The 142,670-nt window shown below is 47.9% G+C and overlaps 3 protein-coding genes and 1 pseudogene across 4 annotated transcripts; all 4 read right to left on the bottom strand.

The window, feature by feature from the left end:
* Positions 1-34,217: 34,217 nt before the first annotated feature.
* Positions 34,218-44,741, bottom strand: TVP23C (trans-golgi network vesicle protein 23 homolog C). Of its 2 annotated transcripts, none has more exons than XM_050919452.1 (7): positions 44,625-44,741; positions 40,880-40,962; positions 39,160-39,304; positions 37,398-37,487; positions 35,462-35,593; positions 35,207-35,335; positions 34,218-34,376 (listed from the first exon to the last, which is right to left on the bottom strand). In XM_050919452.1, the coding sequence occupies exons 1-7, from the start codon at positions 44,724-44,726 to the stop codon at positions 34,344-34,346; spliced, it is 714 nt and encodes a 237-aa protein (XP_050775409.1). In that variant the 5' UTR covers positions 44,727-44,741; the 3' UTR covers positions 34,218-34,343. The 2 variants fall into 2 exon arrangements, with proteins under 2 accessions (XP_050775409.1, XP_050775410.1); XM_050919453.1 differs by having other exon boundaries at positions 40,880-40,963; positions 44,635-44,676.
* Positions 44,742-48,213: 3,472 nt separating this feature from the next.
* On the bottom strand, positions 48,214-77,058 carry FBXW10B (F-box and WD repeat domain containing 10B). The gene is made up of 14 exons (XM_050919221.1): positions 76,365-77,058; positions 73,857-74,033; positions 73,382-73,600; positions 73,153-73,280; positions 70,259-70,381; positions 67,949-68,058; positions 64,724-64,927; positions 63,429-63,550; positions 62,683-62,831; positions 59,748-59,890; positions 54,316-54,474; positions 53,194-53,480; positions 51,828-52,025; positions 48,214-49,551 (listed from the first exon to the last, which is right to left on the bottom strand). The coding sequence occupies exons 1-14, from the start codon at positions 76,903-76,905 to the stop codon at positions 48,677-48,679; spliced, it is 3,435 nt and encodes a 1,144-aa protein (XP_050775178.1). The 5' UTR covers positions 76,906-77,058; the 3' UTR covers positions 48,214-48,676.
* Positions 77,059-91,868: 14,810 nt separating this feature from the next.
* Positions 91,869-101,689, bottom strand: LOC127032286 (cytochrome P450 2C5-like). Its single transcript, XM_050919478.1, has 9 exons — positions 101,477-101,689; positions 101,051-101,213; positions 99,968-100,117; positions 98,437-98,597; positions 97,489-97,665; positions 96,569-96,710; positions 95,610-95,797; positions 94,631-94,772; positions 91,869-92,263 (listed from the first exon to the last, which is right to left on the bottom strand). Exons 1-9 carry the CDS (start codon positions 101,651-101,653, stop codon positions 92,082-92,084), a joined length of 1,482 nt encoding a protein of 493 aa, XP_050775435.1. The 5' UTR covers positions 101,654-101,689; the 3' UTR covers positions 91,869-92,081.
* Positions 101,690-103,751: 2,062 nt separating this feature from the next.
* Positions 103,752-112,298, bottom strand: LOC127032177 (aquaporin-8-like; annotated as a pseudogene).
* Positions 112,299-142,670: the final 30,372 nt, after the last annotated feature.

Here is a 142,670-nt window from a genome sequence, read left to right as displayed (position 1 = left end):
TGTTGTGGTCAGTTCAGCACAGACAGTTCCAGAGGAGGCACACTAGGGTTGCCACCTGTCTGGTTTTTACCCAGACAGTCCAGTTTTTTGCTTCTGTGTCCAGATGCCATTTAGGGTTGCCAGGTGCCCCTTTTTCAGGGTCCTGGCACCCCTAAATGGCACCCAAACCAAAAGCCCAGTTCCCATGGGGCAGGAGGAGGCACCAGGGCATTAACTCATGCCAGCCCCTGCTCAGCCGGGGCCACCTCCTAGCTACAGGCAGGTTCCTTGAGACAAACCTAGGGGAGGGGGGAGCGAGCAACAGGGGCAGTGCCTAGGGGGAAGAGGCGTGGCCTCAGGGGTCCAGTTACCAGGAATTAAAAAGGTGGCAACCCTAAGGTACATGCACTGGGTTTGCTCACTTTTATTTCTGTTCCTTCACTTGGATGCTCTCTCGATTTGAAACAGAGGTCACTCAGACTGAACACATCTGCTTGTTCTTCGTGTCCGGAGAAACAAAACATAGAGGCTAGATGAGCAGTAAGAAGAGAGGTTTAGGAGGGAACAAGATCAGAGACATAGGAGCAGACAAAGTTTTCAGAGCTTTGCATGTGAGGATGAGAAATTTCAATGAGTTGCAATAAAGGGCAGACATTGATTAGCTTTGTGATATGGACAGTTGTCTGCTAGAGACTACAGTAAGATCTCCAACTCATTTCACATAAGGAGCTACCCAAAAATAACAGCTTTTGATTGCTGCCAAATCAGGCTGCGGATTTGAATCAGCCGTCAAGAAGTAAAAGCATGCAATGGACTGTTACCCACTTCGTAAACCATCCAGTTTTCCTTTGGGGCTCATTAAACAGTAAGAACTGGCTGGAAGAATTCTCACTGCTAATAAGACAGCTAGGGGAAAATCATATTTCTACAGAAAATACAAGCAAAAAAAGTGATATTTTCCCCCCTCACTGGCTTTCTCTTGTTTTGCAAAGAAGTGACTATTTCCTCTACCCCTACACACACATGATACCAGCCAAGTGGAAACTGGCCATTTTGCATAGTTCTTGGATGTGACGTAATGTAGGTCAGGATGGTTTGGGCTTGGAAATGGGATATTTACTGTTTAGACAGTAAAACACAAATGCGTTAAAAATGGCTTTAGGAGTGGGGAAGAGTCATTACAGATCCAAAGAGCATTTCTGAAGGGAAGATTGTCAGCCCTTTGAGACAGGGATTGTCTTTTCATTCTGTTTTCGTACAGTGCCCAGCACAATGGGGACCTGGCCCATGAGTGGAGCTACAACAGTGCAAACTGATAATAATTAAACTGCATAGATCCTACCAGAACACTGAAGGGGAGTGAAACTGATGCACGCTACCTGGCTCACTCCCTCCACAACTATTTCTTTCAGCCCAAGTTCAGCCAACATTTAACTCTAGAAAAGATGGTTGGTTTCACCTTTCATCTCTACCATCCCTATGTCCTTCTATGGATGAAAGCGGAAGAGATGCCAAACAATGAGGCTCAGTGAGTTACACCAGGACAGTATCTTGAAGTGTACAGAGGCAAAGCTCTCAAAGTCAGGCACGAGATAGTGTAGCAGCCCTTAGAGCGTACCTGGAACCCATGTTAACGTAGACCTGTCTGCTCCACAGCCAACCTGAGCTTGGGGATGTCAATCTGATCTGAACCTCCACATCTTTTGAGGTTTGTCCATTGCTGATTATAAGTACATTCTTCCTGGGTTCCAGGGCAGGCACTTGCTATGTTGCCTGCCCAAGTGAGACACAGAATATTCATGCACTCCTCTAACTGCACCTTCCACTCCTCTGGCCCATTCAGCAGAATTCATCCCTATCTGGGATCACCTGATTACACCCTGCAACCTGGCCAGCGTCGCCTGCCAGCCACATGCCACCTTCCCAGTTTCTTCCTTATGTAAGCAGAGTCAGGATGAGCTCTACCCTGACATCTGGTGGTGAATTTCAGGGAGCGTGGAAAGGAATTTCAGGTATTTGCATTGGCACACCGACCCCACTTACCATAGCCCATGGCAGCGTGGGATGGCTATTTTGACAGCTCTGGGATCCCCAATTTCTTTGTTATTGGGGCAGGAGGAAGAAAAAGTGCTGTCACCCTAATTATGTGAATGAGGAACTACGAGACTGCTTTATGACAGAAATGACTTAACCTCAATTAAGTAGTACTTGCTAGACAAGGGACACGGGTTCCAAAATCCAGTGAATTGAGAGAGGTTGGGGACTGGTGTGAGTACCTGATGGTATGGGCCCCTTTTGAGGGCCTGGAACACTGATTGCACATTCTCCTCTCTCCACTGTTAAAGAGTAGAGCTAATTTTGATCCCCTTAGGAGTCCATCTAGAGACTGCTGAGCTGAGTTCATGTTGGGCCAATGGTGCGCCAGCACCAGGGCTCCCCTACTAAGAGCTGAAATCACTGAGTGCTGTGTTAACTAGTGGGGGAGCCTGAAGACCTATCGCTAAGTGGCTGGCAGAGCGGATCAGTTTGCAGCATGTTGGAGCAGCCCATGGAACAGTGAGCGGAGTGGAGCAGTTTGCAGGGACGACTGGAGTGGCTCACGGGTCGGCTGGAGGAGTGGCACAGCTGGTGTAGTGGAGCTGGTCGTGGTGAAGGCTGCAGCAGAATTCCATGGAGAGGCAGAGCAGTTGGCCCTGGCCCACGTAAGATGCCCCTTAACACCCTGTGTGGGCTTCCCCCCCCCCACATTTCCACCCAGGCTGGTGGGGTGGTAAAACTGCAGATAAACTTTTGAACTCTGGGGTGGCACTGACCAGAGATTTTCAGGTTGTTAGACTTTGGGGTGATTGGACTAAAGACCCTAAGGGGGAAAGGACATTGCCAAACGTACTTGGAGTGGGTTTTTGCTTATGGTTTGTGTTATAATCCTGTTTGTGGTGTTTCTCCAATGGGATGCCACATTGTTTCCCTCCTTTATTAAAAGGATTTTGCTACACTCAAACTCCATGCTTGCGAGAGGGGAAGTATTGCCTCCTAGAGGGCCGGGGGGGTGGTATGTAAGTGTCCCAGGTCACTGGGTGGGGGCTCGAGCCGGTTATGTATTGTGTTATTGAAACGGAACTCCTGGATATTGAACCTGGCCCTTGTTGTCGCCAACCCAGAGGGACAGAAGGGTTACACTTAAAGCTAGTCTCACAGTTGAGGCTAAGGCAGCTGAGAATGAGGCACTGATTCCTGGACTGCACTGTGGTGCTGCTAAATGTGGAGGTGCAGAACCAGGAAACACATCGGGAAACAAACAAGAATACTAGAAGAGCCAGTTTGCACTCGGTCACCCTGCGAAAGAGCAAAGGCCACACTTTCCAGGGTCTATTACTTTATCTCTTCTGATGGGCAGGACGAGATAAGCTCATCCCCAGGAAGCATGAATCACCTCTGGCCATGAGGTAGAGTGGGAGCACTCGACAAGCATTCATCTCAATGAACAATAACCCTCCTTAAACATATGAAAACAAGTCTATGGTTTGCCAAGGGACAGGGTGAGTTAAGAGCTTTCTTTCCTGCCTGGATCCAAGGTCAGGTGGCCATCCCAGGGTGATTTCCTCTACTTCTTCCCAGACTGTCTCAGGAAACCGGACAGCGTGTCATCAGCCCATTACTGCAGGTTATTGTTCAGTTAGGTGGTTTCCAGGCTGGAGGGAAAAGTGAGCATGAGCCCCCCAGAACAAACAGCCCAACTCATCAGGTGAGGGAGGAGCCCGGAGCTCTGGGGTCAGCTAAGTACTGCAGATGACACAACAGGAACAAGCAGGAGTGGCGCCAGGGTTTTTGGTGCCCTAGGCAGGGGTCCTTCTGCGCTCCTGGTCAGCGGTGGCAATTCTGTGGCAGGGGGGTCCTTCTGCGCTCCCAGTCTTCGGGGCACTTCAGTGGCAGGTCCCGGAGCGAGTGAAGGACCCGCCGCAGAATTGCCGCTGAAGACCCGGAGAGCAGAAGCACCCCCTGCCGCCGAATTGCCGCCGAGAGCCGCAAAATGCCGCCCCCCCAAATCCTGGCACCCTAGGCAACCGCCTAGGTCGCCTAAATGGAAGCGCTGGCCCTGGGAACAAGGGTGAAGGTCATAGGGGCAAAATAAGAGACCTGAAAAGGGACACTGAGCAGAGAACCTCAGACAACACCTGCTGCCTTCAGAAATGAAGGTGTCAGCTTGACAGTCATGAAGTGAATTCCTCTGTTCGCAGGATGGGCATATCATGGGTAGAGGCAGCGCAAGCATTCCTGACCCCACACAAGTCACAGCACCTTGCAGGCTGTTCTTGAGGTATTCTCTCTCAAGTGAAAGAGGCATCATTCATCCTCCATGGCCTGTGAGACTAAAGCCAGGTCTGAAAACAGCATCATGGAGTGTCTCTTAGAGTGAGCCAGCAAAACTATGCTAAGCCAGTCTCCAACTGGAACTGCTGATCACTGGAGAGCAGTCATCTGGAGGCACAGACGTGTCAAATTAATTGCCACATTGCTTCATAAACTTAAACTAGTCCCATAAACTTGATGAGAAGGTGCTTGGTGTGCTGAGACCACTGCCTATCAGACTGGTCAATATTGTCTTAGTGTTTCCTTGTGCATCCCGTCCATCCATCATCTCTTTCTTATATTAGATGGGAAGATTTTTGTTATGTGTTTGTGTAACACCAACAGACCCCAGTCATCGGCAGGCAGGATCGAAATGGAGACCTTTGGAGCTTAGTGCATCAGCCTCTACAGCATGAGCTAAAAGCCAGCTGCCTCTTACCTAAGGCTGTAGAACAGATTCATTTTCTCTCTCTCTCTAAGTGGCCTTGGTGCCACTAGATGGGACACAACACCACACCCAGAAAGTGTCTGGGTTAAATTTGTACAGCACCTAGCACAATGGGGTCGGTCCATTACGGGGCCTCCTCAGTCCTACCACAACTACAATAAAATAATAATAATAATTAACCTTCCACATGGTGGAGTTACACCCCCACCCCCGAGCTTGTTACAAAAATGGGACTCTGTCTGGCCATATATGATTCAGGAATGTAGTATAGTGAGGGGGCATGGGCTTCCTGAGAGACGGGGAGAGACCCACGAGTGCCTCCAGTGGGCAGAGCTGGGACACCCATGGCCGCCCTGCCAGAAGCAGAGGGGCAGCACAGGAACTGTAAAAGACCAGCCCTCTAGCTCAGTTGGGGGACAGCTGCCAGAGGACCAGGACATCTCTCCTCTACCTGTGTAGCTTGGAGCTTACAGAGGCTGCCACCATGCCCAAGACCCAGAAGGGCTGCCAGAGCTACCAGACACTGGGGACACCAACAAGCTGGTGGGGCTGCCGCTTGCTATTTACCCGAGTGAGACGGAGGACAACCCTGGCACTCGCGTACCCCATGACCAGGAGGGTAAGAAGAAACCCAGGGAAGTCAATTAGGATTGAGCTATGGGACTGATTGTAAGCCAGCCAGTGGGTTGCAGGTGGACCACTCCTCCACTGAGAGGGCCCTGGGCTGGGACGCAGTGGAGTGGGAGGGCCTGTGTCCCCCTACCCCAGCCACTCCATCACTGGAGGGTGCCAGTCTGCCCCGTTAGGCCAGGAGGCCAGTATTGGTCTGGAGCTGCAGGCATTAGGGTGCCAGACAGGTTTGGCTGTAGCTTCCGCTGCAAGCGGATTCCCCCCGAATTGCTGCGTTTCTTTGCATGGACCCTACCCAGATTGAGGGACCCAGGCAGATAGACTAATTGCTGCCCTGACAGATTACCAGCCAGGACTACTGACTGTTGGATAACCGCCCTGCTTGAGGGCCCTGGGCTTATAGACTCCCTGCTGCCCATGATGAAGGGGTCCCTATTGACCAGGACAAAGGACAGTCACCCTTGTGCCAGCTAACTGTGACCCTACCCTGGTCTCAGCATGGTGCAAATAGCTGTTAGCCCTGGCCTACACGGAGGAGTCAGTTGTATATCCAGCATAATGGCAGCTAACTCCATTGTTCAATTATGTTGCATTTTGTCCCATGGACAAACCCAACGTGTGATCACCATCAGAGCCAGCATGAGAAGGAACAATCCCCTGGCTTCAAAGAAACTGACTGGGTTGGAAATGGGACATGTGGCCTGGCAATGCCAAGTGACTGGTTTTAACTGAATGCGGATCAGGTTTGCAGTGACTGAAGGTCGTTACTCTCCACAGTTTAGTCCAGTTCCTGGTGGACAGATGCCCACACTGCATGGTAGGTAACTTAAAACTTCCTATCTTTGTTTTCAGTGTTCTGTACTTTAAATTTCCGGGCACTCCCTCAGTGTATAGAGACAGCAGCTATTCTTGCTGTAACCTATAGAGAGGAGAGACGCACACTGAGCTTTTGCATGGCAGACTTCGCTTTTGTTTCTTCTTGTTCTGGCTTTTGTTGAGGGAAACATGACACACATCCTTGGCTCATGTGTTGGCAGGGCCCAAGGACAGTCGAATGGACACCATTGGGGACCACTAAAGTTTGTTACAGAATCTCTCCCTCTCTCCCTTCCACACACAGGCCTCGGAGCAGGGACCAGACAATTATTTTTTTTTATTTGGGAGGACACTGGAAAATGGAATGTCTCCCCTCTGACCCTGGAGAGATCATACAGATGGCTTCCAGCCCCAGCCAGAGGACAGGAGCAGGGATAATTCCCATCTGTGTTAGGTGTGCTGCTTGCTCTTGTGTAACTACTAGAGCTGCACAGCTGTAAGTCAGAGGGCCGGTGTCCTCATAAACCACAAGAGTGGAACTGGAGAGCTTTGCCAGAGAAGGAATTTACTTAGAATGTGTATTTAGAGAAAGATAGACCTGAGCCACCCATTTCCCACCGGATCCCAGCTCACTCAAAGCCTTGAGTATCCACAAACTAGGCTGTAGAAAACAGGCTAGAGCGGGAGTGCTGTTGTAGCGCATGACCTGCCACCTGTGAGTGAGTGAAGCACAAAAGAGTTCCAGCCCTGCTGCATAGACCATCCACAGGCCCCCAGAAGGAGCCTTGCCAGCCCCACGTGTGCACCACTCACGAGTCAGACAAACACCAAACATGGCTGGTTTAAAATAGCAGTTGCAATCATTGGGCTGTTCTTTTGACTTGCTTTCTGGTCCAAGCTTGAGTCTTGCTAGTGCAGATAACAATAGCAGTGAAGATGAGGAGGCACAGACCTGAGTGTGGACTACGCTATGTACCCACAGGCCCCACTGGGCATGTACTCGGGTAGCTAGTCCATGCTGATGCCCATACTACGACATCTTCACTACTCTTGTTACCAGCACTAGCTGCAGGCACCAGTGTGGTAGAGGTACCTTTGAGGAGAGGCAGTCTGCAGCGGGGCATGGCAGAAGCCCATGCATTGTTACCCAGAGATGGGTGGAATGTGTCACTGAAAAGGGATCTCTTTTGAGTACCTTGGGCCTAGAGTGAGTCCTGAACACCATGGTGACTTGTGCCACTTTAGCACGGACGCCTTGCATGCCCTCAATTGAATCACTTAGCCCCCTTGCTGCCTCAACTTATTCTGGCAGTAAAACAGAGGCTCCGCATCCCTCCCATTGAGATCTACAGCTGAAGCACCTAGAAGTGCCAAGTATTGTTACGCACACCTGTGCCCACTAAAGATCCTGCACCGCTCTTTGTGAGAGCTGGGAGGTTAGTGCTGGCATCCTGGCCAAATTCTAACTCCTGAAGTTGCAATTTGCCTCCTACAATCCCCCTGTAGTGTGTTCTTCCTTTCCCCTCCCCAACAAACTGTTGAAAGGGACAGCTGTGCTGCCACTCTCCATGAGTGACACTGATCTGTTCAGCCTGAAGGCACCTTCCTCCAGGCACCAGGAGTGTTGATTGCTTGGTCAGCATGCCTCTGAGAGGGGCTACTATTCAGGTAGGACAAGAACGTAGGGGCCTTCATGTGGGTTTGCCTATGCAGTGATCCTGCATTCCTGGCCTTCGTTGGCAGGGAATCCTAGAGCAGAGAACCTGCAAAAGCCCCCAAAAGCCTTGTAATGCCTCTGAGCGATCCAGAGAAAGAGCAGCATGTCCAAGGGGACTGCACAGTAGGAATGACCTGAGCAGTAAATGCCGCTTGGTGTTAATGGGAAATCAAACAGGTACCATGGCTGGGAGTTGCTGAGTGGTTTTGATGTGCCTGTGAAACCTGGCTCTTGAGCAGACGCTGACTCTGTTTCCAGGAAGATTCACACAGCTGCCGTACAAACCAGCCACAACCCTGGCTGCTTACAGAAAACACAATCCCGTGCTCATCAGAACAGGCATGCTGCAGAAAAACACATTGATCCTTTGCACCTACTGATGTTTCATCACAGAAAGCCCAGAAAGAGCTAGCCCAACAAAGAAAGCTACACAGAACATGGCTATACAACCCTTCTAACCTGGCAAAATCCAAAGACTGGACAGGCAGGGATCTAGATCAAGGCCGTTGGCTTTTAGGATTAAAAGTGACTGAGCTAGGGAAAAGGAAGCATGAAATCCTCGGTGCAGGTTTGCAGGGCTTGTAGGAGACGGAGGCTCTCAGGATCTGACTTGTGTCAAGCTCACTCGCCGCAGCTGCAGGCTATCAAGTCTCCCAGAGGACCTACTGACAGACCACAGTTAAGACATTGCCTTTGGTTCAAAAATTCAGTGCAGTGATTCCAGAGTCAGCTCATAGGCAAGCCTAAAACAACAGCCCTGCTATGGAGAACAGCTGTTCGCATGTATGCATGTGCATGCACGCCTGTGCTGTGTGACTGTAGTGTCTTGTTTGTGCCTGTTGTGTAGTGAGTGTTTTACGTCTCTGGGTGTGTCTGTAACATGGTTTGTGTGTATTTCTCTGTGCATGTGTCTATAGCGCTAGGCATTGGCCTGTTTCACTGTGTGTATCCAGTGCATCTATATGGATGTTTATAGCTCTGGTTTTTGCAGGGTGTACATGCTTTCCCATTTGGTGTTGATGTCTCAGTTGTTGTGGGTCTTGCTCTGGGTTTATGTATGCGTGTCTGTGCGTGCCCCCATAGATGGCTGGGTGATGTGCTTTGGTCAGGAATCACTGTTGGACGTAGTGGGGGTGGTACCTGAGCTGTAGGGATTATTGCAGGTATCCAGGCAACACTGGCTAAACTCCAGAAGTCCTGCCCCAGCATGTACTGGGCTAAGTGTGAAACCTGGGATGGATTTTCTGGAAGTGGTTTCAGCTTTGGTTGGCCAGAACTCTGCAGATCTTCCCCGGACGTGCACATATACTGGCTTACACTTTGCTGCCACCATTTTGGCTACTAAGAGATAGAGCTGGGCTTGTGACTGTCTGGGGATTGTCTGGGGATTGGTCCTGCTTTGAGCAGGGGGTTGGACTAAATGACCTTCTGAGGTCCCTTCCAATCCTAATCTTCTATGACTCTATGATTTTTTTTACAAGTTTATTTAAAAATAAGCTTCACTGAAAAAGCGATGGCGAGCCACAGCCTTACAGAGACAGGAGAGTAAGGCAGTGCTGAGTCATGGGCTCCCTACCAGAGAATGGGCACATAAAGTTGCAGATGTCCAGCCCAGCCTGGCAATCCTGGCTCTTCTCTTCAAGCTACCTGATGCTTTGCTATACGTGTGCCACTGCCAGCACTCACTCAGCAATTATTTCTCATAGGTGTGTTTGCCAGCCAGTGGCACCGCAGTCTCTCTCAACCATTAGCAGAAGCCCCAACTGGCAGCTGACCTCACAGTATGTGCGCCCAACCCATAAATACATCCCAGAGCTTGGGGCCATGGGAGACAGCAGCTCTGCTGGCAGAATCAACAGGAGCGGTGTTATGCCCGGATGGAAGCCCCTCTTTGCTTTCCTTGCCAAAGGAGCATTGGCAAGGATCAGAGGCCTAGAAATCAGATCTACATCCTTTGGTTTGATTTGCAGGCACACATGTGCCATGTAGGGTGACCAGGTGTCTGGAATACCGGGTCAAAAAGGAATCCTGGCAGCTCCGGTCAGCACTGCTGACAGGGCCATTGACTGTCCGGTTCACACTGCCACGCAGTAAGGTTAAGGCAGGCTCCCTACAAGCCTCCGCAGCTCCCGGGAGCGGCTGGCATGTCCCACATCCGGCTCCTACATGTAGGGACAGCCAGGGGGCTCCACACGCTGTCTCCACCCCAAGCGCCACCCCTGCAGCTCCCATTGGCTGGGAACCATGGCCAACAATGGGAGTGCGGAGGTGGCACCTGTGGATGGGGCAGCGTGCAGAGCCGCCTGGCCATGCCTCTGCATGGGAGCCACAGGGGGACATGCCACTGCTTCTGGGAGCAACTTGAGGTAAGCACCGCCAGGAGCCTGAACCCCAACCCCCTCCTCAGCCCTGACCCCCTTCCCCAGCCCCAATCCCCCTCCCACCCTCCGAACCCCATAATACCAGCCCAGAACACCCTCCTACACCCCAAACTCCTTATCCCCAGCCCCACCCCAGAGTCTGCATCCCCAGCCAGAACCCTCACCCCAACCATCTGCCCCAGCACAGATCCCCCTCCCACACTCTGAACCCTAAGCCCCAGACCAGAGCCCCCTCCTGCACCCCAAATCACTCATCCCTGACCCCACATCAGAGCCTGTACCTCCAGCCAGAGGTCCCCCCCCCCGCCACATCCCAACCCACTGCCTCAGCCTGGAGCCCCCTTCTGAACTCTGAACTCCTTGTTTCTGGCCCCACCCTGGAGGCTGCACCGCCAGCCGGAGCCCTCACCCCCTCCAGCATCCCAGCCCCATGAGCCAGCCTAGTGAAAATGAGCGAGTGAGTGATGGTGAGGAGAGTGAGCGACAGAGGGAGTGGAGGACGGAGTGAGCAGGGGGCGGGACCTTGTAGAAGGGGTGGGGCATGAGCAGGGTCTCGGAAGGGCAGGGCATGGGCTGGGCAAGGGTGTTCGGTTTTGTGCAAGTAGAAAGTTGGCAACCCTAGTGCCATGTGCTGCTGTAACTCACTGGGGAGTGTGGTTATCAGTCACCCTTTGAGCCAATGCACAGCAGATGAGTCTGTCACAGCCCCAGCTAGAGGCCAGTGGCTCAATCTCAACCTGTAGCAGTTTGTACTTTTAGCTCTGGAGGTCCCTGCTTCAGTTTCTGGGCATCAGCCAACGGGGCAGCCGTCCCCTTGCCACTCTATTCAGCCTGCTCTCTAGTGCCTCAGAAACTGGCCTGGTACTGGGATAGACAAGATTCCCACTCCTCCAATGCTGCAGAGAGCAACTTCTCTGCATCCCAGTATCCTGCCAGAGAGTACAGAGCCATGATTTTCACCCTGGACCATGCTGGGAGTTACATCCCCGCCATGTAGCCTTCACTTTTACAAGGACTTTCCAATTAGGAAAATTATATACATATATTATATTAGTATTTTTAACATAGGTAAAATTCCGGGAATAGACCCCTCCCCCTGCCCCTCTTGACAGCATCCCCTCTATTTCCAAACCAAAAGGTAAATAATTACAGTCCAGTGAGCGGAGTGGCACTTGTTTAGATGTGTCTCAGCACAGCGTTATGCAGCTGGGTGTGTCTCTAAGTGCTGCTCAAATTCCAGAGGAAATGACAAAAATGCTGCTCTTAGCCAGGAAGATGAAGAGCAGCCTAAGGAGCATTTCCTGTGCGCTGGACGCAGGATTCTGGAGCGCCTGCCACGCACAGCACTAAGTGGTGACTCACAAGTTACTTGTTGTGGAAACAGAGCATGTCACTGTCACTGTGTTACTTGCAGATTTAGCCACTTAAGCCTGAAGTTCCAATGGCGAGGAGCCAGTGGAAGGTACTACAAGCTGCCTCTCTCAAGTTAACCCACTTTAAACCACTGTGTGCCAGGCCACAGGTCAAGGGTGGAGACAGACGGATACTGTAACACAGTGATTGCAAACATTCATTTTAAGTACTGAACTGAGCAGCTGTTCAGTCACGTTCATGCCCTTTTAAAAATTATTATTAGCCATTCACGGACTGCTTTTTCGCTGCCCTAGGATTTAGGGAATGGCTTTTCTAACATAGCACTTGGCTTTTTGTCATTTTGACTTTTATATTAATGTTAGGGTATTAAACGTTAATATATTAACCAGAAATGTTTTGTTTCGTTCCATTTTAACCCTGTCAAAATGAAGCACTGTGATGGCCCCGAATCAAAGTGTCAGGATTTTAGTTTTGCAGGAAAACGTAACTTTTCATTCCCATTCTTAAAGCTATTTTTTCTCCTAAAGTGTAAGAATTTCCCAGGGAGCAGAAACTCCAGTTTCTCACCAGCTGTTCTAAAAATTCATCTATATGCAACATATAGTATCATTTCTTAAAGCGGAACACAATCAAACTCCAAAGTGTACCACATAAAACACTGTATAGAACTGCACTGGGGTGAAGTTATAATTTATGTAAATCAATCCTGCCAGAGGATTTCCCTACAGGGGGAGCAGTAAAGCCTCTTTTCCCTGTAAACCTCCTCACACTGGGGCTTAATAAATGCTGAATGTGCTTGTTGCACAAGGATCTGCTTTGTTTTTTCCATTAACACACACATCCCATGCAAAGTGAACAGTTCACAAGCTGCCTGCCCCAAAGACTGTAATATGCTCACAAAACTTTCCAGCGACCAATTCCAAACAGATACATTTGTAAAAATAAATTTTAAAAAATGAAGGTTTGTCTGAACAGAACAAAGGCTAAAATCGTGAATCGAGCTATTTACTAGAACTGGCTCCACCAGCTCTAGGGATGAGGTCCTACTGCTGCAGTGAGCTGACACTCAAGAGTTGGACACTGTTTCCTAGATTCACAAATTCCAAGGCCAGAAGGAACCATTATGATCATCTAGTCTGACCTCCTGAATAACACAGGTCAAAAAAACTGCATTCAATTTTTGCAGCAGGCCTATAACTTCTATTGGAGCCAGAGCACCTCCTTTGTGAAGATATTCAGTCTTGACTTAAACTACAAGTGATGGAGAATCCGCCATGTCCCTAGATAAGTGGTTCCAACAGTTAGTCATCCTCATTGTTACAGATGTGCACCTTATTTCTAGTCTGAATTCGTTTAACTTCAGTTTCCAAATACTGGATTTTATGTCTTTGTTGTCTCTATTACAAAAATTTAAGCCATAAATTTATGGCTTATTACAACAATCGATAACCGACATAAACACCTCCCTCCCAGGGCTTTTTCCCTCCTTTCTCCCCTATGACTATAGAGGTGTTAATGGTTCACTTCACCTTGAAAGGTCCCTTGACATATGTATTAATTACTTATGCTAAACAATCTGTTCCACCTTGTATTTAGCTGTGACACTGAGTACCGTCCCCAGATCTGAATGATAAAAGACAAAAAAAGACACAATGTTATCACCTGTGGGTGAACACTTTTCACAGAGTGATCACTCTATATCTGACCTCTCAGTCCTCAGCCTCAAAGGAAATCTGCACATCTTCAAAAAGCAAACCTTGGAGCTTAAATTCGTAACTTTGCTAGACACTAAAAATCATGGTTTTCCAACACCCAGGCAACAGTTCCAGCTATCTTTGAGCAGGAACAGCACAGAGGAAAGGAGAATGCTAATTCAAGACATCTCCATGAGTTGTCCTGCATGAAGTATAAACATAAATCTCATATCACAGGGGTAATTCTTGAGGTACCAGGAAGAGCATAATGGTTCTCTCTCCATGCCTGATGTAGCAGAGGTAACTGGCAGCAATGCTTGAGCTCAGCCTGAAGATGATGCAAGGAGCTTAATTTCCTGTGGTATGGGTTGTGCATCCTGAAGGCACACTCATAAGATAGATCTCAGCTGGCTGAGCAGAAGGGCATTATTGGCTTTGAGTGCTTAGATGAGTTTGCCCTTGGGTACTGCCCTCCACGATACCTCTGAAACCAGGTCAAATACTATCTAGGAATTATCAGCAATGCTCATGTGAACACAAGACCCTCTGAATATTAATCCCACCTTGCAGAATGGTCCTGAACATTTACTAGCCGATCCACAACATTGACTTGGTTTTTTAATCCATCATTCACAATGAATGGTGATACTTTACCTCACTGAGGTAATATTTTTTACTGGACCAATTTCTGCTGGTGAGAGACTGTAGAGTTGCCATCTGTGACTGAAGCTATTCCAGGAGATTCCCTCCCCCTCCTACCCCCCCCCCCCCGCTACATAATGTAATGTCATTTTCTTAAAATATCCTATTAAAATCTCCCGGATTGGTTTAAGAACATAAGAACAAAAGAATAGCCATACTGGGTCAGACCAAAAGTCCATCCAGCCCAGTATCCTGTCTGCTGACAGTGAGCAATGCCAGGTGCCCCAGAGGGGGTTAACCTAACTGGTAATGATCAAGTGATCTTTATCCTGCCATCCATCTCCACCCTCTGACAAACAGAGGCTAGGGACACCATTCCTTACCCATCCTGGCTAATATCCATTAATGGACTTAACCTCCATGAATTTATCTAGTTCTCTTTAAATCCTATTATAGTCCTAGCCTTCACAACCTCCTCAGGCAAGGAGTTCCACAGGTTGACTGTGCGCTGCGTGAAGAAGAACTTCCTTTTATTTGTTTTAAACCTGCTGCCCATTAATTTCATTTGGTGGCCCCTAATTCTTATATTATGGGAATAAGTAAATAACTTTTCCTTATTCACTTTCTCCACACCACTTGTGATTTTATATACTTCTATCATAACCCCCCTTAGTCTCCTCTTTTCCAAGCTGAAAAGTCCTAGCCTCTTTAATAGTCTTTCAATAGTCACCTAGTCTCTTTAATACTCTTTCAATAGTCACTGGGAGATCGATGCCAATCCCAGGAGACTCCAGGTCAATCCTGGAGGATTGGCAATCTTATGAGAGAGACAAGCTTTCCAGCTACACAGAGCTGTTTTTCAGGTCAGTCCCAACATTATTACTTACTGTGAATGTGGCAGTGAGTAGAATTTAGCAATGCTGTACTCATCCTAATTCCTTATACTGTGACAGGTCTGCCTCTGCTCTCCCTCAGCAAACTGACCTTAGAGTTTTCCTGACCACATCTACTTTTAGGTGAGCATCCAATTGGCCTTGAACATCAACATTGGAAAGGCGCATGGGAGACAAAACGATTAACTGCATCTCCAAGAGTTTAGGTGGCAGAGCTTTTTGCTCTAGACGTAGCTGCCCCTGTTGAAGCGGACAGTGAAGTTCCCACTGGCTTCAAGGACAGCAGAATTCGGCCGAGCACTTTTTGAAAATCCTGCCTTTTGTGTGGCATGTGAGACAGATTCACCATCTCGCTGTTGGACTGACCAAAAACACACTGCACTGGAATAGGGCTCAGAGATGCAGGGTCAAGTTGCCTTTGCTTGATGTGAGGGGATGGTGGTAGATGTAATTGCTTTTCCTGCTATAGCTGGAGGCCTAGGCAGATCATACAAGCAGGCCAAGTACAGACATTAAGTGGAGAGTCCTTGGTAGCTCAAGTGACAGAGCAGCTGCAGTCAGCTTCACAGGAGCCCAATTCAAATCCCAACCAACACAGAGGCCTCGCCCCACAAGGTGCTGAGTGTTTTGTTTGTAAAGTAGTTGGAGGCTTCACTGCAAGGCCTTCAGCCCCTTGCAGGAGAGGGCCCCAGGGGCCTGATATTGTAAAGACGGGTGCACATGCTTAACTGCGTCAGCCTCTGCAGGATCAGGGCCAGCATCTGCAAACGTGAGGGCTGCCGTCTCGGTTGATACACCAGAGCCGAAGGCACAAGCTGTTGTTAGATGTTGCTGTAACCAATTCACATCTTCTGTGGACGGGGTTAGATGGGGAGGTTCTAATAAACTAGCCAGTGGAATACACATACAGCAAATGGAAACGATAAAAGTCTGCAATTTGGGAAAGTAGTGCTGGAAAGGGCAACTGAATAAGGTGAGTATTTAGCCCATCTCCGTGATGTGAAGGAACTCTAGCTGTTTATTTCATAAAACAGCCCATTTCCATTTGCTTCTGCTGGCCCAGCCCCTTTTCATGGTGCTGCTCATGGAAAATAACCAGCCAGTCCTCCAAAGTGAGAGATTACCGAGGAATTTAGGTGGATGGGGCTTCCAGACTTGCAGCCTGATTAGAGTGACCAAATGTCCCAATTTTATAGGGACAGCCCCGATAATTGGGGCTATGTTTTATATGGGCGCCTATTACCCCCCACCCTCTGTCCTGATTTTTCACACTTGCTACCTGATCACCCTAAACTTGATCTATGACAAACAGGAGCAGTGAAGCTCCTTTGGTTCCACGAAGCAGCAGCAATGCAGGGCACAGAATGAAATCTCGCAATAAGCAGCATTTATACAAACCCGGGCTTCGTCCTGAAACCTACACCAGAAACCCAGTTCAAAAAGTTTTCTCAACGAGCCAAATGCTGCGAGTCTCTCTCTCTCACACACACACCTGGCATCTGCTTCTGCCCATTAACTAGTCACTCATACCACTCAGTAACATCACTGCGGTGAAATCACGTTCCTGTTATATCTCCCTTCTCTCATAGCAGGCACCGAGAGGGAACTTTAAAGGAAGGAGAGATGGTTCCGGTTGTTGTTTCTCCATGTGTCATCCCCTCTGCAATGTGCAGACAGGCAGAAGGGGAATGAGATGGCATGGCCAAAGATGACACATAGCAAGGGTATGCCCTTCCCCCCCCCACCCCCACACACTACATTCTTCCCCACTTATAGGTCCAGTTGTATTCTCTTCCCCAAGATAAACAAGACGCAGACTGGCAGGTTGTTTTTAATGCTTTCCACATTTCATAACTGCTTCTTGGAACCATTCCCAGGAAAAGCAGAATCCTTCCAGAAAACTTTGTTCCACAAGTCGCCATTTTCACCACCTCCCTCCTTCTCGCTAACTAAGCTTAACAGCTCCCTCTGCTGTTGGGAACCTTTCAGGCAACCAGAAATCTAGTCTTACACTGCAGCCAAAATGGAAGTGTCCTATGTGCAAAACCGCACCTTGCCACTGAACTGCTCAGTGGATATGTCACTGCAAAGAGTGGGTTAAACGACATCACATCTCCTCAAGTGCTGCCCCTGATTTGCTCCAGGTTTGTCCGAGCGGCAGTGGACACTGTGCTCCTGCTCCATTGCTTCTCCCACGGGCAGAAGTTTAGAAGCTATGGCTTTGCTGTTCTCCTGGGGTCTTTGCTCTTGTGGCTTTAAGGAGCCTGCTGCGGCTGCTGGAAAGTAGCAGAGGTACCTGCAGGCCTACGGCATATCATTCCATTTGTGACAGCCCCACCCGGCTGTCAGAGGGGGCAGTTTGTGAAGCTTTTCCAGCCATGTGTTTAAGATGTGAACTGAAAAGGTTTGATTAAAAGAGATAACCAAACCAAAAAACTAGTCACCTGTGCATCATCCCAACCAGAGTTAAATTAGGGCATGAGCAGACTGCTGTGCCCACCTGCAACCCTGCAAGAATCCCCATGCAGATTAGATTTCAGGGCCTAGAGACTGGCCCAATGCAAAGCCCCAGATCATTGCACTTTTGGTTCTGGCTCCAAACTTCATGCCTGAATTAAACCAAACTTCTAGGTTTGACCCTGTTGACCCATAGAACCTGCACCCCAATATTAGACTATTCTAACAGCTCCGTGTGGCAGTCACGTCTCTTCTGTCTCTCTCAAAGTGTATTCGGCACACTGATCTTTATAAGGGACAGCCTGTGGGGCCTTCACGTGTGTGTACAGTACCCAGCACAGTGGGGTACCTGGTCCTGACTGGAGCCTCTGGGCATTGCTGCAGCATACACAGAACAGAAAATGGAGCCCAGATGTGAACAACTGTGAAGACAGCCTGGAATGCTTTACAAGAATGCCAGTAAGCATTATGAGAACAGTGCATGAGCCAGGCTCCAGATGTGCTGCATAGCCTCCCCTCCCTTCACAGGGCAGAGAGAGGAGAAAGTACCACACATCTAGCTTGCTGACTAAAGGTGCCAAGTAAAGTGGATAAAGCTCCAGTATCAGAGGTTTCAGCATTCAGTGATGTGTGGCATGAAGACCTGCTGCATTCTCATAGCATGTACTTTTGAAGCTTGCCTGGTACAACTGAGTCTGGGCGTCTACTTCCAATATTTTAATTACACTTAAGCCTAGCTGGTCTACACTTAAAAATGACATTGCCCTAGCTACATTGCTTGGGGTTGTGAAAAACCTTGCACCCTGAGTTGGGTAGTTAGGTCAACCTAACCCCCAATGTAGACACGGCTAAGTCGACAGAAGGACTCTTCCACCAACCTAGCTACCACCTCTTAGAAAGATGCATTAACTACAATTAAGGCTGTGAGTGAGTCTGTCATGGAGGTCACAGATTCTGTGTCTTTCCGTGACTTCTGCAGCGGCTGGTTCTGGCTCAGGGACCTGAGCCAGGCACCCCCTGGGCCAGCAGCAGTAGTTTGGGTGTGTGGGAGGGGGCTACAGGCAGGGGATTGGCGGCTGCGAGTTGGGGACTCCCTAACTCCCACTGGCATGGCCCCTCTGCAGCTCCTAGATGATGGGGGGGGGCCTCTGCACCGCAGGCCACCCGTGTCCACAGGCCCGGTCCCCGCTGCTCCCTTTGGCTGTGGTTTCTGGCTAATGGGAGCTGCGGCAGCCAGCGCTTGTGGTGAGAGCAGCGGAGCCCCTGCCTCCACAGACTAGGAGCTGCAGGGACACAGAGCTGGATAGGAAGCCTCTGCCAGCCTCTCCAACCCTCCCCCAACACCTGCAGGGGTCCCAGGCCGCGCATCGCAGCCCAGACCCCCCAACGCCCATCAGGGAACCCAGGCCATGTGCTGTGGTCACCCAGCCCCCAGCACCAGCGGAGGGTCCCGGACCACCTCCCCCACCACCTGCAGCACCACTGGACCGCCCCTCCCCAGAGCACCCACGTCCCTCTGACCAAGTTTTAGTTACAGCGGGTATTTTTAGTAAAAGTCATGGACAGATCATGGGCCCATGAATTTTTGTTTACGGCCCGTGACCTGTTCATGACTTTTACTAAAAATACCCATGACTAAAATGTAGCCTTAACTACAATCAACACAAAAACCCCTTCTGTTGATGTAGAAAGTGTCTACTCTGCAGTGACACAGCTGCAGCCCCTTAGCTGTGCCACTGTAGTGTAAACATACCCAGAAGTTTGAAGGTAATTTCCGTATCTAGAAAAATAGTCTCTCTCTGATGCCACACACTCTAGTTTATAGTATATCCGTTGGAAGGTTGAATCTGAAATCTGATCCCTTACCAGCATTTGATTTCCTCCCAGGCCATGCACACATCACTTTTACTATAAAGGTTAGAAATAACTGGGTTCTTGTTATCGAGTGAGAACTGAGCTGCGCCTATTGGTTTGCTATTCCAGGGTTGCTCACAAGTTCTGAGCTGCTAACTTTGAAAGGTTTTAAATTCCTTTAAAGAATAAGTAGGTCACATTTGGGAGATTTTTTTTTTCTTTTTGAAGTTCAGAAGATCCCACTTAACAGTCAGCACTCGTGTGGCTTTTTAGCTTAAAGGGAATTTGACAGTAAGGGAAATCTCAATTGGTCATAGAAATATAGGAGTGGAAGGGACTTACTAGGTCATTGAGTCCAGTCCCCGACTACTGCGGGCAACTCTGTAATAGCATCCCATTCACAAATTCATAAGCTAGTCCTTCTACACATCACTCTTGAATTTGGCATACCATCTTCAGTGATGCCAACTGAATTTTTGAAGTCAGTGGCGTGGCACCAGGCATGAATTGGGCCCACTGAATGGCAGAATCACATTTGATAGACAGCTGCCTACAGTACCCATGTTCATGCTCTGTCTAAGCTGAGGTGTCCAGCTAATGATGAAATATCTATTCTTGAGGTTCTTGTCTCTTTTCTCTGCAGGGTCTTATTCCGATGGAAGGTTTCCGACCTAATTCCTTCACCGAGCTCCTAGGCCAGAACCAGTACAGCAGCCTGATATTCTAATCTGCTGGGAGAGACAGTTTTGTCTTTTCATTAGCAGATCACTTTTTTGGGGGGTGGAGGAGGGGAGCCCTTAACCCAACCCTGGTGACTTGTGATAAGTGGCCCTAGATATGTGTCTTTTTGTGTCCGAAAAGCAGCCAACATCACCATCTGTCTAGCAGAAAGGAAACAGGTCTGAAGTATACAGGATTTTCTACTGACCCCAGTCTCATGAATTATCTTTAAACAAAATTACAATGAATTTGCTCTTGAGCGAGGGTTGTAAATCCATTAAGCTCGCAGAGCTTTATAAAGACGGGAAAGGATCGTTATCCCTATTTTACAGATGGGGAAACTGAGGCATGGCAACGTTAAATGTCCAAGGTCACTGTCTGTGGCAGAGCCAGGAGAGAACCCATGTCTCCAGGTACCTTTCCCTGCCCTTTTGCCCCTTGATAGCATTTCCTCTTAATAACCATTTTCACAGGAGGGAGCAGCAGAATCTTCACTGCAGGACTCGCTGCATGAAATTCTCTGGCCTACATCATGCCACAGGGCAGCCTAGATAATTGCAGTGGTCCCTTGTGGCAGGATCTGACCAGACTCAGCTGGGCAGGGCCGTTGCAGGATGGGGGGTTGGTGTTAAACCAATTCCATTGCACACACGCCACAGACTGGAGTCAGAGCATCCTGTAACACGGCCCTGGTTTATACCAGCAAACCCACAGACTTGCCCCAAACGGCTGGGATCTTACTTAATGATGTTGAGAAACCCAGCTGTTGCTACACGGCTCAATGAACACCAGCTCCTTCGTTCACATCTGTTGCCCCCATGCTACTCTGAAATGACTGTCCACTTGGATCTTTTCTTTATTATTTTCAAGGGTTGTAAAACTCATTTCAGTTTGGGACATAAAAATATCGCAGTCCATCAGTCCCATCAGTCCAGCCAAAGGCAGAAATCTGGGCAGCTCCCCTCTTTTGCTGGGAGTTGCAGCATATGAATTCCACATGCTGCGCTCTTCTTCCTGACTGTGGTATAAAGCTCATTCTTCACATGGCTGTGGCTTCTTGTCTGCTGGCTCAAAGCTCCACAAATTCTTCTGTCGCTAAACAGCAGGTTGGGGGTGGGGAGCACGTAGAGTTCCTTGGATTTGCTGGGAGAAACTGCAGTAGACTTACCAGCTCCATTTGCACAGCCAGGAGCAGGGTCTTTCTACAAAGGTCTTATTAGGTGCCGATGGGCAATTTCGCAAAAACAGAATGTCTGTGCTTGAGCACAGCACTGCTCTGGGTTTTCTTTTTAGAACAGCCGTCCTCCAACTTGGACCCACTGTGGGAATGCTGGAAAATGCAAAATTACAATAAAAATTGCCTCTTTCTCTGACCAAGGAAGCAAAAAGGGGCCATTTCAGGGATGACCAAATGCTAGTCCCCAGAGATCAGGGATGTGTAGGGCTAGTGAGGCATCTAGGACTTCTACAGAGAGACAAATGTGATGCTCAGCAAGGATTCCAACAAACAGCAGGTTGAGCGAGTGTAGATATTTCCAAACCAAACACTAGTGCGTTCACCAAAGCCCTTCTTGAAATGGCAGATGTCACCTGTGCCTCCTCTGGTCCCACTCGGAGCTGGGGAGAAGGCTCTCCTTGTGACAGCATCTAAGGGCTACACAAGAGAAACATGAGTGAAATTCACCTAGTGGACTGCTGCATTCTGCCTTCCAGCAGATCACATGCTGAGATGGCTGCAGAGACTAGACACCACAGCTCCAACGATTGGGCAAGCCAGGAGCTCAGTAGGTCAGCAGGATGCTGGGGTTTAAAGGAGCATGAAGGAAGCTGTGATGGCATCCCATGCGATGAGATTGCAGAGGGGTGGATACTGATAGGCCTTTGTTCTTCTCACCCCTGTTATGAGCATGCTGGCATTTAATGACACACTGCTTCCTTTCTCCCACACTCTGCCTGTCTTGTCTGCACAGATGGTGAGCTATTGAGGGCAAGGACTGTCGCTTCTTATGTGTATGTACAGCCCCTAGCACCATGGGCCCCAATCTCACTAGGCATGATTGTTCTGCCCTGACCAGCACTGGTTTCTATTGGGGAACTCATTCCCTGCCAGCAGGTCAGAGATCAGAACACCCCCGAGTGCTCAGAGACGAGGTCTGGCTCAAACCCCACCTCACTGGTCTTTTTAAAGGCTCCAACCATAGATCTGTGACTCAGCGGTCATTAATGCTGGGTTTGCAGCGGGGGTGTGACCAGGAAGGATCACAGTCAAGTTGCTATTGCCAGAAGGGCTGTCCTAGCATCAAGTGCTTTGCGTGAGAAGAGGACAGAGGGGCTGGAAATCCACTCCTGCTTGGAGTCCCGGAACCCAGCCCTGTGACTCAGCCTGCATTCCCACTTATCTCCCATTTCCCTGCACACACTGCTCTCACACAAGGTCACTCCCCCAATTACTCATGCTGGCGTTTTGTTTAGGGAATACCACCTAAGATGTCCTGTCCCTGTAAGAGGGGGTGACAGGGGCCTCTGCCAAGACAGCATAATCCAGCCTTCCTTGCAGTGCTCTGAGATGGGAAAGTCTGCGACACCACAGATGCCGAGGGAGAGGAACATGTGCTGCAAATTAGCAGTGCTCAAAAAAATGGGAAGCCAGTCAGGGTGAGAGAGTCCAATGGGGCTGCCAGGCCCAAAGCTGGAGAGTCAGCATCACAAGGGTGCGCCAGGGGAACTACTAGATGAATTGGGTGCGTCTCCAGTCTGCTGACTTCTTGCTTGTGCAGTCTGAGCAAGTGTCCTGAAAGCAGGGCCCCCACCCCTTCCGGACAGGCACAGATTGTGTGCACTCAGGGCATTTCCCACCGTACTGCGTCCATCCTTCACCATTTACTGTGCTTCTCCTTTGCATCTCCTTTGACTCTGAGGACAAAGGGACACATACGTACACACACAGAACAACCAGCATTGCTTCCCAACCATCTGCAGTCTCAGGCTCCCCAGAGCTCACCATTAGTGACTTAACACTGAACTTTCAGCCCAGATGACCCCAGAGGAATCATTTCTCCTACCACTGAAATGCAGCCATCTCTGTGGTGGAGCACAGCAGCCACCTAATAGCACAGAGCAACACCACATTTTAGAACAAAGAGGAAGGATGGGCTTGTGGTTGAGGCACTGAGTCAGGCAACTGAGGTTCAATTCCTAGCTCTACCACCCACTACTAGTGTGACCCTGATGTTTAATATGTTTATGCCTCAGTTAGCTATCTATTTAGGAACCTACAAGGTATAGGGGCAGCTAAGCAGGAGTTTTGAGAGTCTCAGTGAGGCGTGATTCTGGGATTTAGGCACCCAGAGTGGCAGATGCCTAAGTCCCTTGGAAAATTCAGCTCAGTGTCTTTAGTGGTTAGGATGTAGGAATGAACACCAGAAGAGGTGGGTTCTGTTCCCAGCTCACTGTGGCACCTTGGCCAGACTGCCCAGTGCCTCCGTTTCCTTTGGGATACTCAGGTGAAGTGTGCTATTAATATTATCACTGCTGCTGGAATAGTCGCCTGGTTATTCCTCTTCACCTTTGGAACGTAATGACTGCCTACCCCTTCAGTTCTTTGCTTTCGATACCCTTAAAGCGTTACTGCCCTTAAGTAACTGGCTTAGCGAGAATCCTCCCAATGTCTCTGGAAAGCACAGAACCCATTCAGGGAAATTCTCTGTGCTGCTGCAGCAACTCCCATTTCCCAGGAAACAGTCGCAGGCTCAAAAAATAAAATCAAACAGCCATCGTACTGAGGTGGAAGAGAGATAAGAGACTTGGTTCTGATCTATGCTGCAGTGCAGAGCACTAACATGCCAGCTTCCGAAAAGATACCAGCTTGGATGTGTGTCAAGAGGCTAAATATAATCCAAAGAGGGCTACATTTAGAGGTATTATTAATAAACTTTCCTGGCCTTGATGATGCAGTTAAGTGCACTTTCCATAAGAAACTGGGTGTGTCTCATCTTTTCCAGGTTAGCATTATGATTACGCTATGACCGATGCCGGAATTAAAACAAAAAATATTGCTATCATTCAAGTCCAGCAGGAGCTAGAGGGCCAGATCCACAGCTGGTATTCAGCCTCATAGGACTATTGAGCTCAGTGGGATGCCACCAATTTACACCAGTTCAGGATCTCACACTCTGGGTTTAATGTATGCTGTATGGGCCAGCTCAATGGTAATTTATACCCTATGTGGCTGCACTGGGAGCCCTGATTTCAGTAATTCGCGAGTCTGGCAGTTCACCTTTATTATTGCTATTTGTGTTTCAGTAGCACCTAGATTTCCCAACCAAGATCAGGGCCAAATTGCACTGTACATGCATAAAGCTAGAGATTGTAAACTCTCTGGGGCAGAGACTAACCAGACAAGACAGTGCACGTCTTATTCTCCTTGTTTTACAGAATGGGAATTGAGGCACAAAGAGATTAAGTGGGAAGATTTTAAGGCTAACTTGGGAGTGGAGTGCCTAACTGCCTTGGTTAGTCTCCCCTTAAAGTGATTTAGCCACAGTCACACAGGAGAATCTGTGACCTAATCAGGAGTTGAACTCTGGTGGCCTATGTCCCTGTCTCATGCCTTAAACACAAGATCCTCTTTCCTCCACTCACAACTTGAAAACTAACATTGAAATCCATATTAAATCCTTAGCAAGGTTTCCTCCCCCCTACCCCATCTCCAGTTTGGGGGGGGGGCATCAAGCCATGAATCCCTTACCCAATTCACTTCACATTTGGTATAAAAATTCATTTTCAGCTCCATAGCTAGCCTACCAATTTTGAGGTTAACATGACCTGCACTCCCCTCCCCCAGAGGCATGGGCCCCAAACACAGACATGTAATAGAAACACAGCTGACAGCTTAGCTATGGAGCATTCACCCATCTGCCACTCAGCAACTGAAGTACAACCCAAAGTTGGTGGATTTAAAGGGGCTCAAAATTCAGGACATGAAAGAGTCCAGGTTCTCCCATTAACTAAGCCCAAATGTATATTTCATAATCCACATTTACCTACATCAACATTAAACACACCACCAATTAGCTCACATTCAAAAAGACGACACAGAAAGGAAATACAAATTATGTCCAGCACGGAAAAGTTAACATCACTACGAAAATCAGGAGTTTCTCTCCTTAAATTCACCAGATTTGTTACTGACATACCAAGCTGTCTGGTATCACAGGGGGGTGTCACATCTGGCCAGCTGGCATGCCAGGCTGCCTCCAAAAATTGAGTTCAGTAATGGCAGTTTTGGGGGCACACAAAAGTGTTTATTTCACCTAAATCCAAAAAAGTTGACTTTCAAAGAGAGAACGCCACCATGCATTCAAGGAAGGAACATAACCAACAGGAGGACAACACTACCTCACCCACCTTGTCTCTCCAATGTCCTGGGACTACCATAGCTACAACAACAGTGCAAACAACAGAAGACAACAATACTCATTTTGAACAGTTTATAGCTCCATTAAAGCATATAGCTGCTTCTAACAGTTAAATGTGAATGGAATGTGTTCAGGTAGAGAAAATGCACTTCACCAGCTGGAGGAATTTTCTCCTGCTGAATTTCAAAGGCCTGCTGCAAACATAGAAGGTGTTGAGGCATCTCAAAAAAAGCCTTCGAGAATCTTTTATAATGGAAAGTGTTTGGCAGACTAAATTATAGGAGGTGCTACTCACTCCTCCCATAACATGTACAAAGAAATTATTCACAAATTGGAGATTGAAGAGGAAGAGAGAGAAGCCTGCAGCAGCAGGTTTTCAGCAACCCCATGGTCTTCAGAGTCACTGGCACTAAAAAATCCCCTCTTTGGGCTCTTACTTGGTATAGAAAGAAAGCTATTTATATAGTAGAGATTCCACCCCTAATCCCATCCTGCATTGTAGGTTAGGCACACAAAGATGGTTAAAATGGTGGACCACATTTCCCATGATGCCTTGTAATGGGCAGGCCTACAAACATGGCTACCCTAGGCCCAGCTTTTTAACCCTTATGTCACTCAAAGAACTGGAGAGCTCCAGCTTCTGGTCCTCAAACCAGGACCAACAGGAGGGGCTCCTGGCCCATTCTATATTCCCTAGGCTACTTCCTCTTCATCAAGCATCCATTTGCAACAGAAAAACATGGAATGTGTGTTTTTAAAGAGAATCTTTAGTTTTTACATTTTATGAAAAAATAAAAACATATACTGTGGACGTGGGTGGCAAGTTTGTAGAAATTTTGGTGGTGCCAGAACCCGCCCTCAAACTCCGCCCCCACCCTGCCTAAGGCTTTGGGAGGGGGCTTGGGGTGGGAGGTCTGGGGTGCAGATCCTGGGCTGGGGATTAGGGTGCAGGAGGGGTGCAGGATGCAGGCTTTGGGATGGAGTTTGGGTGCTGGGTACAGGGGGTGGGTGTGTGGGGTGTAGGCTTTGGGATGGAGTTTGGGTGCAAGCTCTGGGCTGGGGGTGGGGGCATAGGAAGGGGTGAGAGGTGCAGGCTCTGGGAGGGAGTTTGGGGGGTGGGAAGGGATGTGTGGGAAGGGGGAGGGGTGCACCCCCTGGGAGGGAGTTTGGGGATAGGAGGGAGTGCAGGGATGAGGGCTGTGGGGCTGGTGCTGAGGGGTTCATGATGCAGGAGGTGGCTCAGGGCAGAGGGTTGGGGTGTGGGGTGAGGGCTGTGGGGCTGAGGATGAGGGGTTCATGCTACAGGGGGGTCTCAGGGCTGGGGCAGAGGATTAGGGCTCTGGCTGGGGCTGAGGATTAGGGTGCAGGGGATGAGGGCTCTGGCTGGAGCTGAGGATTCGAGTGTGGAGGGATGAGGGGTCTGGCTGGGGATGAAGATTAGAGTGCGGGGGAATGAGGGCTGTGTCTGGGGATGAAGATTAGGGTGCGGGGGAATGAGGGCTCTGGCTGGAGCTGAGGATTCGAGTGTGGGGGGATGAGGGGTCTGGCTGGGGATGAAGATTAGGGTGCGGGGGGATGAGGGCTCTGGCTGGGGATGAAGATTAGGGTGCGGGGGAATGAGGGCTCTGGCTGGGGATGAAGATTAGGGTGCGGGTGGATGAGGGCTCTGTCTGGGGATGAAGATTAGGGTGCGGGGGAATGAGGGCTTTGTCTGGGGATGAAGATTAGGGTGCGGGCGGATGAGGGCTCTGTCTGGGGATGAAGATTAGGATGCGGGGGAATGAGGGCTCTGGCTGGGGATGAGGATTTGGGGCATTGGAGAGGCTCAGGGCTAGGGCAGGGTAAGGGCAGCCGGCCTTGCCATTAGCGGAGTGCAGGCACTAGGACCCTGGGGCAGCAGACAGCAGTTTTGACAGGAGCTGCTCTGCTCCCCCAGCACTAGTAGGCAGGGGAGAGGTGCGCGCTGCTTTTTGTCAGGGACACGGCGCGGCCGGGAGGGGGGGGACACGCAGGGGGAGGAGTGACAGGCGGGGGCTGAGACCTGCTCCAGGCAGGGACGCGGCAGGGGGTGGGACCTGCAGGGGCTGGGGCCCAATCCAGGCAGGGCCGGGGGAAGAGACCCAGCTCCAAATATTGCTGGAGCAGGGCACCCAGCCCTGAATATTGCTGGAGCCCGAGCACCGCAAATGTATATAACCCGCCGCCTATGACTGTGGAACCCCCATTATCCTATCTAATTGGGACTGGGGCGAAATCAAGTCATCAAAAAATTGGATAAGCAGGAGAATGGGTAGTGCTCAGGCTGTCAGCCCTGGGTGGCAGGGCCCCAGCTGTCAGCTTAAAAATTGTAAATATATCAATATAACATTGTGTTCAACTGATACCTATATATATTGTGACTAGGGAAACTAAAGTTCCATGTTTCGTTTTAATTGTGGAAAAACACAGATTTTATGTTCTTTTTTAATCAGAGAATTTTGTTTATTTTATCATGGAAAAGTAGGATTCCTGCTTGCTCATCATAAGATTATGTATTTTAATTTCCCTGTTTCTTCAAGAAAAACAAAAGAAAGAAAAATCTAGAGCAACGAGGCTGGAATATAATTTACAAGGTCCACAGTTTGTCTCCATGCTCACAAAAACTATAAAAATCAGCAGTATACAGGCTCCCTCTTGTGGAAGTGATAAACTGTGTAGAAGCATGAAGTTTTCAGCAGTCACTGCACTGAGCTCTGCGTATGGACAAAGTTTTCTTTGTTCTAAACTTTCTTCATAGATATTATCTACAGTATTTGGTGGCACTGTTAGTATCCCAGCTCCCAGCATTAGCAAGGATTATACAGCTGGGCTCAACGATGCTCAGTTTTTAAATGTTTATAATGAAGCATAGGTGCTGGAACTAGGGGTGCTCCCACACCCCTGGGCTTGAAGTAGTTTCCATTATATACAATTTTGTTAAATGGCTCTCAGCACCCCCACTATACAAACTGTTCAAGTACCACTGTAGCTAAGCTTGTTTGCATTGTAGCCATGTCGGCCCCAAGATATTAGAAAGACACGGTGGGGGAGATAATATCTTTTAGTGGGGTTCAAATAATTCCAGTATAACCCAGCCCATTAAGGACTCAGTAGTGTTTGGGGTTTTTTGGGGTTTTTTTTGGGGGGGGCGCTAGTTTTGTTTCGACTTCTTGTTCTCTTCTTCCCATGCAGTGCCCTAGACTCCTCCTTTTAGTGCCCTGAATGGGGTGATCATGCCCCCTTTAATGCTCTGCAGCTGTTGATGATATCATAGCAAAACAGGCTGATCTTTCTGGGGATGGCTGTGTAGTGAGATTCACTAGAGTTGGGGGACTCTCTGGGGGGGGTGGTGCAGTGAGTAGGAGGAGGATACGGAGTCTCTCTGGTGCTGGGGGTGCAATGACAGTGAGAATGAAGGACTCAGTCTCCAGGGCAGATGTCGGAGCTGCTGCTAACAGGAGCTAAAAACCACACCTATTCTCCTTGCAGAGACAAGGCTGTAGAAAACCCCATTGCTGCCTAGAGCCGTGATCCTGCAAACACTCAGACATGAATTTAAATTTTAGTATTGTGTTTGCAGAGTTAGGGTCCAGAAATACGTAAATCTAGATGCTCAAGTCTCAAAACAGAAGGTCTCGCTCACAGGCAGGGATCCTGGAGCATTTCAGTTTTAGCAATCAGCTGTTCAAAAAAAAAAAAAATCTTCCCCTAAATCATGTACTAATATTGCCTGCTACACAGCTATGTTTGACTATGTTTGCAGGCGCACATTGCCACTTAGGGGCAATGGAGCAAGGGACACTGGGAGGGATAAGAAGCCAAAAATTGGCTTTCCTTGGTTAGAAAACAGGTATTTGGAAAGGGAAAAGGCAGTGCAGGAACAGCATCAAAGCAGGGGCTACTAATGGAACAAGGGCAGAAAGGGGTCACTATAACTTGCAAGTCACCTATTTTTAGTGTAAGGTATTTGCTTGGGGCCTTGGCAACCTTGTGTTTGGGTTGCTAAAATTCCCACACACTGTTATTTTTAAAACCTTAATCCTCGTTCTACTTAAGTTTTCTGCCTCTTTTACCTCCCACTGCACGCCCCTGGTCTGTCACATAGATAGTGTACTCCTTGGACCTGTGTTTGGGGACCAGGTATCCTCTTCCGAAGTGCTCAAAACTCATGAGTCAGCCCCCAAAATAGCATCAGATTCTAAAAGCAATAGGTTTGGGATCTTTTTATTTGCCTGCTGCTGGTGGAACTTTTAGAGGTCACATTTGCAAACTTTTCTCTACAGCTACAAGGGCAAAAAAAGGGGGGCATATTTTTTTTCAAAATGGAAGCTGAGATTCTCACATATCACATGATTCCAGGAGCTGGGGCTTCAAGAAATCAGCATGAGATAGCAACATTCTTTCCGAGTTGTTCCTGTCTCATACCTGTGTAAGTCACTGATGTTACACTCTATGTAAAACTGGCAACAGCAAAGGCAGCCTCTTTTACTTAATCATCTGAGAAGTGATATGCATAGTAAGGATCAAATTCAGCCCTGGTGAACTCCATCAACTCTGAGGCCTGGTTTTCCATCTCCTTACTCCACTGATTAAGCTGCACCAGTATAAGACCAGAGTGATGCAGCAGGGAATCAAGTTCTAGCAGCCTTAGCAGGTGCAAGGAGCATTCAACAGACCCCACGACCTGGCACCTTTGAACAGGCATCTCCATGGGAATTGAGGATACAAATGTCATTGCTCTCCCACCCCCAAACCATGGGCAGGGCACAGAGCTCCAGTGCCACCTGTCTGTCCAGTCCAGCCAATACGCTTGTTTAACAGCTCCTACTGCCCTGCTACACTCCAAAGCAGTGACACTCAGACCCCAGAGCTGCAAGTGACTTTTCATGGTGTCCTGCATCTCATGATATTAAAACACTGACTTAATTATTAACCCATTTATGTTATTAACCAATCAGAAGGCCTTTACTATGTTATTAACCAATTGTAGAGTACTTGTTCAGTCATTTTTACTGTGATAAATATATTTTAGGGGGAGGGATAGCTCAGTGGTTTGAGCATTAGCCTACTAAACCCAAGGTTGTGAGTTCAATCCTTGAGGGGGCCATTTAGGGAACTGAGGTAAAAATCTGTCTTGTGGATGGGTCCCCTTTGAGCAAGGGGTTGGACTAGATGACCTCCTGAGGTACCTTCCAACCTTGACATTCTACGATTTATAAAAATAGTAACTAAAACAATGAATTCACACTCTTGTGGCTCTTTTCAGTAATGCTGATTGGTAACTGGGCTCCTGAACCACAGGATCAAACTGCAGAGCTAGTACTACCCCACCCCACAATTAGACAACATCTGTGGATGCCTGTGATCATCCTGGTATGACCCCTGGTGGCCAAGGTATGGACCACCCCATACTTCACCAGCACCACACCCCAGCATCCCTTAATAATTACTGCATAGGCACTTTTGTATGAGTCAAGTAGCTCTTTTGCTGGGTAGTGATTTAGTTTTCTCAGTCAAACCTACTACACCAGGTTCTTCAGCCTTTGTCCTTTCTTGGAATAAACAGGCTTTTTCCTGCCCCCCTCTCAGGGTTCATGGTTAGCTTCCATACATGTCTCTGCCCTCCCCAGGCCTACTTCCATGCAGAGGTTTTATGCTGCTTGTTGCAGTTGGTCACAGTTCTTCCCTTCCTAGGCCTACCTTCTTCCTGACAGGTTTGCTACTTCTCACAGCTAGGCAGTTTGTTCCTGTTCACCCTGGGCCTGCCCTCTTCCTGAAGGACTAGAAAGCAGATTTTTTTCTTCTCATCCCCTCCGAACTGACTTAGGCCTGCTGTCTCCTCTCTAATTATACTCCCAAGCAGGTGGCACTCCACCCCCTCATCAGGCCCCCAACTAGGTGCACCTGGTTAGTCACCAGGGTGGCTGAACTCACTTCATTTAAGGCTGTGATAGCATCCTCTTCAGGGCCAGTGTAGAGTTCTCTTCCACAGCCCACAAGGTGTGGGTGCTCTCCCCAGCAGTTATCTCACCCAGCCATAGCTGCTGACCGGATAATTTAATTGTATAGCCTGCATTATCGTGTGGTAGATACTGGGCCTCAGAGAGTGATTTTTGTATTCGTTTTCATTATTCCACAGCCTGTAACACCATTCGGATCAACTACAGAGTACTGGCTCATATGGGTGAAAAAGCTGTGCTGGTACATTCAGTTTCATATCTTGTCTATGTTCCTGTTTGACTATATTATGTGCAATAAAACAATTTATTTCATATTACTATTTTTGTTTTTTTTAAAAAAAAACCCACCCCAAACAAAAACAGGCCAGCATTGTCTCTTTAGTGCAATGATGTGCCTTGTGAAAGTACAATCCAGCCAACCTACATGTCTTACTGCATCTCTCTCTCTCTCTCTATGCACTCACGGTAGTCCTAACCCCACTAAAGAGAGAGGCTATATTTTGTATTTATTTACCATTAGACAATACTTATTCCTTCCACTCAGCATAGCTCATGGTAGAATGGCTGCAGCTAAGGGGAGGGGACTTACAAGTGATTCAATGGACAAACTGGTTTCTCTCTTCAACTTCGCCCCCCCGCACACACACACACACACACACACTATCCACTCTATAGTGGGATTTTTCTCTTATTGTTACCCACTGCTTTGCAAAGATCAGTTTCATCACTGTTATTCTCTCCTGTGTCCATCCAGTTTCTTTGCACTCAAATGTATTTTAGAGTGGTGTGGTGGACGAAGCATAGAGCTAGAAATACTCAAATGCTAACCTCTGTTCTGCCATGATTTGCTGAGTTGCCAAGGGGCATATCAGTTTCCTCATCTGTACCATGGGAACAGCAATACCTACCTCGGGGCGCTGTGGTGTGCACTAATGTAAGCAAAGCAATTGGAGTTCCTCAGATGGAAGGAACTATAGCTGTCCTTTTTAATAACGTGTGACTCAACAAGCAATCCTTGTTAAGCTGTGTTATTATTCCACTGCCTGTCGATCCAGTGTCATCAGTTTCTAGTAAGGGCACCCGATCTGGTAGACAAAGAATTATTTAATTTCAAGACTTTATAAATATGTATTTACAAAAAGATTAGTCCAAAGAGTTTAACAAATGTACAGCGCCGGAGTTTGAAGAGATTTTACAATTTCAATATATTGCTTTAGTATAGAAAGAAAAACATTGTTAATGCAATCCCACGATTTAGATCCAAAAAAAGACTATGCTTTTAAATTAAAAATACCCATCCGGGGTTATATTCTCCCCTCTGATGTAAAAGACCAATCCCCCTTCAACTGAGTTACAGAACAAGGAAGAATTGGTCCCCTCTCGACGCCGCTTTTCAAGCAAAACATGTCACCTTCCTCCATCTAACTGAACAACATAACCCAAAAGTCCATGAGCACACAGCAGATGCAGATTTCTTACCAACCGCAGTGAATTTGTTGGCGGGCACAACTTGAGGAGCAGTTACAGCATGGATTAATGTAACGTAAACCTTTCTGCCAAATTGGCATTCAAGCGTTAGGTTTCTTAGACAGCTCCGGAATATGAATTATTCAGATTGCATGAATCCACGCTGCCAGCAACACAGTGAGAGAGAGGAAAGTGGCCAGTTAAAAGTTTGGAATCATACCCTGAATTTTTTGTGAGGGCTGTTTTCAACTACTAATAACATTCAGCTGCACTTTACTAGCAAGTGAGCCTGAGCATTTCTCTATGTGTGTGGAACACAGGGGTCACATATGCACACACATATACAGAGAGAGAGAGAGAGAGAGAGAGTGTACCAGTGGGGGAGAATCAGCTGTCAGTTATCTCCACTAACAGCAGTGCCATCCTTTGCAGACAGACTGGCAGTCAATGCAGGTCTGCAATACACCATTTCCTGCACTGGCAAACTTACTGATGCATTTATCAGGCACCACCACCCTCATCTATCCCAGGGAGCCTCAGATACATCTACACTGTGCCCAAGGTGGTATCGTGGTCTGTTAAGGCAGCATGAAGCACTTTGTTTTATTAGTGATGGCCAGGCAACAACCACTCACAGCTTCACTTTGCTGCTAGTATTTTGCACGGCTTCCCCTGAAACCCACTGCCCGCTCTCATGCTCTCTGTTCAGACACACACCACAGGATAAGGGGGAATTCTACCCCACACTAAGGGTTTAGTTCCATGCCATCCTAGCTCCTGTCTTATTTGGGAAGCAAAACTTATATAAATTGAGCAAGGTGGAATCAAAGCTGCAGCATAACCTCTCAGTCAGGTGGTAATCGGGCTGTCCAGAATATCAAAGTATCGTTCATAAGTAAAGTAACTGAGCTGCTTAGATGTCACTTTAAGATCCCACCCAAGCCAATGACAGAAGTCCCATTGAATTCAATGGGAACAGGTTCAGGACCAACGTCTGCTAACAGGTCATCATCTAGCTACATTCAATGTACAGAATAAGAGTGGGATTTAGACAGCAATTATCTCCAACAGCAGAATTACTTCTGCAGGCAGTAATTCTGCAGGGTGAATTGCTATTTGATGCAATTGCTGGAGGGACGGGGGAGTTCTTGAATGATATAAAACCTGCCTCATTTACATTTTTCACACTGACAAATTGTGAGGAAAGATGCTCAGTAGTTTTATCTCTTACTTCACCCCAGACTGTTTAGTTCCCATTTAGGCTCCAGATCTATGATCTTCTTTTAATTAAAAGATTAGGTGAATTACCTCAAGTGCCTTAACCAAACAAATTATTAGAAGAGCTCTGAAATGCAAACTGTTGCAGAAAAACTCAGAGTAATTTGCTATGAGAATTCACCTGAAGTCTTGCAAGATTTAATTTAAAAAAAAATTCCACACACAGTGTATGTAGCTCCTAAACTCATGGTCAGAAAACATTTACTGTTGTTCACCAGTATAAATCCAATCCAATTTTGGATCAGTCTTCAGGATTCGGCTTGGTCATCTTTAATCACAGTCTGTGGAAGAAAGAAAAGGGGTATTACTTCAGAACTAAGCTAGTCACAGCTGGACTCCTAGGGCAAATGCTTCAGAAAGATGGCCTGTGCTTTCTTGGAAAGGAAACCCTTGACAAATCAAACCCTTGACTAAATTTGAGCCAAAAACCTGAGTTAGGCTATGTCTTTACTGCAAAATGAGATGTGTTTTTATACTGAGTCAGCTATTTAAGTGTAAAATCCTAGTGAAGATAAGGCACGGGTAGTTTTTACCTTGATGCAGCTAGTCAACCCAAGGTGAGAGAGTAGATTGTTGACAATGGTGTGCTACAGATGGAACTTAGACCCAAGTATACCACAGAGAATCACGCTAATTCATCAGGATGTCAGGCTGCCACGAGGGCAAAGTACTAATACCCATGCTTGGAACTCCTAATTAGGAGTTCTTCCACCCCTCACCCCATACTCTCTTTAGGCCCAGGCAGGGGAGGAAGTTTGTGTACAGAAACACAGATATGGTATGTGAGAAACAGCCTTCCTCTACTCCTGCAGCAATAGATTTGCAATGAAACCACCATTTTTTACACTGTTCACAAGCCCAGCAAATTGTAAACCAATATAAAATTATTGAACAGTACAAGCTTTCCTACGTGCAGCAATAAAGACAATAAAACTCAGCCCAGTTAGCTTGGTCTTACTATGGCACTGCCAGCTGAAAGCTACTGGGCTAAAGAAGACTGCTCCAAAGTAACTTGGTTAATGAGCCAAGTCTCAGTGTCCCATGTGACCTATTTAAACACATGCTGAGAAGGGACATTTAGGCTTCACTCAGTAAACTTTGGAATCCTCACCTGCCGCAAGAACTGTCTTCCAAGATAGGAGGTAGCCATGCTGGTTAAATTTGTTCTTCTGCCCACTTTACACTTGATATAACCATACAGGTTGGCCCCCTGTAGAACCACTCCCATTGTAACCACTGCCTGTGACAGAGGAGAAAAGACACAAGGAACAGGGGTTTATTGTCCAGTTCTCTAAAGTCAGAGGTGACAAATCTGGACAGGTATTTAATGCACCCAGTCACTATAGGATTGAGGTGCTAAACTCACCAGCCATTTCACTTTGAATGAGAACAGGGCACTGAAGGCAAATATCACCCAGATGACAGGACAGGTAACTAGTCCTAACCAGAAGATTCGGGACTCGGCTTCAGATGAAACTTTTTTCCCTTGAGTCGATGCCTGGAAATGGAAAGAAACAGAAATTTAGCTGTCTGTTTCCTTGTATAGCTCACAGTATCATTAAAAACAACCCAGAACCAACATACCACAAGTGTTTGCATCCATATTGCAGCGCACAAGTGACTGCTAAGATGCACTCCTAAGGCATGTGGGGAGCTTTCTAGCCCTCTTGGTGCTGTGGAAACATGGCTTAAAAAAAAAAAAAAAAAAAAAAAACCAAAGAAAGGACTTTTCCTGTCAGTTTTCTGGCTGAAATGAAAAGTGTGGAATATGCCCCTTGATATTTTTAGGGACCGGATAAGGGACATTTTTGAACTATTAACATAACATGCCAAGTTCTGGATAACATCCACCACCAGAAGAGCGTACCAGCGGCCCATCATCACATGCCCTAGTGTACACTGTCTCTATCACAAACCAAGAAGGTAGGAGGGAACAAGTGATACATCTTATTACTGTTAGGAAGTTGGTGTTGCCATAGCCAGCAAACCTTCCCCTCAAAACAATCATCAGCTAACTGGACTGGCGCATCTTTATTAACACTTATCACGTGCTTATTAAAAAGTCCCTTGTAGTGTATTGCACTGTATAATTATACAGCACGAGACAGGCCAAGACATACTGCAGAGCCCTTGGTATATTTCAAAATACTGTATAAGCAACTATGTCTAGCTGCTCCCAATAGATGCAAAATTAAATCCTTACACCCTTGGTAAGTAGGCCAATGTAGAGTAGTACAAACAAAGGGAACAGTGCTGATTCATACAGACTTACTATGTTTATATGTTTTCATACTAGTTCCTAGTATTACTGAGCCTGAGGTCATGTCCACCAGATGTGGAAAGAATCGAGCCTGTGAGCACAAGCTCTCAAGCATGCATCCATTCCCTATTTATATATTTTCCCCCAAGACAATATTAACCCAATATAGCTTTAGGAGGTTCAGAGAACTCAACTGAACTGCAAGTATTCTGTTTATTTTCCTCTGCTCTAGTTTCTCTAAACTAGTTTGATCTGGAGAAAGAGTGGTCCAGTGGTTAAGGTGTTAGTCTAGGATTTGAAAGACCTAGGTTCAAATTCCTGCTCAACCACAGAATTCCTATGTGCCGTTCAAGTCACTTAGTCTCTCTGGGCCTCAGTTCCCCATCTGTACAATGGGGATAACAGCCTTCCCTGCCCCACCAGGGAGTTGTGACAATAAATACATTGAAGATAGTGAGGTGCTCAGACACTGTGGTGATCGGGGCCATATAAGCATTTAAGATTAACAGACGGATCATTTAAGAACATAAGAATGGCCACACTGGATCAGATGAAAAAGGTCCATCTAGCCCAGTATCCTGTCTTCTGACAGTGACCAATGCCAGGTGCCCCAGAGGGAATGAACAGAACAGGTAATCAAGTGATCCATCCGCTGTCGCCCATTCTCAGAAGTCTTACATTGACTTCACACAATGAAATGGTCTCTGCTCTTGGGATCCCACAAATGAAAGCTGGGGGCATGGCTGGACTCTAGCTCTCCATGATGACCTGTTTCACATTTACACCAAAGGAAATACAGAGCCTTTAGGTCACTGGCTCCATATCAGATTAGGATAGTGACTTAGAACCATTCAGAGAGTGGCTGAGGGTTAATAACATTTGATGGCCATGCACTATCCTGTATGAAACAAGCTGGTGCCTTCAGCCCGTGAGTAGTTCCAAATGTCCACCTCACAAAATCCACCTCTCACAAATGTCACTCCTCGGTACATGGAAATTTTACCAAACTGCAGCAATTAAAACACAAACATTAAACATTTACCTTCCTGGCTTCAAACACCCAGTGACTCCTGCCATCATCATCCACCTGGTTCCACCAGCGAAGGCCGACCATCAGCCGGCCCGTAACATTCTGGAGAGCATTAAATACAGGAGGAAATGGAGTTCAGAGAGATTTTAGCCCTATACCACCAACCAAACAAATGCTTCCTGTACCTTGCCCATTAAATACCAGAATGAACATTCAAAACCAATTCTTCCCACGTCTTGTAAACTCCTAATGTCCTCAATTGCTATGGCAACCTCAACAACCAATGCCACCACTTATTATATCAGTTGCTACCAGACCATATTCCTTAAACTATATTATAGGTGATCCTGTATTATAGGTAGTTACCAGCATGGCTTATATTTAAGGCTGCCTAATAGTTCCCATTATAAGACAAGGAGGAGGACATACACTGGAATTTGTAAGACTTTGTGATATGGCCCTCACCTGTTAAAAAAGTCACCAGCTATCACTGTTTGAACAGAAATTTTCCAAGTCAGTAGTCTGCCTCAGGGTGGGAAGACTGGGGCTTGCTGGGTATCAGTGGGATGAGTGGGGAAGTTTGGGACAAGTAGCCTCGGAAGTGGACTGGGGATGGGAAAGACTGGGACAAAGAGACTGGAATGAGGATTTAGGATCACAAATTCTTGTAATTTAAGACTGTATCACAATTCACACATACTGTACAAGGAGATAAACTAAGATTGCACAGGCAACCTTAACTCTAGCATCTCCTAACTTCTGAGACTGCTTGAGACTGTAATCTTAACGTTCTTTTAATATAGAGTTTATGTGTAATGCCATGTGCTGTAGGCTTCCACTATGGATTCTAACCGGGCTCCAAAGGTAGCTTCTCAGTACCCTTATTCTGGCCAAGGCATTAGCACAGCTCCATTGGGGCATGCTGTTGGGGAAGATCCTGTTGTTTCAATATTAACACTTCCACTAATAAGGTAACTCATCAGTCTGACGGATGAGGCTACAAAGTCACCATATACATAACTCTGCTAAGAGTGACGAGCAGAAGCAGCTTTAAAGAGAAAGCAGTTTACTAGTACCACCAAGCAGCAGAACCGTTTTAAAGCCCAATAATGAATTTGTATTAGGTGTGTGTTAGTAATAATAATTAACATGCTAGGGAAAGCCACAGCAACAGATTGGTAGCTTCTCTTGAGATGGGAACTGAGAATGCCTTTGTCAAATGCTAGTGCAGTAAAGCAAGGCAACTTCAGTAGAGGGTAATGGAGTGGAAAGCCAAGTTTCTAACAGTATTGGGGTAGTACTTTATTCTTGAATTTGGTGATCTCAATAAGCAGAGCCAAGTATAATGCAAGTAGGCATTGTTTAGGCTCTCTCGTGGCCATGCCAATGTATTTTCTAGCATCTTCAGCCCAACAACATATTAATTTCAATAATATTAAGAAAAAAACTGTGGGTTGGGGTTTTCTGGCAAGCCTTGAATCTGAAAGAGACATAATTTCTGTTTATGAAGCCTATAGTGCATTACGTGAATCAAATGAAAGTCTGAGATTAACCCCTATCCCTATCCACCCCGCCAAAATAAATAACAGGGGGACAGAATTTGAGATTAAGAGATTCCCAGAATTTCTAAAGTTCTTAAATTGTAATGTTCCATATCTTGCAGGATCTAAAAGAGTTGACTTTATTTTTGAACAAAGCCAAACATATTCAGACAGTTTGACCTGACCTGTTGCTCTCTTGAAAGAATATTTTAAAGTGATAAAAGGGGACTTACCTTTACTGCCCAAAAGTCACAAGACAGGAGCAGGATAATTGACACCATGCAGGCAATGAAGCTGCTGCTGATCAGTTCACAGAGAAGATACACAACTATTGCACTGACTCGGAAGAACAAGTGGAAAAATGATGCCACTGGGTGCCTGTAAACGATACATCAGAAATACAATTCAGTCATAGGTCTCCAAAACAAGACTGAAGCCACTTGGTAAAGAGCTGACGTGTTCTCTCAAGGCAGAAGAGGATTTTTTTCTATCTGCACAGCCTACGAGGGCAAATGCCTTCAAATGAGACCGGTTTGCAGAGCACGCTGACAACAGTGGGAAAGATGAGCATTGCAGCGCTACTACGCATCATTCTACATAGCATAACAAAGTTCTCTAGGACAGGGGTTCTCAACTGTTTTTCTGTATCTAAAAGCCAGGGCCGGCATTAAGGGATAGCAAGTAGGGCAACTGCCCGGGGCCCCACACCACAGGGGAGACACAAATCTAAGTTGCTCAGACTTTGGCTTCAGCCCCGGGTGATGGGGCTCGGAGCCCCTGGCTGCAGACCTGCATAGCGGGGCTTTGGCTTTCTGCCCTCGACTCTAGCAAGTCTAACACTGGCCATGCTTGGAAGACCCCCTGAAACCTATCCGCAGCCCCCGTAGGGGGCCCCGCACCCCTGGTTGAGAATCACTGCTCTAGGAGACAACTACACAGACTTATCCTGCCTGTGGTCATTGTTCAAAGTGCATGCAGGATTTGAGGTGGGAGAGAAGAAGGGAGCAGGGAAGCCCTTCAGAAGTTCTCAGTACGTGGCAGTTTTTGAACGGTAACATTAAGACAGACACTTATTGAGATGAATGGAAGCAGATCGCATCTCTCTATAGGGAAATGCTGCTCTTTTCTGGGTCTGCTCTGATGCATTTTCATTTCAAAGAGGCTTTACTCTACAGGAGCTCCCTGTGTATGGCTGTACAGCGCATTTGGGGGTAAAGCAGGAGTGAGGTTGCTGGATCAGCCACTATGATATGGCATGCAAGGGGAAGAAGGGAAACAGAACAGAGGCTATTCCAGACATAAGACTGGAGAAATGCTCATGGAGTGGCCTAGAAAGAAGGATTCCTGTCCTGAAAAACTCCCTATTACACAAGACGCAGTGCACTGGAGCCAGGATTTTGGCCAGTTTACACCTCTTATTGTTTGTTTCAGACTGTCTTCCTGAGTCTGCACACAGACAACACAACATAGGGACCATCGCTAGGTCAGTTAGGGGCTGTCTATTTCTCAGAAGTTGGAAGTTACTTGTCTAAAGTCTGATTTACACATACTTTTTGCATTGGTATAACTATTGCAGTTAAGAGTGTGATTTTTTTTTTACCAAAATAGTTATAAGGGTACAACCCCTAGTGTGGACAGTTATGCCACAATAAAGAATCCATCCATAAAGACGTGGATTCTTTTTTAATGGATGATTAAATTCTTCAGCAATTCATGAGTAAGCCTCCTACCCTCCCCATTTGCCAGGAAACATTTCTTTAAAACATGACATTCACTTCTAAGAGAGAAACTCATTGCTCTTGCACCAAAAAGTAGACACGAAACAAACAAGAACGAACACGCCAGTCCTGCCTCTGCCACATTTCTGGGTGGAACCCATGAAGGAACAATTTCTACTGACCACAGACCTTATCTTTGAAACCCATGAAGGAACAATTTCTACTGACCACGGACCTTATCTTTGACTTTTTTGATCTTGTGGATACTTCTTCATCTGCGTCAAACAGTGACACATCTTCAGTGTCATCATTACTGTCCTAAAGTGGCAGACAGATACAAAATGTTACAACAGAAGTAATTGATACAGTATTTTCAGATGCAAAAGGAGGATGGGTTTGATAATCCAGAATTATTCTGATGAGACCTTAAGGTTAAAGAACTTGGAAATTAACCAAATGCAACAGAAATTACAGCCCCCCTCCCAAAACTGTTTTAAACACTGTCTCCTTCATCTTGCATCACATGAAGACCATCTTAAACACATGCTTTGAGTCCAAAGGGCCCTTTTGCAAACAGTAGGGTAATCTCAGGTCTTAATATAAGTCCTTTATGCACACAGCCTCAGCCCTTTTGAGCATTTCTGGACTTCTTGTTTATTTTCAGAGCCATAAACTTTGGCTTGTCCATGTTATATTAGGGTTCCACAGAGGACATAAATACTGAAGTTAGGGGCTGTCTATTTCTCAGAAGTTGGAAGTTACTTGTCTAAAGTCTGATTTACACATACTTTTTGCATTGGTATAACTATTGCAGTTAAGAGTGTGATTTTTTTTTTTACCAAAATAGTTATAAGGGTACAACCCCTAGTGTGGACAGTTATGCCAGTATAAAGGGGCCTTCGCTGATATAGCTTATTCTCCTTTCCATGTGAGGATAAGCTATACTGATGTAAACACCTTTATACCAGTATAACTGCATCCACATTAAGTGGGTTGTATCGCTTAAACTAGACCGAGATAGTATCAGAGGGGTAGCCGTGTTAGTCTGGATCTGTAAAAGCAGCAAAGAGTCCTGTACTACATGCACTCGACGAAGTGGGTATTCACCCACGAAAGCTCATGCTCCAATACGTCTGTTAGTCTATAAGGTGCCACAGGACTCTTTGCTTCTTTTACACAGATATAGTTAAAGCAGTACAATTTTTATGTGTAGACAAGCCCTCAGATATCTCCAGTGAAGTAAATTTTCCTTTCAATAGGCACACTTAACTGCCATTAACACTAAATCAGGTGTTTGCGTGACAGGGTGGCATTTTAAAAAAACATCTGGCATATCTTTATCACAGAGTTTACAAAACTAAGATAGAGGATCTTCTCCTGCCTTCACTTTACAGCAGACCCTTTCTGTAAGGCCTGCCCAAGTCCAAGCTCTGTGGAGTCACTCGCATGCAGAATGCTGCAGCGTTGCTACAAGAAAATACAAAGAAAATCACATCATGCATTCTTCAAAATCCTTCTGGCTTCCCATTCAATTCAGGAATCTGCTCAAATTTGCCCTAACTGTTTTTATGACTCTTACCATGCCACACAGTCGACCTACCCCAGCCCAATACACAGGCCATGGGCCAAATTCAGTGTTGACGTAATGCAGTGTTACAAATTAATCTTTACTGAGAGATCTCAGGCATTCGCACAACTAAGCTTTTTTCAAAGTTCCATGTATTTGTCTGCATTGGCTTTATGAATTTATATTAAACTTGAGTTATGCTTGTAAATTCACCTCCCTGAATGTCTGATCCCAGATGTTTGGGTTTTTTAAAATTATTTGATGAACACTACACAATACAATGGCATACGTCTGCCCTGATTTTGCAAACAATCAAACAACTGATTAAGTATATGAGTAGCCCCAGGGACTACTCATATGCTTAAAGTTAAGCATGAGATTAAGCATTTGCAGGACAAAAAAAAAATTATCTGGTAATTTTTTATGCGCGTCATTTTCAAAATTTGGCATAATTCCTTGGCATCTACAAATATATCACATCACTGTTAAGACACCATTCCTATACGAGTTTCTATAGTTCTGTTAAATAACTGATTATTGAAGATTGCAAGAAGTTTAACAATGAAAAGCATTCACGTCTTTGTTCTTTGCATTTACTTAACCCAATGAAATCCAGATCCCTGACTAGGGCCTACTGATGCTACCACAATATAAATCCTAATGAAGCAGTAATTGGCAAATGGTTTAGTTAAGACTGGGATCGGCAACCTTTGGCACATGACCTGCCAGGGTAAGCTCCCTGGCAGGCCGGTTTGTTTACCTGCCACGTCTGCAGGTTCGGCCAATCGCAGCTCTCACTGGCTGCGGTTCGCCTCTTCAGGCTAATTGGGGCTGTGGGAAGTGGCGGCCAGCACATCCCTTGGTCCACACTGCTTCCCGCAGCCCCCATTGGACTGGAAGGAGGAACTGTGGCCAGTGGAAGCTGCGATCATCCGAACCTGCAGATGCAGCAGGTAGACAAAACGGCTAAGCCCACCAGGGAGCTTACCCTGGCAGGCCACAGACCAAAGGCTGCCGATCTCTGAGTTAAGATTTCCAGTTACTAGTGTTTATCCATGTGCGTTTATTTTCAGGTCAATTATTGCTTATTTTTAGTAAAAATATTTTGGTGTTTTAAATTGTTTCACCTAAAGTATTGTTTTTAAAAAAGGGCTCCTCACAAGCCCCCTACCTCCAAGCAGCAGTAGATCCCTGGTATTCATATCTTAACCTTCCGCCCTCCCCCATCTCCTAGTAATTCTTTTGCTATGTTCCCACACTCTGAAATAACTGCTCTGACCCCATCACCCTCTGTCCAGAATCCCTTCTATTCTGACCTCTGACCTCCAACCCCAGCTCGCCGCCTACCCTGAACCCCCTTCCAACCACCTCGTCCTCCAACCCCAGCTCATTGCCTACCCTGAACCCCCTTCCAATCACCCCGTCCTCCAACCCCAGCTCGCCGCCTACCCTGAACCCCCTTCCACCCTGACCGCTGCTCTCCGACCCCAGCTCAGCACCTACCCTGAATCCCCTTCCACCCTGACCCCTGCCCTCCGACCCCAGCTCGCCGCCTGCCCTGAACCTCCTTCCACCCTGACCCCTGCCCTCCGACCCCAGCTCAGCACCTACCCTGAATCCCCTTCCACCCTGACCGCTGCCCTCCGACCCCAGCTCGCCGCCTGCCATGGACCCTCTTCCACCCTGACCGCTGCCCTCCGACCCCAGCTCGCCGCCTGCCCTGAACCCCCTTCCACCCTGACCGCTGCCCTCCGACCCCAGCTCGCCGCCTGCCATGGACCCTCTTCCACCCTGACCGCTGCCCTCCGACCCCAGCTCGCCGCCTGCCCTGAACCCCCTTCCACCCTGACCCCTGCCCTCCGACCCCAGCTCGCCGCCTGCCCTGAACCCCCTTCCACCCCGACCCCTGCCCTCCGACCCCAGCTCGCCGCCTACCCTGAACCCCCTTCCACCCTGACCACTGCCCTCCGACCCCAGCTCGCTGCCTACCCTGAACCCCCTTCCACCCTGACCGCTGCCCTCCGACCCCAGCTCAGCACCTACCCTGAACCCCCTTCCACCCTGACCCCTGCCCTCCGACCCCAGCTCGCCGCCTGCCATGGACCCTCTTCCACCCTGACCGCTGCCCTCCGACCCCAGCTCGCCGCCTGCCCTGAACCCCCTTCCACCCCGACCCCTGCCCTCCGACCCCAGCTCGCCGCCTGCCCTGAACCCCCTTCCACCCCGACGGCGGCACCGCCCGCGCTGCTCACCCTCCCGTGGTGGCCTCTGAGCCCAGCTCTGAGCCATGAACCCTCCTCCTACTTCTTCAATCACCGACCCCTGACCCTTGGCCCCTCCCCGCGCCAGGCCGCTGCCAACGAAGACCCTGGGGCAACCCCACTAACCCCGGACTCCTCGGGACCCTCCTCACCTGCCGTAGCATCGTTGGAGCCGCCTCACTTCCGCCTCCCGTCACGTCATCCCCCGGAGCCAATCCCTCACGTGAACCCCGCCCGTCGCGTGTCGTCATCATAGCGCGCCAGGTGGGCGCACGAACAACGCGTAAGTGACCGGCCGTGGGAGCGGAGATGAGAGCGGCTGGTTACCCTGGCACCGCGGGCTCTCGGCAGGAACCCGTATAGGCCACAGCGGCCGGAGCGGCTCCTCAGGGCCTACCCTGTCGCTGGGGCACTGAAAGGCCGCCCCCCCCCAGCTCGTCGTGGCATGGCCGGGCCGGCGCCTGTCAGCTGGAAGGTCCCCAGAGCTGCCCCCCCCCCGCGTTAGGGGATCGGTTCCGGGCGTCGCCCTGGGTAACTGCATGGCTGGGGGGGCCTCGTGCACCAGCCCAAAGCGGGGCTGGCGAGGTGCCATGTGCCAGGGAGCTGCAGGGCTGTCAGCCCAGCGCCGCACGTCTCCACTGCAAACCCTGCAGCGCTCAGTGTAGACACTTGCTGCAGCAAGGTAGTAAATCCTCTCCGAAAGGCAGCGGCTAGATCAAGGGGAGAATTCTTCCATTGGCCTGTCTGCGTTACAGGGGATGGGTAGGTTGACTTAACTGTGCCTCCCGCAGGGCGTGAAATTTTTAACAGATCTGAGCGATGGAGCCCGGGTGATCTAAGTTTTAGGTGCAGACCAATCCTGAGGTAGAGATTTGTAGCAATGCAGTGACACTGCTGTGAACTCCCTTTACATATGTTGCTTTCTCTTTACTGTTAAGAAAGATGCATTCTTTAACTCAAGGTAACTAATGCATGAGAGCTATCTTGACTTAAAAAGACAGTCATGATGAGACAAGGCACATTAGATTGATCATGGGTACACTAGGTGAGGCCAACCCCAGGTGGACCTGTCTAGTTGACTAAAATGCCTTGACTTCACTGTATTCTTTTCCCTTGGGATTGCTCATGTGCATTAGTAAACCTGAGGTAAAAATCACACCTTTTTCAGTAACAAAGACAAGTCCTTAGAAAGGGCTCTGCAATTATAACAACTGCGAAGTCAGCCCTGTTCCTAGTTTTGGCACACCAAGATCCAAATTGTGATGTTTGGTCCTCAATGTTTCCAACTGCTCAACAGCATTAAAAGATACTAAAAGTATGTTCAGCATTTTCCAGCTCTTTCCTTTCCACATAAGCAATTGCTGTAGTTGTCAGAATGTTTTTCAGTCACCACCTGAAGCAGAGTGGCATATGCAGTTGCTGAAGGGAGGGGAGCAGGCATCTCTGTTAAGATGCAGTCCAAGCAATGAAAAAGTAGGAAAAACTCCTGGCTTAGCAAGCTGTTGGGTATATAGAGCTGCAGGTTTCTATGCTAAGTATCCTTAGAGATGTCTTCAAGATTTATCTTGGGTTGTGTTTAATCTTCTCTAACTCTTGGGACCAGATTCTCTTCTCCCATCAGTTTTACACCCAAATAACTTGACTTCAGTTGAGAGATTCCTGATTCATACTCATGTATGTGAGGGAGAATCAAGCCTGTAAGCCTTTTGTGTGCCAAGGAATGTAAGGGAAAACTTCCTCTTGGTGCTATTACTGATGGCTCCTACTGTTCCAGATACAGATATCTCTCTATCTTGTTAATTATTTGGGTTTTTTGGGAATCGCAAAAGATTATGAAAAGAAAACAAAATTGTTAAGTTACTTTAGAAAGCAGAAACTACTTTTTTTCCATCCTGTAAGTCATAATAATTGTAGTATAGCACAATGCCCATTACAGACCTTACCAGGTACAGAAGATTTATGAAGACAGTCAGTTTTTAAGATCACCAATTTTTAGAACATTTTTTTCTGCTTTTCATTGTTTGTGAATCTTTGTAGAATAACTGTGGGTAACATCACTTTATTCTGCATATGTGAAGTCAAAGTTAGTTTTACTGCAGCGGGAGTAGTGTGAGGGCTTAACTATTTTGTCAAGTATAAGAAAAAGTACTTAAGGCTTATTCCTCACCATCTCTCCAACCTGGAGATCTGCGTGGGTAAGAGAGAATGAGTTTGCTCAGCTCTTGTATAATATGTAGAATCAGTAATGATTTAATTTTTTTAAAATGAGTAGTTCAAAACCAATGAAAGAATCAAGAAGTATTTTCATCTTGCAAAGTATTACCCTTGCTTATCCCAACAGTGTCAGCTTTCTACTAATTTGTACTTGCCCCTGAGTGAATGGAACTTCTGGGAATGAGTCTGAACATCTATAGCAATATTTTCTATTATTTCTATAAATAAATACTTAAAGCATGTAACTGGTTGGCTCAAGCATCCAAATGCTAGTGAAAATGCAGACAATGAATGGAGAAAAGGCCTGGGAGAAGATAAGAACCCACATTCCCTTTGACATGACTCAGAGTTATGGGTGGGCAGCACCTGTCTGGATCAGGCCAAACGTATGGTAATAAAGCGCACTTCACAAACAAGGACCTTGATCCTGCAGACTTGTATGCTCCAGAGCAATAATGGAGACCCAAACTACAGCACTGTGCTAGTGTATGAAAACCAGAATGTGAAACTGACTATCAAACAACTTAATTACCGCATCCAAAATAAGTGAAATGCAAACAAAAATGAAATGTAGATCTTAAATTTTTTAAAATTAGTTCAATTTAATAATCTCAGGTCACATGACCGACAAGGGATTTAACATGATTTTGAGGTTAATGGTGTCCATTTAAGTTCTAATTAAAACCAAAAGTTATTTAATTTTGTAAACTACAGGTGGAGGAAAATATTGTAGCTGAGAGAGGGAGCTGAGCACAGTTGAACACACTGAAATTTTATGTCCAATGCTATATAAGAACCCTGAGTTGACTGCTTAATCCACTTATTGTGGTTGTCTGTGCCTTGCAGATACCAAATATAAAGCCATGGTCTAAGTAATTTGACACATTCCTATAGTCAATCCACTGGGTCCAGTCCTTTCAATGGGAAGAGGGTCTCATGCACTCTACGGGCTTGTCTTCACTAGGAAATTTAATCATGTCTAAACATGATTTTAATCTTGAGTTAGGTGACAACGCTGACAACAACTGACTGGTCATCATCCGCAAGGATAAATCATGTTCCACATTGTGTCAGATACTGATGGGTAAACCCTAGTACATCTGCACTGACTGTCAGCACTGTGTTAACTAACTCAACTATTAAAAATCAAGTCTAAATGCAGTTACATTTCTAGGGAAGATAAGGATGAAATTCACCCCTGTGCAAAGACCCAGCACTAGGCCTATGCACTATTTTCATCCCTCTTAAGATCTCAAATAAGATTTAAGCAAGACAAGGTCTTGTGCTGACCCTTTATTCAGAATAGATTTGACACTAATAAAATTGGTCTCATAGGAAAATCCATGTAAATTTTTCAGTACAGAAGCAGTCTATGCTAGAGTAAAGATGTGCAAGGCTCCTTGATGCTGTCTGCTTGTCTTTACAGTTCTCTGTCAGAGAACAAGCAGTTTCAATTACAGTCCAATAAGGAAGATACAAGTACAAAGAAATGTTATGGTTGGGTACATTTATTTTGTATAATAAATATGCACATTTCATGTGGCTCAGACACCTGGTGAATTGTCCCCAGGATTGCAAGGGTCAGGCACCTCTTGCTCAAAACATAGGTCAGATGATCAGCCTCTTGGAGCTTGTCTGAGGCCTTGCAAGGAAAACTTGCAAGCATAGCGCTGTGTGGTGATCACAAGAGGAGATGCTGATGATCACATTTAAATCAGTCTACCGTAACACTAGGCCCAGCTGAATAATAATCTCATAGGCTGCTGTGAGGACTATTTAACTATGTCAATAATACTTTCTTGAAGAGTCATGCACTGTTCCTTATATAATCCCTCCCACAACAGAACACTGAAGGCCATTAGATGGTATCCTCAAGTGGGGACCACAGCTGAATCAAACAATTTGAGCAACCCAAGAAGCCCCAAATCCCATCTTTTTGTTTGCATTTATTTCTTTAAAAGAGCTGGTAGTGTGCCTTAAGGAGCTTCGCTCAGACATACACATTAAGCCCAAGTTCAGGGGCAGCTATTTTTCCCTCCTTGGTGAAATTGTCGATGGGGAGGCCTTTAATTTTCTTTAACCAGGCCTTCCTGCACTCTTTTTGCTGGTCTGCTATACGTTTTGTTTGGTGAGCTTGATACTCAACAGCTGTAGCTTCTTCATACATTTTCATCTGCTTCACTGTCAGAAGCCTGAACCCGCTGTTGATCCGATAAGGATTTGCAGTTTGTAAGAAGAGGGGACTTTCTCTCCGGGGCCCCGCTTCAATTTTAGTTTGTGCAATCATCATGCGTGTCAATTTGATGGATTCAGATGAGCTCGTTAAGTGGCCAATCAACTGAGCCCCACCTTCAGATAGGGAAGTGGCTCTACCATGGCCAGTATGAACCTTCTCTTCTGGCAAACTGCAGCATGACTTGGAGCGTACAATCACGGGAGCAGGAATGAAAGAGTGCACTGCAGACCCATGCAAAGAGTTCTTCAAGTTGAGCTGCAGTCTTTTGGTTTCAAAAGGTGTGGAAATTCTTTTCATAATCAGAGAGCCACTGGCAGATTTAATGTGTCTGAGTTGGGCTGACTGATCCTTTTTCTCTTGCTTAGGGATTTTGTATGACAACACCTTTTTAGGGTGTTCCTGGGGGCGTAGCCGAGGTCCCCAGACATCTCTGATTTTTGCATGGTGTATCATATTGGAGCTGACTTGGTCTGGCTTGTAGGCGTGCTGCAGCGTGCTAACAGTCAGGAGAATCTGGTCAGGAGAAATGGGACAATGCGGGCTTCGTTTCTTTATACGCTGTAAAGCGGCCTCTGCATTTTCAGCAAGTGAAGATGCGTGGACCGGAGAGTCGTAGCCAGATTCACCATCTATTTCCAAAGATAAACATGAAGAAAAGAAAAAAAATCTGACTCTATTTATAGACGTGTATATATGGAAGTGATTTTACAGTGAGGCTTGTGGTGGTAGTAGCCTGTTTGATCATTCTTGGAGAGATGGAGTCCCCAAAGGGGGATGATAATGGGCACTAAAGTGACAGTCCTGGAGACTGAGTTTCCATGTTTACCCACAGAACAAGCACAGCACGAGGAACAGCCAAGCAAGCTTCCCCAAGGCTGTCCTGTCTGATGTGTGTCCATCGTAAGGGTGGCAGAGGACCCTCTTTATGGGTTCAGTCACAATCATTCTTTGACCTGACTGCCAACAATGGTGACAATTCTATGTTAGTTATCTATAGAGTGGGAGTTGCAATAGTCTATAGGTGTTAAAATAATTTTTGACACTGGGTGGATAATTTGTTTTTGGGTGCTTTGACATCTGTCCTGGTTTCCTTGAAGTCATGGTTTCTAATGGGAGTAGAATTGGGCCTCATGACGGTGATGCCAGTAAGTGAACTCAAAATGCCAAGTCAGTTTCCAACATAAGCCGCTAAACAACAATCAGACGGTAACAACTTTTGGCCATTATGTATCTGAACTGGATTAGAATTGGAAAGCTCAAGGTGAACAAGGCATGGAGCTTCTGATGTCTGAACATTTTGGAGAGTGGTCTCTGATGAAGTGGACCAATCACCATCTTTAATCATCATTCCAAGATTATCTGATTATGCCCAAAGTTAAGAAATGCTATGGATTTTAAAATGAGAAATACAGCAATATAGAGCACACAGCATTAAGGACACTGTTCTTGCCAGGTATAGGTAAATGTGGAGTATTAACATAAGTAATGTCCAGGTAGAGATGGGCCTGATTCAAACCCAAGATCCAAACACCTCTGAATAGTAGGGATCAGATCCTCAGCTAGCGTAAAGTGGTGTCGTGCTGTTGACTTCAGTGGACTGTGCCAATTTACACCAGCTGAAGATCTTGTCCCGTGGGAGTTTGAAATCCAGATCTACACGGGGATTCAAATGTTGCCATTAAATCCCACATCTATTTATTAAAAATTATTTTCATGACTTTTCTGTAGTTTTTACCTTGCAGGCTCCAGATCTTTTGCTTCTTGTTCAGGTTTTCCTATTTATGAACGCTTTCTTTGTGCCTGTTTCACATGCTTTAACCTATTGTTAATATTACTTGTCTTTTTACCCTCTCCTTACCCCACTTCATCCTAACTTACCTTTCTCTTTATTTCCATAGTCTAGGTATCTTACCAACATGTCCACTGCTTCTCTTCTCTGTCCTCAGATACTTTGGGATTCGATTATAATCCCCAACCAGTTCTGAATTTAAAACTTATCTGCCAGTACATAAAATGCCATTGGCTTCTCTAATCCACTGTGTTAGCCAATGAAGCGCTCATTGGAGTGGGAACAGTCACTGTAAGGATTCTCTTTATCACAGTTCATTTCTCCAGTGAGAAAACCATTAAGAGCCATATTCTCTCTCAGCTACAGTCGCCACTGAGGACAAAATTTGATCCAATACAAGCCATAGGAAATATGAAAGTTGTGGGAACGTCATGAAGGACTGTATCCAGCCTAGATCTAGTCTAAAAAATACTAAAGCCCCAACCAACACTCAGGGCTGCCCAGACAAAATTAAAATACACTAATACAAACAATACAACAGAGAAGAAAAGTGATTTCCATCAGATCATCAAGGAGCACACCTGGGATCTCTGAATTATCTTGTCAAATTTTAATGTAAAACCACCTTGCTGGCTGGCTCAGCCATGTTGGAACAAAATGTATTTACAGAGTGATTTCTTGAGCAAATATTGGCATTTAAATAATAGCTAACCATTTCTTCTGAGAATTTGTGTGTGGAAACCCTGTCCTTCCCTCCCCAGAGAAAGTTACTTTTTTAGTAGATCAAAGTGATTTTGACATTTAAAAGGAAATGTAAAGTGTAGCAATAACTGCCTGGGGGAGAAATGGACCCAAATATTACATAACTTTTCTAGGCTTCACAGTTAGAAAAGATCACTTGTTTTAATGTCTGTTCATCTGCCTGACCTAATAGCCTCATAACCATTGTAGGCCCAAAAGAGATCCACTTACCCAGTGCAGATTCCAGATCAAACTTCTCATTTACTGCAGGCCTCTTACCCAGAACATATTACCCCTTACCATATAATCTATCTATCTTCGATATTTCTAATTTAACCATCATCATGATAGCATCTAGCCACCAAGGTCTCTTACCAGACTCTGACAAGCTTTGTGGTGTTGCTGCACCATATGTTCGACCTGAGTCATCTGAATCACTGCTGTAGACCTGTTGTCTCCTAGGAAGAGCAAACCTTTTCGTCTGGTCCGGCTTTATATTAAGGCAACCCATGCTCCTTTGCAAAGTCTGATTTGACCGGTGAGCAGGTGCCTTCACAAATTCATAACGGAGACCTGCAAGAGAGGGACATGGATTAATCCTGTAGCATTAAGATTTTAAAGCTAATCGTCTTTTATCTACCAAGGTCATCATTATCTATGTATTTTCTGAATCTTCTGGCTTTCGATTACTATTTTGTTTCTAGTTCCAGCTTCTAAAGCTAGCGAGCCATGGTTGACTGAAAAATATCTACAAATGTTTGAGAAGCTAAAAGTGTCAGAGAAGCTTGGAAGATAATGATACCTTCATGCCTCCTTGTTGGGACAGATTCAAATCTGGATTATGCTGGTGTAAATCCATAGATTCTACAATCACTGACTGAGGATTTATACTGGTTGTAACAGAGGTTGGAATCTGGTTCATTCCTTCTCTATTGCCTGTCTCCTTGCAATGCATGGGTCTTCAGACAGGTGAATGGCTGTGTTGGGTGTTAATGCCACATGACTGTTTTAATAATCCTAAGTAGCCGCATTTTTGACATTAAGACATTTAATGGTCTTGCACTAAAGGACTGAAATGGAATCTAAGCTGTGAATTTCTTCACAATGTTTTTGTTCTAATGAATATTTTAGGACAAAGACAAAAGCTTCGCAGTGTCCCAGACATGTGGTGTCTGCGATATAGAGCACAAGCTCAGAGTTGCAGGTTTCTGCATCACAATTTGGATTCAGTAGCCACCCATAGACTGAAACTGCATCGGAATGATACAGTTTGAAGAGTGTAAGCCTGTGTGGATTTAGTCTTCATTTTGGTTGTGAAGTCTGATCACAGATGCTGCTAAGACTTATTTTAAAATCCCCCCACACACACAGTATAAGTAATAATTGGTGCACCACTCAGCAGGTACTTAAGCATATGCCTAACTTTAAGCACATGAGCAATGCCACTGACTTCAGTGAGACTACTCACATACTTAAAGTTAGACACTTGAATAGCTTGCTGAATTAGGACCTCAAGTTTCTAATGCACCCTGCTTCTCACAGGATCCTAAAGGGCCTTACAAAATATATAACATTGCTGAAATGCAGCAGCTGTCTAGCACACATCCCTGGACAAGGGTGGAGGATTGGCTAGGACAGTGGGTACCTGAAAATATTTCCTAACTCATTTTTTTAAATTGACTAGTTTTCAGGTTGAGGCTGCCCCTTTAACACAGTGCACTGCAAGAGGTGTATATGGTACCTGAAGGTGTCCCGGAACCCCTCGTTGACCCACGGCGAATCAGGTACGCCAACATTATCTGGTCCTCATCTGGTTTCTCCTCGGAATAATATATCTTCTTGGGGCTTGCTACATCCCGTTTCATGTGCTGAGCACGAACATATGGATAGGGCTGCATACTGACCCTGATTTCTTTGTGCTTTTCCTTATCCTTTGTTACTTCCTCTCGGTCGGCCTGTAGCGTGTAGTCCCACTCTACATCCTCAAACTGGAACATCAGTACGCTGCTCAGAGCATTGATCACCATCCTAGGAAGGGAAGAGAAACAGTGCTAAGAAACACACATTGTGTAATGGTTTAGCAGTTACCTATTGTGCGAGGTAGCTTCTATGCACTGTTACAGATGCTGAGGCGCCTAACTAGAATTGAAGTTTCAATTGCTTGGCTGGGGAAATGAAGATGAGCAGTGTTTAGATTGTTGCCAGCCCTGGTGATCAGACCCAGCACATTGCAATTAATGTAACCTGAATGTAAAGAACATTGTTGAGTTCATTCATTGCTAGGTATAACTGGGAATAACGAGATGAAATCATGAAAAAGAAAAATTTTCTGACTGTTAGGCTGTGAAATAGTGCCCAAGAGAAGTGGTGGTTGTCCTGTTGCTAGGGACCCTTGAATCTGGGTGAAAAAACACTGGGAACAGACTGTAGGAAACATGTCAACTCTTGTCTCGAAGGATGGATGTGATGAGTAGGCCTTTTTGATCTCTTGCATTTATGAAAATGCAGTAGAACATTGGTGTGTTAAGAGCACACGTGAGCCTGATCCTGAACCCACCCAAACTCTTGAGGAAATTCAGATTGTAATCTTGATCCCGCTTTATAGCTTTCCCCATCTCTAAAATGGGCCTGAACCTAAACATCAGACTGAATATCCCATGTTTTGGGGAAGTTTGGACTGAAATCTGAACCAAAACACCACACCTACTTAATAGAATAACATATTGCAGTGATCTGTAGCCAATAAACCAGCAGAATCCTCTGAAAACACCCCACCTGTTAGGGCTGTAAGAAGGACATGATTTCTTGAGCAACACGATCTGTCTAACTGGCTCAGAGTCTGAGTGCAACTGCTATTACCAACCTGTTTTCTACAATGCAGAAGGACACCACAGGGTCACCTCTGCTATTGGCCCTCATCACCTTCAGGCAGGTCCCAGTCAGGAAGTTAAATACACGTATTTTTCCATCAGCGCAGCCACTGATGACTCGGAGATACAGAAATGCCAGATACAGGACTTCCCTGAAAACAAAACACCAGAGCATAAGCACATTCCTTATTCCTACATGAGAAGATTGAAGTAATAAGGTTCTTGGATGGTGAGTGAAGCAGGTCCATCTCTGCCTATAGGATAGATGAGAGAACTAGTCAGGTTTAAAGGAGGCTGGGGAGGATGAAAGTCACCCAGCAAATACCTTCCTAATCATTACTGCCTTCTGAATGGAGAAATGGCCAAAATTATGAAGTCCAGACAATTTATTGGACATATGCTTGCTCAAAAAATGAATGAAGCAGTCATTCGTAGCAACCACTGTCTCTAAGACCAGTCACCGCTTATTAGCTTTGCCAGTAGGCATTTTCAATCCCATCTCTTCTTTTAAATAACCTCTGAAAGTAAATGCAAACAGTATGGTGATGTAGTCTTATCACAGCACAGTTAAAATCGCAAAATGTCATGATATGCAAAGGGAATGGTTTCCACAACAAAACTAATGCCTCCATGTTTCACATATGTACTATCTTCTGTTTGTCTTTTCTGCCAAAATATGTAGCTTAACATGCTATTGAATATATTAGAGGTTCCTGAAATTTTGGTGTATCTGGATCCAATTTTATCTTAAATCATCTCTGCTTCTTTGTCAATAGCAAAGAGGTGGGAATGATCTTGTTTTCCTGAACTCCTTGACTCACAGTGGGTCAGTTGGTCCTGGACTGGGATAAGAGCACCCGATATTTAGGTGGATTGAGTCCTAGATGTTAGCATTTGTCATGGCTGGGAGCACTTGCATCTAAGTCTTTACAGTTCACGTCCAGAAGGCATAAGATCTGCATTAGTTTTTCTGCCAAAGACTTGTGTTTTGTTTATTCTGTTTTTTCATTTGCACTCACATCATTATATTTGGTTTTGGTGAGTAGTGAAGACCTCACAGAAGAAATAGTTGTAGGGGACAACCTTGGTTCGAATGATCATGAGCTAATTCAGTTCAAACTAGATGGAAGGATAAACAAAAATAGATCTGGGACTAGGGTTTTTGATTTCAAAAGGGCTAACTTTAAATAATTAAGGAAATTAGTCAGGGAAGTGGATTGGACTGAAGAACTTGTGGATCTAAAGGCAGAGAAGACCTGGAATTACTTCAAGTCAAAGTTGCAGAAACTATCAGAAGCCTGCATCCGAAGAAAGGGGAAAAATCATAGGCAGGAGTTGTAGACCAAGCTGGATGAGCAAGCATCTCAGAGAGATGATTAAGAAAAAGCAGAAAGCCTACAAGGAGTGGAAGTTGGGTGGGATTAGCAAGGAAAGCTACCTTAGTGAGGTCAGAACATGTAGAGATGAAGTGAGAAAGGCTAAAAGCCATGTAGAGTTGGACCTTGCAAAGGGAATTAAAACTGATAGTAAAAGGTTCTATAGCCATATAAATAAGAAGAAAACAAAGAAAGAAGAAGTGGGACCGCTAAACGCTGAGGATGGAATGGAGGTTAAAGATAATGTAGGCATGACCCAATATCTAAATAAATACAATGCCTCGGTCTTTAATAAGGCTAATGAGGAGCCTAGGGATAATGGAAGGATGACAAATGGCAATGAGGATAGGGAGGTAGATATTACCACATCCGAGATAGAAGCCAAACTCAAACAGCTTAATGGGACAAAATCAGAGGGCCCAGATAATCTTCATCCAAGAATATTAAAGGAACTGGCACATGAAATTGCAAGCCCATTAGCAAGATTTTTTAAAGAATTGGTAAACTTAAGGGTTGTACCGTACGACTGGAGAATTGCTAACATAGTTTCTATTTTTAAGAAAGGGAAAGAAGGTGATCCAAGTGTGATGAAGTGAGGGGTTTTCTTGGGGTTTTCTGTTTTCCAGGGTTTGCATGCACAGGGGGTGGGACTCAATGTCCCTGGGTGTTACTGGTTTAACGAGGTGAGGGGAGAGGGAGTTTATTGTTACAGAGGACCGGAGAGGGACTCGGGACCCCAGCTCAGGAGACACAACTGGTTCTGGCTAGTGAGAGGACAAAGGGCTGCAGAGAGAGGACCCCGCTGACCTGACCAGCTGGTTCCAGCCAGAGGAAAGCTGCGAGGAAAGGAGACCCAGGCCTTCCTCTTTACGACCCTGTTTACCTGGAGAAAAGACAATGGACAGAGGTGGGGCTTGAGGCCGGGGATATCAGAGGCCCATCTGGGAAGCAGGGAGGCTCGGGGCTGGTGAGGGGAAGCAGGCAGAGCCCACTTGGATGCAGGGAGACTGGGATGTGCTGTTATTGTGAGAGGCCAGGCCTGAGGCCCTGAGAGTCTCCTGTGCTGTGTTCAACTCTCAATAAACCCTCCTGTTTTATGCTGGCTGAGAGTCACTCTGGTCTAGAGAACAGGGTTGCATCAGCCCCTTCAGGGGTGAAGAGTCCCAGGGGGTCCAGTGTACGTGGACTCCCAGAGGGGTCCCACGGCAGAGACAGACGTGCTAAGGCTCAGAGAGGTGCGGCTCCAGGAGGTGGAGAGGCCTGACCCCGAGAGAGAGTGGACCCCCGTGAAGAGCTGTCTCACTGAAAGGAGCACCCCGCACGGACTGCACAGGGCCAAGAGTGAGCATGATCTGTGAGTCCGTGACACCAAGTAACTATAGGCCTGTTAGTTTGACATCTGTAGTATGTAAGGTCTTGGAAAAAATTTTGAAGGAGAAAGTAGTTAAGGACATTGAGGTCAATGGTAATTGGGACAAAATACAACATGGTTTCACAAAAGGTAGATCGTGCCAAACCAACCTGATCTCCTTCTTTGAGAAGGTAACGGATTTTTTAGACAAAGGAAATGCAGTGGATCTAATTTACCTCGATTTCAGTAAGGTGTTTGACAGTTAAATTGGAAAAGATGGGGATCAATATGAAAATTGAAAGGTGGATAAGGAACTGGTTAAAGGGGAGACTACAACGGGTCATACTGAAAGGTGAACTGTCAGGCTGGAAGGAGGTTACTAGTGGAGTTCCTCAGGGATCAGTTTTGGGACCAATCTTATTTTATCTTTTTATTACTGACCTTGGCACAAAAAGTGGGAATGTGCTAATAAAGTTTGTGGATGACACAAAGCTGGGAGGTATTGCTAACACAGAGAAGGACCGGGATATCATACAGGAAGATCTGGATGACCTTGTAAACTGGAGTAATAGTAATAGGATGAAATTTAATAGTGAAAAGTGCAAGGTCATGCATTTAGGGATTAATAACAAGAATTTTAGTTATAAATTGGGGACGCATCAGTTGGAAGTAACAGAGGAGGAGAAGGACCTTGGTGTATTGGTTGATCACAGGATGACTATGAGCCGCCAATGTGATATGGCCATTAAAAAAGCTAATGCGGTTTTAAGATGCATCAGGCGAGGTATTTCCAGCAAAAATAAGGAGGTGTTAGTACCATTATATAAGGCACTGGTGAGACCTCATCTGGAATACTGTGTGCAGTTCTGGTCTCCCATGTTTAAGAAGGATGAATTCAAACTGGAACAGGTTCAGAGACGGGCTACTAGGATGATCCGAGGAATGGAAAACCTGTCTTATGAAAGGAGATTCTAAGAGCTTGGCTTGTTTAGCCTAACTAAAAGAAGGTTGAGGGGGGATATGATTGCTCTTTATAAATATATCAGAGGGATTAATATTAGGGAGGGAGAGGAATTATTTAAGCTTAGTACCAATGTGGGCACAAGACCAAATGGATATAAACTGGACACTAGGAAGTTTAGACTTGAAATTAGACGAAGGTTTCTAACCATTAGAGGAGTGAAGTTCTGGAACAGTCTTCCAAGGGCAGTAGTGGGGGCAAAAGACATATCTGGCTTCAAGACTAAGCTTGATAAGTTTACGGAGGGGATAGTATGATGGGATAGCCTAATTTTGGCAATTAATTTGGCAATTGATCTTTGATTATCAGCAGGTAAGTATGCCCAGTGATCTGTGATGAGATGTTAGATAGGTTGGGATCTGAGTTACTACAGAGAATTCTTTCCTGGGTGCTGGCTGGTGAGTCTTGCCCACATGCTCAGGGTTTAACTGATCGCCATATTTGGGGTCAGGAAGCAATTTTCCTCCAGGGCAGATTGGCAGAGGCCCTGGAGGTTTTTCGCCTTCCTCTGCAACATGGGACACAGGTCACTTGCTGGTGGATTCTCTGCAGCTTGAGGTCTTCAAACCACAATTTGAGGACTTTAATAACTCAGACATAGGTTAGGGGTTTGTTATTGAAGTGGATGGGTGAGATTCTGTGGCCTGCATTGTGCAGGGGGTCAGACTAGATGATCATAATGGTCCCTTCTAACCTTAAAGTCTATGAGTCTGTGAGTCTGTCATACTAATTATAGGCAGGAGTAGTATCGCCACCTATTTTTAAGGTTGCCTGACACTTCCTATTAAAAACCCACTTTCCAGTGGCTTATAACTCTGTCTAACTGTAACTGTGCTGAAATTTACCATGTTGGGTGTCTTCCTCATGTTGAATGTTTTGGGGAAATTTCAGTCAAACTGATTTAGCTGTTTTGATAACAAGGCAAAGGAAAAACACATTGTTTTTCTCCTTATTAAAAATGCTGGGACCTTTTATAGAACAACTCTAGTATCCCCATGCTTTGGAGCAGGGACTTGAAATTTGGCAGTATATGAGCATGTCCTAAAATACTGTATCATAATGCACACGGGTAAGAGGACTGATTTGAGGTTGTACAGGCAACCTTAATTTTGGCATACTCTAACTTTGGAGTTTTTGACTTTGCAACCTTAATGTTTTTTGAAGTATATTATCATCATGGGTGAAATCCTGGCCATATTGGAAGTCAGTGGCAAATCACCCATTCACTTCAGTAGGGCCAGGATTTCATCCCTTGTATGTAGTCGATCAGTGCTTTTCTGTACACTTGATCTCTTCATCATCATATACAATATCATACATAATAGTTTTCCCAAATGTCTTGTTTTATTGTGTCATGGGACAACACTGAATGCTGCTATTTCCTTGTGAAGGTAAGAATCATACAAGATGCACAGTCCTAGGACTTTGATTCCATCTGTTCTGCACGGCATTCCTTACTCGGGAGTCACGGTTCCACTGAATAACAGTGAGTTCCTGTAAAACAAAAAACCCTCCCTGCAGGACAGGGAAATTTTTAAAGTGTTAGGACTGTGAATTAACACATTCTATGTAGACATATTCCTAAGCAGGTAACAGAGTTCACTTTATAGAGTCAGAGCTATAGGAAACATGTAGACATTTGTTAAATGTGGATTCCAACGTGTGAATGATACCTACTGTGGATGCCTGAAAGCCATTAGACATCGCTTATGTTTTCCCACCATGCTCCATCCCAGAACAAATCCATCAGAGCTTCCTGTCACTAGATGCCATTGATCAAAGGCCAGGCATTTTATTGGGCCTTGGTGCCCTTCTAAGGTCTGGAACATGAAAAAGCCACACGTCACATAGTGTAACATACCATAAGAATTCTAGGCATACACATAGCCCTAATCATTCTCATATTACAATCACAGTACTGCCCTCCTATGCTTTATAATGGATTCTATAAAGGATTACAATATGCCCTTTGGTAATAGTTTTGATTCAGTACTCACTGTGAGCGAAACATGCCATGCTCACTCTTGGTGGCCAGACACTAATGTGGACTTATTCATTCACTGGCCAGGATCACTGTGTGTACTGTGTGTAGGGCCCTATCAAATTCACAGCTATGAAAAACATGTCACGGACCATGAAATCTGGTCTCCACCCATGAAATCTGGTATTTTGTGTATTTTTACCCTATACTATACAGATTTCACAGGGAGATCAGCGTTTTTCAGACTGGGGGTCCTGACCCAAAAAGGAGTTGCAGGGTGGTCACAAGGTTATTTTAGGGACGTTTCAGTATTGCCACCTTTACTTCTGTGCTGACTTCAGAGCTGGGTGGTTGGAAAGCGGCGGCTGTTGGCTGGGTGCCCAGTTCTGAAGGCAGCACCCTGCCAGCAGCAGGACAGAAGTAAGGGTGGCAATGCCATACCATGCCATCCTTACTTTTGCACGGCTGCTGGCACTGCCTTCAGAGCTGGGCTCCCAGTCTGCAGCCACCGCTCTCTAGCTGCCCAGCTCTGAAGGCAGCGCCACTGCCAGCGGCAGCAGAGAAGAAAGGGTAGCAGTACCACAACACCCCCTCGCCCCCCCACACTCAATAACCTCATGATCCCCCCACTCCTTTTTGAGTCAGGCCCCTTACCATTACAACACCATGAAATTTCAGATTTAAATGGCTGAAATCATGAAATATATTATTTTTAAAACCCTAACTATGTGCATATTATTGCATCTGAGAATTAAACTGAGACCTTTAGGGTCTGTTAAGCGAATAATCAACCAGGGAAGACAATATGAAACTGCCCCTAACCAAGCTAGTAGGAGCCGTATGTAAACTTGGGTCATCTAGAAATGGAATATCTTACTCTTGATACACATGCGTACATGCAATTCTATCAGACTTTTTTCCATCAATAGAAACTGCTTTTCACCTCTCAAAGAACACTTACTCTGGGCATAAACTGGTATAACGGAAATCAAATTGGCTCTGATCTTAATTACAGTGCAGCTGTCTGGATATCCCTAATCTTTATAAACTGTTTCTGCTAGAAACAAATTTTATTTCTTGGTGTAACTATGCGTCATTCCCAGCCCTGAAATATGGCTATCATCCAGAAAATCCCTGCTTGTGAACATTCACCCAAACAAAAGCTCATACAAATATCTGCAAACAGCAAAAAATTAAAGACCATATCAAATGTCAATTTTTAATTTGGTGAATTGTTTGCCAATAAGCACTTACACAGGTCAGCCATCACTAATTCCATTGATCATCAGTTACCAGTTTCATACCTTTTTTTTTCTTTCTTTTTAAAAAACACCTTTGGTGTAAACAAAAAGCCATGACTAGTTGGGGTGAACAGATATGTAAAAGTTTGTTATAAAGAGGACAGTGGTCAATTGTTCTCCATGTCCACCAAGGAAATCAGAGACTCATAGGGGTTAGAAGGGACCACAAAGCTCATCTAGTCCAACCCTACCCCTCCCCTCCCCCACCCGCAAGATTTCAGCTGTCCAAACTGGCTTAGCTTGCAGCAAGGCAGGTTTAGGTAATTAGGAAAAACTTTCTAACTTAAAACTTTTTCACTTGGAGGGTGAAGCAGCACTGGAATGGATTACCTAGGGAGGTGGTGGAATCTCCTTCCTTAGAGGTTTTTACGGTCAGACTTGACAAAGCCTTGGCTGGGATGATTTAGATGGGAATTGGTCCTGCTTTGAGCAGGGGGTTGGACTAGATACCTCCTGAGGTCCCTTCCAACCCTGATATTCTGTTATTCTATGATTCTATGAGCACTGGAACAGGTTACCTGCGGAGGTTGTGGCATCCCTAGCAATGGAGGATTTTAAGAACAGGCTAGATGAATATCTGTCGGGGATGGTCTAGGTAAACTTAATCCTGCCTCAGTGCAGGGGAATAGACTAGATGATTTCTCGAGGTGACTTCCAACCCTATGTTTCTATGATTCAGTGTGTAGTAGAGAGAGAGAGCCTGGTGTAAGATCTGAGGCTGTGAATCAAAGTCAGGCCATGTATTAAAACAGATGTTTGCACGTTCACTGTCCGGTACATGAATTTGACAAAGTTGTTGCTAGTGTACTAGGCTCTAGATATTTGCATAAATATATACCAGCTAGTACAGATACATCCCCCATCTAGTATAAGATAAGATGGTTTGACAAAACAATGAATAAGGATGTTTTGTTCCAGATATCAGGAACCAGGGGAGATGATAAACAGATGTCATGAAACACATAACGTGGTGCGTAAGATGTTTTTTTCCAGTTGTTTGTCTCAGTTTATGAATGTCAGTGTACCTCGCCTTAACCCTTTGTCCAGCCCAGGGGGCAGCAGAGAGTCCTGCTTGCTGACTTTGTTGAGTCCATTGTAACAGGCCTACATGTGATAGTGTACCCATACACATAGATCCAGGGAGCTAGTACTGTGCTTTGTTGACAATAAACCTGGCCGAGCGCCTTCGCCACTGAACCGAGTCTGTGGTCTTTCTAGGTAGTACTATCGAGGTCTGCTGGGCTAGCTAGCTGCTCAGAGCTGGGACAGCACACAGAGAGAAAGCCCCCAAATCATTTCCAGAACATGCTATGATTAGGAAGAAACGTACCTTGATCAACATGCATGTATCAACGTGCCACACTTTCACCAACCCTTTTTCGCAACCGCTCACAATGTGAGTGTTGTTGATTTTAACTGTCCAAATGGCATCTTTGTGTTTTAAAGTTTTGATGCATCGCCCGGTGCTTAAATCCCACACTGTTAGGAGTGGGAGGAAAAAACATTAATAATGTCCACATTTATTTGTCTGTATCACTCTGGAAAATGTGAATACAAATTATTATTTGAGTCACAGTTGCACCTAGAGGCCCCAGGTGAGTTCAGAGCCTGCTTGTGCTAGGTGCTGCACAGAGACAAACCCTGCCCTGAAGCATTCACAATCTAAATAGTGAAAGCAACGGCATATCATTATAAGCCCTGTTTCACAAGTGAGAACCTAAGGTCACCACAGGAAGTCTGTAGCAGAGCTGAGGACTGAATCCAGGTTTCTCAAGTCCCATTGCCATAACCACAACGCCATTCATATTGTATAAAACCACTCTAACAGGAGTTGCATGCATGGCCATTGCTTGCAGAGCAGACTAAGCTCCACTGTGAGTTTGAAATCCACCCCCTGGTTTCCATTCTGGTTGTCAGGGTCACACACTGTGTGTGCTATAAATATACATATTGGGCCACTTTCCCTGCTGGTCTAAGCCAATCCAAACCCCTTTGCTGTTACCGCTGGGATTTGGAATGTGGCTGGTGGTGGCTCCCATCAAAGCCTTGGGGCTGTTTCGAGGATTGCTTGCTCACCTTTGACCATGCAGTCTCGTGCTCCTGACACAACCCAGTTTTTGTACACGTCCAGGCAGGTGATGGTCCCTGAGTGACCGTTAAGGATCTTCACACAAGCCCCAGTGAATATATTCCAGCATCTGCAGAGTAAGGGCCAAGAAGAGGAGAATCCTGTGATTCGTTAATTGTTAATTAATGACTTATTTGTTATTATTGCCTAGTTCACTTCGCACGTACGCTGGTGTAAGTCAGGAGTAATTGCACTGGGGTCAATGAAGTGACACTGAGAAAAGCCCAATGGAAGGGCAGTAGAATCAGGCCCTAATATTTAGATACTCGATCTTATATTTTATTCTGGTGGCACCAGGGCTGTCATGGTCACATATATCTGGATTGCTTCTCTGGCCTCCCAATGTAACCGTCCTTCAGACAGCCCCATTTCCATCTAGCAGCTGCCAAAAAGACTTACAGCTGCTTCACTGAGAAAACCCAAGCACGTGGATACAGCAAAGACCATCCCATGTCGAATCAGGTAGGAGACAAAGACTCCATATCTATGTAGACTCTTTCCCCTCCTAGTAGACTGATGTGGCCTTTAAAACAGGCTCTGCCATTGTCATCCCAGAGAAGAAGAACCTGACTTGGCTTTCCGCTTGTGGGCATAATGCAGGGCTATTGTGGCAGAAGATTCTTAGTATCCTAAGAATTAGTGACAGAGATGACATAATAAGACTTCCCCTTCCCCAACTTCAATGAGGACATGTATCCTGACCTACACCAGTGCATGCCTCTGCATAGTGTAAAGCTGCCTCTGTGTTTTCTTCCAAGTGCACTGGAAGGCGGTCAGATACCATGGCAATGAGTTGGTATCAAAATGATGGGAAGATAAAAAAAAAAAGACTCTCAGCTTCAGGAGTGAACTCCTGGCCCTATTGAACTGAATGGGAGTTTTGGCATGGACTTCAACAGGGCCAGGATTTCACCAGAGAGGTTAATCAGAAACAATGTCTCTGGTTTAGAAATATCACAACAATCGGTTTTCCTGGCATACTTTGCTGCTACTTCTTCCAGTACTGGATGAAACAGGAAAGCACAGACGGGAAATGTCCTGCGTGAGCAAGGGAGTACACTAGGATTTCTATGATGTGTTTTTCTTCTCCCATTATTACAGTCAGAAAATGGGGGGAAGGGAGGATTCTGGAAGAAATGCCCAGTGTTGGGTTTGGTTTTGGGGTTTATGCTTAAAATTTCCTTTCAATAGATCATTTCAAACTGGGTCACTCTGCCCGGTGACCCTTATCAGCACTGCTCACCGGATGCTGAGATCAAAGCTGGCGCTCAGCACGAACCCTTTCTTCTCATTGAGGAACACTGCCTTGATGCTCCCAGCATGGCCACTGATCACAGGCGGCACTGCCTTCAGCTCCATCACGTCAAGGAACCTGACTTTGCGGTCCACTGAGCCAATGGCAAGCAAGTTCCCACCACTGTAGTGGATTACCCTGTGTGGATCTGACCTGGGTAAGCAAGCAGAGACTGAGGAGAACATCTGCCAAAGCATTACTGGGCTAGCCAGGGAAGCACTGTAGGCTGTTATTTACAGGCACCTCTGTTGTGCTCAATGCTGCAGTATCTCAGCTCAGTGAACAGAATTGATGGGCCATCCTGGAAAGCTACATGGAACCCCTCAAGGTGCCAGTGGGAGGGTTGCTGACAGGGCCGCCCTTAAACATACGCGAAGTACCCAGCTGCGTTGGGCACCAAGAAATTAGGGGCATCAAATTTCCTGGTGCCCTACACAGCTGCGTGCTGCTCCAGTCCCTGTTCCGCTTCTTCCCCATGGCCCGTGCCCCAGCCCCACCCCCACTCCACCCCTGCTCCTCCCCCGCCCTGCCTCTTCTCCACCCCTGTCCTGCCCCCACTTCATCCCTTCCCCAAAGCCCCTGCTATGCCCCCGCCCTCACTCTACACCTTCCCCTGAGGACTGCAGCAGGGTTCAGGCACCCTGCACTCACCAGGCAGTGGTAAGTGGAGCGAGACAGCCTCAACCCACTCTGTGCCGCCGGCTCCCATCCGCACCGCTGGTGAGTGCTGGGGGAAGTTCCCCACTGTCCCCCAATCCCTGAGGCTGGGAGCCAGGGGAACAGAGTGGAGCGGGCTGGGGACGGGTCACTTCATTTCCCACTGCCCCATGAGTGCGCGGTCGGGCTTGCCCTACACTCACCTGGCAGCAGGAAGTGGAGCAACCCAGCCCCAATCTGCTCCGCTCAGACAGCTCCTGCCAGGGGGCAGTTCTTCCTGCCCCTCAAGCCTGCTCCTGCCCGCCCCCAGAGGCCTGGGACCAGCCTCCCTTCTCTTCCCCTTCCCCCCTCCCCCCCGTGAGGAGGCTGGGTAGGGCACTAAAATGGCTAGGGAAAGCCCTGGTTGCTGAGACCCAAGGTTTCAGCTGATGTTTGTAGAGAATAAATCATAGAGAGGAAGGGGATGAGACCCACTGAGGTCTGCTGACCCCACTGTTTTTGAAGTTGAGTCACTATAATGCCTTTATACAACAGCAAGTTTGGTGGTCAGGGATCCCCGGACATTGTTTTTTTTAATGCCAATTCTTGCAGCAACAATGTATCAAAATATACGTTTCAGGTTTTGCTTATATACATGTCCACACGTATTGAGACACATATCCTGTGATACACCCTTACACACACACACAGTCTCACACACACACCAAGACTCACACAGGCTGATACAATGGCCCCCCTGCCTCCCTCTACACACACACTGAGCTGGATCCTCATATAAACACACCGACTCATCTGTGCATATAGTCAAAGGGGAGTCTCCTCCTTTAGCTCGTGGCAGGAGCATAAGTGATTGGAGCAGAAGATTCTGGGTTCTAATCCTGCTTTGCATGTGTAATGGCAGCAGAAAGTGCTGCTTAGGGACTAGATTTTGCTACCGTTGGTCACATTGGGTAGTTCCTTACTATAGAAATACTTCCTCTGATTCCAGTGAAACTAATTCTGGAGGAAGGCACGCATAAGAGGGGCAGAATCGAACCCTGAAATTTGGACACAAATCGTGAGTAAGTTACCCTGTAAATAATGTGGTCCTTATTTTTCAAGCAGGGACTTCTACACTAGTTCCATTAAATCTTTGAATAAATAACAGCACCAGTCACCTTAGAAAAATTAATATGCATAGGAAACCGTAGCCTTGTCCACACTTGTGCACTAATAATACTCAGCACTTACTGGGCCTGATTCGCCCCTGGCTTGTACCTCGTGTCTTCATTTTCACTAGTGCAGAGTGTTATAAAACACTATCATTCTGATCTGGTGGTGTTTCACAGCCCTGCTGCACAGGTGAGAATGACAAAAGAGTGCAAAGTTGTTGTAGCTGTGTCTCATAGACTTTAAGGCCAGAAGGGATCATCATGATCAGCTAGTCTGCAGGACACAGAACCTCACCCCCCCAACTCCTGTAATAAATCCTGAACTTCTGGCAGAATTATTGAAGTCCTCAAATCATGGTTTAAAAACTTCAAGTTACAGAAAATCCACCATTTACACTAGTTTAAACCTGCAAGTGACCCTTGCTCCATGCTGCAGAGGAAGGCAAAACACCCCTATAGTCACTGCAAATCTGATCTGGGGGGGAAATTCCTTCCTAACCCCAAATATGGTGAGCAGATAGACCCTGAGCATGTGAGCGAGACCCAGCAGCCAGACACCTGAGAAAGAATTCTCTGTAGTAACTCAGAACCCTCCCCATCTAGTGTCCCATCAGCAGCCATTTGATCTGGAGTGGCAGATCATCTACATCCTGTTGGTCCCAGGGTATTAGCAAGATATGCTTGTCTCTCTCACCAGCTGAAGTTGGTCCAATTACAAGATATTACCTCACCCGCCTAGTCTCTCTAAGAGAATGAAGGCAGGCAAAAATTAGGCCCAGTATCTTGAAAGCATTTCCCAGACATTCTCTGATTGCTACAGTCAAACACTCCCCCCATTTTACTGATAGGGAAACTGTAGTGACTCACTTCAGAAGTAGTCGCATCAGAGCCAGAAAGAGAATGCCAGGGTTTTGGGTGCCCATTCTGGTGCCCAACCATTAGGCAAAGCTCTTTCCAAGCCTCGCTAATTTTGAAAGCTGATTTTGCGATGTGGTTCCTATGCAGTTAACTGAAAGTGTTTTCAGGGCCAGCTTACAGTGTCCAGGGAACTCTCCCTGAACAGCCTGATGGCAGAGGCACGGTCAAGGCTAGTCCTTTTAACAGGATTTGGATATAGTTCTACAACACCATTGTAGCCTACTTGAGCAATAGTGTAGTGTGGATGCAAACTGTGCTACCCACTGGTGAAAACAGGATTTAAGGGGAGGCAAGACACCTGCAGGAATCCCTGGGTGACATGACTGGCCTCATGAAGCCACCAGCTGTCCCTATAGGTTTATAAAGAGCTTTGAGATCCCCAGAGTTGGAGAGGGGTTGCCAGTGCTAAGTGTGGTGACTGAAGCAAGGGAGCGTGGCATGTACATACTGGTCTGTAAGGACACGAACGTTGTAGGAGCCGCAGAAGATGTTTCTCTCCTCCAGCTGGACAGTTTCAGTCATCTGGCCATGATAAGCTGCCTGTAGGTTGTTCTCCTCCTAGGGACGGAGAGAAAGGAAATAGGAATAAATAACTCTGTTGAGAAGAGATTGCCTATTGCTCTTGCTCCTCGATTACACTAAAGGTCTTAAAGGTGATGGGGGACTGACCCCAGAGAACATGCCCTGTGCAGGCCCCTCCCCAGCCAACATAGAGGGCATGTTGGGGGCAGGACAGGGGTGTTCCTTGGAGTACAGTGTAGTAGAGCTACTCTCAGAATGTTTTATGGACAAGTCTTTGAAGGCAGAAAAAGTAAGGGGGTGGCTATTTTAGATTTGATTCTGACTAACCAGGAGGAACTGGTTGAGCATCTCAAAGGGGAAGGCGACAGAGTTCATGATTATAAGGAAAAAAAGGAGCAAGAGCAGCAGAATAAAAACAACTTCAAAAAAACAGACTTCAGCAAACAGGGAATTGGTAGATATGGGTTCATGGGAAAGAAATCTAAGAGAAAAAGGAGTTCAGAGACCTGGCACTTTCTAAAAGACACAAACTTTACAGCAAAACAGCAACCTATCCCAATGCAGAGGAGAGACCGGAAGAACAAGAGACCGATATGACTCCAGGTGGAGCTCTTTAATGACCTGAAAATCAGAAAAGAGTCGTACAAAAAGTAAAAACTAGGACAAATTGCTATGGATGACTATAAAAGAATAGTGCAAGCTTGTAGGGACAAAATCAGAGAGACTAAAGAACAAAATGAATTACAACTAGCAAGAGACATAAAAGGCAATAGAAGCGATTCTGTAAATGCATTAGAAATAAGAGAAGGCTGAAGGAAGGTTTAGGTCTATAACAGGGAAAGAAAGTGAATAACGGATGAAACAGAGAAGGCTGACATGTTTAATGCTTTTTTTGCCTCAGTCTTCACTAAAAAGGTTAATTGTGACCAGATGCTTAACAAAATTAATATTAACAACCAGGGGGAAGGAACACAGGACAGAATAGAGAAAGAACAGATTAAAGAATTATTTAGATAAGTTAGATGTATTCAAATCAACAGGGCCTGATGGATTTCCTGTAGAGTTCTTAAGAAATTAGCTGAAGCAATCTCTGAAGAGAATCATGGAAGAGGTGTGGGGTCCCAGAGGACTGGAAAAGGGCAAATATAGTATCTGTCTTTAAAAAGGGGAGGAGAGGAAGAGCCAGGGAATTTATAGACCAGTCACCCTAACTTTGATATCCAGAAAGATACTGGAACAAACTGTTTAACAACAAATATTTAAGCATCTAGAGAACAATAAGGTGATAAGTAATAGACAACATGGATTTGTCAAGAACAAATCATCCCAAAACACTCTAGTTTCCTTCTTTGACAGGATGACAGACCTAGTGATGGGGGGAAGCAGTAGATGTGATATATCTTGATTTTAATAAGGCTTTTTGACACAGTCCAACATGACATTCTCATAAGCAAACTAGGGAAATGTGGGATAGATGAAATTGGTATAATGTGGGTGCACAATAGATAGAAATACTGTTCTCAAAAAGTAGTTATCAATGGTTCACTCTCAGACTGGGAGGACATATGAACAGGGGTATTGCAGGGGGTGTCTTGGATCTGCCTCTATTCAATATTTTTATTGAATGACGGAATATAGAGTCAACATAAAATTTGTGGATGAAACCAAGCTGAGAGGGGTTGCAAGCACTTTGGAGGATAGGATTAGAATTCAAAATGATCCTGATAAATTGGAGAATTGGTCTGAAAACAATAAGATGAAAATCAATAAAGGCAAGTGCAAAATATTACACTTAGGAAGGAAAAATCAAATACACAACTACCAGATGATAACAGTCTTCAGATATGTTAAGGGTCATTAGAAAGAGGATAATGGTCAACTGTTTTCCATGTCCACTGAAGGTAGGACAAGAAGTAATGGACTTAATCTGTAGCAAGGGAGATTTAAGTTAGATATTAGGAAAATCTTTCTAATTCTCAGGGTAGCTAAATTGTGGAACAGGCTCCCAAGGGAGATTGTGGAATCCCCATCACTGAAGATTTTTAAGAATGGGTTAGACAAAAATCTGTCAGGGATGCTCTGGGTATACTTAATCCTGCTTCAGTGCGGGGGGAAGGACTGGATGACCTCTCAAGGTCCCTTCCACCCCTACTTTTCTATGATTCTGCTTCCAGAGATCCATAAGGGGCTGCTCTCTCTCACCCCGAAAGGCCCTTTGGATATACCTGCAACATACCTTTCCTCTGCGTTTCCATCTGCGACCTCTTGCTGGGATGATGTCCCCTTCTTTAGTTATTCTTGGAATTAGAACGTTGGTCATTTTAGCATAGCTGGGAATGACTCCCCTAGGACATGACCCCTGGAATAAACATCAAAGTACATTGGTGTCATTACTACACAGGCCAAATGTACAGCAAGAGAGGGAATAGAAAGCAGCACTTATTTTCTTCAGTTCAGAACTACATACACTTCTGTGGGCTTGTGTACAGGAAGGCTGAGCTGCATGCACTGGTTTGTTATTGATGAGTTTCTTAAGCACATTGGTCTGCACACACTGATTTGTTCTTGTAGGGTTGCTCCTCGGAGCTGGTACTCACACACCAATTTGTTATTGTAGTGTTGGGCCTTAGACTTGCTGTGCACATGTTTATTTATAGATTCCCAGGAGATATAAATGGGATAGACAGCAAGACACGCAGCCCGAGTTTTCACTGAGATGTGTTTACTTCGAGCTGAGTGTGATGCCTTTATCACCAAGGGCTGTAACTAATGATCAAGGTCATTTTTTCCAAATCAATTCTGATGAAATTTCATTGCTAAATAATGACTAACACTTCTTTATTTGAGAGCAGTTGTCTCACAGCCCTGCCTCCTATTTAAAGATACAGCTCTCCAGTGATGGAATGGTAGATGCATACTACACAATACACAGGAACATGACCTTACCAGAGAGGAAGAAGCATTGCAAAACAGCTGAATTGTTTGTAACCCAAATATTTGTGACTCAACCTGAATCCTCAGCAAGGAAGGGGATTGTATAGATCTTGGCTGCTGGTTAAAGGGTCCCTGGGCTGGAACCTAGTTTAGAGGGTGGGCGTGGGTCCTCCTCCCCGTCCCTAGGAAGAGGCACAGGACTGTTGCAGATGCCAGCTGGCCAGCTGGTCCACTGAGACTTTGATACCATATAGTGACCTAGACGGAGGGCTGAGTCATGAAGGTGGAGCACTGTGAATTAAGGGAGGAGAAACCACTGCAGCAACAGAGTGCCCATTGGCAGAGGGCACCATATGGGAAGAAGGCTGCTATGCCATGCCTGACCAGGAGGAGGTGCTCTTGCAGTGAGTGAACACTGTTACAGGGCCATTCACATTGACAAAACTAGTCGGCTCACACAAAAGGACAATCGTTATTGCAGCTTGGCAAGATGTTCGCTGGAGACTTTAATAAAGCATTGGCCAGTCACTGATCAAATAATATCATACAGTTAGTTGCTCGGGGCCAACATATATTCCAGATATCCCACACAGTGCTTAATTTGTACCAGGACTGAGTCCTGGCACCTCTGGGCTTTGCAGTTCGCAGCCCCGGCACCTCTGGCCTTGCTGCATCAGTTACGAATCAAAAAAAATTGCTTGAACCCTGGCACCTCTTTCATTACAATGTAAGCACTGATCCTACATCATCATGAAGGTCTGTTGATAATGGCTTGTAGGCTGACGTCAACCCTAGAGAATAAGTTGGTCAACAGGCTAGGATACTCACAGGTGTTCTGGCCTAGGGAGGAGCAAGGTGAAAACTACCATCATCAGCCGCCAAGTAGAGGTCTGAGACTGAGAGAAGAGAGGAGGGGATTCGGGGAAAGTATGTCTAGCATCACAGAACACCGTCTTCTCCAGATTGTTAGGTAGTGGCGCTGAAGTCTGCTGTTCAGTCCTTCTAGACTAAGAGGATAGAGACCCACCCCACACCAGGCCCTGGTGGCGGGAGCGTATGTGATGTGTGGGACAGCGGTATGTTTCCGAACCCATGTAGAAGGGGCTGCCAGCCTGTCTGGTTCCTGCCCTGATTCCCTCTGATTGGTGCAGATGGTGGAGGGGGTTGTCACAGCCAGGATTCTTTGTTCCTGGAATTCATGCATATATTTTCAGTTCCCTCCTCCTTGCTTCGGGGGTCAAACAAATCCTACATCCCAAAGTAAATCTCATCCCAAACTGGCCTATTCAGCCAAGATTTGGGGTCACCCCATAAAGATATGTAGGGCTCCCAACCAAACCAGCTAAGGGGGCAGAGCCCCAAACTGTATCTATATCAGCTCGAACTCACCTAATACTCACCTTAGGTTTGCTGAACATATAAACGAACTTTTCATCAAGCCTAGCCTGGGTGTCAGTGTGAAGGGAGTGGGTTTCCGTGCTAATCTCCCTTACACAACATGCACCATGGAGTATAATCCTAAAGTTTATCCTTTCCTGCGATTTGCCGCTATTCTTAACTTAAGCCCTGTGGCAGGACTGCACTTACAGATATAATGCCTTTGGCTTCCCCCTTCAGGACCTTCTGTACATGCCTCTAGCTTTCTCTTTCCACAAAGAGGCTCTCAGCACTCTTATGCTCCTGAGTGGATCTAATTAGACCCACCTGGTCTGGGTTGCCTCAGGGAGTCAGAAGAACAGCTCTGCATCCCCTTACAGGGCCCTAAAATCCAGCACACATTTATGCTCTCATCTGTGACCAAAATCTTTGATACCAATCTTGCTGATAAGTCCCTGCTCAGAAGTAGCAGACTCTGAAAGGATGCGTAAAGGCTTTTCTAACCTTGCCTGGCTCTGGAGAGTGCGGAAGAAGGAAGAATATCATATCATATCATAGAATATTAGGGTTGGAAGGGACCTTAAGAGATCATCTAGTCCAACTCCCTGCTCGAAGCAAGACCAATCCCCAAATGGCCCCCTCAAGAATTGAACTTGCAACCCTGGGTTTAGCACAACATGGTGAAACTGGGAGGAACGTCCTGAGGGCTCTAAGGCCCGTTGGACCCTCCCATCTATTGGCTAGGAGCTTGAGGGGAAAAGGAGCTATAGTGTAGGAGCCAGGTTGGCAGAATGAGAGGCAAAAGCCAAAGCACAGTACCTGCAAGTACACAATCTCTTCCAGGACTAGGCTATGCGACAGATGTTCCTGCTTGACCTCTTTGGCCAGGAAAGCCCAGTGCTGGCTCACAGAAGTGCACCTGTTCAGGCTCTTTGTATCCAGAAACCCTGAGGAATTACAAAGACAAGCTGGTTAACCCCAAGCTATGGTCATATAGCATCGATGTGCCCATGGGACAGCTGTTCTTGGGAAGGAAGAGGGGCCGTACCCAGGATGTACTTGGACAGATGGGTCGGCAGGCAGCGGATGAAGTCCTTGTACTTGTTCACGCTGGAGGCTGACTGGAAAGCTGCAGGGACAATGGTGGGGGCTGGGTCGATTGAAGACATGGAGGATATATCATCATCCGCTGATGCAGCTCTCTCACTATACATGTGCGCCAGGTCTCTGGGCCAGAAGCAGGGTATCTTCCCTTGGACACCTATGCCTGGGGCAGCAGAATCAATAGCATATTAAGGACTCCCAGGAGTGCCTGAGCCTTGTGGTATATTCATAATATCAGTTATTAACTACCAAACCTGCTCACCCTAATTCTCCTTACCCCATAGTTCCCCAGGATATTTTCAGCACTCAGAGTTCTATGATAGCTGAAGGTACATCATGAAGAACAACCCACCCCATCCACTCTTGGGCTTTGAAGTGTCTTAGATAACACCCCACATTGGCTCCTTTTGTTACAGTACCTATTTCACTAAACTGGCTGGTTCCTTCTGATGAGACCCCACTTTCTAGGGCTGTGGAAGAAGTCAGGAAGGATTGAGATGTGGGTCGCAATTGCTCCTGAGATTTCGTGCGTTCCTGTAGCTTGAAGCTGCTTTGGGTCTCAGTCAAGACCACCGTGATTTTGTCTTCCTCGTCCTCTGAAAGAATTGCGCAAACATAGGAGCAATCAAATCAAACAGAGCTAAATCATGGTCACAGAGGTAGAGATGAAAGGGACCTGATAGGTTATCTGCCTCATTCCCCTTGGCTAGTGTAGGATTGGTTTCTTCAGGGTTTTGTCTAGGGTGATTTTAAGGACTTGAACATTTATGTCTCCACCATTTCGCTTGGAAGTCTTTTGCGCAGTAGACCTCATATTAGAAAATTATTTCACCCCATTAATGCCAGTTATACTCATCCCAGGCCACCCTATACAATTCCTCTCTTCCCTGGGTGTTCATCTCTTGCAGACAGTTACCGTGTTCCCACACATATATACCCCATCCAGTTCCTATGGGCTGGCTATGTGAGGGAGTCCTAGTTGCTTGGAGGTAAACCTGGGTCAGGACTCCTTTCAGGACTGAATCCCATCTGGCTCTGTCTGCTCACTGCCAGGGTTGCCTTTCTCCTCCTTCAGCTTGTGCTCTGCTACCGCCCATCACCAATCGCTCCCTGTGCTTGGAGACAGGAAGGATCAGGGAGGGGAAAGTTCTTAGGGGATATAAGTGTTAACCAGAAGGTTTGTGATATAAATACAGCTATGAACAATATCTACAATCAATTATGCTTTGCCCTTCAGCAGTTGTGCCTTGCATTGCTGGCCCAGTCACTTCACCATCTAAGTTGACAAGCAGGCCTAAGGGGAGGATAGTCAGAGCTCAAGCATCAGGGGGCTAGTTGATCACTGCAGGGGGACAGGAAGAAATCCGACCCCCATGTACCCACACATCACAATTGGCAAGGTGCATTATGGGTTTCTTTCCTCCTCCCTCTGAAGCATCAGTATTGCCCACTCCTAGCTACAAGATTCCATATTTGAAGCCACTGAACTAGACCCTCAGCTGCTATATGCTAGTGTTACTCACACCCACTTCATCTGACCTGATGTAACAAATCCTGTGCTTGGAGTTAGTGTGTGGAGAGAGCATTATCAGGAGAAACACAGGCTTTTGGTATTGGGACAAGAAAATAATTCACAGTCAAACTGCAACAATCCAAGCTCCCCAGAGTCTCTTGGTTTCATTTGATGCAGGTGCATATATTTCCAAGCAGCCTGGTACCTCTGTCCCTGCTTCTCACACGCTGAAAAGAACCACTCTGTGCAAACATCAGCTTGTTTCCTGGAGAGGAAGGATCACAAACAAGTCCCAGGGCTAAGCTGCCATAGCCTGGATGAAATGCACAGAGCCTGGGCTCCAGCCCGAGTGGGAACACCTACACTGCTGGTTTTAGTCCCGTAGTATGAGCCCAGTTCAGTTGACCTAGGCTCTGAGACTTGCTGCCGTGGTATTTTTATTTTATTTTTATTCTTTTGCTGTGTAGACATACCCTAAGTCTCTTAATAACCAAATTCAACGAAATGTTAATAATTGCAAAAGCAGTGATGTGCCAGAGAAAAGGTCATCTCTCTGTGACACGTGGCATGGAGAATAGGAAAGCAAAGGAAGGGATTCAAACAATGGGGGGAATCCTGGAAAACCCCATGGCCTTCCAGTCCCAAATTAAGTGATAATAAGTGAAAGCAATTGTCCTTTCAATATCACTAGAAAAGGCAGCAGAAGAGAAACAAACACACACAACACCAGTAAAACTCAGGAGTAGATCTGATTTCACTGGATGTAGCAAAGTTTGCTGCAGAGCTCCTGTTCTATCTAAATTAAAGTTCATGGACCAGATAACCAGCTGGTGTAAATCCAGGGAGCTCCACTAGAATTAATGCAGCTGCACCAATTTACACCACATGAGAGAGGATCTGGCCAGGTATTTGTGGATATTGTGCATTATTTTTATGGTTCTCATATCCTTTACTTTCTTCCCTCTTGACTATGCTCATTGAAAAGTAAAATAAAACCCTATTTGAAAATCTGTCTTATGGTCATTATGCTTCCAAAGTTGTACTTAACTCTAGTAAGAGCATTTGCACCCATAGGTACTACTTATAACTGGTTTTTAAAAACACAAGTAAGCGAATAGCAGCTTTAGGACAGGTTTTGCCACCATTACTCATAGTGAGTTAGTACCATACTCTGCAAGTGGTCTCTGTAAATTCAGTGGATCATATCCTCAGCTGGTGTAAAGTGGCAGACAATGGAATTACACTGATTTACTCCTGCTGAAGATCTGGCCCGATGCGGCTATTTGTACAGTAAAGTATCACACAGTGGTAGGGAATCAGAATCTGGCCCTTTGACTTTATCCTCTCTCCTTGGTTAATCCTGAAAGCCAGGGAAATCAATCTCTCCCTCCACCCAGCATGTCACTCTGTTTACCTGTTTCTCTTTTTGAGCTGGCACTCTGCTCTCTGACCAGGAGGACTCTTACCAGGTTAGCAGCTATAAACAGTAACTTAGGGTTACACATCTGAAGCAAGAGCAGAGTGTAGTTTGCTTTAGTCCAGTAGGAACTGTTTTTGAACCACTTCCAGGTCTCCGACATGGCTTTCTCTAGAGTTACTATATTCAAAGCCCGGTCAGAAGCGGACGTGGTCATGTCTTCTTTGAGGCTGGGGGTGATTCGGGACCGGCTGAAAGTGAAATCCTTCCCTTGGGAGGTCTGCAGGACTTTCTCAGCATAGTTTAGCAAATCCAGGCTGTTGAATCGCTTCACGATCCCCACCAGGAACTTCCTTTGGGAGACATTGCTGGCCCGCAGGAACCACTCTTTGGTAGAGAAGGCCCTCCAAGACAAGACACATGTCTCACAAATTTGGCAAATAGGCACTAAATCTGTTTTCTTCTCACACCGCAGATCAGGAGCACAGTCCAGCCTGTATTCCAGGCTCTCCTGGTCCTTTGAGGTCTCTTTCATCATTTCAGATCCAATTCAGCAAACAGGGCACTGAGCTGGGCAGTGGGAAAAGCAGAGAAACGTAACCTGCTTTCTAATTGTCCGCTTCCATCCTGTGACATTATAAAAATAACACTAAGAAACTGGCTGAACCCTGCGATGGATGAAGTAGCTACATCACACGCTGCTGTTTGTAGAACTCTTGTCTTTTATTGTACAGAACTCCTAGGAGACACAGTTGTTACCGTAAACCTCCTAGAATTTCCATGAACAAAATATCCTAGCAACTACTATACCGTATAGATTGTAATATCCATGATGCACCAGTATCAAGACATTCATGGGATGATATGAAAAATTAGACACTATCTTGAGCTTGGATTTGTACCAAAGGTGTCTAGTTTGCATGTCTTTATTATTAATTATTATTATTACATCAATATTTATGTTTAAGGAAATTCTGCCTCATTATGGGTTTTAAAAATCTGGTTTTATTAGAATTGTTTCAAATACTGGTCCCCACAAAAGTCCCGTAATCCTGGCAATTAGATCCAAAAAAGGAAGATGAGGGGGATTTTTTTCTGCATAGGTTTGATTACTGCAAAAAGTGAAGATACAGGTTGGGGGGGGCATATATCTCATAGAATTATATTCTTGAAGTTTTGTTTTGAAGGCTTTTTATTGGAATTGATGAGTTTTAGCCTCAAACTGGCAGTCCAAAGCATTGTGCACAGGTGACTGTTGTGCCCTCACTTTACAAAGAAAAAAAAAAGAGTTTTGCAGTATAAAGTTTCCTTAATTAAAAAAAAAGGATAATCATTTGAAAACTGTAAATGCATGAAATAGGGATGAGCCTCCTGCCTCCAGAATGAATAAACGCATAAAGCAGTGCTCTCAGATAGTTGAGAAACACATGTGATGGCCCCAAATCAGAAAGCACCTAAACATGTGTTTAAATTTAAATCATGTGAGTAGCCCCGGTGAAGTCAATTTGATCTTGTATTGGTAAAGGACGTGTCTTGAGCTCAACAAGGGGTAAGATGTTAACGAAATCCGGGTTCACTGTTCCAACATTAAACAGTTCAGTGTGGTCCGGGATTTTGTGTCAAGTTATTGCTGGCAAGGCAGCTCCCAGTGTAATGACCACCATTTAAAATATTTTAAACCTTTTATTAAAGACCCAGACAAAGAAGGAAAATCTGTTAAAGTGTTTGAAAGATAAAGTCTTAAGTAAGATTTTCGTTGCAACAATAACCCTTTTTCTCTTTCCCTTTAACTATATAGAGTTTTTATTGGGAGAAACCCATGCTTGGCAGCATTTTCAGTGTTATTAAAGCTTGTATTAATTGCCCTTTTGGCAGGGAAAGAGAAAAGGCTAGTTTGGACGGGCTAGAGCTGTTGTTGTAGGCCAGTCCTGTCTCCTTTTAAGATGAAGCACAAAAGGCAGAGGTGAAAATAAGCTGGTACACCCTGGTACGGCAAGAGATGGTGTGCCGTACTGGGGCCAATTGGCTTCCCCTGGCAGCAATTTAAAGGGCCTGGGGCTCCCAGCAGCAGCTGGAGCCCCGGGCCCTTTAAATTGCCACCAGAGCCCTGCTGCCGGAGCCCTGGGGAAGCGGTGGTGAGGCTCTGGTGGTGATTTAAAGGACCCGGGGCACCTGCCGCAGTTACCACCCCGGGCCCTTTAAATTGTCCCTGAAGCCCTGGGGTAGCGGTGGCAGGTCTCCAGTGGCTATTTAAAGGATCCAGGGCTGCAGCAGCCACTACAACCACAGGCCCTTTAAGTTGTCCCCAGAGCCTGCCAGAGCCCTGGGGTGATGGCTGCGGGGCTCCAGCGGCGATTTAAAGGGCCAAGGGCTCGGCCACTGCTACAGCCTCTGGCCCTTTAACTTGCCGCTGGAGCACCGCTGCTGCTACACCATGGCTCCAGCAGCAGGGCTCTGGGGATGATTTAAAGGGCCCAGGGTAGTAGCAGCAGCCGGAGCCCCGGGCCCTTTAAATCACCTCCCAAGCCCCCAGCTGCTGCTGCTACCCTGAGGCTCCAGCAGCTCAGCTCAGGTGGCGATTTAAAGGGCTCGGGGCTCCTACTGTTGCTACCCTCTGGGGCCCTTTAAATCACCTCCCGAGCCCCGCTGCTGGAGCCCTGGGGTAGCGACGGTGGGGCTTTGGTGGTGATTTAAAGGGCCAGGGGCTTCTGGCTGCCACTACTGCAGCAGAACCCCGAGCCCTTTAAAACTCTGCCAGAGGCTGGGGCCCCCTCCAATGGTGATTTAAAGTGTCCGGGACTCCGTTGTGGTAGCAGCAGCTGGAGCCTTGAGTGCTTTAAATCACCACTGGGACTCCCAGCCACTTCTGCAGCTGGTAGCTCTGGGGGTGATTTAAAGGGCCTCTGCAGCTGGTAGCTCTGGGGGTTATTTAAAGGGCTTGAGGCTTCCAGCTGCTGTTACCACAGGCCCAGGCCCTTTAAATCCTGATTTAAAGCACCTAGGGATTTAAAGGCCCTGCCTCTTCTGGTAGAGGCCACACCTCTTCTAGTAGAGGCCCCACCCCCTCCTAAGGACTCTGGAGTACCAGTAAGTCCTTTAAGTTAATTTCACCCCTGACAAAAGAGGAGAGAAAAGAACATCAGTGAGAGAAAAGGCAGCTTCTGTGTCTGGTGCTGACTTTCGCTTGCAGCCTTGCTGCTGGAGAAACACAGGCCCAGCACGTGGTCTCATCGGCAGCTCCAAGACCTGGCAAACTTGTAGCAGAGTCGGGCTGTTTAAAGCCTTGCTTTTAGCTGTCTTTGTGCCCACAGGCTTACAGCAGTGTTGCAAAAGATGGAGTTGTCTTGGCTCTCTCAGCTGAAGCCTTATTAGACAAAGGCAGAAGGAGAAAGATAAGGAGGAGGAGAAAGACAATGACACAGTAGAGAGCGGGTGACAGCAGGAGCCCAGAGCTCACATTCCAGGTATGGTTCTGGATTTAGTCAAAACTGGTGTAGGTGGTGATGTCATTTGGATCCCTCTCTCTGGCCTAGTCTGGTCAAGAGGCCTTTTCGGACCAGGATAATGAAGGCCTAATGGCGGATCTTGGGGTCCCAGGAGATGGATGGGCTGGCAGCCATGATGATAAAGTTTGCCCCTTCCCGTCCACCCATCCTCCTGTTCCCATTTTAGGGACCCCAAGACTAACAATATCCAAGAGGGGGCAGCACCCTCATTCCATTAGAATTAACCAATCAACACATATTTCTGTTATTTCAACTACAAACTTTCCCTCCCATTTTTATAGTTGTTTAGATCATTATCATTCCAACCTCTGACTTCTGCAGATTCCAAGGCTGAAAGGACCATTGTGATCATGTAGTCTGACCTCCTGTGTAACGCAGGCCTAGAACTTCCCCAAAGTAATTCCCAGAGCAGAGCTTTCAGAAAAAAATCCAGTCTTGATTTAAAAATGGTCAGTGATGGAGAATCCACGACAGTCAATTGTTCTAGTGGTTAATTACTGTCAGTATATATCCCTTATTTCCAGTCTGAATGTGTTTAGCTTCAGCTTTACCAGGAGCCTTGGAAGACCCATTATTACAGCTCTTTTAACTGAGTTCAGTTTGCACTAACCTGTTGGTCTCTAGTTGTTGCTTAATTTCACAAACATTTGCATGTAGCAGACTATGTTATGGAACCTGTTCCCTTGAATAACTTAAAGCAGCGTTTCTTAAAGGATGGGTCACGACGCCGGGGAGGAGGGTGTCACAAAATGCAACCAGCGGAGTCACAAGGCTTTGAACATTGTATTATAAAGCAAAGAGAGTCTTGCTGCTCCTCTGCGGGCCTAAGGTTGCCAACTTTCTGGCCTAACAAAACTGAACAGTCTTGCCCCGTCTCTTCTCCGAGGCCCCACCCCGCTCACTCCATCACCACCACCCCCTGTCACTCACTCACCCCTATCCTCACTCACTCATTTTCACCGGGCTGGGGAAGGTCCCTTTTCAACCCAGTGTTCGGCTGAAAACTGGACACCTGGCAACCCGCGAGTCCCCGTGTATCCTTATCCTACATGATCAAGTAAATCTTTACCGTAAAGATAAGGAAGTTCTGAACATTTTTCACTTCAAATAAGGACGTGCCAACCTGGAAAGGCTGAGAAACACTGACTTAGAATACAGGTTTCTGCACAATAGGGACAACTCTTGTGTTTAAAGTTAAGCACATGCTTAAATGCTTTGCTGAATTGGGACTTAAGAGAGTAAATGTATTTGTGATGTTTACTGATTTAAGTTATGTTTCAGAAAGTGGAGTGTCACAAGCAGCCCCTACTAACTGCTCTGTGGCATGGTTAAGCTAGCCAGGTGTCTTCTAACGATCAGCTCTGTCCAGCCTTTCCTACGTGTGCTACCAGACTTAGTCCCCTCTACTGCTCTCTAAAGTACTCCCCTAGGTGCAGCCAACATCTCTCCTTGTAGCTCATGCCACTCTATCACTGCTGCTATCTCAATGGCCGCCCCAGCACACATAGCCCTGGCCCATTGTCCTGCATGGATTTTCTCCCCTGGGTTAGATTTCGCTCTCCTTCCACCCTTAGGGTACGTCTACACTTGGAGCTGGGGGTGTAATTCCGAGCACAAGACAAGGAGACCTACCCGTGCTAGCTCTGATCCAGCAGCACAAACCATGGGAGAGGCTAGCTGCCCCACGTACGTGCCATGGGGATGTTACAATACTCAGGGTGACTAGCCCCTCCTACCACTCACATCACCCTGAGTACACTGTTGTTAGCACACTAGCCTGATCTGGGCTCATGCGAGTATGGCTCCTTGAGCTAGACTTTCCCTCGTGGCTGGGAGCCTGACACTTTCCATCCCAGGCAGGGGTGAGTCATGAGGAAAATAGGGTTTGGTACACTGTCAGGCTACCTCAGATTTGAGAGCTGAGATCCATATCGGCCTGGGGATCCAGTAAGTATGACGTATTGCATGCAACTTGTGTCAGTTGCAATTTGTTTCACATGTATTTCACTTTTAAATGGAGGGAAGTCCCCCTTCTTGCTGCAGAGACAGCTGCTATTTTGTTCTCAGTGATGCAGATTGTTACAAAAGACACACCCACACAGTGTGCTAATGCTCTCATTGAGACTTTATTTTTGTTCTTTCTTTCTTACTGCATTGTTCCTTAAAGTAAAATAAAGGGTCATTCTGGCTCAAGTGCTGGGCATGCTTTTAGTGGAAGGCATCCGGGGCCTGAGCAGGCTACCTTCTGAGTCCCCAGCCTCTGCTGCCCAGGAGATCCTGTCTCCCCTGACTGGTGGGGGAGCAAGTGTCCTAAACTGGTCGAGATGGGGAGAAGTGTGTCTCCCCTGGGTGACTGTGGGGATTCACACGGAGAACAGATCTTCAAGCTCCCTCCCAGTACAGGCTCTTCAGCTTCCAGGCTGGAGCTGAGAAGGCAGGGACGCTGCGGTGTCTCAGTGTATCAGCAGCTTGGCCTCACCTCCCTGCACTGCTGGAGCAGCTGGACAGTTGGCATGTGTGAAGGAACTGTGTGCTGCATCCTCCATGTGCTCCTACCAAGGCAGGAGTTCTCTTTGCAGGAGCTGCTGCAGGAGCAGCCCCAAGGAGAGAACCTGTTACACGGCCTGCACCAGCAACAGCCAGTTCATTCCCACCCACCGAGAAGCCAGAACATTACAACTAGCAGGGCCACCCTTAGCATTCTGGGGCTCCCCCATCACTCTCTCCCTCCTGACTGCAGTGATCTACCTGCCACAGAGCACAGGGCCGTTGTGAGGATCGCACGGAGGCTCAGCGCAGCGATCCAGTGGGGCACACCTCACACTTAACGGAGGCATTTAACAGTGTGTGGGTCAGAGCAAAAGCCCTCAGCTCCTGCTGCAGAAGGGGGACTCCAGACACTTGTTCCTTTCAGCACCAGTGACCAGTTTGCAGTAGGGACGGTCCCAGGTTTCTTCAGGATAAAGCCCTTGAGATTCTCCTTCTTGGGACCAAATATTTTCTGTGCTCCAAAGGGAAATGTGTGAGCTCCCTCCCCTGCCATCTAGGTCTGCTCCTGGGAGCTGATGAGTGTATCCTGTTGTAATCCACATGTGATGGGTGCATAAACCCTGCACTGGTACTCAAAGAGTTAAGAGGAGCTGGAGGGCCCAATTAGTTTGCCAGGTGACACCCGGAGAGTGTGTGGATTCTATTCATTATCAGACCCAGCTGGGGAGGAGCTGAGGCAAGAGCTCAGGAGAGAAATGGTCTAGTGCTCCTCACTCTCTAGAAAGAGAACCACAGAGAAGCTACACGAGTGGAGTTGTCTCTTGTGATAGGCCCTGAATTAGGAGCAAAATGCCAGGCAGGTGACCCTGGGATTCAGTGTTCTGTAGAGAGCTGGGGAGGATCCAAGAAGGATTAAAAGGGAAGGGGCAGAAGTTGCTTTTGTGTTTTGATTCGGGTTTGAGTTTGGTTGAGAGACTTCAGGGAGAAGCCCTGTGGCCACAGCTCTGAGGGAAGAGAGGGACGCAAAGGGAGCCCTCGAGGGGCAGAAGACAACATATTGATGACCAGTGTCTGTGGCACTGTTTGTTTGGGCTGCTGATACCCTGGAAGGGATGGGACATAACCTGACTTGGCTGGAGGACCAAAACACAAGAAGTGATGGATCACCAGCAGGCCTGAATGGTGTTTAGCTGTGGCACCAGAGGACGGGAGCCTGATATGCCATGCTCATCCACTAGGTGGTTCACCAGCCAGTGATTCACTCTAGGACCGTGGTTTTCAAACTTTTTTTTTCTGGGGACCTAGCTGAAGAAAATTGTTGATGTCCGCAATCCAACAGAGCTGGGGATGAGGGGTTCAGGGTGTGGGAGGGGCTCAGGGCTGGGGCAGAGGGTTGTGGTGAGGGCTTTAGGGTGGGGCCGGGAATGAGGGGTTCAGGGTCTGGGAGGGGGCTCTGGGCTGGGGCAGGAGGCTAGGGTGCAGGAGGGGGTCAGAGCTGTGGGCTGGGGGTGCAGGCTCTGGGGTGTGGCTGGGGACTGTGGGGGCTCAGGGCTGGGGCAGGGGATTGGGGCATGGACATACCTCCAGTGGCTCCCAGTCATCAGTTTATCCGGGGTGCAAAGGCACGCTTCCCACCTGTCCTAGCACCTGTCACGATCCTAAAAGAGCCTCTTTCAATGCGTTGTAACTCCACAGAGACCCATGGCTGTCCTCCAGCCAAAGTAAATGGTATTTCCATACTTCTCCCCTAGCTGAAAGGGAGAGGGAGGAATCAAGCGAGCAGAGAACACATGGTAGGAATCTGGTAAAGAGACCTTACTTTAAAACCCAGGGGGGTCAGTTTCAAGTCTATGGGAAATGCAGGAACACACCAGCAGTTCTGTAGTGTGTTTCCTGCTCCATGTATTAGTAGTTTGGAGCCACCCACTGCACCGCACAGGATTCCTTGGGATTCTGTTTTACCTTCTTTCCTCAGGAACAGCTTTTCCTTGCAGTGGCTGCTGGAAAATACTCCAGCAGGGAATACAATACTTGAGGAAGCTGTGGGGCACTTCTCAGGTGTTGGACTTCAACCTAGAGGCTCTTATGCCATCGGAGGCACACCCCAGGGTCTCCCCACTGTGCACCTTGCAGCAACTTATTGCTTCATTGACAAGGCCGCAGCTGCCCATTTAGCACAACTGCAGCAACTTGCATGTTACGCAAGAGACACTTTAACATGCAGGATTCTGCCAGCTTCACACCAATCCAAAGTCCCTGGTTTCAAGCAATAGAAAGATTCTCATTGGTTTCAACTGTTTTTTGGATCAGGCTCATTGTTAACAGTGTCACTTTGTCCCCATCCAGAAACACTGTTCAGTTACAAATTACAAAAACATTTCCCAAAGGGCCATGTTCACGTATGGATCTTCCAACCCCATCCATCAGAACTAACCCTCTCCCCCTTCACCCACTCATGACTCCTTCATCTGATACCCCCGCCCCTCCCCCAGGTACGACAAGCCTGTACAACAAGCCTTGAAGGTCAAGCAGTCTGGGCTGTATGGTGGGCTACACAACCCAGTGCTAGGAAACCTGGGGTTCTAAAGAGCTATCGTGGGCTCAGCCAGCCCAGCCAAGCCTGTGAGAGATGTCGGGGTAACCACAGTACAGCTGGGGGCAGAGGAGAAAGAGCAGCAGGCTTCCAGCCCTCAGCTCCTGGAGAAAGTAGGCGCTTCTTGAGTGACCCTGAAGGGTGGGAGGGCCCAACTCTGACGCAGTAATCTGGGGCTATTCTAGACTAGCCTGAGAACCAGACTGTGGCCATGGCTCACCAAGGGCTCTCTGTGCCCATGTCACAGCATGTTTGTGTCCATTTCCTTTTGCTGGGAGGGGTGGGCTCTCCTGGACCCAGCCAGAGGGCTGAGCCCCTGAGCACACCTGCATGGCAGACTGCCTGGACATTGCACACCAGAGGTTGGAGGAGTGCAGAGGCCCCGTCACAGGCCTGAGGAGTGCCCTGGGAGAGGAACACAGTGGCAGCCCTGGTGGACCAAGGGGTGGTAACTAGTTCCTGAATTGAGGGCTTCTACTTAAAAACATCTTCCAGGGACAGACCATAACAAACAGCAGGCCCCCTGGAATGGTCACATATTGCGAGCTCAGCCTATCGTTACACTCTTAGCTGCCATAGAGAGGGCCTAGAACCAGCTGCCAGATTGCAGGTGCCACCTTCTTTGAGAAGGGTTTGGGTCAGGACCAATGCTTCACAGCTAACGTGTCTCTATGCTTTTTGCAGTGAGAGCTTCCAGGCCATGGGCAGGACTCCCAGTCCTCATTAAGGGCCAATTTGTTCTGCTTTAGCAGGCTTTGTACAAGTGAAAAGGTCAATCCAAGCGGCCCTAGGCAGGCAGCCAAGGATTTCCCCATGTAGGGGAATCCTGAGATAGTATACAGCTGGCATCAGCAGGTTTTTGCATCACCTGTTACCTCATAGACTCACTGACTTTAAGGTCAGAAGGGACCATCACAGTCATTTAGTCTGACCTCCTGCACATTGCAAGCCCAGAACCTCACCCACCCACTCCTGTAATAGACCCCTAACCTCTGGCTGAGTTACTGAAGTCCTCAAATCATGGTTTCAAGACTCCAAGTTACAGAGAATCCACTATTTACACTAATTTAAACCTGCAAGTGACCCATGCCCCATGCTGCAGAGGAAGGCGAACCCCCCCGCCCGGGTCTCTGCCAATCTGACCTGGGGGGAAATTTCTTCCCAACCCCAAATATGGTGATTGGTTAGACCCTGAGCACCTGGGCAAGACCCACCAGGCAGATACCTGGGAAAGACTTCTCTGTAGTAACTCAGATCCCTCCGCATCTTGTGTCCCATTTCCAGCAGTTGAGGATTTTTGCTATGCCATAGTAGGCAGTCCTGTCATACCATCCCCTCCATAAAGTTATCAAGCTCAGTCCTGAAGCCAGTTACGTTTTTTGTCCCCACTTTGTAGGAGTTGGGGCTTGTCAGGGTTAGGCCAGAGGTGGGGGAAATGAGACTCCACCCAGTCTTCCGCTGGTGAAACTGTCCCTGTGGGAATCACAGCAGCCAGCACAACTTAGAGCAGCCCTGAGACTGCTCTAAGTTACACCAAAGGTCATTTTAGCCCCCAGTTGGGCCAAGAATCAGGGAGGCATAAAGTTGGCTGTGAGGAACAGTAGCCAGTTTGGGGCAGAAGCCTCCACGAAATGCTGATGATGAGGGAGAGTGGTGCGTGAGGAGGGTTTGGAAGGATTAATAGATTTGGCATGGTGTGACAGGACTGTGGGACTGATGATGTCTGGACAGGTGCAGAAGGGGATTGGAAGAGTATGAATCTGATTAAACTTGTGGGGCTGAGCCCATGGAATGGAATCACAGAACATTTAAGGGGGAGTCATTACAGCCTTAGATGTGCCAATAACACACAAAAATGTGACTGAAAGGACTGTCACCTCTGGATTCCTGCTAGGCAAGCTCTGCCTTGGGCTTTGCAGTGGGTGACAGGACCAGGCGGTATATTTCTATACGTCACACACTCAGCTACTTTAGGAAACAAACCATTGTGTGTTATATTAGCTGACGCTTTGTGAGCTGACACAACTCAACATGATGGATTTTATCACACTTGGGCCACCAATGTGTCATACTAGGCTTATGAAACGGTGACCTGCAGGGACAGGCCGAGAGACAGGGGATTAACTCCCTGCTCAAGTTGCCAGCTTCATGCACAGACATTGGCAATAACAGCATCCCCTGAGTCTGCAAGGTTCAGGCTTATGAACCAATTTTGAGGATTTCAATAACTCAGTCCTGGGTTAGGGGTTGTTATAAAAGTGGATGAGTAGGGTTCTGTGGCCTGCCTTGTGCAGGAGGTCAGACTAGATGATCATATTGGTCCCTTCTGACCTATGAGTCTATGAGTCTATAATACTGTACTACAGGACTCCAGGAGACAGGCCAGAGCGAGCAAGACACCCCCTCCTAGGAGTCACGCAGACAAAAGAGCTTGTAAACCTACTTGAAAGAAAAGTTCCACTTCCAGGTGCAACTGAGCTCAGCAATTTCTCCTGCTGTGTTTGGCTTGATTCTTTGTGCCATGGCTGACCTCGGCTATTGCTGTCTCACTCCAGGAAATTTGCTGGGCAAACAGAGCAATGCACTTTCTGTAATAAATTGCAACATTCCCCCCTCTGTCCACCAAAAGTTTGTGCATAAAGAAGCTGTAACAGGCAAGATCAGGATGTCGCCTACCTCCATGGAGGTTTTGTAGGGAGGTGCTCAGTCTAGCAGGTGCAGATTGCCTATCAGAGGCCAGGGTGTGGGGCCTGGAGGCAGATCTCACTTCTTCTTCCATGGAGACAGGAGCTTTAGCCCCATTACACTGGCGAGAGCCCCTGTGAGCAGCAGGGAGATCGTTGCATTGTCTGGCACCACTCGGACTGCAGATCCTCAGGCGTTGGCTTTTCACATTCTGGGAAACAGCAGCCCAGTCTCTACTCCCCACCCCAACCAATCCCACTGCTGCAGCTCGACCGAGCTCTCCCTTGCACAGAACATTTGACACCCTTCGAGGAGAGAGCTCTCCAGCGCTGTACAAATGACTTCTCTCTGGCTCCTCCCCCATCTCAGGAATGAAAGTTTAGCTTTGAATAGAGTCACCCCAGGGTGCTAACAGGAGGGTGCTGTGGCACTGCGGCAATTGACCACTTTTGCCTTTCTAGCAGTTTCCAGCCGTGCGCCAGAATCAGTAGTGCTGGACTCCAACAGCTGTTCTCCAGCCAACGGCCAACGGAAGATGGACGAAGTGCATTGCTTTGCTTTGCTGGTGGTGAACAGTGATAGTGAATCACTGATTGCGGCGTAGAAAGAGAGGAGGCGAAAGCCTCAGGCCGCTGGTTCCTCTTCTTCCACTTCAGTCTCCAGGCTGCCCCCATTAGACTTTGCTGCTCACCCTTCACTTGGGTGGATCCTGGTGCATCTAGACCAAACCAAGGATTAGGCTACCTGGCTCCTTCTCTCTTCCCGGAGATGGAAGATGTGATGTTGCACTCCATAATGCTTTATAAAAGTATGTTTATAAATGTGAATATGATGTAACTTGAATATGCTTTAGGCAAAAGATCTCTCGTAAGGTATCATTACAAAGCTTATAATCTACTAAGTCTGTTCATCCTATTTGTATGAATGTATCATTCTTGTATCTGAAACTAGGAATGTGTAGCACAACTCTGAGGTCCTATTGTAATTATGCAAAGTGTGGGCCATGAATGGTGGTTTAGAATCTTGATGGCTCCCTTTGTCTAGGACAATTGACTGTACATGGCTCTGTTTACCTGCATACCTGCAGGCCAGTCATGAAGAAATCCCCTAGTTACCACCTGAGCTGGACTAACAAGGATTGTACCAGGGGAAAGAATTGGGCCCAGACTAGGAAGGAGTCCAATCTGTGAAAGAAGCTTATTGGAACATCTCTGAGGGTGAGATTTCATCTGTAATCACTTTCTGAATGTATTAGGCTTACACTTGTGTGTTTTGTTTTATTTTGCTTGGTAACTTACTTTGTTCTGTCTGTTATTACTTGAAACCACTTAAATCCTACTTTTTATACTTAATAAAATCACTTTTGTTTATTAATTAACCCAGAGTAAGTAACTAGTACCTGGAGGAGCCAACAGCTGTGCATCTCTATCAGTGTTATAGAGGGTTGACAATTTATGAGTTTACCCTGCATACACTTTATAGAGAGTAAAATGGATTTATTTGGGGTTGGATCCCATTGGGAGCTGAGTGTCTGGGTGCTGGAGACAGGAATACTTGCTAAGCTGTTTTCAGTTAAGTCTGCAGCTTTGGGGACGTGGTTCAGACCCTGGGTCTGTGTTGCAGCAGGCTAGCGTATCTGGCTCAATAAGACAGGATTCTGAAGTCCCAAGCTGGCAGGTAATCTCAGCACATCAGATGACAGTCCCAAGGGGGTCTCTGTGACTGAACTCGTCACAGAAGGGTTGGGTTAATCTTTCCAAAGACAGTGTGTTTCTTAGTAGAAAAGGGTTTGCTTGAAGATTAAAAGCACTGAGGAAAAAAATCAGATAAACTTTAACAGTTTCCTCCTCCACTTGATTGTGGTAGCACCAAGATGCCCCAGTTGAAATTGGGCTAATTCCTGGACAAACACATAGCAGAAGGCAGTCTCTGCCCCAAAGAGCTCACAGTCTAAATAGACCCAGTGAATGTGTGGGGGAGAAGAAAGTCTTACTATCCCCATTGCATGGGTGGGGAACTGAGGCTTGCTGAGAGGTGAAGTAACTTGCCCAAGGAGGCTGTGGACAGTCAGGCCTGCTGGGTGGAGCAGAAGCCAGGGAAGCGGATCCAAACCAAAGGTCAGGGCTGGAGTCAGGAACCAGCAGCCATATTAGGAGTAAGAGCTGGAACCAGGAACTAATACCCAAGTCAAGGGCCAGAGCTGGGATCAGGAACCCGGGTCAGAGTGAGGAAGCTGGAACCAGGAGCAAGACAGGTGGAACAAAGTAAGAACAGGACTAGGAGCAGGGCTGGAGCAAGGTAGGAGCAGGGGAAGAGCTGCAGACACTGGGAGGATCGCAGCACAAATGTGAACACGCTGAGCAGCCAGAGAGCAGTTGCTGCTGCTGTGCTTAGCCAGCCAGCCAGCTGCTTTTCCTGACCATTCAGGTGGTACAGTCAATCAGGCAGCTGGCTGAAGGCCTGCTGTTGGGCTTGCCCGGAGACTGCCTCTGCTGCAGGCCCTGATCCCTGGTGCACAGAGATTGAAGCCAGCTCACCAGAGTTTCAGTCCACGCTTTAACTTCCAAAGCACCCTTCTTCCAAATTCACTGGGAGCTAGCAATTTTCTCCTCTCTGATGAAAGTGGAAACACCAACCATGACTTCAGCTGGAGCTGTGGGTGCTCAGCATTTCTAAGCATCTGGCCCATGGTGCCTCAGACAAACCAGGGCTGCCCAGAGGATTCAGGGGTCCTGGGGCAAAGCAATTTCGGGGGCCCCTTCGTAAAAAAAAAGGTTGCAATATATTAGAGAATACTATATTCTGGTGGGGGCCCCTGTGGGACCCGGGGCCTGGGGCAAATTGCCTCACTTGCCGCCCCCCCCCCCCGTACAGCCCTGAGACAGACACCCAAAATCACAAGCCACTTTTGAAAACTGTAGTATTTATCCCTTTCTCTGGTTGGTCTAGACTCCCCTTTGCCAGAGAAATTCCATTAATGCAGCTTTGGGTATAATTATGGGTGAAAAAATGACTGACATCTCTCATTCTGAGTCTTCTTGTTGCAGAGAGATCAATGATGTGTCCCCACCTGGCACACTGGTGACCCCACTACCGCCAAGGGCCCAGCATCGCAAACCTCCATCCCTCCTCACAGGTAGGTCCAGTACAAAGGAGCAGAACTGGTGGCACAGCAAATCTGAGGGTTGAGGGGGCAGTCACAAATGTGTGTCTGCAATGGAGCCAGCAGCCCCTTTCATGACAACCCAGTCCAGGACTTACAAGAACCTGGGCCTGGCCCTCCTCTCGCTTACACTGGTGAGCTGGGCACCCAAAGTCAGAGGCTGCTTTTGAAAATGTCTCGTGTCTTCATTATGGATGAACTTCAGCTCAGTGCCAAGGGAACATGCAAGACCCCCAGGACTTCAGGGGGGCTTGGAAGGCCTCATGTGAGCCTTCAGTACTGGGGAGAATCTTACATGAATACCAGTATGTTCTGCTGTGGGAAAATCCCGGCCTATTGACAAATTATTGTACTGACAAGTAAGTGGGAGTGTCTGAATATTTACCAGGGGTGTTTTTATTAAGAATTCTGCCTGCTAGTTACATGGTCTCAGGCATTTCTGTAAAGATGTGGAGTAAAAAGTTCAAAAATGCCTGAATGACCCAGGTATCTAATTCTCATAGACTTTCAATGGAAGTGAGGCACTTAACTAGGCACTTTTGTAAATCTCACCCTTAGGAGCCTAGGTCTCCAGGCTCCTTAGTATCTCTGTCACTTTTGAAAATGGGACTTAGGAGCCTAAGTCACTGACTGACTTAGAAAATTGCACCCATTGAAACTAAAACCCCAGCCTGCTAGTGCAATTTTAAAGCTTGTATTTTACTTTTAAATCCTCTTTTTTCTGTACAATCATCCGCCTCCCCCAAGGGCTGTTTGCAGTAGACAGGGGCAGTGAAGGGAATTCGTTTTGCATTGTTCTTGATTTGAAACAATGAACAGGGCACACTGATGTGACAATCCGGGGGTGGCTGGTATTATTTCTGTTACAGTAGGGCGTAAAGGCCCCAGCCAAAATTAGGTTCCCATTGCGCTAGATGCTGTACAAACATTTAGCAAGAGAGACAGTCGCTGTTATGTCTAAGTAGAAAAGACAGACACAGGGTGGGAGAACAGAAGTATTATTGTCATCTGCATTTTATAAATGGGCCACTGAAGGAACAGAGAGATTAAGTGACATGCCCGAGGTCACCCAGGGAGTCTGTGTCAGAGCTGCGAACTGACCCCCAATTTTCTGAGCCCCAATCCAACACTTTAAACACCCTTGTTCTCAGCAGTCAGTTGTTAGCACACAGTGGATGTTTCCTCTGCATTCTCATTTCTCCAGCCCAGTTCATCTCAGTTGCTTTGGATATTCTAAGCGATTCTCTCCTTTCCTGCTCGCTGTCTCAGGCAGACACTTAGCGCCTGATGACTTGGAATTTGCTGTATGGCCCCTTGTTCTGGTAGTCCACCCACAGAGATAATATGTCCATCTCTTTGAGATCGGTCACTAGCTTGAAGGTGAAGTTCTGTAGCAGTGTGCTGAAGAAGAGAAACAGCTCCATCCGGGCCAGCCCTTCCCCTGGGCACATCCGCTTTCCTGGAAAAGAAAAGGAAGTGAGACAGACCAACAGAAACAGGCTAAAGGCCTGATCTAACACTCACTGAAGTCAAATACGAGGCTTTCTCTTGAGTTCAATAGGCATGGGTTCAGAGACCCACCAGCCTAGCCTCTACCCAAACAAAGCACAACCACACGTTACTTTAATGGCCAAAGGCCCTTCCTCCTCTGCTGTGTGAGCAATAATTCAGGACCCTCACAGCTGTTCTTTATCAAAAGATCATTGAAGCCTCATGGACAGACATGAAAACCAGGACTCTGGGGTTCCACACACAATTCTCCCAGTGGTTTGCTGTATGACTGGGTGATGGGAGTATTTATTTATCTGTCTTTTGCCACGATCAATGAGAGATTTCTGTGAGATCTGAGCAGAGTGGAATCCTGTTACAAGGACCGACTTGGGCAAATCCCCACTTCGGCCAACCTGATCATGCCACCCAAATAATCCCTCCAAATGAAACCAGGAGCGTCCCAAATCTGACACTCCCAGAAAAAAGGGAAGAGATTTTCAAAACTGTCTGAGTGAGGTGCCTAACTCCCATTGACTTTCAATGGGGCTTGTGCCTCTTAACTCCCTCAGGCACTTCTGAAAATCCCACCCAAAATATCTAACTTGCAAAGACAGAATGAGTTGTGTTTGGCATGTAATGCCAAAACAGGTGACATTTACAAAACTGCACCCCCGCCCCCACCCCATCCTCCATTGGATCACTGGGAGATGGAATTGAATTTGCAACCTCAGGGTCTAAAAGCATATTCTGCTAATATCTGAGCCAAACGAGTCAGCTCTGTTAGGTAACATTGTAGTAGCCCCATCAACCTACCTAGAGGGTTCTGCCACCACTTGAGGGGAACAGAGCATTCCCCTGACTGTGTGTAGTTTACACATGGTATAATCAGCCCTCCCCAAGCATTGCTTATCTGCAGACAAGCAGCATCCAGACAGGTGTGAAATTCTTTCCTCTGAACCACCACATGCAGTCATTTGCAATCTGATCCCGTACTGAACATCTCAGCACCAGCTGGAAGTGGCTTTGGGAACATAATTGTCCTACCCTACAGTGGAATGCTTATTGCAAGCCATGATCATGGTGAAATTCATCCCTCTGCAAAGGAGCCAGCATAAGACTCATATGCCACTTCAGTCCTATTTAATCCTTTAGAACTGGTGCAGAGGCCAGGGTTGAAATGCACTTCCCGGGTATGTCTGCATTGCAGGGTAAGCTTAGGGTTAGTACAACTCGAGTTAGCAGACCCTGGGTTTGTTAACCTACGGCTTGAGCATCTACGCACATTTGTAACCCAAGGTTAGGAATTGCTGAACCTTGGGTCCCAAGCTGGGGCTCCACCATCTCCATTGCATTATGCAGGCCCAAGTCCAACCACCCAGGTCCAAGACTTCCTAGCACCCTCTCAAAATGTGGCCAAAATGTAGCCCTTTGTTTGAGGTCCAGTGTGGGAAAATTTGTCCACCAAACTTAATTGTCCAGAGAACAAAGGAAGTTGGTCATGGGATACTTATGGTGGACTCCCAAAGCACAAATCCAGAGGGGCTGTGTCTACACTGCAGAGCTTGGACCCTGGCTCCCAGCTTGACTCAGGCTCAAACCGTGTATCCCTGTGAGGTCCAAGCCATGGGTTCACATGAGTTGTGTGTAGACAGAAGGGGGAGTAGGCTTGAGCCTGTGTTTGAACCCTGGGCATATATTGCAGTGTAGAAATACCCTAAGGACTCCCATCCTACTCTCCTTAGCATATGACTTCATTGCAGAGTTAGCATGGGTGATCGGCACCCGGATTAGCCTTTTCTGTGTGTGAAAATCCCTACCCAAGTTGCTCTGTCCTCACTGGTGCTATACTCCCCTGTGGGATTTGCTAGGATTTTGGGGGACACATCCCATGGTGCTGCAGTGAGTTGAACTGCTGTCTGATTCTTTCCCAGTGACTTGTGGGTGAGCTTGTCTGTTCTTCCAAACACACAGGGGAACTGTGGGATGACACTGGGGCACCACCAGCACTCTAGTGAGTTAACCTGCCTCCTCATTGCAAAGTGGGCAGGTTACCAGCCCAAGTGAAAGCAGCACCCTAGTTCTAGCATGTAAACCGAGCTGGGCCAGCTATCTGGGGTTGAAAGCATCTTTACACTCGAGTGAGCGGGGGTTGTGTGTGGACAGGAGGGGGGTTAGACACAATGCCTGGGGAAGAGTCTGAGTTAACTTTGCAGTGAAGACAGACTCAGACAGGCATTTTGCTGTTGACTTTGCTGGGAGCAGGAGCCAGGTCATTGACACATTCTCATTGTAAAGCAAAATGCAGCCAGAGACCTTTGTAAATCCCAGCCTTTACCTGCAGAGAAAGGCATAAAGGCCTTGTTTGGCCTAAATTCCCCCTTCTCGTCCAAGAAATGACCTGGGTTAAACTCTTCTGGAGTCTCCCATTGCTTTGGGTCTGAATGCACAGACCTGAACATTGGAATAACAGTTGTGCCCTGTGAAGATAAAGGATAGAAGGAGACAGGAAAAGCAGACATTAAATATGGTAATGGATTAGCTTGATCATCAGTGGAGAAGCAGCCTGCAGTGGAGACAGCTGGAAAGTCTGGTTGTGCACAGAAGGTAAATAAACAGTCTGCAGAGGGGCCAAAGCAAGTAACCACTGACATCCCATTCAGGGAAGGCTTAAGTAGATTGTTGTTGTTGTGTAGCCCCCCTGCACAGGGCTGGCTTGGAGCCAAACTGTGTCGCAGGAAATTGAGACCAGGCCAGGAATTATTTATTTTAGATTTATAAAATCCCCAAGAGGTGCCCGTGCTAAGCTCAGGATGCTAACTCCTTAGAGATTAACAGACAGGGCTGCCCCGCCCACCTGGACACAGGAAAGTCACATGAGCCCAGGCCTGCAGCCCACCTGCACTCCACAGATGGGCTTTACAGCATGGCCAGAGGCTCCAGGAGATCAAGGGGGGAGCACATTCCAGCATCACACAGGCTGTCAGTCTAGCAGCTCCCTGCCATGGGGAGAAAGGCAAGCCTGGCTGGAGCACCTGTGCTGCTCTGGCTTGCAGCAGCATGGCTCATGGGGAGAGGTCAGTTCAGATCCTCAGAACCCAAAGCAGGTGGAATCACACTCGCCACTAACTAGGAGCAGCATCAGTTGCGAGAATCACAAGCCTTTGCCCACTGTGCTGAAAAGTGCGGTGCTGCCAGAGACTGGGAAAGAGCCAGGACCTTTACAAACAAGCAAACAATTCGAGGAGGGGATGTAGTTCTAGTCCAAGGCTCACCCTCCACCCCTCCCCTGAGAGTGTCCCAAGGAGTTACTGCACCTGGGGGATGGTGTAGCCCCAGAACTCTGTGCGCCGAGTCACTGCCCGGGGGAAGTTCTCGCTCTGTGCTTTCTGGCTGCGCTGCAGCTCATGGATCACTGCGTTGGTGTAAGGCATCCTCACCCGGTCCTCTATGTCAGGGGCACGGATCGCCCCCACCACCTTCTCGATCTCCTGCTGGACCTTGGCTGCAAAGGATTAGAAGTTGCTGCACTGACGTCCCCTTGCCTTCGATGTGAGGGAGCTTAGAGATTAAACACAGAGCAGCCTAACTGGAGTGAAATGCCTGGTTTTACATCTACACAGCAGCCAGAGGTGAGACTGCAGCTGGGTAGTCCTACCCACGCTAGCTAAAAATGTCAAAGAAGATGCAGCGGCATGGGCTGTCCAAGCACCCCTGGGTCCGTGCTCATGTTGCTAGCCCATGCTGCTGTGTCTTCATTGCTATTTTTAGCTGCACTAACGAGGTTAAAACTAGTGAGGGTATGTCAGCCTGGGCTGCAAGCACCTCCCTTTGCAGGGCAGAGACGTTCCCGAATGGGTACCAGGAAACACAGAGCTCTGGTTCAGCCTCTGTCTGGTTAGCCTGGCACCTGGTAGCCACATATTGCGGAGCATGCCATGGGCACCCACCCCGGCTCAGTCAGTGTATCCTGCCCAGGCAGGGTGCGAAGAGAGAAGGGTGAACTGCGACTGGACCCTGTACAGTACCCTGACCATTCGTCCGTCCGTCCGTGTGTGTGTGTGTTTGTGTAAGGGGCCTGATCCAGCAAAGATCTCTGCACAAACCCCTCACAGCACAGGGGCCCTTGGGCAGTGTTGAAGAGGACCTACTAGTCTGTTCTTATAGGGTACTTCAGCTGATCACACTCAGAGGGAGAGAATCTGAATCAGTCCCCTTGCTGCATCATGGCTTAAAGCCACTTAAAAGAACCCCCCCACACCTCCATTCTTTGTACCTTGAATTTGTGGGAACTTTGCCATCACCAAGAGGAAGAACAACAGGGTATTGGCAGTGCTCACTGTCCCAGCACCAAAGAGGTCAAACACTGCCATGAGCAGGTTTTCGTCGCCGAATATGTCCCCTGACGTGCTCTTTCCCTGGTAATGGATAGAGGGGTGGGTTCATGGATTTAAAGAAAGTGACAACTGTAAAATCATCCCCAGGCTGCACAGCATGCCTGCGATAGGCATTTGGTTCCCATCCAGAGCTCTAGGCAGTGAAGACAGGGGTTCATCTGATTGTGAACAGCAGCTTTGCTGGATTCTGGCATGCCTTGGGATTTGCCTCGCCCTCAGCACTAGCTGGGGTCCTCAGTGTTTCATAGCCCTGAGCAGCATCCACCTCCCCAGATAGTTCTATAAAATACATGGGTCACTTAGCTCGCGAGTAGCAACTTCTATCTTAGGATCACAAAGTGCTTTGGGAATGGCAGCTAAGCCTCACCATGAGCCTAGGGGGTAGGAATTATTACTGACATTTTACAGAATAACAAACAGCAGGAAAGTGAATTTCCCAAGGTCTCACAGGCAGTCAGTGTCAGAGAGAGGAAGAGAAACCAGCTTCATCTAAGTCCCCAGTTTAGCTGCTAGGTCAAGATGCTGCTTAGCTAAGACTCGGAGCAGGCCAGTCTCATAGCAAAGCCCTTGATTGGGAGTCTGCTATTACTCTAGAACCCAGCCTCAGTTTACCAGCTGAGCTGGAGATACAGGGCCAGGTGGGAATTATGACGTCCCTGTCATCTATTAACCCATAACATGCTGATCAGTCAGTACCTAGGTCTGAATGCAATGTTATGCACGCCCATTGAATGGGGTCCCTTCTTGCTGCTGTCATTAGAGTTAGAAATAGCCCCAAGGCATTCAGGCCCTGTTGTACCTTCTCTGACTTGATAAGGAAACAGTCAATGTAGTCCCGGGGACAGCTTGGCTCCAGGGTCTGCTTGTGAGAGTCAATCTTTTTTCGGATGAAGTTCTTCAACTTCTCACTTTCATTGAAGACCTTGTTGTGTGGTCCCGGCAGGTAACGCATGATGCCAGGAAAGGTGTTGTACACCTGGGAACAGGAGATGTGATAGGGCTGTTCTGAGATTGTGGGTGCACCTCTCTCATCCCCCTGGCCCCCAGGATGTGGAGGCAGGGCTTGATCATTTCTCTCACATGTGTAGTCACATGTGGTTCCAGCCCTGATCCATGGGTGACAACACATCACTCCAATCAGCCACACCTTTGACAGCTGTGTTTCCAAAATGGCCAGTAAAAATGGAGGCCCCATAAAACTCAATGGCCACTTTGGAAGATTTTGGCCTGGGACTGCACAGGGCCAGCTGATGCACAGCAGGGCTGGAAGTGGGAAAATGCTCTTCATGGCCCTCATTCAGGGCACCACTGAAGCACGTGCATTGAAGAGGGTTGCTTCCCTGTATCAGGGCCTAGGGATCTGCAGGAGCACCGCCAGCTTTTTTGGCGCCCTAGGCAGCGGAAGGTCCCGCCCCGAAATACCGTCGACGACCGGGGCGGCCGAAGAGCCGGCCGCCGCGGTTGCCAACCCCCAAATGTTAGCGCCCTAAGCCTAATGGGTTGCATTGGCCCTGGGGGTCAGATCCAAAGCTCTTGAAGTCAGTGAGTTTCACGATTAACTGCAGAAGGCTTTGGATCCGTCCAGCTGCCACTGATGTTAAGGAGAGTTTTTCCACTGCCTTCCCTTTGAACTGAATGGGGAGATGTATCAGAATGGGGAGGCGCCCCACGGGTTCAGAGGAGAAATACCCCAGGGGCTCAGATGGGAAGTACCCAATGGGCTCAGAGGGGAGGCGCTGGTACATACCTGTGCAAAGGGAGAGATGAAATAATGAATGTAGTTCCCTATCATGCCCAACAGCTCCAGAAAGGCCTCGTCTTTGTAGCTGAAACGACTCCCAAAGACAACGGCGCAAACCACGTTAGAAACAGCGTGCCTGATGCTGGTTATGGGATCGAACACCTCACCTGCGGCATCCATGGAGGCAAGGGAGATCACAACAAATAGAGTCAAATGCAACATGCATCTCTGGTTTGTTCGCAGTCGAGCTCCTCCCTGCCCCTGTAAACATAATACCCTTCTTGCTCATCACTGCAGTTAACCCCAGGATGGAACCCTTTTCATCTAAAAACCACTGAGATAAAGAGTCCTGCCCAGTCACCGTCCAGAGAAAGGTTCAATGACTCACTCAGCTCTCTGACCCATCCACTCCTACCTGCATGGGGAGACTGAGAAGGGGCACACAGATCTCCTACCCTTTCTGTAGGAATGCCCAATAAATACCCCACCCATAATCTTCTGAGCTTGGGGTCCAGAAGGCTTCCTCTCCTTTGCTAGCATCTAGGAGACCCATTTTTCACCTCTGGAACTTCGCAGAAAACCTGCTTTGTCTTTGTGCTTCTTGTAGTGGGGAGGAAGGATGGAACCCATTCACCTACCCATTGCAGTCCATCACGTGGCATATTTAGCTATGTAACTCTTCTGTTTTTATTTGTGCTGTACATTTCTACGCTCTCTCCCTCTGTGGAGAGCTCTGCCACCATTTTTGTTCGCAGAGCTCAGTGCAGATTGTCAAAGGAGATGCATATACTGTGCTCTCTCTCGCTCTCTCTCAGGGCGACACTACATTTTTGTTCTCTCTCATTTTAGATTTAGGGAGCACCCAAACTAAAGATCGTTCTGGATAAAGGTATCAGTTTCCTCTTTGGATGTGGAAAAACACATCATCCAGTGGAGCCTAGGAACACTCTGTGCAGTGTCCTCACGGTTCCTAGCCCTTTAGGTGAAAGTGCATTCAGGGGCTGGCACTCAGAGTGAAATGTGTTATTCTAACAGCTGTCGCCTTGTGAAATTTAGCTTCCGATTTTTTTTCCCTTTTGCAGTGAACCTTTCTATGAGAGTTACCCAATATCAACCCGATTTGTGGCAAAAGCTACAGGGTCCATCCCCAGTCTCTCCTGCAATAACTGTGCTGGGTGCATTTGCGCTACCCTATCTGCATCCAGGCTCAGTGAGGCCCTGACTATTTTACAGAGCAGGTCGTCAGGAAGGGAGGGAGGGATGCTAAGGCTCAGGTCCTCAAAGGTATTTAGGAGTTTAAATAGGAGTTAGTCTCCTCAGTAGCTTGGAGGGTCTGGGCCCAAAAGCTTGGCTCAGAGCACTGGAGTCTTTCCATTGATTCCAAAGGGCTTTCCAGCAGGCCCTTAATCGTTTAAGATAAGGGCGAGGTCCCTGTTCCTATAAGGATCTCTCCCATTTGCTTATATGAGTTGCTTCTTGAGACAACAAGGCTATTCTATTTGTATCAGCCCATTTAAATGAATAGGGTTCAAATTACCTTCCATGTTTGCCATTGCCTTCACCAAATACTGAGCCTCCTCCTGCACCCGCTGCGCCATTGTCTTCTTCCCCATCCCAAAATCCCGCAGTGTAGCGATTGTGAACCTGCGGAGCTCTCTCCACTTCTTCTCACTGCCAGTGACAAGCCCTGAAAAGATGCAGTTTAAAATCTATTGTGTGACTGTCAAAACCCACAGCAGGTTACTAAAGACAAACAGTCCATAACTTCTGGAAAATTAACTATGGGCAGCATATCATTCAGCCAGTGATGTCTGTAGGGTGTGCTGTACAAAATTCCAGACAGGATGTTGTCCCTGGTGAACAAGGGTGACAAAGCTGGAACTCAACCTGTGTGGAAGTCTGTTTGTTTGGGTCTATAGTTCGTAGCTGTTTTATTTAATAAATGCTTCTGGTTTAAGATGGCCTGTGATTCTATATAATGTGCCAGAATCTGCATATAGTGAAAGCAGCTTCCTTTGTGAAAAATTGTTGAGGTTAACAAAATTGTTCACATTTTTTATTAAAAATAGTTATGGAAATTTTTCATTTACGGAAAACCTGGTGAAAAAATGCTATGAAAAACTGTGAAAAAGACCATTTCAAGCTGAACAGAATGAAATCGACTCCTGAAAACTTTCTTAGAATGGTATTTTTTGACTAGCTCTTCTTTGGCCCTTGCATAAGGGGTGGGGAAATGCCACACCCTTGGGGACTGCTGTTTTCTGTAGGTATGCTTTTGGTCCCCATTACCCTGTTAGCTGAACATTTCACAATCTTCAATGTATTTATCCTCCTAACACCCCTGTGAGGCAGGGCAGTGCTATTATCCCGATTGTACAGATGGGGAACTGAGGCACAGAGAGAGTAAGTGACTCGCCCAAGAATGCATAAGAAGTCTGTGTCAGAGCAACAAATTGACCCCACATCTTCCAAGGCACAGGCAAGTCCCCTAACCACTAGAACATCCTTTCCTATCTGGGGCTTTCATCCATTCTCTTCTCAGACCTCTCCAGTCAGGGACTTCACCATAAATCCCAGGCGCAATAAAATAATCTAAAAGAGAAGAGACCCAAACACCCACCGTATCCGTCCGTCACTCTCTCATGAATGGCAACAGCAGCACGTCCACCAAATTCTTCAGCCTGACCCACCAAAGCGTTTCTCACCGCCTCATACCCGCAGAGCACCACAGCTGGTTTTGGGCCAAGCCAGACGGTGAACACTGGACCATACTTCTTGCTGAGCTAGGGGCAGAGGTACAGAGAGGGCTCCATTAACAGCTAAAGAAATCACTGACAGTCTCTCCAAGAGCCCTAAAGCTGAGATAAGGGTGGGATTTTGAATACTGGGGAAGATCTATGACAAACAACGAATATTGTAACCAACTGAGCACAGATAGGTGGAGAACTAAGGCCTACGTTTGAAAGTGTACCTAGCCTTTGGAACAACTTACCAAGGGCATCCCAATGCCAGCAATGTGAGACTAGCCTGCAAGGAAGTCCCTTACCTTCTGGTAGGATTTGTGCAGGGGCAGAACATCTTTCTGCCACAGGTTGCCCAGAAGGAACCACGGGGCTGGTCCTGGAGGGAGCTGGCCTTGTTTCTGGTTGTTTTTCCAAAGCATGAAGCACATGGTGGAGAGGATTAAAAAGAGACTCAGGATCCCAGCCACTCCAGCATCCATCCTTGCTGTTACCTCCCTCACAGAAGGGCAGCAAAGGAACTGTTTTCGCTTGCCAGAAAGGCTGGGTGAAATGCTGCACTCCACTGATGAGTGGAGAGGTGCCCAGATCTGCTCTCCGGCTTCTCTATATATAGCACCCTCTTCCCGGGCGTCTCTGTCCCCTCCAGTGACACACTGACCTGTGTCTACATGAGGTTACTTAATGTCATTTCTTATCGCATCTTGGTCTCTGACCCTTTATCTCCCCTTCTGAGGGTCAGTGACACAGAGATGATGTTGTCTCATGTGTGTGACTAATTGAACACATCCGCACTGGAGCGGACATCAGCAGGAGCTGTTTGTTTCAAAAGGTTTCCCTATTGCTGCTACGCAGAACAAGATGTCTATAACCGAGAGAGCATGGAGATAAACATGCCCTCCACCCCTGCCCCCATCTCTTGGTTTGTTTGTTTTTTCATTTGCTCTGCTTTGTGTATTGTTGGTTTCAACACGTCCTTTGTATACTCAGCAAGGCCCTGATCCTGCAGAAAGGGCAGGGCTGCCCAGAGGATTCAGGGGCCCTGAGGTCTTCGACAGCGGGGGGCCCCCACTTCGGCTGTAATTCAGTGGCGGGGCATCCTTCCGCTCTGGGACCCGCGGCAGAAGTGCCCCGAAGACCCACAACGGGGGCCCTCACTGCCAAATTACCGCCAAAGACCTGGCACTTTGGCGGTGGGTCCCACTTCGGCGGTAATTCAGGGATGGAAGGACCCTCTGCCACCAAAGACCCAGTGCCGAAGAAACTCTGGGGGTCCCGGCCCTGCGAGAGTTTTCCAGGGCCCCCAGAGCAAGTGAAGGACCCTGCTCCAGGGGCCCCGGAAAACTCTCGTGGGGGCCTGGGGCAAATTACCCCACTTGCCCCTCCCTCTGGGCAGCCCTGAAAAAGGGTCCGGGCAGGCTGTCCTGACTAGGAATCTGCACTAGTGCAAGGAATTGCCTATAGTTATCCCATTGCAGGATCAGAGTGTTAGTTAGGCATTGGCCCTCTTGTTGTTATGAATCTTTGGCACAGTAACAGCGGAGAGAAAGCCATTGGTCAAAATAGGAAAATGAGATTGCTAAGCCACAACAGTTGGGAAAGCGGCCAGGGGCTGGGGCCACACCTGAAATGGCTTGGAGCCCATTCCTTGAAATTAACTAGGTTGCTCCTAGACCTGGTCAGGAGTTTTTCATCACATTGGGAGGTTTTATATATTGTGACAGACCCAAACCAGTGGGATACAGGAGTCTGGTTGAGGGCAAATATCCTGGTCACTGGATGAGTAGTTTTCTGTTCCCTGAGTGACCAGAGCAGGGGCTGCACTAGAGTAATCAGGAACCTGCTAGAACCAATTAAGGCAGACAGGCTGATTAGATCACCTGCAGCCAATCAAGGCAGGCTAATTAGGGCACCTGGGTTTAAAAAGGAGCTCATGCCAGTTGGGGGGGGGGGGAGAGCCAGAGGACAGGAAGTGTGTGTGAAGAGCTGGGAGCAAGAGGTGCAAGGAGCTGAGAGTGAGAGGCTGTGCTGCTGGAGGACTAAGGAGTACAAGCATCATCAGACACCAGGAGGAAGGTCCTGTGGTGAGGATAAAGAAGGTGTTTGGAGGAGGTCATGGGGAAGTAGCCCAGGGAGTTGTAGCTGTCATGCAGCTGTTACAAGATGTGACAGTGGCCACTAAGAGGCACTGGAGGCAGGGCAAGTAGAGCTAGCAGCCTAATCACTAGGTGACACTGCCAGTGTGCACCACCCATCACAGAGTTAGACACCAGGATGCCATTTGGATCTTTGAAAGTCTCACCCATGAATAGTCCAAATTGACTCCAATAGGACTAGTCATGGTCTTAAAGCTGGACTGAGGCCTAAATCATGCCAGAATATAGATAGATAGATAGATAGATAGATAGATAGATATAAAATTGGAGATGTGTTTTTGAAAACAGTTTTCTGTAAAAACAGTTTTCTGTCTGCAAGTTTTCCTGTGTGGGCTTTTGGAGAGCAATTTGGGGTTTTTTCTCTTGGTTTTGTAGAGAACACAGAGATGCCTGCAGGGCTGCATCGCCCAAGCTAGTCTTTGTCTTATTTCAGGAACAGCCTGTGAGATCTTCCTGCCAACAGAAACCTTGAATGGTAGAAAAGACTCATCAGGAAAACAGAGACAGACCTGTGTGAAGCGTTAGGTAAATGCCACTTGCTCTGTCCTGCTGGCAGTGTGGATTTCCTGCTGCAAAGATGGTTAGTCTGACTGCCAATGCTGTAATCTTAGCATGGGATCTGAGAGTCAAGATGGACTCTTTCTGGCTAATATATCACCAGAAATAACTATTGTGCTGTCAGGCTTCTGATGATGATCCATGAGTCAAAAAAGAATCGAGCCCCCTCTCTCAGCACTATGTTTGCTCTGAGGGGCTAGCATGAGTATGTAACTCTTCTGCCCCTCTGAGTTGGCAGCAACAAGGGCCGGGTTCAGTATCCAGGGGTTCCGTTTCAGTAACACAATGCATAACCGGCTCGAGCCCCCACCCAGTGACCTGAGACACTTACATACCACACCCCCCTGGGCGCCTCTAGGAGGCAATACTTCCCCTCTCGCAAGCACGGAGTCTGAGTGTAGCAAAATCTTTTTAATAAAGGAAGGAATCAATGCGGCATCCCATTGGAGAAACACCACAAACAGGGTTATAACACAAACTATAAACAAAAACCCACCTCCAAGTACGTTTGGCACTGTCCTTTTTCCCCTTAGGGTCTTAAGTCCAATCACCCCAAAGTCCAACAACCCCAAAGTCTCTGGCCAGTGCCACCCCAGAGTTCGAGAGTTTATCTGTAGAGGTCCCTTCCCCCCAGCCTGGGTAGAAAGGGGCACCTTACGTGGTCCGGGGCCACCTGCCCTGCCTCTCCATGGGTTCTGCTTCCGCCTTCTCCACGAACTGCTCCGCTTTACCAGCTGCTCTGCTCCATGAGCTGCTCCAGTTCTCCCTGCAAACTGCTCGGCTCCGCTTGCTCTGTGAGCCGCTCCACCCGTCCCACAGCTACTCTGCTCTGCCAGCCGCTCCGCTCCACCAGCTGTCCCGTGATCCGCTCCAGCCATCCCCACAAACTGCTCCACTCCACCAGCTGCTCTGTTCCACAGTATAGCTTCAGGCTCCCCCACTAGTTAGCACAGTACTCAGTGCTCTCAGCTCAGTAATTTCAGCTCTTTAGTGATTTCAGCTCTTAGTGACCTCAGCTCTTAGTAGGGGAGCCCCAGTGCTAGTGCACCATTAGCCCAAAGTGAGTTCAGCTCAGTAACCTGTATCTAGATTCTTGAGGGAATAAAAAAATCAACTCTGACATTCCACAGTGGAGAGAGGAGGGGGTGGAACTGGTGCTTCTGGCTCCACAAGGAGACTGCACCACCAGGCACAGATACCTATCCCCAGCCTCTCTCAATTCACTGGATTTTGGAACCCATGTCCCTTGTCTAGCCAGTACGACCCAACTGAGGTTGAGTTATTTCTGTCACAAAGCAGTCCCACAGCTCGGCAGCCTGGGATGGGATAGGCATGCCTATGCAAATACACTCTCTGAAATTCTTTCCACCAGATGTCAGGGTAGAGCTGATCCTGACTCTGTTTACAAGTATAAAGTAATAAAACAGATTTTAGTTCGTAAAGTAACGAGATCTGGCTCTGAAGACAGATAGGGACCAGATGGGAGGATTAAACGGGGTATTATTGCACAGCTACTTTACAGCAGGGGAAGGCAACCTATGGCACAGGTGCCAAAGGTGGCACGCAAGCTGGTTTTCAGTGACACTCGCACTGCCCAGGTCCTGACCACCAGTCTGGGGGGCTCTGAATTTTAATTTAATTTTAAATGAAGCTTCTTAAACATTTTAAAAACCTTATTTACTTTACATACAACAATAGTTTAGTTATATATTATAGACTTATAGAAAGAAACCTTCTTAAAATGTATGACTGGCACGCAAAATCTTAAATTAGAGTGACTAAAGGAAGACTCGGCACAGCACTTCTGAGAGGTTGCCGACCCCTGCTTTACAGAGTAGACCTGTCGTTGAGCCAGATCTCCGAAATCCCTGCCCAGCACTCTATCCATTAGGCCACACTGCCTCTCCTATATAAGAGTCTTAGCCACAGAGGAAAGTGGGATAGGAAAAACCTTCCATCCAAATAATCTCCATTTAATTCCACAACTGACCTCACACTAGCCTCACCCTACAGGCTGAGCTCAGCAGCTGATCAGACTCCTTCCAAACTCGTATATAATAGACATGAAAGCAGCGCTTGCTAGTGATCCAATCCAATATACGCAGTGGTTGTCCCAGGGACTGGCCACCGAGGCTGGGTCAAAGGCCTGGGCTGTATTCAGACAGGATCTGGAGATGGAGTCACTGAAAGGAGAAATCAGGGATGTATTTAAGGCATATGGGGAAAGAGCTTTTGGGTGGGATTCACAAAGGAGTTAGGCACCTACATACCCATTGTGGGAGTTAGGTGCCTTCGTTGCCTTGTAAATCCCATCCTGCCATTTTAAATGTGACTTGCAGAGCCCATTCCCCTCTGCTTGCTTCCCCCTCTGTGATTGGCTGAAATCAGTTTTGCCAGCCCCAACTGCTTAAAAATGTTGTCTCACAAAATCATAAGATTGTCTTAAAAATCATGAGATTTTTTTAAAATTTGCTTCCTAGTTGTTGAGCGTTGAGGGTCATGTTTTCCAGCTTTTCTCTAAAAGCTAGCAGTGCACTTCTTTTTAATAAGCTGAGAGTCTCATGTAATCACATGAGTCCAGGAGCTGGGGTTTTGAAAATACTCCAAATATCATGAGGCTCACGCTAACATCACATGACCTGGCAGCACTGTGAAATCACAGAGCAGGTCCATTCTCAGCCTGCAGGGGAATCCAAAATTGCCAGTGTCAGCAAAAAATACATCCAAAAATGAAAGTGCTATATATCATCACCAGGAATCAAACCAGCAACTTGCAGAGTGAAGCATCAGCTACTGTACAGTGATTTTAAGAACTATCCTTTAGAGGGGGCAGCTGTAGCAGACTTGTATCATGTGTGGCTCAGGCACAGAGCAGGACACAACACACTCATTGCAGGCAGACCCACAGATATGCACGTTTTTTGGTTGGGCTCATTGGCAACCTTATCCCCTTCCCCACAGCGGGGGAGCAGGGAAGAGTGATCTACACTTATCTGACCAGAATGCCTGTGGTGAGGGTGAAACTGATGCAGAATGGAGCCAGCTGGGTCTTGCTGTGTGCTAGGGCGACCAGACAGCAAGTGTGACAAATCGGGACGGGAGTGGGGAGTAATAGGAGTCTATATAAGAAAAAGAATCAAAAATCGGGACTGTCCCTATAAAATTGGGACATCTGGTCACCCTAGCCAGGGCTCCCATCTGGATGATAAGGAGAGACGAGATCATCAGTTCTGTGCTGACCACCGTGCTGCCTTCCTGCACTGCGCAGCCCTCTCCAGACTGATTGGAGAAAACGTCCTCCACCATCACACTCTGCTCCCCTAGCTGGACCCTGGAAAGAAGAGATGGTACAAGGCTCACCCTACTAGGCTCAGCTTAGCCTTTTCCGGGATCTCCCTTTGATTGACCATCTTAGCCTTTTGCTCCAGAGGCTGGCCGGAGGTGGGGAAGCCTCAGCTTTGCTGGCTGGGGCATTGGAAGGACTCGATTGCCCCATTGAGCTGATTAGAGGGGGGATGTAGTCCCCAAAAGAAGGCCTGGTCCTGCCATGTCTGGCAGATGCCAGGGCCACGTAGGGGAGACAGGACCTGGCACACTGGAGGTCAGTGCTATGCCCTGGTAGGGACAGCTGATCCTTAGTGCTACAGAAAAGGCAGCTGAACATGGGCAACGCAGCCTGCAAGCAAGGACCCATCGCTATAACAAATCCTTAATCCCGCTCCCATTCTTCATGGGGCTGGAAACAAAAAGCAAAGCAAACACATCGCAGAGAATTCTCAGGTTGACCCTACCACAATTAACTTGCCAGCAGGACGTTGAAGCAACTAAAGTTTATTTCTCTGCCCCCTGGTGTCCAGTTTGCAAGCATGCATGTGGAAAGTTCTGTCGTCCACTGATTTGGTCAACTGTCGACTTCATTCCATATTATCGTCAACTTGTTGAGTTGTTAACTCTATTCCAGTTGTAATTTTGATTTGTGACTGTGTTGCTTAAGGCTTAAGGAGGCTAGTAAAGGTTATAGTCCTTAGCTTTAGTGAGGAGTTTAGTTGAGATCAAGTTTGATTTTTATTAACTTGTAATAAAATCCATGAGTGGATATAGTCCCAGATCCACAAAAGTATTTAGGCTCTAAATTTCCATGGATTTCAGTAGAAGTTACGAGCCTAAATATCTTTGTATATCAAACCACAGAGTGGCTTTTCCTGCAGAATTACAGCAACATTGTCCCCAAGGGCCAAAGATCATTCAGTGAAGTATCTCTGAGCTCCTTAGCTCTGTCCCTCAATCACTACCTATGTCCCTCACAAATCAATACATGTCATGTTTCAAATACTGTTTGCAAATTATCTCGAGACCATGAATTATTAGAAGAATTTAACTGGAGAGTCATTTCAAATGAGGAATAAATTGGAGAAACCCCCAGTGTGTTCATGGAGAACTTGCAAACAGATAATGAGGCAAAAATAATTGAATATAGGATTTATTATGACTGTTTGGCCCAGGTTTAAGTGAGCTCCATCAGTTTCTCCTATGGATTTGGGGAGAGCTCCCAAATTGGACTGGGCTGGACCTTGTCATTGATGCTGTCCCACGATGTAGTGTAACTTTAAGGCAGGTGGGTTAGCCCCACCTGTGACTAACTCCTCCCAGGTGCTGGGTCTGAGGCCAGGGATCAAGTGATAGCCTGCTGACCACTTGCTGCTTAGATTAAATGCCAACAAGCTGCTCAGGGAGAAGGTAGGTTCCTCCAAGGAGACCTGGGAAGGAGCTGTTGGATTTCTAGAGGCCTCTTTCTGTTTAAATAAATCAAGGGAAGGAAGTGCTGCTGCTGTTTGGTGCAGTGCCTGGTGAGCTGGTCTTGTAGCTCATATCTAGGTACTTACCTGGCCCTCTCACCCTGGTGTTGGAGAACAGAAGCTGCCTCTCAAGTGCATGAGTATTTCAAGCAGTTTTGTTTCAATAACTCCAGTGCTTTCCTAACTTGTGGGGATGGTCTCCCATGCCTGTATCTCCTCCACCCTATGCAACAGGTGCAGACACCAAGTCTGTGGTGATCAGCATAAGCCTTCAGCTAACTGCTGTGTGTGTCATATATGCACCCATGCTAGGGGTATTTGGGGGTTTTCCACATACCCTGGCCAAAAGGGCTCCCTGTATTCCTCCTGACAGCTGGCAGAGCCAGTAGGGGACTAGGAGAAAAGGCTCCTACAGCAAATGCAGACAGGGTAACAGCTGGGTTGAAATAGCCTCCCCTGCAAAAGGAAAGGAGTCAGTTGTGTACCTGGTAACAGAGAGGAAAAGACCTTACTGGATCCTGCCTCAGGTCCTGGGCAGCTGTGCAGCCTCGATCTGGGAGAAACCAGGACTTGTTTGGTTTGAATGATCATTATACACAGAGACTCAATACTGCTGTATACCAAGGAATTATATTATAGACAGGGTCATTCCTAGGGTTGGTCACCCTGGGCACCAACCTCTAGGGGCGCTGTGCTGCTCAGTGTCTCTCTTCCTCAGCTCTGATTGGCTGGCTGTTTTTGCAGTGGCCCTGCGTTTTTGTTTTGTTTTCTCTCCCCGCTGGGGGTGTAACAAAATGGCTGGGGTCAATCCTGACTATAGAGTGGAGCCCTTTCCTTTAAGTCTCCATCCAACCCAGGACAGTAGCAATGCGAAGTTGCTCACTGGTTGTGTCTAGGGCCTGATTCAAACTCCACCGATGTCAACGAGAATCTTGGGGTGTGAGCCTGTGTCAGTGGGTCTCCCTGCAGCTCTCCATGGAGAACAGGGCGGGGTGCAACTGGCGCTGATTGCCCCCTTGCTGCCATCCCAACAGACAGACCACGGCTGGGAGAGAGACTGAGCTCTGTTCTTGGAGGCGAGCCTCCTGGAACTGAAACAAGGCCAGTAGTAGGGTCAGTCTGGCACTGTCATGTACGTGGAGGACAGGTTCTGGCAGGGCAGTCAGCCTGGTCCCTTTCACCTGTGCCAGATGCACTCGCACCCTGCAACCTGGAAGGGAAACTGCTGAGCGTCAGGGAGAAGTGAGGTTGGCATGATGGCCCTGTGATGTTGCACTCCATATGACTTTATGAAAATATGCTAATGAGCGTGAATATAATGTAACTGGAATATGCTTCATGCGAAAGGTCTCTTGTAAGATATCATTACAAAGCTTATAATTTACGGAGTGTGTTCATCCTATTTATATGAATGTATCATTCTTGTATCTGAAAATAGAAATATGAAATAGAACTCTGAAGTCCATTGTAATTATGCAAAGTGTGGGCCATTAATGGTGGTTTGGAATCTTGATGGCTGCCATTAACCAGGACAATTGACTGTAGATGGCTGTGATTACTTGCAAGCCTTCCTGTAAGTCAGGCCAGGAAGAATGAAGGCTTGGAGTCTCACAGGACATGTGACCATGTCACCTGGCACTAGAATTCATCTTAAACCTGGTTCTTTTCCATGTAGAAGGAGAGGTGGGGACCTAGAGAGACACAAGATTCCTGGCCTGTGCCAAAGCTATAAAAGGGAGTGGAGCAGAATAAAGGAGGTTCCAGTCATGTGAAATCCCCTGCTTTTCACCTAAGATGCCTAACAAAATCTGTACTAGGGGACAGGATTGGGCCAAGATTAGAAAGGAGTCTAGTCTGTGAAAGAAGCTTATCAGAACATCTCTGAGGGTGAGATTTACCTGAATTTGGTTTCTTAATGTATTAGGCTTAGATCTACGTGTGTTTTGTTTTATTTTGCTTGGTAACTTACTTTGTTCTGTCTGTTATTACTTGGAACCACTTGAGTCCTACTTTTTATACTTTTTGTTTATTAATTAACCCAGAGTAAGCGATTAATACTTGGAGGAGCAAACAGCTGTGCATATCTCTCTATCAATGTTATAGAGGGCGGACAATTTGAGTTTACCCTGTATAAGCTTTATACAGAGTAAAACAGGTTTATTTGGGGTTTGGATCCCATTGGGAACGGGGTGCTGGAGACAGGAACACTTGCTGAGGGGTTTTCAGTTAAGTCTGCAGCTTTGGGGGACGTGGCCCAGACCTGGGTCTGTGTTGCAGCAGGCTAGCATATCTGGCTCAACAAGGCAGGGTTCTGGAGTCCTAAACTGGCAGGTGAAACGGGATCAGAGGTAATCTCAGCATATCAGGTAGCAGTCCCAAGGGGGTCTTTGTGACCCAACACGTCACGACTCACAGCCCCCTCTGCTGATTACACTGAAGAGCCACGTACTCTGTCCCCCACATCAATGGCTGTTCTAACACTGCCTTCCTCAATGCACGCAGGCTTCCATGAGTGAGGGTCTGTTTTGTGCCTGCCCTGCCGTGATGTCATGTTACTGGTTCCTCTGCATCAGACAGCATCCAAGCAACGCTTGGAAAAGCTCCACTGTCCTGTGCTACCAAGCTCCCGTCATGCCTGGGGCTCCAGGTAGGCTCCTGCCTCTCCAAACATCTTGGTGGTGTCAAACTGATCACTGCAGGGCTCCTTGGGCCAGATCCTCAGCTGATGCTAGCTGAGCTCCGTGGAGTGCTGCTGGCTCACCCTATACTCAGCCCCCATTATCCAATAGGGCAGTAGAAATAACCTGAGTCACTGCACGCACAAAAATCCCCAAAAGGAGGCAATGTTCTAGTCTCCTCCCACTAATTCCTTTTGTGGCTTGTGAGCCATGGCTTGGGAAAGACCCCCCGCCCCCCAAAATAATAATCCTTCCCCTCCCACCCCAGCCCTATTCCCCTCTAATGTCACAGTGTGATGTACTAGGTTACAGCCTGCTAGGTGCAAGAGGTGGCAAACCATGCGGCCTTGCCTTGTGGCTGACAGGCTAGAGCTGTGGGGTAGGAGAGCTCAGCGCTGACCTCCAGTACCAGCTAAGGCCACGATCCTACAAACGCTTAGGCTGTGCTTCATGTTCTGCACTTGTTTATCTCTCGTGAGCTGGAAGCTGAGTCTCTGCAGGGCCGGGGCCTAGGAGAGCACCTGAAGTGCCTGTGTATCATGGACCCACTACCACTGTATCTAAGCTCCAGCCCTATCAGCAGAAGAAGGGACAAGCTCTTACGTGCCCCTTATCTTATTTTCCCCAAAACTACTATCAAAGTCCCCAGTGACAATCCATGAGCCAGTCCTGGCCCAAGGGGCAGGTGATCACGGAGAGATGTGCCACCACCATGAACAGGGTGCTGCCCCCCAGCTCGGCCAGGCAGGGCTGGATGTACTTCTCAAAGGCAGTAGGGTTCTCTGGCTCTTTCCTGGAGTCTGCAGGAGCTTGAGGGGAGGCCATGGAGTTTCCCTTTCTGTCTCTGAGAAGTGTTTCTGGAAAAGAACCATCCCCCGAAGGCCACGTACCTGGGATGATGCCTCTGAGGAACAAAAGGAAAATAGGGTGTCCGTCCATCCGCTGGAAACGCTTTTCCCTTCAGCAGGGAATGTGGGCCCTATTCACCTCTCTGCCCCTAGGGTCAGAAACAGAATGCTCCCCAGCCCAGGATGCAATGCTCCCCAGCCTTCCCTTCTGAGCGCCTACTGCACAGGGGTCTTGTCTGTCCTGACACATGGAGGTTCCAGCACATAATCGACAATCTGCCTGATTCTTGGTTACGTTGAGGCCAGTTCAGGCTGATTTGGCAGTGTCAATGGGCCTTAAAGTGGGAGAGAATGCCTCCCCGGATAGGTGAACTCTACAGGCCCCTAAGTGCTCTGCACTGGCCTTGCTCCCCTGCCCTGGCTATAGGAAGCGGATTGGGGCATGGGCAGTGTGTGCTCTGGCCTGGCTGTTGTCTGTTTTGCAGGGCCCATCGTCAGAGTGTAAGGTTCATCAGCAGAAGAGAGCTACACCAGGAAAACTTAAATCAGCTTTTAAACCAATATAGTGAGATCTGTGGCCAAGGCATGTTTCAATAGGAGCCTGGCATATTCCGGTTTAGTTTAAACCTATTCCTAACTGACTTAAGCTAAACCAAAATAAGCCACTCTTATACCAAAATAAATTTCCACTCAGTCTTTGTCACTGACTTAAACCAACACAGTCAACACCTTATGTTATACTGGTGCAACTTTCTCATGCAGACAAGCCCAAAGTCAGAGTAGTCCTGAGGCTGCTCTAATTTACATCCGGGCCAGACAGATAAGCAGGCAAGGCCTTGGCTGCCCCAGAGTACAGGGAGATTGTTACCTTTTGCCCCCACTACTCTCTGCCCCAGACACAGGAAGGGAGTAACATCACCACCAATGCTCCTACTAGTTAAATGACTTTGTCCAGTTAACCAGAAAGACCTTGAGATTAGATGTTCTTCTTTATAGTACAATGGCTGTGGTTGCACTGGAGTTGCAGTGGATATACTTTTGGATATCTGTAATTATAACTCTACCTGGAGTGTCAACTACATGGCTCAGGATATGTATGATCCCTGCTTTAATTTCAGGCTTCAGAATAAGAATATTAATATCTTTAGTACTTGTTGCTCCATGGATCTAGTACAGTCACGGAGCTAGAAAATTGTCATTGCAGGGTGGCTACACTACAACTACAGCTACTGATTCCAAATGGACCTGTATTTTCCAACGTTTACAGTGATTGGATAACAGCTGCCTATCGTGGGCCCGATCCTCCTCTCACTTCCACCAACTTCACACCAATGGAACACCTTTGACTTCAGGGGAGCTAGTCTTTATTTGCTCCAGTGGTAGTGAGAGGAGATTCAAGCCCCATGTTTTGATTCATTTAAAAAATGCAACCAGGTTCAGTTTGTACCAGCCAGATCCTCAGCTGGTGGAAGCCGGCATGACTCTTGGCATGGCATAGACCAGGCGTGGCCAAACTCACTGACCCTCCGAGCTGCATACAACAATCTTCAGAAGTTCAAGAGCTGGGGTGCACCTGCCAGGCTCAGGGCTTCTGCCCCACTCCTGCACTCGAGCCCTAGCAGGGCTGAAGTCCCGAGACCCCCCTCCCCACTGGACAGGAGCCCCTACCCCACTGCAAGGCAAAGGTCCTGAGCTCCTCTCCCAGTCTGGTAGGTGGAGAAAGGAGGGAAGTGTCTGTGAGGGGCTCCGCAAGCCTCACTTTAACAGTAAAAGAGCCACATGTGGCTCACGAGCCATAATTTGGCCACCCTGGCAAAGACACATGTCTTGCTGTAAGTGCATGCCACAGGCGGGTAACTGATTACATCAACATGGCTCAGAAAGTAAAAACTGGACCGTAGCAGACCGTGAATTCCACTGTCAATTCACCCTGGTGGTTGAACGCAAAGAGCTCTCAGCCATGCTTGTGGCTGCTTCCATTGCTTCATGCTGGCTCTGCAAATATTTAAGGCTTCTGACTCAGGGATTTCCCTACCCCCCCCCTCCCAAATTTCCCCAACATCTCTCCCCACCCCAGTTTCATGAACTAGTTACATGCAGTGTTGCCAATTTAGTGATTGTTTGGACATTTGAATTGAAATTGAAACATTCATACACTTTAAAAGCATATAAAGTGTGTATTATAAAGTATAATAGATTTGAAAAGTATGAACGTAGACTAGCTTCCTTATACAGCTGTTGTTTTTATAACAACGTCAGTGCATTCATTTCAGTGATGTTGGCCAACCTAATAATTTCAAATTTATGATTTGAAAGCTAAGTCTAAATGAGCTCTCCCTGGCAGCTAGTGATGAGCTGGGGGGAAAGGCTTCAGGAGCAGATTGCATTTACATTCACACCGAATCTACGTAGGTATCCAGCAAACAGAGCTGTGTTGCCCAAGTGATAGATTTTGGCTGGGGTTGGGTTACAAGTCACTTGAATCCAGGGGTGGGTAATGAAATGTTGTTCTTATTGTATGAGTACAGGACAGCAGAACTGTACTTAGCCTGTGCTGATTAAGGGCATCAAGAGAGAGGGTGGGGACAGGTGTTTTGCTTGAGGGTCTGCCTGAATCACAAGTACTATTTGACCTGCCCCCTCGACTGTTTAAAGACAGAGCTGATTAGTCTCCATAGTCAGTCTTTTGTTTTAAGTGATCACTACAGCTGAAATCACTGATAATTGCAATGGTCTAAGTGCTCACACCTGCTGTGGGACAGTGTTTCTGTGGAAGAGATGGCCCAGTCTGCACTAGCAGTGAGGTTGTCCCTACTGAGAGCTCAGCTGAAATCACTGAGAGCTGTGTGGAATCTCAAGAGACCAACACGCAGAGGTCATAGTGGCAGGTGACAGCAGAAAGTGACAGCGCAGGGCTGTTTTTTGCTTGTTTGTTTGTTTGTTTTACCAGAACCCAATTTTTAAAAAAACTGTTCCAACTTTTTGTCAAAAACCTGGCAAATATTAACCAATGTGTGGGAAAATCAGTTTTGGCTGAAAAATGTTCAGACTTTTTTTCTTTTTTGGGACCCCTTCAAGAATGCAAATCTATCTGGTCCACGCTACCAGACTTTCTAATGTCATCTGTTGAGGGGATGACTCTGAAGCACCATCTCCTCTCTTCTACGTCCATGCGTTTTTTCCATCTATCTCCCAGCTCTCAGTAGTTTAGTCCCGTTAAGCCGTGTGTGGATTCCGTCGTCCCTCAGCCTCTTGAAGACATTTTACACAGTGACCTTACATAGATTATTGGTGGGCAGTGGGATTTAACCTTCAGGTAGAGGTATTGAATAGGAGTGGCTTGTTGGTATAAATGTATGATCGTTATTTCACATATGCAATGTGTTCGGGTCGAATACTTGCATAGGCAGGAAATAGTGCCAAGACTGGATGCCTTCCTGTAATGATAGAATCATAGCACTGTAGGGCTGGAAGGGACCTCAAGAGGTCATCAAGTCCAACCCTTGTACCAAGACAGGACCCAGCAAACCTAGTCAATCCCTGACAGGTGTTTGTCCAACCTGTTCTTAAAGACCTCCAATGACAGGGACTCCACAACCTCCCTTGGCAGCCTGTTCTAGAGCTTAACTACCCCTTTACTTAGAAAGCTTTTCTTAATATCTAACCTAAACCTCCCTTACTGCACGTTTCTTGTCCTAACTTTAGTGGACATGGAGAACAATTGATCAGTCCTCTTTGCAATAGCACGTAACATATCTGAAGACTGTTCTAAGGTCCCCTCTCAGTCATCTTTTCTTGAGATTAAACGCCCAGGTTTTTTTAACCTTTCCTCATAAGTCAGGTTTTCTAAACCTTTATCATTGTAGTCACTCTCCTCTGGACTCTCTCCAGTTTATCCACATCTTTCCTGAAATGTGGCGCCCAGAGCTGGCCACAGGACTCCAGCTGCGGCCTCACCAGTGCTGAGTACAGCAGAACAATTATCTCCGTGCCTTACATACAACACCCCAGAACATTAGCCTTTTTTGCAACTGCGTCACACCGTTGACTCACATTCAATCTGTGATCCACTCTAACCTGCAGGTCCTTTTCCACAGCACTAACACCCAGTCAGTTATTCCCCATTTTGTAGTTGTGCATTTGATTTTTTTTCCCCTTCCTAAGTGAAATACTTTGCACTTATCACTGAATTTCATCTTGTTGATTTCAGACCAATTTGTCCAGGTTGTTTTGAATTCTAATCCTGTCCTCCAGTGCTGGTAACCCCTTTATGCTTCAGGGATTTGCTTTAATGAAGCACTTGTTGGGCTCAGTACAGCAGATACTGGAGGTATAGCCTCACTGCAGAGCTAGTGTAGGTGTTGGCACCCGAGGTAGCCCATCCTGGGTGACAGTAGCCATACGCAAAAGCCCTACCTGAGGGACCGGTGCTGTGCTCCCCTCTGAGTTGCCAAGACTTCTGGAGGCACATCCCATGTTCTTAGTATTGCTATGAGCTGAGCTGCTCTGATTCTTTCCCACTGAACTGTGGGAGAATTTGTCTGTCCTGGGCTCACGGGGAGGGGAGTTGTGAGAAGTCATTGGAGGAGCATCAGCACTGAAGCCATAAGTGTAGACATAACTTGAGTGAAAGTAGCACCCAGGTTGTAACCTACTCCCTGCCTGGTCAGTTAGCCTGGGATGAAAGTATCACTAACCTCTGGTAAGAGGATTTTTTGTGTGGACAGAGAGGGGCTGGAGCAATTCCCAGGTGAGAGCCTGAGTTAACGTTGCAGTGAAGATGTACCTTTTGCCCACTAGCTGGCAGTGGTACTTGAGTCTGTTAACTTGTGTATGTGGATCTTGGTAGATTTCATTTTTATTATCAATAGCCAGGGTCCTTTCCGTCCCAGAGAGTGGTGGCATGGTCCTTCGCTCGCTGCTTGGCTGCTTCCCTGACAGCCGCTCCTTGGATGAAGCATCCGGCTTGGAGCCTGGCTGTGATCATAGCTAGTACTAGCATTTGGTGATCTTTAATTCATGTTAATATTTTGCCTGGGAATCGGTCCATCTGCCTTCAGCCCCCATCTGTAGTTTATGGGGGAGGAACATGGCAATTGCATGTTGTTTCCACATGCAAAGAGCAGTCATGTGCCTTGAGTAGCTTTTAATTTAGATGGGGAAGAGGGGGGCAATGGATGCGAATGAAAGGACGAGAGCTCGGTGTGTGACACTGCAGCTGCAATGAGGCCAGTGTGCCTGCAGCCGGGGCACAGTGAGAGAGTTCTTAGAAACCATGTTCCGAACTTCAGTAAATATTTGCAGCCAGGCTTTCCAAAGTGGCCTGTGATTTTGAATGCCTCCATTTTTGTGCCCCGGACCCCCCATTCACCTCCCAGAGCTGAGGCACCAAAAGTCAGTGGCTGCTTTTGAAAATCTGGTGGCAAATTCTCCCAGAATGTCCATGTTTCTTTTTGCCTTTGGCAGTCCTTATCCACTCTGGGATTATTTGGAGCTAGACTGTGTCTCTAGGACAGAGCCCCAGGCAAGGGGCAGTGCATAACTAATCCACCCTGGGAACATCCATTCTCTCCCTGCTTCCACCTTACTCCAAGGGGAATATAATTTACCACTGGCCTGCAGCAGCAAATCAGTACCCCCATCCCCTGTGTGCTGGTTCTGCTGCAGTGGCCACTGAAGGGCAAGGGGGAACTAAGGGTCTCCCTGTTCCCAGACCATCCTCACTCTCCTGAATGGGGAAGGAAAAAGCAGGGACACAGCAAGGCCCATGCCACAGTTTGATAATACCTAACTCTTATTGGTAGATCTCAAAGCACTTCATGTCATCCCCACTTTACAAATCGGGAAACTGAGGTACAGGGAGGTGAAATGACTTAAGAACATAAGAACAGCCGTACTGGGTCAGACCAAAGGTCCATCTAGCTCAGTATCCTGTCTGCTGACAGTGGTCAATGCCAGATGCCCCAGAGGCAGTGAACCTAACAGGTAATGATCAAGTGATCTCTCTCCTGCCATCCATCTCCATCCTCTGACAGAGTCTAGGGACAATATTCCTTACCCCATCCTGGCTAATAGCCATTAATGGACTTAACCTCTCTGAATTTATCCAGTTCTCTTTTAAACCCTATTATAGTCCCAGCCTTCACAACCTCCTCAGGTAAAGAGTTCCACAAGTTGACTGTGCGCTGTGTGAAGAAGAACTTCCTTTTATTTGTTTTAAACCTGCTGCCTATTAATTTCATTTGGTGACCCCTAGTTCTTGTATTATGGGAATAAGTAAATAGCTTTTCCTTATCTACTTTCTCCACATCACTCATCATTTTATATACCTCTATCATATCCCCTCTTAGTCTCCTCTTTTCAAAGCTTAAGAGTCCTAGCCTCTTTAATCTCCCCTCATATGGGACCTATTCCAACCCCCTAATCATTTTAGTTGCCCTTCTCTGAACCTTTCCTAGTGCCAGTATATCTTTTTTGAGATGAGACCACATCTGTACACAGTATTCAAGATGTGGGCGTACCATCGATATATTATTGCCCTTATATAAATTCTCCTTCTTATTCTCTATCCCCTTTTTTGTGATTCCTAATATCCTCTATTCGGCACTGGTGAGGCCACACCGGGAGTATTGTGTCCAGTTTGGTCCCCCCCACTACAGGAAGGATGAGGACAAATTTAAGAGAGACCAGCAGAGGGCAACGAAAATGATTAGGGGGCTGGGGCACATGACTTATGAAGAGAGGCTGAGGGAACTGGGTTTATTCAGTTTGCAGAAGAGAAGAGTGGTTAGTTGTTTGAAGGACCGTGTGCTGTGGCTGGCAGTTGGAAGCTGTGAGCTTCCAAGGAAGGTTTGAAAGCTAGAAGCCTCTGTTAATTGGCTGAGCCTTAGTCAGTGGGCAGGGCTGTCAAGCAGGCCAGGGCTTTATAAAAGCAGTGCGCAAGCAACCAGGGGCTGCTGACAGGGAATTTTGCAAGAGAGTTCTCCAGGTGAAGGAGAAGCAAATACAGCACCCTTGGGGTAAGTGACTGTCTGTAGTGTGTGTTTGTATGTGTTTGGGGGTTACTCACTCATATCCAGCTTCTCATCCATTGTAACCCCCAGGTCCTTTTCTGCAGAACTGCTGCCTAGCCAGTTGGTGCCCAGCTTGTCCTTGTTGAACCTCATCAGATTTCTTTAGGGCCAGTCCTCCAATTTGTCTAGGTCACTCTGGACCCTATCCCTACCCTCCATTGTATCTAGATAAGATCACAGACAGGCCAATGGAGTCAAATCTCTGCTGTCAATCCAAAGTGCAGATTGAATGAGCAGGTGGTGGTGGATATGTTGTGTCCCAGTGAATATCTGCCTGCCACGTGAATCAACACAGTTGTTCTCTATGTAAACTCAGAAACTTTTCTCTCCTCTGCAATCCCCATCCTTGACTGTACTCTTCCCATCTCAATAGAGTTTATTGTATTGGCTGGAATAATAGCACAGCTGAAGGTCAAACCAAAGGTGCATTAACAGAACTGTTGGGGGGTGAATGGCCCTGGAGTAGCAGGAATGCTGCAAGAAAAGATTGGGGTGCATTAGCAGCACTGGCAAGTGGGCAAAGACCAGCGGTGGAATAGCAGGGGGTGCTGTTAATAAGGATTAAGGTGCTTTAATAGCGCTGGGGAGACAAGGAGAGGCCAATAGTATAATGATAGCGGGGTTCTGCAGATTAGAATAGATGTGCATTGGAAATCTGTGTGAAGGAAGCTTGGACAGCAGCAGTCTGCACTATGCTTCAAACACTGTTCCCATGTGTGGAACCACTGGAGTTACCCCAGATTTACACTGGTGTAACTGAGCAGAATCTGGCCCTGTGTCTCATTCTAGCCAGAAACCTCAGTCCCTCGCTATCATGAGCACCAAATTTATACAGGACTTTGGAAAACCAGGTTGCAAAATACATTTTCCCTGTATATCATCTGGGCTTGTGGTGGTGGTGGTGGTGGTGTCTACTACAGAGGTTTCCTTCTGTCTTTCCAGAAGTCTGCTTAATTTTAGGAGACAGAATGCAGAGAGAACAGGAAGGGATTTCTGTTTGTACTGAATAGCAGGGGATTGGCAGAGTTGTGGGAAACAGTCATAGATGCTGACAATAATCCCGTGGTCATTAAAAGCCTTGGAAGGGGAAGATTTTAATCAGGGAATGTCAGCATGTGTCAGTTTCCCTTCAGCAGTCAAAAACATTTCTATAGTTGTTAATCAAAGTTTGCTGAGAAGGGAATTTCAGATTTTTATTTTTGAAATATCACATGAAGGAAAAGAAGAGCCCCAGGTAATGTGCAGACAAGGGACTCACTCCCTGGGAGGAGGACTTGTCCTAGACTTTCATACTTTCTCCTTAGTGGTGAACCTGATCTTGAAAATAGATTCACATGTGCTGAACCTCCATGCTGCACAGAGGCCTATTAAAGGCAATGGAACATTTGTGCAGTTCTATTTACAGGAGCGGGACCCATGCCTGGCTATTACGCTGCAAATGCTCATTGCTGTGCATAACGCTCAATGCAGCTGAATCGGGCCCTTAGCTCTCTGGAGGGCAGGCACTTTAGAAATGCAACACCTAAGCAAACGGGTGCTGTATAGCAATCCTGCCAAGTGTGGGAGATCTCCTCTGAGATACTGAGCTACCTCCCTGGGAATGAGGGACCGAGAGCACGTATGCCTTGCAGCACTGGCCTCGCTATGGTAATAAAGAACGAACCCTGGGGGAATAAATGTTGGTGGTGTTATCCATTGAAAATTCAAGTCCACCATGGCCATTTAAACTTTACAGCAACACTGGGGAGAGAACTTCAGTCCCCTTGTCCCATGAGCCTAGGCCTCTATCACCCCATGAGCTAAGATAGAAACTCTCCCTTATTTATTAGTATTGGGCCTATGACACACAGTTGAAGATCTGGGCCCATCCAGTAGAGGGCAGTGGTGGCAAATAGTCTCCAAACAGTTCACTGCAGTATTCCAGCTTAGATGTAAACAGGAATTGCCCAACTAGCTTGCGTAAACTGAGAACCAGCTAAAATGTATTCTTCTCCCCCCGCCTCCACCAACTCAGACCTTAACTGAAGTTCAAAACTGTGATTATCTTTTTTTTAATTGTTTTTTACTTTGACTCTTCTTACTGTCACTGTCTGTGACATCAGGGCAGGGTAGACAGGTTTATACTACCTAGTGGTTTAAAAAGAGCCAGCTGTGAGCACTAGCAGCTGGCACATTTATCCCTTCACAAGGCTCACCACACGTAGCACCTCCGTTTTGTTAATGCTGCAGCAGCATGAATCTCCTCCCATAATTGTCCTGGGAGCAAGGCCCACCTAGGGAACATCAGTACTTCAGTCATGGTGTGTGTGGGGGGTGATTGTAGCTGCTTTAAACACCTGAGCTAGCTAGAGCAGCGAAGCCTCAGCAATGAGCCCAAGTAATCACCCACGGTTCTGGATGAGCTTGTACAGCCCATGCTATCACAGCTTCACCGCTCCGATACGAAGTTAGTGAGATTAAAGGTAACTCAGGCACATGGATGTGAACTGCTGCCACACCCTGCAATTGCAGTATAGATGTCCCCAAGGGCGTGGGGTGGAGAGAGAGAGAGAGAGAGAGAGAGGCTGGGCTTGTGGCTCAAGCAGTAGAGTTGGTTTCAGGGGTCACATCCTGGCTGGATGATCTTGGCCAGATCACTTTTTGCCTTAGAGCCCCATCTGTAAAATGAGGATGATGATTCTTCCTCTGCCTCTTCTATAAAGTGCCCAGCCCAACAGGGTCCTGATCTCATGTGGGATCTCTAGCTGCAACCAGAGATTAAATAAAAGGTTACACTCTAGCTCCCACCGCCCAGCTTAGCTGGAAAAAGGGCATCCCGAACATCTAAGAGCTTCCCTGCTGCAGCCTAGTGTCTCTCCCAGGAATGTTTGGAACGGGAGCGTCTTGTGCTGTGAAACTAGGAAATTCCCTTTTCTTTAAAAAAGGGGGCAAGTGGCACCAAGCTGACCAGGGTGTTCTGAGGCTTAGCTAACACGTGTCTGATACTTGGAAAGCCCTGCCTGGAAGAGGCTAGGGAAAGGCAGAATATTGTTCTCTGCACCACTCCAGTCCTCTTCCAGTTCACCATGCCTGGGATAATTCGTCACTAAATATTCATGGCAGCCACCCAGCTTCTACAAGTGGGGAGAAACATCTCTCCCCACTCCTCCTTTGTGTCAATACAGCTGCACGTTGTGTAAACACACCGAATTATTATTTAAGTGCCTGCTTATTGACTCTCTTAATTTTTCTTTCTTCATATGTGTAATTATCACATCTAAAAAACTCATTAAAATATGCAAATTTCCAAAGGAGGGTGGGAATAGCACTTGGACTCATGCTGCTAGTAGAAGGAAAGGTGCATCAGAGCCTGCTTAAAGACTCCTAGCCAGAAGAAAAGTATCTGGTTAGACTACGGTGAGCTTAAGGGAGGGAGCATGGGTTAATGGGTAGAAGAGGGGCTGTTCAGAGATGTTGGGTTCCAAGTACTGTTTCGGGGTGACCATAGGGAGGTCTCTGAACCTCATTACCCCCACCTGTGAAATGGGACTAACAATACCTGGCCTTCCTCACAGGGGGTCTGTGAGAGGTTCCCTTAAATGATGTTTGTAGAGTAATTTAAAGCACTAAAGAACCTGCATTCCCCCTCCCTCCCCCCCAGCTTTGTAGCTGAAGGTGGAAAGGCCTTTCCAAGCATGGATGAATTAACCCTTCGTGGGCATTAATGAATTAAGCCTCAGGCTCCCACTGCAAGGACAGTGAGATTTGTCATCCTCAGGCTAGAGATGGGGATAGGGAGATTCCTAGCCCCCAGTCAGTGGCAAAGCCAGGAATTAAACCAAGGAAATAGACTTGCTGGCCTTTACTCTAACTATTAGACGTGGCTCTTTTTTGAAAGGACCAAGAGGATAGAGCAAAGGTTTCCCACTGCCCTGGACCTAGTGCACAGCCAGGCTCCTGACTTCCAATAGCTGACGCTAACCACTACAGCACACTTCCTTCCATCCCCAGGGTGCTGCGTGCCAGACGCCATCCTTCCAGGCAAGCAGGATGCTTTTCTGGATTTCATTGGTTGATCTCCTCCATCAGCTCCATGACTCCACCAACACTCCCTCCCTGCTCCCCCTGGGGCTGGGAGTGCCACCAGCACATCGTTAGGGGAACACGGAACCCAGATCCAAGCCAGCTGTTGAACCTGGCAGGCCAGACTAGTAATCCCCAGCCTGTGCGTTAGCCCATCTTAAAGGACAGGCATCACATCTCTGGAAAAGCCACCTGCCTGCCAGGGAAGGCGGGGTGGAGGCTGCTGGAGAGAATGCTGTGGCCGGAGTCCATTTAAACTCTTGGTTTTCAGCTATTCATGATTGCCAGACTTTGAGCCAGAGCCATCTCCCCTGGAAGTCTCCTGTTGACATCCCAGAGAGCTAGATCAGACCTTTGCTCTGTACCTGGTGGTGCCTTTTGTTGACATGCCCTTTGTAGGGGGCCCAGGCCAGGGATTCTCGACAGCCCCCGCCATGATGCCTGCTGCTCTGGCGTCCACACGGGTGGAAGGGTTTAGGGCGCTGGGAGCACAGCTTTGTCCCTGACACCGGTGGCAGATCAGGGACATAGCTGGCAGCACTGCGGCTGCTCTCCACTGCCCTGGCCCGGAAGAGGTAGAGTGTCCATTATAGCTGTGCCGACCATGTTCTGCCTTCCACCAAGAGGCCAGGCAGACCCCTGCGCAGCCCCAGAGCAACAGGGGGCACAAAGCCACTTCAGCCCCCTGCCCTCCAGCTGTCCCCAAGGCTGGGGAGTCCTGGAGAAGCAGGCCCTTCTGACTGAAACGTTGCCCCTGTACGTGGCCTACAAAGCCATCCCGCTTCCACCAGGTGCGCCAGAGATGGCACCAAACTGCAGTGAAAAGAAAGCGATTGATTAAATTGCATCTGTTTCCAATGCAGCCGGTTCTGCGCTGTGGCCACTGCAACGGGCTGGTCTCCATCCACGCTGCTGGGCCAGGTAGACACACAGCGTGGCTTCACTCTCTTCAGGTGGGTGGCTTTTGTGTTACAGCAACAGGAGCTAAACTGAAGTGAGCACATCAGACATGCGCTGCTAAGGAGGAGAGGGGCAGAAAGCTGCCCAGTTGTCTGGGTTTGGCTGCATGATTAGGAGCTCTCTGGTTTTGGAATTTGTTGCTTTCTTGCTTCCTTATTGCCCAGAGTGCCAAAATAATTATTGACGCTCCCGTAGGAAGAAGTCAGGGCGCTGAAAGACGTCTGCCTGCTGATTAAGATAGGAGCGGAGTCCTCTGGCAGCCGGTGCTGGCCTTTGTTTTGGACAATGCCCAGGCTGCGTTAGCCCAGCCTCGTGGTGCCGTGGGGAGGTTTTGCATGGGGTCGTGCGAGGGTGATCATGTGTAGTACTTGCACGTAGGAACAGTCCATGTTGTGCTCCATCTTAACTCGCTGATTTCTCCAGCAATGTCCGTGTGAGCGAATTCACGTGGGACCCTTCAGTCAAGCAACCCCACCAAAGCGGTGACACGGTCATGGGAAGCTGAAGGGCAATGGAGGATTGAAGCCCTGAACGTGCAAGTTACACTAGAGGGGTGGCTCCCCCATGCAGATGCTGGGGCCTGCCCATAGGGACTGAGTTGCAACTTCAAGAGCAGGGCTTTAGCCAGGGGCAGCTGAAACATCGCTCGTCTGCTGCCTGCGGGGTGTGGCGAGCAGAGACTCACGCCGGCCCCCAGGCCTTCACTGCCAGCTCGAGATAAGCTCCAGCTCTGCTCCCGAACTCCCTGCTGTGGCCCAAGGGCTCTTATGCTAGCCCGGGACAGGCGCGCTGTTGGACACTGTTTTCAAGTGGATGCAGTGCTGGTGAAAGATGCCATGCAGGACGCATCCCTGGGGCCTGGAGGGATCTGCGTATCCTCTCGGTAGCGGGGCATCCATCCCCTACTCGGCCTCAGCCCTGTGTGAGGGCCTCATGGAAACAAGCAAGCACCTGAGGGGGCTGCTGTCTTCTTACGCATCCAGGGCCCGTGCCTGCTGGGGTCTGCACGGCTGTCTGTCTGAGCGGAGCTGGTTTGAAGCCAAGAAGCCCGAAGTGGAGACCTGCCTACCAGAGAGATGCCAGACTCCCTGTGACATCCTGGAGGTGCACAGTATAAAAGGGATAGCCCTGCAGGCCTGGCGTTTGCCTCTGCTTTCAACAGTATCACACCTGCAGGAGCAGTGGAGAATCAGGCCCGGGCGTTGGCAAAAGGCCAGGGCACTTTGTAAAGCTTTGCCCCTGCCCATCCCCTCTCTGCGCCAGGCCTGGGCTCACACTTACCTCTATGGTTCTCATCTGGCCCCCATTGCCGAGGTGTATGAGCATCTCCCCAACTTTAATACTTTTAGCCTCAGGGGGCAGGGCAATGCTTCTATCTGCCCGGTACAGAGGGGAAACAGAGGCACAGAGCTGTTAAGTGCTTTCATCCCAATTACACCAAAAGTTGGCCTCAGAGTGGGGAACTGAACCCTGGTCTCCCAAGCCCTGCACTAGTGCCCAAACCACCAACCTGGCCTTTCTCTGTGGCCGTGCTGTTAACCCTTCTGTACTGAGAACTGGAGCAGGGACACCGCTCTGAGCACCCTCCCTCTGAGACCTCCTGTGCTTATGGCACAGAATTCCCCTGTCCCTGGCCACAGCTGGGTTTGATGCTTAGCTTTATATATTGGCCTTTGCAGCCCACAGAGGGGCAAGTGGTGGCATTACAGGCCTTACATGTGATGCCTGCTGAGCGGGTGAGGGGGAAGAGAGCAGAGCAGCCTGGGGAGGCTAGTCTAAAGGCTGGTTCTTGCACGAGCGGGCTCCAAACTGTCAGGTGGCAAAGCCAGGCAGGAGACAGAGTCACTGCAGCACAGCAAAGCAGCCCTGATTGCCTGCGCTTGCCTGGCCAGTGTGTCCCATGCACAGCTGTGCCTGGGGGGAAATACAGCTGTGGGGCATGCCGGCAGACAGTGCAGGCTAGTGTAATGTCAGCAGAGCTGACTAACCACAAGTCTCTGTGAAAGCTGTCTTCCCTTTCTCCAACAGGGGATCGTGCCTGCCCCCATGGCCCCTGCACCTCAGCTTAATCTCTGTCTCCGGGAACTGAAAGCAAGGAATTATGATTAAAGCCCTTATGCCAGTGAGCCTGTTTTCTCACTTATCAACCTCTGGGAGAGCCACTAGCTTAATGTCTGCTCCTTGGGTCCTAGCATTGCCTTTGCAGCTGCTAACCTTCCTCCTGGAGAGTTGGATAACCCCTCCCCCCCCCCCATCACACACACACACATGCTACAGCCCCATCACTTGGAGCAAGCACCCTGGGGCCTAGGAGGAGCTGCTGCTCTGATGAGGAGAAGGGGGCGAGAAGGTTTGGTTATGCAGATAGCAGCAAGGAAGACACTTAGGAATGAGGCTGTGCGTGTGGGCAGGGCAGGCAGTTTCATAAAGAAGAATGGGAGGCTATTGCCATCCCTGTAGAAAAGGGGAGGTGGGATTCTGCATTTTCTCCTCCTTTCACCCTTGCTTTGGGGCAGAACCATTGTTCTTGGCAGTGAGAGATGTGTAGTAGCACTGGCAGGACCCCACTGAGTGCAGCGGCCCTGTGCATACACACAGTAAGAGACAGGCCCTGCTCTGCTGCGTTCCCAACCTAAAGAGAGCACGTGAGCAACAGGAAACTGAGGCACAGAGAGGGATGGTAACTTGCCCACATACACACAGCAATAGATCCAGGACTCATGACACCGAAGCCTGTTCCTAACCCACCAGACCATGCTGCATCCGTAACAAGGGATGAGTCCTTCATTAACGTGTGGCCACTTTGCTGCTGATTTCCCTCGTTTCCCAGTCTGAGCCCTCTGCCTCAGCCCCCTCCTCATTGCAAATGGGTCAGCACAACTTGGGCTCAGAAGCAGCCAGGCCTCTAGTGGGAGACGTACCCCACGAGTTCGAGTACGGCTGGCGTCTGACACAGAGCACAAACAAGGAGCGTAGCCACACAGAGGGGTATAGCCATAGCCTGTCACACAGGGAGCCTACGTTCAACTACAGGTTAGATCCCAAAGGAAAATGTGGTTGGTGGATCCCACCTTACTTTGGTGTGCCGCTCAGAAAACCCTCCAGGCCACGCCAGCTCAGCCGAGAGCCTGTGTGGGAACTGTAGGGGTGCTACAGGACTGGGGTACGCAGGGCAATTGGCACCATGCCCATCTCATGCCAGGACTACTAGCCCCTCCCTTTGTTTAGTGCTACCATAGCACATGCACTGAAACCGCACTGGTATGAATACAGCGTGAGGAAGGGAAGGGGAGTCCTCTGTCTCCAGCAGGAATTGGGGGACCCTCCACTGGGATACGAACAAGAACATGTTTTCGCTAGCAGGTAATGCAGTCTGTCGCTGAACAAGTTCTTCCCACTGTGTCCTATGATTTTATTTTTTTAATTACACATGATCTATTCAGTGGGTAGGGAGAGGTAGCCCATGAGATGAAGTCCTGTGTTTATCCCCAGGACAGGCAATTCCTCCTAACCACTCTAACACTGCACGTGCCCCCCAACCCAGAGAGACCACATGCTGGGTGGAGAATGCTCAGCCAGATCTTGACCTCTCTGTTGAAATAATTGCCAACAAGGGGTCCAGTTAATACCAGTTGTGGTAGAGTCATCTGTATCTTCTAGGACATAGTCTGTGATCACTAACGTGTTTCACAGAGGCCACCAACCACACGGGCTTCTGGTCATTGCTGACCTGAGCTGGATTCAAGCCAGCAGACTTAAGCTGAAAAGCTCTACATTGCATTACTAACACTCTTAGCTAAGCTAGTTCTTCCACCTCATTATTGAGTCACCCATTGGCTTTCCCTGGGCAGTATTTGCTCTGGCAGCACAGATATTGACCTTCCTTTCCCAATGGGAGCTACTAACTTTATCCAATGATCCATCAAGGAGTAACATCAGGGCTGGCTTTAGGCCGATTCGCCCGATTCCTGGGAATCGGGCCCCGCCCTTTAGGCACCTTTTAAATTTTTTTACTTACCCTGACTGCGGTCTGCTCTGGGGTCTTCCATGGCCCCACTCCCCTGACCAAAGCGCCGGTGGGAGCGCGGCTGCCCCACTGCCCCGCTCTCCTGGCTGGAGCTCCGGCCGGAGCGCGACAAGCCCCGCGGCCCTGGCTGGAGCTCCGGCCGGAGCGCGACAAGTCTCGCGGCCCCGCTCTCCCAGCTGGAGCTCTGGGCCCTTTAAATAGTCCCCAGAGCCTTGGAGTAGCAGGGGGCTCTGGGGGCTATTTAAAGGGCCAGGGCTCCAGCTACCTCTGCCACCCCGGTCCTTTAAATAGCCGCTGGAGCCCCGCTGCCCCCATGCATTCCCCAGGGCTCCCACGGCTATTTAAAAGGTCCGGGGCAGGGTAGAAGCAGGGGAGCCCCGAGCCCTTTAAATAGCCCCCAGAGCCCTGGGATAGCGGAGGGCTTGGGGGCTTTTTAAAGGGCTGGGGCTCCAGCTGCCTCTGCTGCGCCCCCTGCCCTGCCCACACCAGCCCCGCCCCCTGCTGCCTGCAGCCAGCTCTGCACCCCCTGCCCACAGCCAGCCCCTACCAAACCCCCTGCCCTGTCTCCAGCCAACCCTTGCCACACACCCCTGCCTGCACCAGCCCTGCACTGCCCGCCCTGCCCTGTCTCCAGCCAACTCCTGCTGCACCCCCCTGTGGCCCTGCCTGAAGCCAGCCCGCCCTACACTCCCCTGTCTCCAGCCAGCCCTGCACCCCTTGCCCTGCCTGCAGCCAGACCCTACGTCCAGTCAGCCCCTGCCCTGCCTCGAACCAGCCCCATGTCCACTACTGCCCTGCAGTTCCCAGACCAGTAACCTGCACACCTGCTTCAATGAGGGGGCAGGAAGCAGCGGGGACCCACACATGTGCACACCCCCAGGGAGTGGCAGGAACCACACATGTGAAACAGCAGTCATTAATAACCAATCAACAGCATATATGATGCAATGTACATAATATACAATTTTATTATTTATATAGTTATGGAAAGTAAATAATACATGGAAGAAATGGAAGGCTTTTTTTTACACTTTTTTCTTTTTAAGTCATCCCTGCTAGGGCCCCGCTGAAAGTTTTCAAATTGGGCCCCTCACTTCCTAAAGCCGGCCCTGAGTAACATGGCCAGAACTGTAAACCAGGATTGTCCATCACCCTGATTCCTATTGTTAAAAAGAATCCAAGGACACTGCATTGGGATGGTTTTGCATATGCACACAATTCTCCCTTTGCCATAGAATGAAAAACATAAGATTCAGCATGTTCCCATTACCGCCAAGGGGAAACCAAATGAAGTCTACAGCTTTGGCTGATGACAGGTGAGATTCTAAATGTTCCCTTGATACAAAACAAAATGTATCATCCTAAAACAGACCCTTCTTTTTGTTGATTGACATCAGAGTAGCATCATTCTCCATCTAAATGTTTTTCATGGTGAATTTAGACAAACTAGAACGAGGAGATAGGAGGAAATATAAGTAAAGCTACAACACAGATGTCCTGGCAGTGAGAGAAGCCTGGAGAAGCAAAAATACTTCTACTGGAAGCGAGCCAAATCTCGGAGAGTATGTCTGTTAGCTGAGGTCTGCAAAGTCACTCAGAGAATTTAAATACTCAGCTTCCCATTAATTTTAACAAGATTCAAACCCCTACCCCACTTGGAACAAGACAGCCTGGGTGGATGCTGTTACTCCTGCCTCTGAGAGAGGGAGCCAGTAAGAAGCACTGAGCGTCGCCTACCTCTGAGTGCTACAGCAAAGTGCTAAGGGAGCGGGGAGAGATCAGGCACTTTTGGCTCTTGGCTCAGGAGTGACTGAAGGGAGCCTCCACCACCTATTTATGCTTCATTGCAGGGGAGAGGGAATTTCAGTGTAACCTCACCTGCCTTGAGTGATCTATGGGGTAAAGATACCCACCCAAACCCAGGCTGAGGGCCAAGCAGTCTGCTCTCAGCTCCAAGCCTGTTCCATTGTGCAGAGTCAGAGGCGTGGCATGCCCTCTCGCTCTCCCCCTTTGCCTCCCAGAGCCCTGCCCTCGCTGGGGTGAAGCAGTCTGAGCCCAGTGGCCATGCCAGAGCAACAACCCGGAGACCGGACGCATTTTTAACCTGGGATCCCATTTGCACGTGGGATTATTGTGTTTTCCCCAGCCTTGTGCTCCAGAACTACATCCTTCTTCCTTGCAGATGCTGGTGGGTGACCGTGGGGCTGATGAATTGCAGTGAGCTCAGTGGGTCGTAGGACCTGATGCAAAGCGCGGTGAAGTCAACAGGAGCCTTTCAATGGAGCAGTGCAGAAAGATGCAAGATTGTGCCTGCACCAGCTGTTCCCCTCCCCTGCTTTTGCCCAGCCCTGCCATTCTGCCCCACTATTCCAGCGCTGGCCCTGCTCCTGCTCTGCCACGGCCCCTCACGGTCACTCTTGGAATGCGGCCCCCCACCAATGTGCCTCGAGCCTGATCCCTTTGTGGGTGGAAAAGCAGCTCAGTCTGTGATGTATTCAGACACCAGCCTCCCGGCTGAGGCTGCCCATGAGAAGCCAGTTCGCAGTAGCTGTGGCTGTGGCCGTGGCCTTTGTGGGGTTGACAATTATTCACTAAGGCTGGAAGAGAGAAAATCCACCTTCTCCCGCTGGAAAGGTCCCCCGCCAGCTGTCAGCCTGTACCAGCCTTTGGTGCAGACATATGGATGTAGTCTAAAGCTGAAAGGCTCTGCGTCTGATTGCTAAGCTCTGACTTGTCCTGGCACTCACCTCTGGATTGTCTGTAAAGATGTACACCCAGACGACCATAGGGCCAGGAGCTAAGCAGTCCCACTGCGGGTGACCAGAAACCCCCCGGGCTAGGGGAAAACACATGAGAGAGAGACGGAAGATCTGGGTTTGATTCCTGGCTCTGCCGGAGATCCCAGGGGATATGAATCAGCGTAGCTCTGTTGAAGCCAGTGGAGCTACAGTGATTTACGCCAGCTGAGGATTTGGCCCTGTGCGTGCTTCTGTTTCCCCATTGCGAAATGGAGACAATTTGAGCTGGGTGGGAAATGGGCTTTTGTGAAAAAGCTTAGAATGTTCTGATTTTTTGATTTGTTTTTCCTCCCCGCCCCATTACTTTTTTTCTGTCTTGAAAAGGAAAAAGAGGGGGGGGATCAAGACTGTAAAACTGGAAGACTGTTTGTGTTTTCAGTGGGTTTTTTTGTTGTAGAAAAATCAAAGAATGAAAAAATTGCTGGAAAAATGTTTTCAGCCAGCTCTAGGGGACAATGATCCTTCCTGACGTCGCGGCAGGCCACATGGGAGGCTCAGCTTGCTAATGTTGATAAAATGCATTGAGATCCTCAGATGGGAGGCTCAGGGACAAGCACAGACTAAGATTGTCCATTTCCTGACCGTACCGTGGGACGGAGAGACCCATAACTTGCAGCCTCCTTGCACAATGACATTCCAGCCGTGCTTTGCGCCCAGGACTGGCTGGATTCCCAGTAATGGTAGCCAGAGCTGACCCAGGAGAGTCCAGCCAAGCTGGAGATCCCGATCAGAGCTGAGCAGAGGCGGATGCAGCCTCCTGATTTGATGGGCGCAAGACATTGAGCTGCCGAGGGGCACCCACCGCCTGCAGGACCCAGCACTGCGGCCCTACTCCCAGCCTGGTGTGGAGAGACACCCTAGAGGTGGGGTAGAAGGCTTTCCCCTCGCCTAGTCCTGTGCCCAGCACTGGGTGTTGAGACCTGGCACAGAGGCTTGCAGTTCCGTTCAGGTTTGGCCCGACAGCTCTTACATCACAATGCTGAGTGGTGCTGTGACCCCAGTCTCCCTGTCTCAGTGCCTGGATCCAGGAGCCAGACCCAGTTCTGTGGGACGGGAGGGAGATGTCGCTGCAGGGTAAGTCAAGGGTGGGTTTGCTCCTCACCCTTCCCTAGTCCCCCCACATAGGGGCTCCCCTCTGCCTCAGGCAGATAGGAGTGTATGTTTGCCTGGTTTTGCACCCTTGGGCTCATGATTTCTGGGAGTGCAACTGAATCCAGGCCCCACCACTAAAGCTGCTTCTGGAGCTGAGTGAATATCTGATATTTTAGTCTAGGAGCCGAACCGAAAAATCTGAAAAAAAAAATGTTGGTCTGTTTTGAACCAAAATTGAGAATTTTTGATTTTTTTTCTCATCAAAATGAAACACTGGAAAAAAAATTAGTTTGAGATCCAAAAAATGCCCAAAACAAAACAAAAAAAAAACCCAAACCAAATGATTTATTATTATTATTTTTATTTTGTTTTCAGGGTGTTTTTCAATCCAAAATGTGCTTTTTTTTTCTTGTGGTTTTCACCTTTAGGGGAGAGGAAGTTAATAAATCTAACTCAAGTTACCAACAAAACATTGTTGCAAAATGAAAAATGGAAACGTTTGCAAACTGTTTTGATGTCTTCTAACAAACATTTCCCACGGAGTCGAATTTGCAAATAATTTTGGTTTCTCCAACAAAGCATTTTTCAGTGAATTTACTATTTGCCAAAAAAAAAAAAAAAAGGCCCTGCTTTACTCCTGATGCTGCTACCCAGGTGGTCACTTTTTCATGATTTGCTTCTGGTACCCAAGTGCCTCTTCCAGCGATGGGCTAAGGAAGACAATCTAGGAAAGGAAAACTGGGCTGGTCATTAGTGCCCCAGCCTAGAGCTTGGGCAAACCAGGTTCAATTCCCAGCTGTGGAACAGACATGTGAGACCTGGGGTTAGTCCCTTAGGCTGTGTCAACTGTGAGTCCTCGGGTGTGGAGACATACTCTCGTCTGAGCTAGCGTGCTTAAGAGTAGGGTAGCCTCAGCTTCAGGCCTGTGTCCAGTCACTACAGGATTTGCTGCATCCCTTCCAATTGCCAGCTCTTTGGGGCAGGGGTTGTCTTTTTACCCATGTGCATTGCCCCAAGCCCATTTAGGGTGACCAGATAGCAAGTGTAAAAAATCGGGATGGGGGTGGGGGATAATAGGCACCTATATGAGAAAAAAGCCCTGAATATTGGGACTGTCCCTATAAAATCAGGACATCTGGTCACCCTACTCTCATTACTACATTGGCCTTTTAAAGCGCTAGCTCAAATGAGAGCTTGTGTGAGCATGGCTAAGTGATCTGGGAACCACACCACAACCTCCAGGGGGTAGATGTGGCTCTCTGGGCTTCAGTTTCCCCTCTGTACCGTGGAGGTAACAGAACTGCCCTGTCTTACAGGGTGGGTGAGGACAAACACATTAAAGAGTCAGTGATGCTAAGGTACCCGGGAATGGGGCCCAGATAAATGCCATACATAGCCTGGGATTCTCCTCTAGCAGGTGGATTTCCTGCCCCTGTGCCCCACACTGCAGTTGTGTGTGCTGGAGGAGATGGTCTGGCAGCTCCATGGATAATGAAAGGAAAGAGACAATACAGAAGTTGGTCTAACTGGATTCCTTGTCCGTGCAGCCAACCTGTCATACTCACTGTGGAGACGGGAACAGATGCCAGATGATCGTAAGAGTGGCCAAGCTTTGTGATCAAAAGAAGAACTTAGTGCCAGAACTTTCTCGTGTCTCCTCCAATGACGTCTCATTGCCTGTCGGAGACCTGCTGATGCCTGGTAAGAAATGAGAGTGTTGTTTTCATGACTGCTGTGGTTGTGGCCGATGCCCCTTCATAGCGTATGCCTGGTTGCCACTTTCTCTTTTGCAAACAGCAAGAAAGCATGAGGGTTCTGTATCAGCATAGCACCTAGAGACAGCAATTGGGGATTGAGGCCCCAGTGTGCCAGGTGCTGTACACAAATGGAATGTACAGACAGTCCCAAACCAAACAGCTTACAAGCCCATGCTTTATTACTAGGGACTCAGCCATGAAAACAGGCTGGCAAGATGTCCTTGCTCTGTCTGGGACACCCAGGCTGCCGCAAGGTGAGGATGTCCTATCCGGGCTCTCCAGTGGGGAATAAGCAGCAGATGAGCTCTTCATGACAGGGGTTCTTGGTTCCTACGAATGTCTCTGGCCCTGGCAGTCAGGGGGCAAGGAACACAGAAAGGATGTACTACAAGTGGGCAGCATGGGCCAGTGGTTAGAGCATGGCACTGGGGACCTGGAGTCTGCTCCTAGCTCTGACACTAATCTATTATGTGACCTTTGGCAAGTCACTTCATTTCTCTATTCGTCATCTGTCGCTTGTCTGTTTGGTTTGTAAGCTCTTAAGGGCAAGGGCTATGCATACACAGTGCCTGGCAAAAGAGGGCTCCCATCTTAGCCCGGGAGGTCTTGACACTCTAATTCTGCGCGCAATAAAGGCTATTTTCAGCGGGGCCTGGGCAGCATTCTCCAGTATAACAGTATTGGACATTGCAATTTAAAACACCCCCAATTTCAAAGCAGGGATATTGGCAATGAGCATTTGCTGGAGTATAAGTTCCCACAAGTATAACACAACTGCCTTCCCGGGAGAGAAGGAAGAGTTTAATTCAGGGCATACTTATATGCAATGGAGGGATTTCCATATTTCTGCCTCTGCCACACCGTACTTGCTCCATCCATAACCCCAGGACCTGATCTAAGCCCTCACTCCTCCTTTGCCAGTGCTATACCTAGTATCAAATGCACCCGAGAGAATAACCGTGGCTTTGAAACGTGCGACTCCTTATCTGCCTGCACCAGGCGCCAGGGAGAGGCTGGGAGAGCTGCCGGCTCGTTGCTGACACTGGCTTTCTCCACATCGGCAGAGGGGAAGAGGAAACAAACTAGCTAACTAACATTTGGGAAGATCCAGAATAGAAACACCCAGGCAGGGTTTTTTGGAATGAGTTCTGATACGCCTACGCCGAGAGCTCACTGGACAGCCTGGCAAGTGGCCTGAGGTAAGGGCTGCCTGACTGATCCTATTCATGCTGAAGTCAATGGCCGCTCCCAAGACAGGATGGGGCCTTTAGTGGGGAATCTAGAGCAAGGAGCACCCACATGATACACACAAACTGCCCCCCTCCCTGTACACACTCCCAGTCACCCTCCCACATTCCACCCCAGAGACTGGGCTCCTATACCTGTGCCGCGTTCACCCAGACCCCACAGAGCAAAGCAGTGCAGTGGGAATGGGAAGATGAGCACAGTGGAGGGGGGTATCAGAGAGGAGCAGGTATAGTGGCTGGGATAGCAGAGGGGATGGGTATGGTGCATGGTACAGCAGACAGGATGGGCACAGTGCCTGATATAGCAGTGGGGCATGGGCAGAGTGGATGGTATAGAAGCTGTCCCAGAGGGCTTCGCTACACTAAATAGACCCCTTGGCGCCATCTGAAACCAGCACGGATGTGTGCATTAACATGTGCTGGTATCTCCCTTCTTCCAAAGACTACTGCAGTGTCTTGACAGAACTGGCTCACAATACTGCAGTATCCGACAGAACTGGCTCACAATACTGCAGTATCCTACAACGATGGCCCAGAATACCATTGCTAGCAGCAGAGTAAGCAGCCGTTTGTGCCATTACAGGATGATGAGAGTCAAAGGAGCCTTCCGGACATGAATTGTGACGTGCATGCTCCTTCCCCTGACCCGGAGTCTGGTAATGCCCCCAAATTCAGCTCTCACCTACCCTGTCTGGGTGCCTGCCCCCCACCCTGCCAATAGAAATGTCTGAGGAGCTATAATGACACCAGATGAAGAGAACATTAGACAAAAGAATCTATCAGTTGTGTGATATGCAACAATTGCCCATCCAAAATGAACACAGATTACAGGGGAGAATGACAGGGGATCTGCTGATTAATTCAGAGAGGGCCTTAAATGGGTACTGCATGTAACAGAGACTGTGGGGCTGGGGCTGGGGATGGACCAGGGGCGTCAAGGGTTCCTGGGGTCCCTTTAGCATTAGCATGCAATCGTCAATTCCAAGGACAGGAGCGTAGTCTTCTATAAATCAGCCATGCTGGGAACGCACAGAGAGCTGGAGCTCCACTGAGGATCTAGCCCAGTGTCTGCGCCATTGCAAACACGCTGCTGGGAATGCCAGGCACAGTGGCAACAGGAAGTGTGAATAAGGTTTTGATAGAAAAACAAACTCTATCAAATCTCTCATGACTCCAGGCCGTGGGGCTGGGAGCTGTTTTCTGGTGCCTGGCTGATACTGCTATGTATCTTGTGAAATCAGCTGCTGCCTTCATTTGCAACTGATTCTACAGCCTGTAGAGCAGTTAGCCCCAACCCAGCTGAAGGTCAGCTGGGACCCAGATTCAATCAGTAGCTTTGTGTTGGACCTCTCACAGTCTTCCATGTGTGGTTTTCCTGGTGCCAATTGGCTTTTCAGTGGCTTGTTGGGCTCATTTCAGTTCCCAGGGAACAGGTCTCCCCTCCATCTGGCACCTTCATTGAGAGCCCCAGCGAAGTTAGTCTCTTCTCCAGCGTAATGTGCTCTTTTGATGTCCAAGGGCCAGTTCCTCTGTTCAGCTCCACTGTCTCCATTTCCTTTCTCCCACCTTTTGCTTTGTCTGTGTAGGCCCAGGTCCCGCAAAGGCTTATGCACACTCTTGACTTCAGTACTGTGTAAAGTTCAGCACCTGCTTAAGGCTTTGCAGGACTGAGGTCTTTGGCTGTAAACTCTTTAGAGCAGGGATCGTCTCATACTCTGCGTTTGTACAGCACCCAGCACAATGGGACCTGTAGGCGCTACTCTACGACACACACACACACACACACACACACTCTCTCTCTCTCATACTCATTCTTGGGCTGAGACCAAGTATGGAAAGTTTCCTCCCAAAAGGGAAATTGCATAAATATTTCCCAGTGAGTCAAAACAAGGGATTAAAATGGATGTTGAGTTGCATCCTTAGAGCTTGGTCTTGTATCAGGATCCACTATCCTTGGCCCCTGTGTTCATGCAGAGTCTTGCTGGATCTCCACAGGGTCATAGTGCTCCAAGCTAGCCGATCCTGGGGTGGGATCAGGGCCTCGATTGTAGCTTTTACTTCCTGTGAAAGCTGCATGCAGTGCTAGTGTTGTGTGCAAAGCAACTTGGGATGAAAGGTGCTAGGCTAGTATCAGTTTCTGGGCCTAACTCAGCTCTGGCATGAGCAAGAGCCACTCAGTCGAAATCGGTTGCATCTCATACACTGGTGCTAAATTAGGCCCATTAGTACTATTCATTGTTAATGCTATTCCTTCCCCACCGCTACCAGCCTGCTACTTTCCCTGAGTGCTACAGTCACTGAAAATATCTATTTGCGATGTTTCATGCTCTTCCTAGCAAATAACTGATAAAAGCTGCTTCCTTTCCAAAACACCGCCAGCTCAGTTATTGTAGGGTTGCTCGTGAAAGTCCTGATCCTATAAACACGCCGCACCCAGAACTTCATTAAACAGTCAACAGGAGCTGGTTTCACCATGCAGGTGCTTGAAGGATTGGGCCTGTAAACTGGCATGAAGACACTGGTTTGTTATTGTTCTTGGTAGTGTTTATGGATGCACGGCTGCACAGCGTGGTTTGTTATGGTCATAATCACTGGGTTCCTGGTACCAATTCTCAAACTGGAAATAAATATTTTGGAGAAAAAATAAACCCCATAAAAATTTTGCAAACAAATGTCAGGAGAAAAGCAGATCCCATTTTTCCAAATCCTCTTCCCCCACAAGCCTGACTGTGTCCTCAAATCAGACCTAGGAAAGAGAGGAAAAACTCACACTGAAATGGGCTGCTATATTCTTAACTCACCACACTGCCCCCCCTACAGATCGTTAACATATCAGATGGGCTGCAGTAGCTAACTCAGCAAGATGAGTTGTGGACAGAGCTTTACCCTTAGCATGGAATTTCCTGGCTTTTTCCATCAGGCAAACATTGATTTTTCTCCTTGGTTCCACAGAGTTGAGATAAACATGGCTGGGGGTTTATTAGTTTTTTTAAACAATTTAGCAGCCCTTCCCCAGTTTGTTAAGAGGCCCAGGCATCTTTGTTTATGTATCAGAATCCTTCACCCCCTTAGCTTAGCCCTGTGCATAGCACTTGCTGGCCAGTAGGTGGAGTACTATGCATTGTGGTAATTTGGGGACAACCAAAATAGCTACTGCATTGTGTTTCTGATTTCCTAGGGGTGAGTGGGATGTATTTAAAATTTAAAAAAAAAATGCAAAATTCAAACTGATTTGCACCTCTTAAAGTGTCTAATATAACAAAGACATATTCAGTGGGCTCGGCTCTGCTGTCAGTTGTAATATGTTAAGTGCACACAATAGCCTACATCACAATAGCTGAATACCTAAAACTCCCATTGATTTCAATGGAGGCTGCAGGTGCTTTGACTCCCACAGATAACAACAATACCAGCCCGTCATAGAATGTTTTTCAGCCACAGAGCCCAAGGGAGGGTAGGTCTCATTTCACAGCTGGGGAAACTGAAACACAGAGTTATCGGCCCATGGTCACACAGCAGGTAAGTGACAGAGCTGTGACTAGAACCCAAGTGTCCTGATCCTTAGTTCAGTGCACTAGTGTGATGAAGTGGGAATTTTCTTAATGCTTTGCATTAATAGTGTGTGCGCCTCTGTTTCCCCTTTGTGTTGCACAAGTATCTAGGTGGTGGGACAAGGGTGTGTAGTTGTTGCAATGACCCCTAGAGGACAGGTGTGACTGCTGTCTAGTTCCCTGGGCCCAGACGATGGCCTGACACGCTGTATTCTGGCAGCTAATGGCTAGGGCCCATCCTCTGCAATAGCCAGCTAGAGGAGTTGGAGAACAAAGAGAGAGGTGGAGGCGAGGTGACCAGTTTGCCTTGGATAGAGGAGGTTCAGCTGGGCATGACTGAGGGTGGGCTGCTGGAAGTTGGGCAGTCTCCAGGTTTGGGACTCGAGGGGAGAGCCTAAGGCTCTGGGTCTCCCCAAGAGGGACTTTACTGAATGTTTCTACTTTCTTGCTAACAAGATCTGCTCTACACTGTGTTCCAGACAACTAATAAACCCTTCTGTTTTACGCCACTGGCTGGGAGTCACGGCTGACTGCGAAGTTGGGGTCCATGGCCCTTTGTGGCATGTAATGCTTCCTCAGGTGTCCCATCTAGATGGACTCACTATGGGGAGCTCATGGCATGAAACAGGGGTGCTGAATGCTCTGAGGTCAGACCCAGGAGGCGCTGAAGGCAAGAAGGCTTGCCCTAGTGAGAGTGTGCCCTGAGGGGTGCCGCACGACAAGGGGTCCTGTCTGAACTTCATTGGGAGCTGTTCCAGAGCACCAGGCCTGCTCTTCTGAGACAGCTAGCCACTGGATCAAGTTAAAACGCATACATGTGTCCCCTGAGGATGCGAAGCTGTTTTCAGGACAGCCTTCACAGCCCTGTAGAAGGCTTGCACAAACATACCATCATTTCATACCATTTTTGCTGAAGGAAATGCTGGCTGGCTGCACCGTCCTGAGATCATGGGCTCGATGGTGATTTTCTGCAGCTTGCCCAAGACAAGCTCTCTGCTGGTGTCTCTGAGCTCTGATCACCTGCCACACAATGACTGTGTACTGACAAATGGTGTAAAGTAAGCAGGATGAAATTCAATAAGGGCAAATGCAAAGTACTCCACTTAGGAAGGAACAATCAGTTGTGCACATACATGACTGCCTAGGAAGGAGTACTATGGAAAGGGATCTGGGGGTCATACTGGATCCGAAGCTACGTATGAGTGACCAGTGTAACACTATTGCAAAAAAAAGCAAACATCATTCTGGGATGTATTAGCAAGAGTGTTGTAAGCAAGACACGAGAAGTAATTCTTCTGCTCTACTCTGCATTGATTAGGCCTCAGCTGGAGTCCTGTGTCCAGTTCTGGGTGCCACATTTCCAAAACGTGGGCAAATTGGAGAAAGTCCAGAGAAGAGCAACAAAAGATTAAAGGTCTAGAAAACGTGACCTGTGAGGGAACGTTGAAAAAATTGGGTTTGTTTAGACTGGAGAGAAGATCAAGAGGGGACATGATAACAGTTTTCAAGTACATAAAAGAGTGTTATAAAGAGGAGGGAGAAAAATTGTTCTCCTTAGTCTCTGAGAATAGGACAAGGAGCAATGGGCTTAAATTGCGGCAAGGGCGGTTTAGGCTGGACATTAGGAAAAACTTCCTGTCAGAGTGGTTAAACACTGGAATAAATTGCCTAGGGAGGTTGTGGAATCTCCATCATTGGGGATTTTTGAGAGCAGGTTGGACAAACACCTGTCGGGGCTGGTCTTCATAATATTTAGTCCTGCCTTGAGTGCAGAGGACTGAATTAGATGACCTCTCGAGGTCCCTTCCAGTCCCACACGTCTATAAAATAGATTGCCATGCACGGGCACAGATAGATAAGGGGAATTTGGCAACTTTTAACACATTAAAGGCTTGCCTTTGAATTGGATGCACACAACCCCTCCTGCTCCCCAACCAGCCAAACAGGGAAAGTGAAGAGCTAGCCAGGAGTCCATGGGCTGTGTCACTGCCTCGGGGCAGAGCATTCCCCAGGCCCAGCCTGCTGCTCTCTGGGCCTTGGGTCCCTGTCCCGCAGCTGGAGGGCTTTCAGAGGCTCGGGGAGGGGGGGATGCTGGACAGTACTTGCCCTGGGGGGAGCAGGAGAGCCCTTTGTGGGCAGGGGTCCCTTCCCCAGTCTGCTGGGCGCCTGGCTCGGGCAGTCCCTGCGATGATGCAGAGAGAGGAGTGGTCATTGCTAATTACCCCTCTTTGCAGCGCGCCTCCTTTCGGCCGGTTCGGGGGGTGGGAACCCCCGAACCCGCCGGCGAGTGGGGGAGGAACTACATCTCCCAGAGCCCCCGGGCCGGGCCGGGCCGAGCCGAGTCGAGCCGGGCCAGGCGAGCAGCCGCAGTAGCTGCCGCCATTCACCCGGCGAGGCGCCCAGCAGCCTGCAGGGGCGAAGCGAAGGTGGGAGCAGGAGGGGCGCGGAGCCGCGCCAGCTCCATGCCGCAGGATGCGCTGAGCGGGGGGTGGGAGCTGCCGCCGCCGCCCGGGAGCATCGCAGCGCGGCCGCACGCGGGGCCGGGATGGAGGCGGTGAGACGCTGCCGGCCCCAGGCTGCCCGCTCCGCCCGCCGCCGCCGCCGCCGCAGCGCCCGAGCCGCCGCGCTCCCGTCGGGAGCCATGTAACCGCCCGGCTGCTCGCGGATCGCTCCGGCCGCCGGCTCGCTGCCGAGATGAAGAAGCAATTCAACCGCATGCGGCAGCTCGCCAACCAGACCGTGGGCAGGTAGGGGGCGGCCCGGCCCGGCCCGGCCCGGCGGGGAGCGGGACCGAACCGGGGCCCTGCTGGGGGGGGGCACCAGCCTGGGCAACCCCCCCACTCGTGTGTCCGCTCACTTCCCAGCCAGGGCTCCTGCCTCCCGCTCCGTGCAGCGCCCCTCCCCGTGGGATCGGGGCGCCCTGCTCGGTTTGCGGCTCTGCCCGGAGTTTGCTAAATCTCTCTGGCGGGGCTAGTGGCCCCGCAGCTCCCAGACCTGGATGTAGCTTCCAGCCTCCTTCTCCCGGGCTTCGCGCTGTGTTATCGACTTATTCCTCGGACCTCCCTCCCTCCGCCCCCCCAGCCAGGCTGCCCATCGGTACCCTGCGCAGTGGGTGCCTTGTCCCTCGTCAGGCTGCTCCTTGGCCTGATGGCTTGGGCGATGGAATTGGTGCGGTGGATTTTTCCAGATGCACCTCACCTGGATGGCTGCCCCTGTGTATTCACTGGCGTGCCCCATCCTTTATTCCCCTGTGGCATTTCCTGGTGGGTGAGATCTCTGCTGGCAGCCTCTCGCTGGGCTCCCACTCGCCTGGCCTTCCTGGGGGGGTCTGCGGCAGCAGGAGTTTGCAGTGACTAGAGAGGAGGTTGGAGCAGGTGTTGGAAAGGCTGGGAAGGGAGAGGCCTGCTGGCAGCGGGCAAGAGCCCAGCGGTAACTGGTGCACAACCTGGTCAGCCAATGAAGTTTGCTTTGGACTCTGGAGTCGGGCCCGAGCCTGCAGTGAAATGGGGCTCCCCACAGGGGGTGGGCACATACAGCTGTGGCCAGATCTGGGCCTTAATGACACCCCCCCCCCCAAAAGGTGGTGCCCCTGATAAAAGGCATAAACAAGCCAGACGCTGATTTTGGTTCCATTTGGTTTTTGCCCCCAGGTTTTGGGCAGGTGGAGAGTCTGAGTGTCATGATGGGAATAGAGCATCAGCTATGCTGTGTTGTGGCCAGGCCCAGCCCAGTCCTATCTACCTGGACTGATTGATTAAGGAGGCTGTTTGTGGTGCCAATTAAACTCCACTGTGGGGATGAACATTGTTCTGTTTCTTTGATGACTGGACGTCGTTCCTGGACTATTGTTGCGGACCCCGTATCAGTTTCTCCAGGTTTTGGCTTTGACACTGAAC

Source organism: Gopherus flavomarginatus, chromosome 12 (genome assembly GCF_025201925.1).
Source record: "Gopherus flavomarginatus isolate rGopFla2 chromosome 12, rGopFla2.mat.asm, whole genome shotgun sequence".
In the NCBI taxonomy this organism is placed as follows: Eukaryota; Metazoa; Chordata; order Testudines; family Testudinidae; genus Gopherus; species Gopherus flavomarginatus.
This window is presented reverse-complemented; position numbering and strand designations above follow the sequence as displayed.

Excerpts from the sequence above, each read along its gene's own strand:
- FBXW10B (XM_050919221.1), bottom strand. The coding sequence starts at position 76,905 with ATGATGAAAGAGACCTCAAAGGACCAGGAGAGCCTGGAATACAGGCTG. Across the intron at positions 73,281-73,381 it reads TCTGTCCAAGTACATCCTGG|GGTTTCTGGATACAAAGAGC; the intron begins GTACGGCCCCTC and ends GTAATTCCTCAG. Across the intron at positions 62,832-63,428 it reads ACGAGACTGCATGGTCAAAG|TGTGGGATTTAAGCACCGGG; the intron begins GTGAGCAAGCAA and ends CACTCCTAACAG.
- LOC127032286 (XM_050919478.1), bottom strand. The coding sequence starts at position 101,653 with ATGGATGCTGGAGTGGCTGGGATCCTGAGTCTCTTTTTAATCCTCTCC. Across the intron at positions 100,118-101,050 it reads GAGAGTGACGGACGGATACG|GGCTTGTCACTGGCAGTGAG; the intron begins GTGGGTGTTTGG and ends GCATCTTTTCAG. Across the intron at positions 92,264-94,630 it reads CTTTATGCCTTTCTCTGCAG|GAAAGCGGATGTGCCCAGGG; the intron begins GTAAAGGCTGGG and ends TTTCTTTTCCAG.
- TVP23C (XM_050919452.1), bottom strand. The coding sequence starts at position 44,726 with ATGATGACGACACGCGACGGGCGGGGTTCACGTGAGGGATTGGCTCCG. Across the intron at positions 35,594-37,397 it reads GGGTGTTTGAAGCCAGGAAG|GCATCGACTCAAGGGAAAAA; the intron begins GTAAATGTTTAA and ends TTCCATTTCCAG. Across the intron at positions 35,336-35,461 it reads CATTCAAAGTGAAATGGCTG|GCAGTGGTTACAATGGGAGT; the intron begins GTGAGTTTAGCA and ends CCTCTGTCACAG.